This window comes from Microtus oregoni, unplaced genomic scaffold, assembly GCF_018167655.1.
Source record: "Microtus oregoni isolate MIOR12 unplaced genomic scaffold, Mior012 000026F_ref0000081, whole genome shotgun sequence".
NCBI lineage: Eukaryota > Metazoa > Chordata > Mammalia > Rodentia > Cricetidae > Microtus > Microtus oregoni.
In genome coordinates this window covers 12,118,969-12,263,147 of record NW_024543085.1, presented here as the reverse complement: position 1 = coordinate 12,263,147, position 144,179 = coordinate 12,118,969, and the positions used below count along the sequence as shown (strand labels likewise).

The following is a 144,179-nucleotide window of genomic DNA, read 5'->3' as shown; positions in this document are numbered from 1 at the left end:
GCTCCCACTGTTAGAAGGCCCACAAAAACACCATGCTAACGGTCATAACATATACACAGAGGACTTATAGATACACACAGGCCCTGTGCTTACCATTTTGGGCTCCATGAGCCCATGAGAGCCCCACTTCTCCATTTTGATATTTAGAAAAACAGCCATATACTATTTGAGAGAATAAAAGAAGTTGTATACTTCATACCAATGTGAGGCATGCAATACAAATAGTAGTACTTTCTTTTTGGGATTTTTTTCCAGATAACTTTTCGGTAGTGGCTGTGTAGGCATGGGAGCAAAATGAATGAATGATTCAGTAGGACTGGCTCGATGAAGTGCAACAATAAAGCCAGCAAGTATGAGAGCGATTCAATCATTTACCATAAATTCCGCTGATGCTATAATTATGTCACAGAAATAGTCACAGTATCAACAAGTCCACAGCCAGTGTCTCCCACCACTGGAAAAAATCTGCCAGGTTCCTAAGGGAATTGTTTTGTAAACCCGACAAAATAAGCCAACTATCAAACATCAACAAGACAGGTCTGAGTGGCCAGTGAGCACCATTTCACAAACACCTGTCATTTAGACAAGCAAGTTGGGAGATTCTGTAAGATGTAAGTGCAAATGATAAAACCTCTGTATCATGAACCATTGGGGAGCTTGAAAGCCCTCTTTAGGCTTCAAATAGATGAAAACATAAATTCTTAAAGATCTGGTTTAAGAAATGGCAAAATTTTTGTCAGAAAGAGAAAGAATAACTACAGTCATTGCATTTGTAAGAAATAATTTGAGCTCCAATTTGCCTTTCTAAAACTTACATCCTAAAAAGAAAAAAAAAGAAAAACACAATGAACAAAATTAATGGGTTAGTGTGCTGAAAGGGAGTATGTGATGGGAAAAGGAGAAATAGAGCAGGAGTCTAGTGGTTAAGGTTTATTGAGAGGATGAAATAGAATAGTTAGGAAAAGCCTCATCTAAAAACTGATGTGTGAGCCAAGACTGGGAAAATCAGAGGTCAGCAGCCCAGGGAAACTGGAGAGGCAGAGAGGACAAGAGAGCCAAAGCTGTGCAAAGTCAGAATGAGTGTTCCTCCGGGAATGGCAAGGAATGTGGTGTGGACAAAGTACTGGGAAGCACTGAGCAGAAGAATGTAAGTCAACCATGAAGGTCAGAATATGGAGTAGGTGTAAACAAGTCATGTAATCAAATCAGGCCTAGAAGCCATCTTGAAGACTTCTGCTTTGCCTCTCCTGGTGAAGAAATTACATCATCACCAAAAAGCAGGCCATATGTCTGTGTTGAAAACAGTCTAGAGCGACCAGAAAAATGCTCAGGGGTTAAGAGCTTTCGCTGCTCTTGCAGCAGGTGGAGTTGAGTCCCAGTACCCAGGTCAGGTAGCTCACAGCGGCTTTATCTCTGTAGTTCCAGAAACCTGATACCCTTTTCTGAGCTCCTCAGGTATCTCTGCACTGCCACCTGCCCATATCTCCCTCCTGTATATACACATAATTGAAAAAAGTAGACTGAAAATTTAAAAGGCTACCCATTTAGGAGGCTACATAAACTGCAGCAACAGAAAGTAACACAACTGTGATGTAATCCCAGCCATCACGGAGCGTGCTCTGAGCTCGGGTTCTGTGAAGTGAGGAGGGGGTTCTGTGGCATGTTTCCTATACTCCTGCCACCTCCACACAGATTGACTTGTGGTCAAGAGCATATAAAATAGCATACATCGTTTGGAGGGGAAAAAAAGAATTATCCAAACTTAGAGATTCCCTTCCACTCTCTTAAAATACCTCTCTCTAAGTATTACAGTACTTTTATTTTTTCTTTATATTTGGGCTCTTGTCTTCTCCTCTCAATTTAAAGCCATATCAACATTACTTTACTCTAACCTGGACTATAATTCCTAACCTCCAAATACCTGCCAGTTTCCACTTGGTCATATGTTATTTCCTCGAATCACTGTTTCCTATATTTAACCTGTCAACACCCAATTTAATTGTCTCAGGCGCAGAGTCCACAGGACTGTCAGCTCCTCTGGCCCGAAATCAGAAGCCTCTTTGATTCACAGCTCTTTATCTCATCTGCCTTGGCAATCTCTGAAAGGTTTTAATGATTACTCCAAAGCATTTCTTGTATGAATTATATCTACTGTTTCCTGCATCCTTCACCTAAGCCAAACCCCTCCCAGTCCTGTGCTGCTGAGGTGGTTTCCTTCCAGTTACCTCACCCGTATTGCTCCATCCTACCTAAAGCTAATAAACAACATTTTTACCTACATATAAAATATTTCAAAGTATACACTATAAACTATCATTTAAAGTGAAGAAATCAAAAGTTTGTAAATATCATTTTAAAAAGTCAAAGAAAAATATAAATACTTTTGATTTGATCAAACTGAAATTATAATTTTAGAAAATATAGTTGTACAAAAATATTGACAAGCCTGGAAAGCAAAAATTTCCCATTATTTTATGGGTCAAAAGTTTGAAGTGATTTTCTTTGGGCTAAAATTGAAATGATGATAAGACCACATCCTGTTTTGAACCCACTGAAGGAAGGTTATGGTCCTTTTCCAACTCCCTGGGACACCTACACATTTTGCTCATGTATTCCTTTCAGTTTCAAAGGCAACAATGGCCTGTGTAGTCTTAGTAATAGTTTCTATCCATCTACTCACTCTTTGACCCCTTTTTCGCATTTAATTCGTCTTTTGATTCCACTGAGAATATAAAGTATTTCAGGGTTCCTTATTTCCAGGTTAGCTAATTAGCAATGGTGCCTATATCCCATTTCCTCTTGACAATTAATATGCAACTTAGTACTATATTTCACAAAATATTCACAGGTTTTAAGATTACAGTATGGATGTATTTGGGGGCCTATTATTTTATCTACCATTATATATTTCAAATTCCTTGAACACACACACATACACATATACTTTTATATATACTAAATTATTCAAAGAATAGATATCAGTGTCTAATCCATAGGTTTGAATAAAACATACTATTTTCATGTACTATTTCACTTCTTCTGAATTTAAGCACTAGCCATAAAGATCAAGACAATAAGCAGAGCTATTTTAATGACAAATTTTGCTATTATATCGGTCTGAACATCTTTCTATGACTTTTAATGTTAATGTCTTCCAAGTCGATAAATCAGATTTTCACTTGTGTGTTTTTACTTCTGGACTGCTCTTGCTGTTTTCCTTTTACATGACTGTCCTTTCACAGATGCCAGCCATCCTTCAAAATGAAAAGTTTTAACTTCAAAGTTTCCTTAGATCGTCACAGCATCCCCTCATCTGAAGTTCTATAACACAGCTTATACCATGAAATTCAACCAAGTGCTAACCATTGAGGTTTGGAATTTAGTATCTAACCCTACCAATACGATGGGAAATGTAGAGGCTTGGTAATAACAAAATACCCCAAAATGTTCCCTTAGGTATCACTTGAGATCTGCTAGTGATGTTGCGCACACCTAAAAATATTTGTCAAATTTGCTTCTGAGATTTTTTTTTTTTTGCGGAATTTTTTTAGACTAAAGTCATCTTGATTCATTCTTAGTTTTTGTTTCGTTTTGCACATGGAAACAAATCTTATTGTCTTTATGTCTTTGCCACTAAATCCTGAAAGTCATCAGACTGTCTACCTTTCAAATCTCTCTTCCCTATTTCCAGATCCCCTTTCCTGGTTTATAATGTGCTTGTCACCTAAAATTAAATAACACTTTCTGTAGCTCTATATTCCCTTTCATTTAAATTTTTCTCTTGACCCATTAGCAGCCAAGTCCTTTAAAACCCATGTTCCTTGTTTTAATTCTCCAAGTTGATTCTCAAATTTTCTTTGGCTCTCTATCATAACAAAAGCACTCATCCGACAAATGATGTTTGATAGACAACCAAGTGGACTATTTATTTCCTTTTTCCTTTGTTCACTGTTTTGTTGTTGTTGTTGTTATTTTGCTTTGCTTTGTTTTGCTGTCGATTTGATTTTTTCAGGAACTCATAGCCCAAGCCCGAGTGGAACTCTCTATGTAACCCATAGGCTTCAACTTGTAACCTTCCTGCCTCACTCTCCTGAGATCTAGAGTTAATGATGTGTGATATCATATTTTGCAAGCGAACTATTTTTACTTATTTATTAAAATCTTAATCTAAAATTAGAATGATTTATCTTATTACCATACTACTTTATGTATTTTGACTGTATGTATGTCGATATGTATGTCTTTGTACCATGTGTGTGCCTGGTGCCCGTGAAGTTCAGAAGCTCACCTAAGACTGGAGTTACAGAGAGTTGTGAGACACCTTGTAGGCACTGGAAAGCCAGGACCCCTTACCCACTGAGCTCTTAACCACTGAGTCCACTTTCAAGACCTGTGAACCAGTTTTAGTTTCTGACTCACTTCACTACTTAACAGAGTTTGCCACTGGTGGCTGTTGTCTGCCTCTTTACACTCTTCCTTGACTTGTAAAGTTTCCAAAGTGGTCTCTGGCCTTGTCCTATGCGGCCATCTGATGCAATCTCCATGTTTGAGACTTCAGTGATCTAAAAAAATCATTCTCAATGGTACTCTTTTTAATGATGGGAAGGTATCATATTCTGGAAACTAGATTTGTAACATTTAGGAATGTATACTGGGTACGACTAGAGTGGAGAAATTGAACTGTGACTACACTTAATTTTAATAAATTTCAACTTAAGCAGCATTATGCGGCAACAGCTCAGTGCTAGCATATATAGTTTTAAAGTGCCTGATTCTTATTGGCAAGAATTTCTCAAACAAATCAGAGTCCTTGAGCGATAAAATAATCAACTCCAGGGTTTTATTTTGTTCATTTTTGCAAGAACCTACTCAATTGATGGACTATTTATTTATTTATTTATTTATTTATTATAGGCACTGAAAGAATTTGTAGAGATGATCATTTTTCTTCTTTATTTTTCCAGAGAGACTGAAAAAAGAGAACAGCAGGAATCTTGAAGCAGGTAAAGAGGACTCCTCAATACTTTACATGTCTAACATCCATCACTCAGGAATTTATTGTCTTTCTATTTTAAACAAAGTATTGGAAGTACTCTTTTATCCTTGAGGCTTCAGATATTAATATTCAGATCTAGGAATGAAAGCTTTCTGAGTAGTCATTTCAAAGATATAACTCAACATAATATAATAGAGTCATTAACTCTACTGTTTCAAAATAATACACTTAAGCTACTAAGGTAGGTCAAATGTTTGGGGGCATGGCCAAAGAAGAAGAAATTGAATTTCATGTGATTCTCATGGTACCTGTGCCTTGGGAATTACTTGATCTTGTTCTAAAAGTTTTTCATGTCATGGTCCTTCTATTTCTTCAGTATCATCTTAGATATCACTACTCCACTCTTTTCATTATACTTTGTCCTATACTTTGAGAAGTTATAATAAGCCACTTATATAGAGGAATTCCTAATCATTAATAATTTATGTGCCAGATATCTGTCATGTTCTTTTCATTTTATGTAATTTTATAAGATGAAAACCTCACTCACTTTTTACTGATTAAGAATGTGAGCCTTAGTTTAAATAATTTCATTATTTTTGTTTTACCGATAATTAGTATTTCAGTAGGGAATGCCAACCATACAGGTGCTACACAAATCAATCTTCAAATTTTCATCAGATTAGAAAAACACATAGGTAATATAGTAGGCAATGCCATCTATGCAGAACTTCATTAGGACTCATTTAGCAGAATTCGTGTGAAGATGATAGACTGGAAAAGGAGAATGGAAGGTATGAATAAAAAATGGATGAACAAAATTTAAAACAGTTGTAATAGTGACAGGAAGAAAGAGAAAGAGAAACTGAAGCTAAGAGAGGAGAGCGAGAATTCCAATAGCACTAGACTATGTTAATAAGAGCAAGTGTGACCCTCCCTCTGTTGTTTTCATACAAAGCTAAGGCCCTTTCTGTGAAGTGCATTATTCAACAGGAACACTAGCTGTCAGAAGTGGGCACTTCAGCGCCACCCTTAGTGTTGTCCACAATGTGTGCAGGTTAAGGGAGGGAGCAGGGGCAGCGAGGGACCTCTGTCAATTGTGTTTGGCTCAGTATTGATGCCTGTCTCCTCCCAGTTTATTTTTAAACATAGTTTCCTCATAAAACCAAAATTTATAAAAACATAAAATAGTTTGCAGTCAGTTTTCTTGGTATAATTCTTAATTTAAGCATGTGGCAAAATCATATCTGTCACGCGTATAATCGTGCGTATATCTTTTAAATAGGCATTTCAGAAACTGTTTTCAGTTTTTTAATAGGCATCAACTCTGATGGATATGAAATATATGACCTTCTTAATGTCTGGTTGTTTATCATCAAAGCTTATCGTTGGTACTACTGAATTTAGTCCTGATGTCAAGAACAATCAAATATACGTTAGCACATACAGATCATTTCAGTGATGCTAAGTTAAACCAAGAAAGTTTAAACCGTAGCTCTGGAAGTGAGAGAGCACAAGAAGTATAATGCTCTATGTAAGATAATTGATCCACATCAGATTATTTTTCAATATCTTATTAATATTTTCCTTTTCTTGATGTTTATCTTAATTTACATTTCTCACCAAGCTGAGTAGCCTAAGGACAAAAGTGCTATCATGTACAAAAAATTCAGCACCACATTTCTTTGTTGTTGTTGACTAAATCTGGTTTTAATTCTGAGAAGAATTTCCAAATATGACCCTGGAGCAAGGCAGAAAGCAAAAGTCAACATGATTCCCAAGGTATTAACGCTATCAGAAGAAGGTCTAGCGTTTCCTCATATACACACAATGTGAAATGAATCAAGATATGATGTCATGCGTTATTGCCGTATTTATTTTCATTACAATTTACACAGTTCGTCAAGGTCAAAAGACACTAGTCTTACAAAAAAAAACCGTGAGATTTGAGTTACATCAATCCTTTCTCACTCTTGGAAAACAAACCATGAATTTTCGCGAATTTAGGGCATAATTCTAGGGAACAGACGGTCTCAAAATTCAAACGTAAGTGGCAATATTTCTCTTTTTGAAAGCTTCATTGGAGAAAGTTAACTTTTGTAGTTATGTTGAAAAAAAGAAATGCAAAGACCTGGGCAGACAGCCCTTTCTTCTTTAGAAGTTGCAGAGGCCTTTCTTTCAGCGGCGTGATTCCCTGCCATCCCCCCACTCCGCCGGTCTACTAAATTCCCTCTCACATCTTCTCCACAGCCCCCTCCCACATACACAGGACAGAAGCCGAGCAAGTGCAGAAGAAAATGATGAGAGTAACACGAGGGAAGACAGCCGCGTGGTTAACATCACAAGATCAGAGGGAGCCCAGGAGCAGAACCTAGAAAAATCCTTTCACAGCATGCAATATAGAACAAAAATCCCCGGAAAACTCAAATACTACTATTATCATGTTTCAAAACAAGAAAGCTAGGAAAGGTGACAAAAGGACCCAAGAAAGGATTGGACACACTTTCAGCCACCTGTGCGCCAGGTGGAAGGTTCTCATCAGTCCCTTTAATTCTTCCCTTTGATGTACATGCCCAATCAAGACAATAACAAGTCCTTGAACCAAAATGAATCTCCTGTGATAGACTATCACTCTGGGTGATAAACAAAGCCGCTTAAAGACACAAACTAGCTCAGTAGGTGGCCTTCACTCACTCCAAGAAAGCTTTTGATTAAAATAAAGATGTAAGTAGAAGTAAAGTTGAAGGAAGTCACTCACAAAGTCTTGTTTCATTTGGAGGACATAAACACGAGAATGAGACCTCTTTAACATCTCCACAAAGGTAGGCACATTGATCAAACCAGTCGGGGAGTTAAAAGGAAACAACTTCCCTTCAACTACCTCTGTGTTTGTGCAGTTTAGGGAGAATAACCATCAAGTGTGGAAGAGCCTCTGAATAACTCCTTTCTGCAGTCTTCTCAAACTTGCTCGACGGCGGATGGGAGCATCTGTTCAATGGGCTCGATAAGAAAGCAGAAAGGCAAACTTGACTTAGAGGAAGACTGTGACTTCTGACCTAAATGCAGTGTATTTTGAGGCAGCCTTCTCAGATCAAGGGTTGTCTTGGCTTCCACTACACGAAGATAAAGAAGAAGCTGTCCAGACCTTCAGTTACCTGTGTGACCTGATTGAAAGTAATCACCCAGTTGTTCTTGGCCCAAACAATACCAATCTACCCAAAATATTCAGTATAATTGCGGAAGGAGAAATGCATGAGGCCATTAAACATGAAGACCCCTGTGCCAAGCGCCTGGCCAATGTAGTTCGCCAAGTACAGACTTCTGGAGGATTGTGGACCGAGTGCATAGCACAGCTCAGTCCGGAGCAGCAGGCCGCCATACAGGAGCTCCTGAACTCTGCCTGACCGGCCTTAGTACCACCTGCCAGAAAACTAACTCCAAATAAACGTTTACCCTTTTGTTTAAAAAAAAAAAAAAAAAAAAAAAAAAAGAGATGAATACTTGGGGGAAGCCAAGTGAAAGCAACCAAAGTGCAAGCGAGAGATAGAAGGACAATGGGAAGAAAAGCAAAGAAACTCGGGCCAGATTTCAACATGAGGAAGAGAAGAGCTGATGGGAAGGAATTTCTGCCCACACATACCTACAGACTGCTTGCTGGCCAGGACGAATGGTAATATGGAGACATGACTTACTGTCCAGTGTTGGAACAAAGCAAACATAACTGTAGCAGACTAACCATCTTAGAATTCTGTTAGGCCTCAGATCTCTTAAAGCCCTGGATCTCTTAAAGATCTCTGAGACTCTGATCTCTAAAAGATCTCTTGAAGCACTGCGTCCTAAACAGCTACAAGTGAGAAGGAGCACAGAGTCACTGAAATTTGGGTGGGTGTGGTTATTATATATCAAGAAAAGCTTATTTAAAAATGTAAATCATGAATGAACCAGCATTTTCCTTTTTTCCCCCTTTTTAAAACTGTTTTTATTGAGCTTTATGTTTTTCAAGCTGCCACTTTGCTTTGCAAGTGGGTTTGATAGTTTCTAGGGACAAGATGCTGCTCTAGAGCACTCTCAATACAAATGTTTATAAAATGCTTTTATTTTTCCCTGGAAACTTAGATTAAAATTTTCAACATCAGAAATTAAAGACATATTGAAATGCCTGGGTCTGAATTCTTTCCTTTGATAGAATCTAAAAATTAAATATTACCTTCTCACTTAGTGTCTTATACTTAAATAAAAATGAACATAATTAGAAAATCAAACTCAAATTCTTCTGTGATTCTAATTATCAGGCCAATTCTGCAAATTGTGTGCAATCAGAAATTAATAATTCTTGATTTGTCTTAATAATAGAGGACTAGGGTGACAAGAATAACTTAAATCAATATGAATTACACAAATCTATCTAAACCAATGCTTTTCATTTTTCACTTATCAAATAATTCTTATTTAAAAAATTAAGTGTTGCTATGCACAGATGCTTATAAATATGCTAACAATTATTACTGTGTATTTCTAAATGTTATATAAAATATGCTTGAAGTATGAAAAAAAGTGTTAGGTGCTTGGAGGAAGCATCAAAAACATCTATACATATTTGGACTGTATCAGTTTAAAACTTTAAAAATATTTGGCTTATAAATGTTTTGACAAGTTTTTCCTTACACAAAATATAGAAAGAAGAAATACAGAACAAAGCACTGACAGTGTCCTAAACTTACCAATTAGGTAAAAACACACTTTAGTATTAATATGCTTTGGGGATAAAGAGACAAGAAAGAGAGAAAGTGAGAGGAGAGAGAGAGAGAGAGAGAGAGAGAGAGAGAGAGGATGACTTTGGCTCTTAATAGTTATTGTAACATTTTTCCACTTAGCCATTTTTTCAGTAATTTAGTGGGTTTTGTATGTTTTGTATTCGGTCATTAAAACTCTTGTAAATATAAATTACTTTTTCTTAATGATTCCTTCCACTGTGTTTAAACCTAAAATATCAGTAATGATTCATATAGAAGACACGGTTCTGTGTAGATGTTATCTTTGGAATAATAATTCTTAAGTATCTAATTTCACATTTTCTTTTTCTCGGTAAAATTATTAAAAAACTCCAAAATGGTAGATTTTTGACACAGCATAGTTTTTATTAACCTGAAAGTTTATGAGCATAATGTTTCTGTGTGCTTCTTATGTAAATGCCCTCAGTTAATTCCTTACATGATGAGTTCATCAAAATCAAATAATCAACATCCGTATACTCCCCTTTTTCCCATTCTAAACTGTCTAGATTTTGCCAACTTCTTAACTAAAAGCTTATTACATTCACAATGAAGTTCATGGTGTGAATGCTGGCAACTGAGCTTGAAGAATAACAACTGCTCTTAACCACTGAGCTATCTATCCTGACCTCATCATTTCAAAAGGCATTTTCTATAAATAAACACATGAAACTGCATTTTTTCTTCCACATTCCATCTAAGATACCATATTGCAACAACTTAAAACCATAAGCAGACATTAGACTGGCTCCTTTGTTGATCTGGGCAGTTCCAAGAGAGTGTAAAACAGCAGCATCTTTCTTAAGTGTTTTGTTTAGGGTTTGTTGCTTGTGATCAAATCAGAAGACTTCTTTGCAGTTTGTTCTTGTTGTTTTGACATGAATCAATTGACTAGATTTTCAAACTTTGTTTTTAATGTCTAATAGGCAAACTATGGAAAATTATAGTCATCATAAAAGATTTCTGCCTCTATTTACTTTGCTACAGCCATTTAAGGCTCTCGACTGGATTCGAACTATCTTAACCATTTGTCTGCCTCAAGGTCTTTGTTCTTGCCTTCTCTCTGGAAGGAACATTGTCCTTAGTAGAATACACCTTTCCCTTACTTCTTTCAGGTTCACCCCTTGACCAATTAAAAAAACAAAAAAAAGGAATCACAATCCATTCCATTCCACTACCACAGTCCTTATTTCATCTGCTCTGCTTGATTAAAAGTATTAATTCTGTGCATTTACGTGGGCCTGTATAGGAGTATGTAATGTATATGTTATTGCAGGTGCCCCCAGAAGCCAGAACAGGGTGTTGGATCCTGTGGAGCTTGGGTTCTAGGTGGCTGTGAGCTGTCTTGGATGCTGGGAAGCAGACCCCAGTTTTCTACAAGAGCTGTACATGGTCTTAAGCGCTGAGCCATCCCTCCAGCCTAGTCCTCCTTTTTGTTGATGAAGCCTTTTCAATTTCCATGATGGGCTAACTTTTGTGATTGTTGTTTTTTTTTTTTTTAAATTACCATCACATTCTAATATGTCTACATGTGTATTATATTTTTCTCCTAGAATGCAAGCCTATAACAATAGAATTTGCTTGAAAATATTTTCCTAACACTATATCTTCAGTAAAACTTCTATGCACATTAAAGATTGTAATGAAGACATTAGTTGTTGTAGAGTATAGCTATTGTACCACCAGGGGTACATAAAGAACACAAGCAATTCTTCAATCAATATTTTTTTGATATTTGATATTTATTAAAATCAGCAGGATTTTGAAAGCTGTGTTTTTTTAAAGAAGAATAATAACCTTAAAATGTATAATATTCGTTGTGATCATACAATCTTAGAAAGAAAAATATTGCATGTTCTCTCTTATAGGATGAATCTAGCCAATAATATATTAATATATGTAAACAAAGGCACATGTGGATACAATATAATACATAGAAAGCGCAATAAAATGGGTAGATTTCAGGGGATGTGGAAGGACTGCTTGCAGGTAATGAACGTAAGCTGTGAGAGAGGACAGAAAACCAACTGCTTTCCTAGTTGGAACTCTCAAGGAGATTTCATTTTTGGTAGTGGATAAACACATACAGAAATATGTAATAGTGTAAGTAGAACAACCAATGTGGAGTCCCACAGCTTCACAATGACTATTCTACTATACATAAGGTCAATGGGATATATAGATTATGGATCCAGTTAATTTTTGTATGTGGTGTCCATTTTATTTGCAAGGTTTTTGAATAATAAAGTTTTATAATATAGTTTCAAAATGGCATTTATCCTCAAAATTGTTTTGTGGAGGAGGGCAAAAATAGTGAAAGTATACAATATATTTGTTGGAAGTGACCATTTTACACAAAATCCAATTAATTCATACCAATAAAAAGTAAATAATTTGAAAATCAATTTGGAAAATGTTTCTAGGACTGCTGGCTTAACATCTGTACAATACAGGGTTCTAAAAAAGTGGTTGTCAGCATGGCAATGTATTTCAAAGTTTACAACCACTAATGCAAGTTTTGTTGGAATAAAAGAGCAGCTTGAAGGGTAGTCTTATAAAACCTTATATTATGTTAACTTTTGCTAAGAATCTCATGCTAGGAAGAACCTGTCCACTGGCCTCATCTTCATTAGGGTGTTGTTTTTTGTACACATGCCGTACATCACCAGAAAGAAATGGAAAGGGATTCTTGGCTTTTTCCTCAAAGAAAAGTTTGTCAAAGGATGCAGTTTTGATATATTTCTAATTTCTCCCCAACTTGCTATGTAGGTCTAATATACATAGCTTATTTTAATTCACATTGCAAACAAGTGACAATCTGGGAGAAAAGCACACAGTATTAGAAAAGAAAGTCCTTCAAGGTCTGATTGCATTGTCCTTCATTAATTGTGCTTAACGATTCATTCAAACTTTGAGATCTTTTTTTTAAAAATACGCTTTACATCATTTATAAATAACAATAGAAAATTAAAGGCTATATATTATATTTTGAGCTACTGCACTCACTTCTTAAGAGAAATTTTCTTATATGCTTACAATATTATCCATGATAAAAAATAATGTTTATTGGACTCTAACTGTATTATTTCTTACTTTTTAAAATACTGGATTTTAAATGGCTATGGTTGTTTCAAATAGAAACAATATTTTACTTTTAGTATTGAAAGAGCTGATGCACTTTAACATTAAGCTTGCCAACTGCCTATCACTCTTCTCTCTAATATATCCATATTATATGAGACAAGAGGAGAAGAGAGGAGGAGAGAGGAGAGGACAGAAGGGGAGAGGAGGGGAGGGGAAGGAGGGGAGGGGAGGAGAGGAGAGGAGAGGAGAGGAGAGGAGAGGAGAAAAGTCATTTACAAAGCTGAATTAGAATGCAGTTTGAATTTGAGGTCAGCCTGGGTTACGTAGTGAGTTCCAAGCTAGTAAGACTTTGTCTCAAAACATCCCAAACCAAATAACAAATTAAGACAGAGCAAAAGCAAGCAAAGTGACTCTGCTGAATAAAATGGAATGAATACACCACACTGAAAATGAGTGTGAGGCTGTAGGTTCATATTCTGATGTAGACAAGCTGAGCAGACGCTTCATTTACATTTATTTATACAAAGATTCCGCACAATGGAAAGAGTTTACCAGAACCTCATTGGTTCCTAACCCAAATTTCTGGATTGTTTTAATATGCTCTGTTCCCATTGTACAATGAATTTTTTGTACCTTGTTTTGGGTCACTTGGGACCAAGATACATCCTCTGAGAGGCAGAAGGAACCCACAAACAAACCCTGTCCAGTCATTGACTTTCCAACACTTCATGGTCTACAAGAATGTTTGCATACTGAGCATCATTGGACAGAGATGCCTTCTCCTTCTGGAGCACAGACAATGCTTGTTTATTCTCCAATAAGACGTTTATCTCCTGTCAGCACAGAAGGAAATTGCAACTGTAGGTAACTCAACATTTAGCATATACAGGAATTTCTTGTTTGCTTTGTAGGAATCTGGGGCCAGAGAACTACTGGTACAAATTCTCATACTCTACTCCAGTGGTTCTTAACCTTCCTAATGCTGCAACCCTTTAATGCTGCAACAGTTCCTCATGTTGTGGTGACCCCAACCATAACATTATTTTGGTTGTTATTTTATAACTGTAATTTTGCTACTGTTATGAATCATAAATATCTGTGTTTTCTGATGGTCTTAGATGACACCTATGGCAAGGTTGTTTGACTCCTAGAGATGTCAAGATCCACAAGTTGGGAATCACTGCTATAGACAGTCCTCACTGTTGTTAGTAGTAACTTCTTCTGTCCTGAACTCTGAGGTTTTTGAGTTCTGTTAGTATCCATGACTAACATTTAAATTGTAAATATGCTCTTCCATCCTTCACAGTTGACACTGTACAATCAATGAAGGTTAAAATGTAAGAATTATGTGAATAAACCTCTTATAAATATAATTTTGAGAAGAAAGCCTCAAATTACATTAGTGTGCATGAAAAATACATGATTCTACATGCTTATATACATTCATATCTATATTTATGAATGTACACAAACTATAGACTCATTTGAGATCAATATATATAAATAGTCACATATGTGTTTAAGGAAAGTTATGGAAGGTTTGACACCAAAACGTTGTAGAGAATTACTAATCTCTTGAAAAGGGAAGGTCAGCAGACAGCCGGGCTAGTGGCTGGGGAGCAGTAAATAGGAAGGAAAAGAATTCCTGCAGTTGGACTGAGATTCATTCAGATTCTGGATAAAACCAAGTATAAGTAAATGGTAAGTAAATACAAGTAAGTTTGTCAAATCTTTTTGCCAAATGAATTTCCACATAAATAGACTAGTAGTATTTCCTGGGAGAAAGGAACCTTATCCACAGAATTCCTGTAGTGGAATTATCCTCTTGTGAAAAACTTCATCGATTTGAGATTCATGAGTTTATGAGGAATAGTTCTTTGAAGAGTACAGTACAAATCATTGAACATTCCTTGGTATAAATGAAGATATTTCACAGTCAAAGTGCTTCTTTTGTAAAATCAGTATCTAAGTCCATATTTAGGACCACCCAGCCAACCACTGTATCTTGATTTTTTTCTGACTTTTTAAAAATTTTTTTCTGATTTTTCTTAAGGAGCAGAAGGAGGGAGAACATGAGCAAGGAAGTCAGGACTGCGAGGGGTGCACCCACCCACTGAGACAGTGGGGCTGATCTAATGGGAGCTCACCAAGGCCAGCTGGGTTGGAACTGAACAAGTATGGGATAAAACCGGACTTTCTGAACATGGAGGACAATGAGGGCTGACTGAGAAGCCAAGGACAATGGCACTGGGTTTTGATTCTCCTGCATGCACTGGCTTTGTGGGAGCCTAGTTTGTTTGGATGCTCACCTTCCTAGACATGGATGGAGTGGGGAGGACCTTGGACTTCCCACAGGGCAGGGAACCCTGACTGCTCCTTGGACTGGAGAAGGAGGGCGAGGGGGAGGGAAATGGGAGGAGGTGGAAATTTTTAATAAAAAAAGTAACACAATTTTCATTAATCCTTCAGTATATCCTATGTATTTTTTTATTGGCCATGGTGTTTATCACAGCAATAGAAAGCAATCTAGGATAATAGCTAAACATAAATAATTTCAAGGCAATTATTAAAAAGAAAAACAAAACAAAAACGACGAAATATTTTTTGGAGACAGGGTCTCACACAGCTAAGGCTGACCTTGAACTTTCTACTTAGATAGTACTGACCCTTGAACTTGTGACTTGGCCTCCAACTTCCAGATGTTGGCCTTGCAGGCATGAACTACCATGCAGGGTGTTGAACCCAGGCCTCAGTCCAGGCTAGCCAAACACTCTACTCTAGTTACAGGCTCAACCCCCAAAACACTAAATATTTTCTTAAGCATGGGCCCCTTAGTTTGAGTTTTTTTGTTTTTTGTTTTTTTTCCTGGATTAGAGGTGGGCGGTCCTTGGGCTTCCCACAGGTCAGGGAACCCTGATTGCTCTTGGAGCAGATGAGGGAGGGGGACTTGATCGGGGGAGGGGGAGGGAAATGGGAGGCGGTGGCGGGGAGGAGGCAGAAATCCTTAATATCCTATGTATTTGTTAATTAGAACTGTCCTTTGATTCTGTCTTCAATTCTTTTACCTTGGATTCACTGCTGTTTCTTGGGTTTATTCTGTTTCTCCCACAAATCTTCATTTATTAGGCAATTGTTGGCTGATTTGCACACTTCCTATTTTATACACAAGCCACACCACTGTGTCACACTGTCTCCTCTTCCCTGCTTCCTGGGTTCATCACAGTATCCCTGTCATATAAATTAAACACAAGCTCTTAGTTAACACTTCTCTTTGGTAGCAGTGTTATCCAATGCTCAAATAATCTTCAAATGTTTCAAACTTGATTTTCTAGTATTGGCCTTTCCCTTACCCCCACCCCAGAACAAGCCCATACCACATAACACAGTAGTACCAAATTGGCCATCCTTGCATTGTTTAGGAAATAGGCAGAGGTCAACTTTCGACGCCTTCTTCTTTTACTCTATCTTTCTTTCCAGTTAAGATCTTTCATAAGGGTCACCAGTTGCCTAGGCTGCCTTTTCATTGAGCTCTGGGGATCCACATAGCAGACTATATAGAAATATACCATCACAGCTAGCTTTTTTAATGAATGGGATATTCAACTTACAGCTCTCATGCTTGTGAGGTTACCACTGAACCATCGCTCCCAGCCCTATGGCTGGTTATTCTTAGCACTGTTTATTTTATTGATGTTCCTTATCTTAGCTGATGCCATTATCATTATGGAGAGCTCCAAGTTAAAAAGAACACAAACCAAAAAGCAACTTGGGTTTACTTTTGACTTTTGACTCTTGCCGTTTTTCTTATCAAGTCCCTTTCCTTTGACTTTACCTTATCTAGAGATTGTCTCCTCCCCACCACCACAGTCACTTTCCCCTAACCCCTTTCGTTGCCACAGCCTTGTTAACCTCTGGAGCTAGACAGTCAGTTCCCTTGCTATAGTTATAACCCTAACTTTCTTCCTAATCTCTTCCTTCTTTCTAGTATCTTCCAACCTCTAGTTGCATTTCGTTTGTATTTTAATGAACAAATCTTTCCTGAGCATCAGAATAGTAAAACAGCCACACTGGCCAGCCTTGCAGACTAGGCAGTAATAACACACACCTTTCATCCCAGTAGCCACACTAGTTGCCATAGAAACCAGGTGGTAGTGGGGCAGGCCTTTAATCCCAGCACTAGAGAGAATGTGAAAATGGGAGCTCTCAGACTCAGGCTCATTCTGAGATTCTTGGAGACAGGATCATCATTTTCACACTGAGGTCAAGGTAAGAGCCAGTGGCTGGCTGTTTTGTTTTTCTGACCATCAGGTTGAACCCCAATTTCTCTCTCTCTGAATTCTTATTAATCGTGCTTCACAACCATAGCTACATAAATGACCCATCTACTCTCATTTTCTGCTCCAAATGATCACACTTAGAATAAAATCCGAATTAGGTGGCATTAAGAACAACAGCAGCCAAATACAAAGCAAACACAATCACTGGGCTTGTCTAAACCCAACTTGTCTTTTCATTCTCTCTTTTCACCCTACCAGTCTTGAGCAGTCGTTTCTCAGCCAGGGCACGTTCAGCATTCACTAGGCTTACCACATTGTGTGATCTGTTCCATGTCATGGATTTGTAAATGCCATCACTTCTATTTGTATGACAGTCTTTCCTCTCTTGTTTCATCTCAAATCATTTGAAGACACTCACTTCAATGACATTTCCATTCCAAGTCTTGTTTATCCAACCCTCAGATTCCTGCAATCCTAAACAGTTTTCGAGTTCCTCCAAGTAATCTCACCAAATGGTTTAAGGATTTATTCATGAGTTCTGGAGAGATAGCTCAGAGGTTAAGAACACTTATTGTTCTTGCAGAGGGCCCAATGAATTTCAGGTATTTACGTGGTGATTGATAGCTACCTAGAACTCTGATTAGAAGATCTAATGTCTTTTTCTGACTTGTGTGGACACCAAGTACGTGTGGTCAAAATATACATATGGAATAAAATGAATAAAACTATACTTTAGAAAGATTTATTCATCTTTTATTTCCTTCAGTTTACAGTGCCCTAAGTGCTAGAGCCAACTGTAGTTTTCCTTGTCTTCCCAATGCCTTGAAGGAAACCACCTCTTAAAAGGTGTGTATCCAACTGAATGAGGGGTCCTGAGGATGTCCAGTTGGTAGATGTTGGATATAGTGTAGAAAAGGCAGTGATGGAGTGAGGAGATTATGTTTATCTAATTTTGGAGAAGTGAAAAGACATTCATGAAAATGAAGCATCAAAGCAGAAGCAAAGTCAGAAGTTATAGCACTAAACATGTCCATGGACAGAATGCTGAGAAAGAGCTAGCCCAGAAGACACAGGACTCCAAGTTCAGACATGTCACTAGAGTGAAAACAGAAAATGTCTCCTGAGTGACTAGTGCTGAATTTCCCCAAAACTGCCTTGCTTAGACTGTTGTATTTTCAAAATTAATTTAGTTCACCATTTCAAACTATTCTCTCAGAATTATTGAACATATAGAGGTAACAAGTACCTATGAATGTCAGGTGATTTACATGTCACTCTCTCTTAGAGATGTTTTATGAACTGTCATTCCTCTTGGAGAACCTTGGTGCTCTGGGTTTGTTACTCAAGCTGGCTGTCGAGCAATGGATTTTTTAGCATCTCATATTTTACGTGACTGGAAAGCCAGAATTCCATGTGTAGTGGTATTAAGCTTCCAAAAGTCTCTGAACCTTTCACAAATAAGAAAATCGACATGCTCTATCATTCAGGCATCTTCAGAGGGAACAGTTTTGATTTAGACTGCTAATTCCTTTTGCCAGACAAAGCAAGGAACATGGAAATGATTTGAAATCCTTCCTCAGCTTAATAAAGAAGATATGTTGGAGAGATAGCAGACTGTTATGCTGTCCCGGATTTCTGAATTCCTCAGAAAAGGGATCTGTCTTAACTCTAATAAAAGCTCGCTTTCTTCCTGAGTGCTGTGGACTTTCCCCGCTGCCTCACAGTGTTTGCTAGTCCTACCATGGTACATTTGATGTTCTGTGGCTTTCTCCACCCCCAGGACACTGCCAGTGGCCTCTGACAATATTTGCTGAGCACAGTATGATTGTTTATAGTCTGGTCTCTATCTGTCCATGTTCTATGCAGAACGGAGCTGTTTTAACACAGATTTCATCTCTTGGGAAGAAAAAATGAAATTTCTCACAACAATATTATACTCACATTTCTTCAGAAATATTAGCAAACTTTCTGTATATCTGCCATCCAGGGAGGGTCCTGGGTGTTACAGGTGGTTGTAATGAAACGAAGATATACACATAGAAGTATGCACATACACACTTTGCTCACCTGAGAGTGATGGAATTTTGTCTAATTAAGTGGAAAAAAGATTCATGATGCAGGTTCGAAAATGTTATAAGCATAACTTTTAAAGTAAGTGAATTGACATATTGCAACCTTGGATTGCATGCTTTTTGAAATTTCTCTTGGTGAAGTTTAATGTAAGATATTAATATTTCATATTTCTATGTATATTCTCACATACATACAAGTTTCTCCCATTACCTTGTAGGAGTTCCTGGACCATAAACTATTCCTGAGAATTGATTCCACACTCCCTCAAATATGACTTCTCATAAGCCAATTCCTTTAAAAATATAACATTTCATATATTTCCCAGACTACCCGTCAAATCTGTTGCATGCAAACATAATATTTTTACGATTTTCTTAGTGCATGGTGTTGAGAGGGAAAAATTTAATATATCTATGTGATATCTACATTAATGCAATGGTGGAATATTGAAGCCACTTTTATCTGCCATGTTTCTCAAATGAAAGTGGCAGCTAATTTTTATGGTAGTTAAACTGTGAACCTGGCTCACAATCTTGCCTCTGTAGCTGTGCCCTATGGTATTATTAAGGCAGTAGTCTTTATTCTTCATCTTAGACTTTCAAAGTTGCTATGGATATAAGAAGCCTAGCATGCGGCCATGTATATACCGGAAAATGTGTGCAGCAAATTCTTAATAGAATTCACAGGCCTTTCAAGAGACTGCAGTAAAAATTGCCTGGCATTTCTACGGCAAGCTTTAGTAAGTTTGCCGCTCTACTTGTTGCTTGTCTTGCGTGCTGTCTACCTTAGAGCTTCATGTTTCGCACACCATGTGCTAATTTTCTTGGTGAACGAAGGCCATCATTCAAAGTTTGAGGTAAATATGGCAACAGTAAATCATAGCGGCAGTGACTTTCTATAAAAAAAAAAAGCCTCCGCCGATAAGCCAACTTCTCTTGTGAATGCTAGAATCGTTTGGAAAGAGAGTATTCTCAAATATCCTTCACTTGTATGTGAATCAAGCATGCCAGGCTCCTTGCTGCAAGGCTGATAAACTTGTAGCATCCTCAGTCAACAATATCTTTGCTTTATCCATCCTGATTCAATGAGTGACATTCAGCGTTGGTAAATCCCCCAACAGAGTAACCCGAGCTTGCATGTGCCACACCACAATGCCAGTAATGACAAGCTCCTGAGGGGATTTGAAACCCTACCTCAACAAATTTATTTCTGTTTTTCAACATACACTCAAAGCAACACTTTGGCATTGTAATGTGATTCTTGACAGGGTAAGGTAAATTCATCATGCTAAACTGAAATGTTTCTGGCAGATGTCTACTCTGTAGCAATCAAATTGAGTGTACTGTAATATATGACAACCACCGTGCTACCTTTAGTGGTAAAACTTACAAGTAGAATACTTTATTCATGCAAACCTGGAATGCAATTACACAATGCATTATCCCACCATGTTTTTTCATTTAGAAAATTTTTTGCAGACAGCGTGCTAACTTACAAACAATGGAAATTTTTTAATGAGTACAGGATGAAAAAGAAACTGTAACCTTTACATTTCAAAGATATTCAGACATTTTGATATGTTTCAAAATCATATGCCTGCTGAAATTTAAGAAAGCTAAAAGGGAAATGTTTTCTCTTATTAAATATTAACCTTTGTTCTCCATGGAAAAAGTCATTTGTCCCAGATGAATGCTCTTCTTCAGAAAAGAAATTATTAAAATGCCAACAGTAAGCAGTGAACTCTTTAAAGTGGGTAGTTTTCGCACAACCTAAATATGGACACCATCTATATACTTCAGTATAATTTATTGTATTTTAGCTCCAAGTACCTAAAACATATTTTCTTTAAAATAAGGTGTCATCCAAATGAATGGCACCCTTTTGACTTCCTAATAAATTCAAAAGCTCAGTATGTGACTTCTAGTCTATGGCAAGCTCACTCCAAACAGAGGCACTCTTGGGATGGAAACACAAAACCTTTTAAGTGTCCGTTACATGCAGTTCTTCGAGTTGTAGTGCTGAGACAGCAGCAATACCTGTTTCCTTGCTTCTGATACTTTATTTTAAAGTATGTATTTGCATGAAGAAGAAGCTGCCAGTTCCTATTTGATGACCCAGTTGCCAGGGATAAATTGAGTTTCTGCCAGGGGAGCTGCATTCTGACTCCCTTTAGGTATCTACATCTCCTGACACCTCATCTCCCTGAGAAAAACTCACCAAGTGCTATTCTTTTGCTTAGGTAGCTTTCCTTCTTTTGCTCTTATTATTTGTTTTCTCCAAAGACTTCCTTGAAAGTCCTTATGCATTAGCAACTCAAAATTTTGATATTTACATTTGAAGTTAATTATTAAAAAACAGTAATTCATTCAATGTCTCTTTTATAATTTAGCATGAAAATTGAATTTTTAAAACAGGTTTGGTGCTTACTATTAGGATTATAGAAAAATAAGATATGACACCTAGAACTCAAGGCAGGTTAGGTAACCTCTCCAGGGTAGTCAACAGTCTCTCAGAATACAAAATTGGAACATTTCCAATTGGGAATTTGAATTAGGAGGTGCAAAATACAAAGACTGGCAAGACTATGGCTTTGGAAACTTTCCTCACTAATTGTCTTGCTGCTGGAGTCCAAGCAGAGATTTGAGTCATCAAGTCCCTAAGTCAGACTGGTGCCTGGACCTGGACTTACTGGAATTATTTAATTGGTCAATTGATTAGTTACCAATATGTGAATGGTTAGGGATTGACTGATTTTGTTTTCAGAGGGCCAGTTAGAGGTGTGAATAACCCAGCAGAGACCTCTCCTGTTAATTTGCACCTGTTTTGTAAGCTGCTCAGCCAGTGTCTGACTCAGAACATTTATATTTCCACTGTGTATGCCTAAACACCAAGAGCAGATGCTTGAGCATCTCTCCTCCGCCAGGGCCTCTGGACACCTTCGTCCATGTCCCCTGCTCATTTTCTTCCTTTCACATTCATTCCATCTCTACTCATTTCGCCCAGCATTCACCCCACCCCTGCAGTTTGGCTTACAGGGAGCATTAGTAGACTAGAGAATTGGAACATTTCATTCCAGTTTGTCTCTTAAGATCAACCACCGTGTACAGACCTCACATGTACAGCCATGGATACCATACAAACTTCTAGGAATTTTGGCAAATGTGAGACTGCTTTACGCACCTTCAAATCCAAGACCATGGTGAGGGAAACATAGCTTTTATGTTTTGAAATACAAAGGTTCTTTCAAACTTTGATGTACTTGATTTTATTTCACATTCATATAGTTCATATGAGAATACAGGACATACTTCACAAATCCATCCATCTAGGACATGCTTTCAATTATCACGATTTTTAAATGGGTTAATTAAAGTCTTGGCACAGGTTTGCACTATCATTTGGATAAGTAAATCAATGCATAATCTTTCCAAGTTGTGCTTCATTACCTCCAGTCCACCATCCATATTGTTTCCTGATGTATCTCCTCTTGTCCTCATTTAGCATCCTCAGAAGCTTCATATGCCATGCAGGAAGGAGTCCAAACATTTCCAAAAAGTATTCTCAATTTTGCCTAGTGTGGCTCAGCTCTGCTTCTCGTGGCTGCTCCTTCTCCATCTTGACCATTAGCACAATTTCAGAATATACTGATAACTGTGAACTTTCTCCAAATCGCAGGAGAATTCTTTCCACTTTTGGAAAAAAAGATCCAGGTTATCGGAAGGAGCCTACAGCTCTCATCCTTGTCCTGTTGCGTACAGTCTGCTCTTCTCTATATTAATGCTCACTCACTTTCTCTAAACTCTGTCGACAACACCATAATCTGTGCACCTGTACATCCATGTGTTTGGAGACAGAGGACAACCTCTGCCACCATTTCTCAGGCACAATCCACTGTCGTTTTTAGACAGGGTCTCTGATCGGCATAGAACTTGCTAAGTAGGCTAGACTTGAACGCCATTGACTTAAGGATCACTTGTCTCTGCTTCCCTAGCACAAATGTCTGGGCCATCATGTCACTTTTCTTCAAAGGGACTCACAAAGATAATCGATAGATATTTGTTAACTTTGTGAATAACTGGAGTGGCAGTAAAACTGTAAAAGTTTACCTTTCTCCGAGTGAACTAATATCTAAGCCTGGTACTGGACCTATTTTAGTTCAAATGTGATATAATCTCTAAATGAAAATACATACAAATTATTTTATTTCCATTGTTAAGTGTATGTAAATACCCTCAAAAGGACAGGTATGATTCATTTGTAAACTAGGATTTCTGTTATAAATCTGCTTATGTGTGTTGATACAGAATCATTTCAGTTTGGGGGGGGGGAAGTAAAACTCCATTACAGTTAGGAATCCTACAACTTTCTTCATAAACCCAGATGAAAACGGGAACCTTCTGAGGAATGATACTCTTCCCCCCCTTCCTCTAACTAATTTTTAATAGTATCAAATGACAGTGTGAAAGATGAGCAATGATCAAAACATGTTGAGGAGCTTTCTGGAGTGTCCAGTCCCACACTTGTTTTAGAATATTCGACTAGCTGTCCATGGTGAAGAACCACAAACACCCACAGGATTCTCAGTATTTATGTTTTGCAAGAATTTTAGAAATACACAATAAAGTGACTGATTTAGACATGTGGTTTAGCACACATGCAAACTTGCAGCCTTAATAGCCAGGATACTGGCAATAAATAAATGGCTCACTCAGAGGGTTTAAGCAAAGGGATTTTTATTTATTTATTTATTTTTTTAAAAAAAACCTGTTTGCAGAAGAACAACCAGTTGAAAGAACATGAGCAAGGGGACTCGAGTGTTAGAAACCAGTTAATCAGAAATGATTAGTTCCAAAGCCTGGAGAGGGAGGATGAGGTATCCGGCATCCACAGAAGGAGAAGCCCTGGGCAGAAGGGTTCTGTATGGAGGAGGTCAATTCACTGCAAATTAGAAAGGAGCCAACATGCAGGATGGAAGTTATTAACAATGACTTTCCCGCCTTTGGGGGTTTCTATCCAGTGTCAACCATCCACAGATGCCTAACAGAAAGCAAAGCTCATAAAAAGGCAGAGGTGTTAGGGACGTAGAAGGGTAAACAGAGGATGAATGACGTAAATGACACTTGACTAGGATAAAGAGCATCGAACATAATCACGTCCGTAATCTACGTTAGGCTGACTGACTCAGTTAAAGGTTCGTACATGCAATAACAGTGAACTACTATAAGCAGCTGATTTTTTTTGTTGTTTTTTTTTGTTTTGTTTTGTTTTGTTTTGTTTTTGTTTTTCGAGACAGGATTTCTCTGTGGTTTTGGAGCCTGTCCTGGAAATAGCTCTTGTAGACCAGGCTGGTCTCGAACTCACAGAGATCCTCCTGCCTCTGCCTCCCAAGTGCTAGGATTAAAGGCGTGCGCCACCACCGCCCGGCTTAAGCAGCTGATTTTATATGTTGTTGAAAATCTAATCCAGATAAACCATTCAAGTTAGGAAAGATGGGAGATAAGAAACATGACAGGTAAGATTTCATATCCCCATCCCAGGTTGAAGCAGAACAGTGGCGATCAAATCTGTTAATCCTACTAGACAATGTGTGAGATTTCATAAGACACGGGCTGATATAAAGACACGACCCAAGAATACGAATTAAGTTTCCTTGATTTATCTGCACAGTGAGCATGACTTTGGGAAGGAAACTCCAGTTTTACGTTTCAGGTTTTTCACATGTAAAATGGAGGTAGAATTGTAGTGTTGAGAAGATCAAATAGGAAAATGGATTTGGTTTCCTTTTGAAAAGCTTAACAAGCTCTACAAATGTCAGGCCCTATCCCTTCCGGATGCTATCTCACAAAGTTGGTCCCTGGGTATGTGCTTGCCAATCATCACGGACTATCTTCGCTTAACACATGGAACACTTCACTCAACTCCAACTGAAACATCACACACAAAGGGAAGATAAGCAGGGAGGAAATCCAAATGTGTTGGCAATACTACTGCATGTTAAAAAGAAAGAATGAGGTTCACGTTGAACTTCGTTTCTGCCATGCCTAACTCCTCTTTCCATAGGTTCCATTAACTTCAAAGGGAGCTCCGTGCATGTAAATGATTATATTTATTAGATGCACCAACTCCTTCTTATCCTCCGGGCACAATTAGAAATATCATAGAAAGTGAGTGCTAGAGACTTGGATCCATATTTGATATTCTATAGGAAATTTCCCATCGTTACAGATGTTAAAAATCCTGCCCAACAGTTCAGCTATGAATTTGTAGTATTCACCTTTATAGCCTTGGAGTTATTTTTTTCCTCCTGTGGTTTTAGAATGTTCTTCTTACAACGAAGGAAGCTTATTCTCTTTATATGTGTCTCGTGCGGTGATAGGATTTTGGCTGATGTACAACTTGGTCTAATAATACAAATTTAGATTGCATTGTCCCTGTCTCAAGAAACTGTTAGTGCCTCCCTAAGACTATCCCACAAACACAGCAGCTATGTTCATACTTCCATACCACTCTGAGAATTGCTATCAGAGCCCCTGCCTAGTATCTAAATGAGCATCCAGGATGATCAGTTTACGATTCCACCCCCTAGACTACACTGTGACTCCAGGATTCTTTGTAAATTCAGGCATTATTAATATTCTTGTTAGACAGTGAGCTTTCTCTGGGAGGAATCTCTTGAATCAGTGGAAACCCCTTGGTGTACAGAGCCCCGTGCCTGCCTTTTAGAGCAATTTGCTCTTTATTCGCTCTATATTCAGGAGTCTCTCAGCTTGTAAGGGAAGTGTCTTCAAGACTGACTGTGACAAATAACTTAATGTTCTCATTATGTTCTATCAGTAAATATAAAGATCCTATAAATGCTACGGTCGTTGGCCTCAGCAGCACTGTGGGTGTGTGTTTGTGTTTATGAGTTTATCAAAGAGGACAAGTTAATATCCAACTGTACATTCTTTTAAAGTGTCACACGGAGAAAAATGAGCCCTTCAAATTAAACATGCTAAATTACTATGAGAGGATGTTATAATTCCATGATGAAAATATGTCTACGGAAATATATTCACATGGAATTGGCGGATTGATAGATACAAATGCTTCTATGTGTGATATTTGTATCTATGATAGATAACAAAACTCTGATAAGCAACTAGTTATAAAAATTCTCCACCCACCTTATAGACCAACAAATAAAAATACATCAAAGTAAATATCGTCCATCTTGAATTATCCGTAACAAATAAATAAGAAGAGGCTAACTTTAGTAAATATTTATAAAGCAAAATAATCTAAAGTCTCCATAGCAATCAAATTTCTAGTGAGAATATGTGTAAGTGGGTTTATTTTGAAAGGAAAAGTCCTACTCCCAGTGTCATAACCAATTAAATTCTCCAGGTAATGACCCCATTTGCATAGTGAGCGGAGCCCACAAGTGGGAATTTTAATGGGCACACCACCTGATACCGTGATTGAGAGTGACATGACCTGAGCTAGTTTTGTGCTTACCTCACTGAAAATTCTCCTCAGATTATTTTGAATGTCAAGCTACAAGTCAGATTCCAAGATGATGGATTTGTTCTTTTTTAAGCACCAAGTTTGAATAAAAGAAATGCATTGCACAGCTTTGCTTTAACTAATCTGTGTTTCTGTTTCTCCCCATTGGTTCATTTTCTTCAGTGATTGGAATTTAATTTTATTCATTAATTTGTGAATAATTAGATAAAAAGAAATAATGTCCTCAGCAGCTAAATTGCTTTTGGATTGCAATTTAATGTACTTTTCCCAGAATATGTATTATATAGTTAAACTCACATAACAGTTTACTAGAAGGTAATTGTGTAAATATGCCCAATTATTCTTTCTGATGATCTAACAGAATCTAATGTCGTGAGCATTCTGGGATATTTCACTTGTCTCTTACCCTGATGCTGATAAAACACACTTTTCTGCAGAGCTGATCAGAGCTGACTTGTCACCTGAAAGTGTTACTTCTAAGATATTCTCTGTATCTCTCGGGCACTATTCATGTCCTTGAAAGAACTGTGCACTCTGATTGAGGGATCATATGACGGCCACATTAAATTATATAATAAAGGAGATTTTAAAACTCCAAGAGTCAGGCACATGATGAACTGTGCTTTCTGGGTTTTGAGGTGACATTTCAAAACCTCTTTTGTTTCACTCTAAGATTGCTTTCAGTACTGTTTGTAGGTGTTTGACACTACTCAGCCACATCTGTAATTGGCATAGCATCCAGCAGACAGGCTCTGTACATCTTTACACTGCAACCTACCAAGTTAAGAAATGTATTGGTTCAATATAAAACAGCAGGCTGTTTTTAGACATAGTTACTAGTGCACAAGCTTTAATATGGCTTGGCTTCATCCTATAATGAGATCTTTTGGTTCCCTGCTCAACAGACTTTTATTCCTTTGGAAAAGGCTATGAACTATGTCAAGTGGCTCGGATGCTTTTGTCCACCCTCTTTCTTGGCTTTGGAATGTAATTCCTTTGCTTCTACCCCTTTATGCATCAGACAGAACTTAAGAACCGTTTCGATTTTTCAAGTTAAACTCAGAATGTCTGTGTTTGAATTTGGTTTCTGCTATTTTTTTTTAAAAGAATAATTACTTTTTCAACTAAATTTCACCAAAGGGGCTGCCTAGAAGTCAATACCTAATTGTCGATCTCTGCTTTGTCTTTGTCCTCAGCAGATGTATTTTTGGCTCCAGGTGGCTAATGTGTTTAATGTGTTAGGAAACCAGGATATGTTTCCTAAAATGATTTTTATCACAGCCAGACTAATGATTCCTTAGTTTGTATTTATCAAATAGGATAAGGGAAATGTCCCAGATAGAAATAATGCCCAAGCAAACAAACAACAGGACTAAATATGTGAGCTATTGTCCAACCAGGACGCATGGGACTACTTATTTGACAATTGACTGTGTCTGAGCTTTTGTTGTGCTCTGCCCCTGTATGGTAAGAGCAGTGTGGAACAGGTCTCTGCCCTGAAGGACTCTGGTTTTTAGCTGGAGTCTGATCATGACTCTGACCTTCACCTCCAGATTAGCTGCATTAATTATCAATTAATTGTAACTAAAATTTAATCTTATGGGTAGTACTTTGAGACATCTTCCTTTTTATAAAAAAAGATTTATTAATTTATTTACTTTTTATATGTGTGTATGATGGAGAGAGGCTACATGAGTTTCTATGCACCATGTGCATGTGGGTCCCAAGAGAAGCCAGAAGAGGGTGTCAGATCCCCTGAAACTGGAGTTATAAAGGTGTTTGTCAGTACCCTGATGTGGGAGCTAATCACCAAATCTAGATCTTTTAAAATATGGATTCTTGAAAAGAGCAAGAAGTGTTCTCAACATTAAGCCATTTCTCCAGCCCCAGAGGCACAAATTTTTAAAGTAAATGGTGCAGAAAGTGTTCACTTGGAATTTTGCAATGGGAAGATACACAGTACATTTAGTAACCAGTGACCATTTCTCTAAACCAACTTCCATATTATTTCACATTGCCTATATATTCCATACTATATTGCCATTGATTTCATAACTATTTTCTATTTTAAACCAAACCTGCTGTGGGAAGTCCTTCTGTATATGTGTTGCTTTTATTGGTTAGTAAATAAAGAAGCTGCTTTTGGCCAATGACTTAGCAGAATTCAGCCAGGCTAAAAGATGTGTGTGTGTGTGTGTGTGTGTGTGTGTGTGTGTGTGTACACATGCTGGCTCTTTCAGGAGGCCAAACACGTAAATGGGGTTTATGGGCAGTGTGCTGTGAATTACTTGGTGACAGAATGGCCCAACTGGTTACCAGAGTTGAGGTGGTGAGCGTGGCTCCCACCCGACAGTCTCAGAGACAGTAAATGGACCTCCACCATGTTGGACTGAGAGGAGCCAACAGACAAAACAGCCTTAGTCCTAGTCACACCATGGCTTAAAATTTTAAAAAGTGCTCCTGGACAAAAAAAATTTACAAATACAAAATAAAAGAGATTCAGACACAAAGACTTCTAAACAAAACACAGTGTGTTTAAAAAATATAAAAAAGTAAAAAAAAAAACAGTATGTAATATAAAAAATACAGATAGACAAAGACTAAAGATAATAAAATAAATATTAAACTTATAAAAAAGTAATAATAAAGATAAATATACACAGAAAGTCTAGATTACATATGTTATTGTGTTTTCTTTAAATATTTTGACTATAAAGGGGCTAAATATAGAGAAACATTTCATTGTATGGACTGCTTAGCTAAATCAACATATATGTTTTAAAGGTATCTTGATTTCAAAATTTGGGTTTACGGATTTGTTGCTTTAAAAAAGAGGTTCTTCTTTTGTTTCCACAGAGGGAAAAAAAACTATAAAATCCTTCCAAACTAATGTGATTGAATGGACAAAGACCCCCCCAAAAGGCTCTGTAAACACCCCCAAAAATTACTTCACCCAACAAAAAACAGTTAAAGAAAAACTATGCCCAAATTCCCAAATATTGTTTATAAATGTTTATTTACATTTAAAGGGGGTATGCTATAGAGATGGATAATTTGCATTGATATGGATCTTGGTTTATTGATACAAATTTAAGATTAATTTTGTTATATATATATTTCTGCTCTTGACTAAGGTATTTCATTTGTGTGGCTCATTTAAAAATGCAATGTGTAATTAAAAATAAATCTTAATAGATAGCCATCTATAATAATCAAGTTTCTAGTCATGTTAGTTAGGTTTTTTATATATAATAAATATTTCAGTTAGATACCTATTCAAATCTTTCAGAGACCTACAAAATATGACATTTGAATGTTTGAAGAACTTACAATTTTTCATGACAATGAGACACCTCTGCTCCTGGCAGCAGTAATCTACTTCAAGAAGACCATGGGCATTGAATTGGCTTCTCATGGAGTTTTTTAACCATTTGATGAAGAAACTACTCTTGCCTTAATTGCTTGATGGTATGTTGTGTAAACTGGACATGCAGGAACCACAGAGAAATGACTGCTAAACTTGCCTACAGGCGAGAGGTTCCTTTCAGGTTCCTGCTTCATAAAAGAGTCTGCCAGTAATTTTGCAGGACACACAAAAAAAGTGACTGACAAACTGCCAATATAAGCAATACTGTCTTTGAAATTTCCTGCTTCATGGGAAAGTCTGCAGTATACTATGGGCCAGTAGGCTGAAGATGGGTGCCCACAATATTACAAAAGAACTTTGGATGACTGTCCAGGCAGTGAAATTTCTCTGTCAATTCTAGAGTTTTGGAAGTTGCTTACAATGCTTTTCTTAGGTAATATTATATACGTCTGGAGTTTTTGATGGAGTTAAAAATAGAGAGTTATCATTTTTCTTAGTTATGTTAAAACATAAAGTAGATATAAATATTTTCACTGTAATTCCTGCTTGTAACCTGTTTTGTTATATGTAATTTTATTATGTTAAAGTTAAAACCTTCCTTTTAATTAAACAGAAAAGGGAAAATTGTATGGGAAGTCCTTCTTTATATGTGTTGCTTTTTATTGGTTAATAAATAAAGAAGTTGCTTTCAGCCAGTGACCTAACAGAATATAGCCAAGTCAAATAGTTCCTTAAAATTAAAACAAATTCCTTAGGTAAACAATGATATCAAATAGTGAATACTAGTGGATGTCATAATGACGTCCAGTGCTTGTGAGGTTGAGGAGGGGGACTGGTGTGAAGCTGAAGTCATTGAGGGTTATATGGTGAAGGACAAGTCAACCTTGGTTACTGTATGAAATCTTATCTCAAAAAAGAAAGAAAACAGAGACAGAAGGATGGAGAAAGGAGATAGGAGGAAAGAAAAAAGGAAAAATATAAGGAAGGGAGAGAAAGAAGGGAGGGAATGAAGGAAGGAAGAGCAAGAAAAAATAAGCTTATTTTACATTTATCTCAAAAGAACACTGTATTTTGATAACATAGGGTAGCAATGACTTACGGATAAAATATCCCATACATTTCTCACTTTGTAAGTGGACACGAACCTTGTGATCTACATAGAAATAACGAGAAATGGAGACTAGGAAAATTTTCAAGATGAGATATAAAAGGATAAATAAATTATTCAGGGTTTGTATTATCATTAAAATCATTTAAATATAAAGCAACTAACATATTAATCAGATATACAAAGAATCTTAAAGCACAATAAAGAGTTCATTTTTTTTTAATTTGAAAATGTCCAGGATAATACAGCTCCAGTTTGAAAATACGTCACGTTTAAGAGAACACTGAATGTCTAACTGTCAACTATTGCAATTAGTCTTGATGGCCATAGGATTCAACAAAACTCTACATACCAAAATTCTAAAATATATTGAAACAGTTTTCACATTTGCCTATTTTTCTTGTGAATTATACAAGATGCCTTAAGGAATGGCTTGCCTGGAGTAGAGAGCTGGAGAAAAGTCCTACATGTACAAGTATGGAAATTAAATTCTGGTATTCACAAGTGCTTTCTACTATGGAAAAAATATTTCAAATGCACTAATATTTTCATTGCAAATCATAGCAGGGTATATTGAGCATCAGACAAACCTACTGGTTAAACAGTCTTACAGGATAATGAGTCAGATATTCTAACAATCATTAGGAGGCTTATCTATCAACAGATGCTCGTCTTCATCCTATGACACAAGCACAAGCCAACGCTGGGTACATGGAAATATTAAGGTTCCCATTATAATTAGCATAACAAATGAAGAAGGCAGTTGTACATTAGCATTGTATTTAAACCAACATCTTAAAGTGAGTAAATCGCACTAGACAGGAGATTCACTTGCTTTTCTTTTTTCAAAGAGTATTTAAAATAATAATTTAATTTTAAGATAGGCTTACTTTCAAAGGAAAAACATTGGAGATGTTCTCATTCTTCATGTGAAAAAAAAAAGTCAAGAATAACAACAACAACAAGAACCTCAGATGTCCTGAAAATCTAGGTTGGCTAAAGGCTTCCTAAAATTGCATTGATTTTAACAACTAAACCAAACACACTTTCAAAAGCACACAATGAATTAGTCAATGAATTCAAATTTTAAATCTGAAGAGAAAAAAAATCTCTGTGGGAGGATGTGTGTAAAACCAAACACTCTCCTTCATGAGAGCAGACTCCCTCATTCTATAGTTAGTCTCATCCCAGACATATTTCTTTATACTTTTAGTATCTCTGTAACCTGACACATTGGCATAATTTAACACACAATTGGAACACTGATCTCTAGTGATGGTGTTGGACATCTGACCTCCTCCTGTAGTGGATCCAAGATACACATGCTCGTGAAACACAAGACTATGGCTATGAGCCAACCAAAATAAATAGATTCCCCAGCAGCCCCTCCAAAAAGAACCAAATCTTTCAAATATAAGTAAGCTTTGGAAAAACCCCAAATCAAAAAACTGGGATTTTTTTTTAATCTTAAAAAAATAGAAAGAGAAAGAAGAAAAAAAAACTTCATTTAAATGATAGTTGTTAAAAAGTGTTCTACATTTTTGGTAAAATATAGTTATGTTAAGAAGGTATTATGTTTTCATTAAAATTTATAACACTTAAATTATGTGTAGCAAAGTGCATATTTGCATTAGTTCCGATTTTATAGCTTTCAGAAAGCTGTGTTGCTGAAATGTGCAATGAAGGCACATTCTTTTCACTTGTTCAGAACCATAGACAGTTCAGGTCACCCACCTTCAACTTTCCCTAAATTTAAGTAGCTCATCCTAAGTCATCTGCAATGCCACATCCTCCTTCAAAGTCTGCCTCCATAACCTGTACTTGGCTTCTGTTTGTTCCTATGACTTCTTTCCTTTCCTGTCCAGAAGTGAGCATGCATGGGACCTGGTTCATTGTTTACTGCTCGTCTCCTGCCCTCCTCCACTACCCTGCATGCTGCTCTGACGAGAGCAGAATGATCTCCTCAGTGCCTTCTGGGTAGAATACTGGTGGTGGAAACCACACAGAGGAGGCCAACATGGAGCGTCCCACATCTGTTTACGGCTCTGCCCAATATGTGTGCTTCTTTAGAAAAATGAATGTTCACTTTTAACCTCTAATAGATAAACATCAAAGATAAGTGATCTGGTTTAAATACCTATTGAGCAAAGAGTTGTGAGAATGATCAGGAGAAACAGCTATGTCAGCAGAAAAAGACATACAACATTGCTGGCTGGGTGTGTCAAGATGTCTTCCAATTATTATCATCTATGAAGAAGCTTCAAAACCAGTTAGTCAAGACTTCACATATTAAACCACATAGATCTAGTGAACAAGAAAGAATTTCAGCGATTACTTAATCTTCACGAGTTAGCAGTGCAAACACTGATTGCTTTATGAGACTCTTACCATGTGCCTTTTATCTCCCCTAAAAGGAATATTGGAAAATTGTCTCCAGTTTTAACACAAATGAAAGATACATCTTTATGAAGGAAAACAGATGCCACAGCATTCCATACAGATTTCTAGACAGTCTGAGGATTCACAGCAGGCATCCATGATGCCACAGTCCATGTCGCAAGGACAGTTGCAGTCATCGCCCATCTCGTCGCCACAGCAACAGCAGCAGGCTTCGGAGGTGCAGACGCCACAGGAAGCTTGTCCCAGGACAATATTGCAGAGGGTCAGGAATTCACAGAACAAGCAGGCCAGGATACAGTGGACACAACAGTCTTCAGTCACAGGCCAGAGGAGAGCGTACAGAGGAGAAAGAAGAGACACAAAATACATATGTCAGCCAGAGCCTGGGAAAAAACTGGTCCAAGTCACGGCTCAAACAATCTGCAGCCCTAGATTTCTGTTATGCATTGTGAGCTAGATGTACAAGGACTCAAACTAAATTCCAGACGAGTGACCTCTAGATGTAGACAACTGGGCTAGGAAAACAATCTACGGTTGTGTGCATGTGTGTTGGATTAGCACTCTGAACCGCTGTGACATGGATCTTGGTCCCAGGTACCACTTTTCTATGTATCTTATCAATTGTTCCTACAACCTATTGCTCTCAGTAACACTCAGCTGAAACAAATGTCTTAAGTAGAAAGTTTATTCTTTTGTACTACACATAGGCTTCAAAATTAGAAAGAAAAAATAGGAAATATTGTAAATATTAATCATTAATTTAATACTTCAAGCGAGGGTCATTAAACCATGATTCACAAGCTTTTTTTTCCCCAATCAATTCACTTTCATTTTTCTCTGTTTTTGTTACAAAAACATTTGAAAAAAAAAACACAATGAAACTCTCTAGTTGGGTCCAAGTATAATTACCAGTTTTAAGTACTTCTCACAAGAGGGAGAGAAAACACCAAACATGACAAAGAGACTTTACCACTTCCTCTGGTGGTAAAGTAGTTCAATCTCTACCATTTCTCGATGCTTTCCCACATAACATTGTATTTCAGAAACTGGCAGAAAAAACAAAACAAAATGAACAAATAAAAGAAATCCAGCCATATATATATATATATATATATATATATATATATATATATTACATACTGCAAAATGTTTTGTTTAAAAATTTGGGGCAAATGGGAAGATTAACTGGTGGAAATGCTTAGTTTTCAATTCTTTAACCCATGGAATAGAATCGTATGACTAATATTTGAATTTTCTGTCTCAAATCAAGGATACTTATACTTTTTTACAGTATACATTTTGGGTTAGTTTAGGTATTTTTTTGTTGATTAGTTTGTATATGTATTTTTTTACAAGTTAAGTTGTACCATACCGGGGATTAAACCCGAACTTCATGATTGCTGTGCAAGGGCTCTACCACTGTGCTATACCAGAAACCATCAACAGAAATTCAGCAAATTGTATGAGAACGAAAGGATACAGGGACTCCCCCCAAGACACAGAAAGGTTTCTGAGCGGTTGACTTTGTGCTGTCGTAGGGAAAACCACTCCTTACTCTGCAAGGCGTTATTCTGCAAGTAGCTGTGGCCTGACAGAACTATTCCATCGCTAGTGCTACAAGTGTTTCTGCTAAGGAGAAGCCAACGGGTACACATCACTTCCACGGACCTGTCACTAACATCCCATCAGTACTTCCCTAGACCTTGCAACATGTCAGTGTCTCTGCAGTGGAGACTTTGGACGGCACCTGAAGAAAGGGTTGAAACACAAAGTTCATTTCCATGCACCACAAGGAGGGGTCAGGACACTCAGAAGGTGAACTCCGGAGCTGGATGTAGTACTGGAAACACTGCACACCCCTTCCTCTTTCCAAGCTTTGAAATGCCAAACCCACTCCCACACACAAAGCTCAGAGAGAAACTGAAAATAGACTAGAATTGTGAGAATTTAGATCTCCCCCATATTCCCCTAACATGATTTTTTTTGTAGCATCCAAACATTTCAAAGAAAAAAATCTTTTTGTTGTAACAAAACATTTACAGAAAAACCCTCAGTGTGAAAGTTTTGAGTCTGAAGTCCATGTAGCTCCTGCCCTGTAGAGCATCTTTGGGTCCTCCTGGACATCTCCATCCCAGTTTCCATTTGATAGCTCTTTGTTCATTTCAGCTTTTCCAGGATGATATTATCATTTTGATTTAATATCAGAGACGTTATAGAGAACTACTTTATCACTAAGAAAATAGTGCTGAGAGTTCAGGTGACTGCCTATAACCCCACATCTGTCAGGGGAGGATCATGAGTTAAAAGAAAGTTCCTGCTGCACCATGAAAACTGTTTCAAGAACTGACATAGTGTTTAATTGGCAGTATTTCAGCCCTACTCAGTGACCCAAACAATTACCTACACTGACCAATTTCAACAACATTTCATTGAGAATGTAATATTTTTGTTCTACAGAATGCTTAAGTTTCAAGAATGAGAAAGGAAATTTATAAACAGTATACATTTTACTGAGTAGCCCTAAATACTAGAACACTGCGTGGACATATAGATTCCTTATTTATGAATCATAGAAGAGATCATACATAACACTATTTCTGTGTGCTAAATCTATCAAATATAAAGAGGAAAAGCGTGTTTGTTCCATTGAAAATTATGCCAAACACGATAGGACTATGCCTGTAACCCTAGTAGTTAGGAGACTGCTGTAGGCTGGTGGCAATGGGTTCTGGGCCAGCATGGGCTATAGAATAAAGCCCATTCTCAATCAGAAAGCAAAATAAAACAAAAGAGAAACACTGACCTCTGGAAAAAAAACCAATGGCTATACTATCGACCTGTGCATATTCTGTCAGAATCGACAACATCCTGCATAGACGCCAAGGAGCAGCATGTTTTTCTCAGAGCACTTGAGATGCATCCGCCATGACTCACACGGCACATTTTCCTCCTGTGTGTCAACCTATTCAGTTAACACCCAACGGATTTACTGATGCAAGTCTGTAAATATTTTGTTTGCTCCTGTAGCTCTGCTTTTGCAGAAAACTGCATGCAAGTTCCTCTAAAGAGACATACTAAAGAAGTAGCTGTAGGATATTGGGGTTGTGGAATTGCATATATTAAACAGTTTGGGGAAGCGTATTAAAAATAATTTTTCCCTAAGCAATTGCTCCTTTGTTTATTCCCACTAAAAAAGCAAGGGATCATTGACATTTTCATTAACTGTTGAAACTGTCTCACTTTACCATATGACAAGTGGTTGAATTCGACATAGTTCCCCCTATTTTCATTTTTGTTGGCTATTCAAGCTGCTTCCTCATGGAAACACATTTTCAATGGGTTCATGCTGTTCCTCACTTTGGCATTTATTTCTTATTGGCCAGCATACATGTTTTATATGTTCAAACTACAAGTCCTTTGTGAAATGAGATTGACTTCTCAGTGTATGACAATCTTTGGCTAAAATAATGCAACAAAATGGACAGCTGACCTAATCTTTAGACTTTGAGATTTTTGGGTGATGGGAACAAATGCCAATCAAATCTCAGAGTAGTTAGCCATACAAAATGACATGGTGAAGGAGGTAAAGTAATCAGACAAAAGGAGAAAATAAAGAACGGACAGGCAAATAGGAATCATTACCAAGACTTGGCAGAGGAATGAAAATGATCAGTTTCAGTGTTTCTGCTTTACTAAAGCCCAGTGAGAATATCGACAACACCAACACAAATTGGACTCCTCCTCCTCCTCCTCCTCCTCCTCCTCCTCCTCCTCCTGCTCTTCTTCTTCTGCTTCTTCTTCTTCTTCTCCTTCCTCCTCTTCCTCCTCCCTCTCCCTCTTCTCCTTTTCCTTCTTCTTCTTTCTTCTTCTCATCTTCCTTTTCCTCCTCCTCCTCTTTCTTCTTTTAAGGGGGGTGGGGAGTGGTCACAAGGGTCAGGGCAGACCTGGGAGGACTGTGAAGTAAATATGACCGGGGTGTATAATGTGAAATTCCCAAATAATCAAAAATATTACATTGGGAAAAAAAAGAGTTGACAGTCAAGATGAACCTTCAAGCCACACTGAGTTGGCGGGCCGATAAACTGCCAGCCACATTGCTGAAACAGATGGAAGAGAGTGGGTGTCTTAGAGATGATGCGTTGCTTAAAGAAATGAATCTGCAAATCCAAAACTATAGAAATTCATGTCCACCTATATGAACAAGAGCAGAGACATTTTGAAAGAACTGCAGGGGAAGACAAGACAGACACCTCAGATGATGAAGTTATTTTCAGGAAAATTTCAGTTCACAGAAACACATCATCACCTGAAAGACTTGGATCCTACATAGTTTACTCAAGAGCCATCAGAACTAAGAAAACAAACTAAAACAAAATACTGCAAGCCCTTTGGATACCTCTACACCACAAACGAAGAAAGCCAGGCACTAAGGAGGACCTAGAGAAGCCACAAACCAAAACTTGTAATGATTACAGAAATATCAGATAAGACATCTACACAAGTGCCTTCATCTTCTGCTTTCCGTGGAGAAGTAGAAAATGGATCCCTAAACTTTATCACATCAACTACACAGTCATATTTATTACTTGCTGAGAGAGTTTTGGTTTTCTGGAATTATACACAGTATAATGAAAAAGCACACAGACATTGAAACAAACTGTTGTTAACAGTTTTTATGACTGTCTATAGGAGTCAGGCCACACAAGATATTAACATGGTGAGGATTTATGAAGCAAAAATCGATTGTAAGAATTAGCATTCCAGTGTGGTAGAGCATGCCAGAAAGCACCATACTAGGGAGGTGGAGGCAGAAAGATCAAGGGTTCCAGAGCAACCTTGGCTTTAGGAGAAAAATACCTCCAAACAACAAACAAAATCAACAAGAAAAGAAGAGGAAAATGTCAGACGAGGCAATGTACATTATAATGCCAAGGTAGTATCCTCATGAATTTGAGGCCAGCCTGGGTTACATAGAGTGGATCTATCTGGAAGAATAAAATAAATAAATAGAATTCGGGAAGATGAGTAGAGAAATAAAGTTTAAAAAAGATGAGGTCTCTGTCTACATGTGGTTCACTGTGAAAAAAAAATTCCTTTTTCCTGAATCCTTGAGGTTTTCAGTTTTTATGGTTTTATTCAGTCATGATTTGCAGGCTTTGCCAAACTGTTTAACCTTTAAGAAGCCAACTGGGTTCTGGGAAGTTTGCCTATCCTAAACGGGCCAAGCAAGAATTGCGCAATTCAGTGTCCTGAGAGAGCTCAGCAGAAGACTGGCAGTTACTGTAAATTTAGCAAAAACAAAGGAACACAGCAGCAGCCAAGGCACTAAGAAGAAAGCACAAAAGGAGATCTTTAGCAGGACTTCTGAGTTAAAAAGCATCAGCAAATAAAACAAAAACATACTGTTAGGAATTACTGCTGCTACATTCCCAAGCCAAGTTCGCTACTGGCCAACCTGTACTTACCTTACACATCTTCAGGGCTTACAGCCCCACATCACCCCTAAGGTAACAACCAAGACCATCAACAGTCCCTTAGCTACTGGAGGGAATTGTCTGTGACTGATCTCAGGAGTTCGGTTCTGTTGAAAATGAAACTGAATGTTCTGTTTGCGAGAGCAGCCACTTTATAACGAAAGTATCTCAGATTGATTTATCTGAGCAGTATGTGACCAAATACACTAGGAAAAATTGGTATCAAAGAGGCAGTTTGTAAAAGCAAACACTTGATCAAGAGCCATCAAAAAACGATTTGGTTGATAAACTAAGGTCTACTTTAGACAAGTCTTTTTTTTTTCTTCTTTTTTTTCATTTTTGTCCTCAGAAGATGTATGGTAGGTACTCTTAATTTCTTGGAACAAAGCCACCCAGATGCAGAAGTGGAATACAGGAACTGGCAGAAAGCAGAGAATTCTCAGAATCACCCACAACCCATTTTTGAGTGAAGGAAGGTTTGTATATGCGCCTTATCTTGATTAATAAAGTTTCCTCTGACTTTAAGGGTTTGAAAATACTTCCCTTTCTGGGTAACTGACATGTATGTAAGCGAGATGCTGAGAAACGAGGTGCTTCAGCAGTTTGCAAGCCAAGGAGGAAATGTCACCTGAAGTGACATCACATGATTAGTGATGGAGAAAACTGCTTTGAGATGGGGCCTGACTCTAGTTTTACCGTGCAGAGTTCCCCATCCACCTGCTGAGTGGTGGTGCAACCCACATAGGGGCTGGCCTCTGACTGATGGAAGGCATTCCTGGTCCCAGGTATTGCATCACCGTTCCCAGATATTGCATCCCAGTTCCCAGATATTACACCCCTGTATGCGTTGTTTCTTAATAGAGAAAGCAGGCTGGAAGGAGGTTTGAGTGATCCCAAGTGACAGCCACAATGGTTGAGTGTCTAGCCTTGGCAAAAATACAGCTGGTAGAGCCCAGACACAAACATCTCCAGGGAGTTCTGGTTTTCGAGTGTGGGGAGGGTATGTGGGTGGGGCATATTTACAAACTCTGCACAGTAGCTCGGGCTGTAAGCAAATGCCTGACTCAAGACCAGGGCTGTGCAGGATACTTGGCTGCCAGCCCGAGAGTGACCACCTGCCTGGGCGAGCAGGCCTGGGCTGCACCGCCTACACTGAGCCCTCTGGCACATGGCAGTCCCTAGGGCTCTGGGCCATGGCTAAAAAACAGAGGCAACATTTTCCTAATGGAGAGGAAAGTGAGCTAGGTCAGGAGGTTTCTAAAAAGAAAGTCAGAGGAGAGTTATATTTTCCATGCAGAGAGACTCTGGGGAAATGAACAATGGTCTTTATTATCGTCCTTCTCCTAAACAAATTCAGAAGAATATTAAAGCCCCAGTGTGTCCTCTTGCACCCCACCAAAGGACTCCTCAAAAACTTCCCTACCCCATATCCAAATACTGGGACTCACTGGATCTAATGCAGGGGTTACTGCAGGTGACAGGCAGATATCCTGGCCCTGTACTGTTGCTCTCTGGTCTTTATTCTCTGGGCAGCATTGTATGCAGCTAAGGCAGCAGGCATTTCAAATTCTCTGGGATTTGATCCAGAACTTGGTCTCAACTATAGCAATATCTGTCTAAAGAGAGGGTTCACAGTCTACGAAGATAGCATTAGGATCAGAGGAATTACTGTTCAATAGAAGTTTAACACAGAAAGCTGAAGAGAAGTGATGGAGCTTCGGGTATTAGCTACGTGTCTTTAAGAATTATTACATTTTCTCCAGGCTATGGCGATGGTGATGCAGCCTTTAATCCCAGCACTCGGGAGGCAGAGGCTTAGCCTGAGCTACAAAGTGAGTTCCAGGCCAGCTAGAGCTGTTACACAGAGAAACTCTGTCTCAAAAAACCCTACCCAAAAATTATTACATTTTTTAATTATTTATTGTGTGTATGTGATGTGTATGGAATGCAGGCTCTTGCTTGCCACAGTATGCATGGAGGTCAGAGAACAACTTACTGTAATCATTCTCTAATTTTACTATGTGGGTCCTGGGGATTGAACTCAGGTCACCGGTCATGGAGCAACCACATTTACCTCCTGAGCCATCTTGCTGGATCAGAGGAACTTGCCTAGCACATTTTACACATAAAATTAAATCAGTACCTGAGCAGAGAGTGGCTAAAAGCATATGTTTACTGAATTAACAGGTTGGCAGTTGCCAGCAGTGACAGCTGTGCTGCTGCTGGTGGTGGTGGTGGCAGTGGATATTGTAATTTAAAAAACGGCGTGCCAGACAAAGACGCCAGGCAACAGAGTTCACAGAGTTCACATGGAGGGGGTCTTATTAGGGGAAAGGAAACGTTAAAAGGAGGAGGGAAAGGGGAGACCGGCCTCTGAGGACAGGAGCATCAGAAGAGAAGAGAGAGGCAGGAAGAGAGAGATAGGGAGAGACAGAGACAAAGTCAGAGAAGGAAAAAGAGAGAGAGAGAGAAAGAGAGAGGGAGAGAGAGAGAGAGAGAGAGAGAGAGGAGAGAGGAGAGAAAGGAACAGACAGAGAGAGGGAAACAAAAAGAGATGGGAGTTGGGCAAGGCCCACCTTTTGAAAAGGACCATAGTCAATGTGCATTGGAAGTGCTCCAGGTTGCCCTGTCAGGACCCCAAGGACAGCCCAGCACAGATGCCTGAATTCTAACAGTGGAAACGGTGGTGGAGGCAATGGCAGTGGGTGGTGATGGCGTCAGAGTATTGAATCTAGGAAGACTGCAACCCTCCTCTTATGTCCAGCCAGCCTCAGTACTGCTATACCAACATGGGGCCATTTTCCTCAAAGCCAAGAAGGCTTGGGGAAAAGTCTGCTCATAGTTCAGACACAAAAGCAGAAAAAGTACCAAAAAGTAATTCCAAGAGACAGACACTGAAGTTGAGGGAAGCAAAAAGCTAGCCAAAAAAATTAGTAATCTGTGTCTGGCTGCAGCAGAAGATTTAAAAATAATAGTCTAGTTTTCCATATTTCAATCATTATCTATTTCCCTCAGAAGCTGGAAAGCAGGGAGGAAGGGGAATATTATGCTTTGCTTGAATGCACTCGGTGCTATTCCTAAGTTGGCCAGTTGAAATATATCTAATATAAGACTGAGCGTAAAATAAATAAATAAATAAAATTAAAAAAAATAAAAAAGACTGAGTGTAAATTTTGGATAAGAAAATCTATAATATTTTATTTAATTGCAAAAAAAATATAAGCATTTGAAAGGCTGGTAAAAGAGTTCAGACGTGAAAGGTACTTGCCACTAAGTTCAAGTGCCAGGACTCTGTGGTAGGAGAACTGGCTCTTAAAAGTTGACCTCTACTTTACATGTCATAACAAAGAGGAACCAAACAAATACACCAAACAAATATAAATACAAATTAATGAATCATTGCTTTCCTTGAAAGGGCCGTGTTGAACCATCTTCTCAAGCCTCTTGTGGATAGTGGATAGGACAAACCAAATGAGAATAAGTTCTCCAGTTTTAATGAAAATAAGTATTTGAAAAAAAGAAAATGACGGAAACGTTCTTTCCAGATGCTAAGTTTAATATTTTCCCCAATTTGATTTTCCAAACTGCATTTATTTCATAGCTAAAATTTTGGCTTGCCTGTTGTTATACTTATATCTTTGGTTTAAGAATTGTGCAAGGCACACTTTGAAAAAAAGGAGATTTTTTTCAGTGGCAGAAGACACACGATAATGTACTCATTACAGCATAACTGTGAAGTGAGGGCTATGGGGAACAAAAGTAAATTAACACACAAGCCAGTCAGTGGAAGTCGTCTATTACGAAGACCCATGACTTGGCCAGCTTGCTTATGTCCCAAGTCCCCACGGCAGATGGAAGGGCACAAGCAGGACAAGAGAAGGCTTAGGTCACTTAGACTAAGGATTTCACAGGGCACGGATCAGGCACACTTCTCTAGGCACTTGCCTGGTCAGGGCTCAACAGGAATACAAAGGGCATTTGCCGTCTAAATTACTACAGCTATTGCTGCAGCATGGTCCTCTCCTGCAGAGGCACTACAGCTTGTCCAGCAGGAGTACTGTGTCCTACAGGCAGGAGATGACTGGTCTAGGGAGGGCCCAGAATGTGTTCCCTGAACTTGACAGAAGGGACGGACCCCAACCAAAGAGTCACAGTAGTCTAATGCACACACTAGCAAGATGAAGAGACGAGAGCAGAATGAGAAGCTGTCATGGGATAAGACACCAAAGCCCGATTTGAAGCGGTGCACGGGAGGTAAATCGTATTATTTATGGAACTAATTTGTGAATCAAGCACAGTTGTTAGTCTTTCCACATCACCCTGTCTCACCGCGGCTCATCTCTTAATGTGATGTGATGTTTTTTCAAAGGCACAATCACCAGTCTCTGATGAACAAGACGGCATGACACAAAGATTATAAGGTGTACATATCTCTATCTGAATTCAGTATCCCACCAATTCTGAAGCCAAAATAACTTACAGGCATGTTTGCAAGTGTTCTAATCGTGGCAGAAAGCCTTGGGACCTGGCCTCTTAAACAAGACCTATCGTAGCTGCGCCAATTGCTCTAAACTGTGGAAGACAAGATACCAACCCTCTCAGTGAGCTGCCTCTCCGTCCCCTCCACACTCCATTCCTGCCAGCCGCCAACTGAGCCTTCCCTCGGTCACAGATCATTTCTTGTGACTCCCCTTCATACAACAAAAGGAAATGCTGTAAGTTTCCAGGTGCTGAAGGCTGTTTGTGTTTGTTTGGACGAGACTTTCAGCAAACAGGAAGAAACATACTTGGGGGCACACAGACAAAAGGCCCTCAGTGAGTGATCCTCCTGTCCTCCCCAAGTGGCACAGCTGGGAACTGTCATGCTGTTTAGAAGACTGTGAAGCTAGGAAGCTAAGGCGGGCTCTCCAGTGTGGCTGCCCCACTAATGCATTAAGAACCCTTGAGCAACTCAGAGGACTCTGTATTGTTGGTCAGGCATACAGTGGAGGGCTACCAACTGCCAAGCTCTTCTGAGGAGCTAAGGTCCCAGCACCATGACATCTACAAGAACAGGTTTGTCAGTCTAGCTTAGGTTCTTTCTCCTGGCCTTCTAGAGCCATTATTATGCTTATTGTAATAGTCAATTCTCTTTTTTTAAAAGGATTTATTTTTCATTGACTTTCAGAGAGAGAGGAGGAGGAGAGAGAATATGCCGCAAGTGGGCAGGTACTCAGGAAGTCCCTAAGAGTGCCTGACCCTTAGGGCTAGACTTACAGATGGATGATAGACTTACTTACACCTGATGTAGGTGCTGAGAACTAAACTCAGATTCTCTGCAAGAGCAGCACATTCGTAACCTTTGAGCTATATTTTTATCCAGTCTCCAATATTCTTTGTCGTTGTGTGTGTGTCTGTGTATGTCCACAGATTTGCAGCTGCTGGGTGACCTGGGTATATGCACACAAACGTGCAGCTGTGGGTGCCTATGAGTACAAACAGAAGCCCGAGTGGGGCATCAGTGTGACATCACTCTCCACTTTCTCCCTTCAAGCCAGAGGCTCTCACTGAGCTTGGAGCTCAGAGTTTCTGAGCTGCTCAGGTTGGTCAGGAAGCAAGAGGGAGCCTCTTACCCCACCCGTTGAACTGCTGGGCGACAGGTTTCTGCATTCGCCACTCAGGGCTTGCATGGGTGTTTGTGACTCAAACGCAAGTCTCGTGTTTGTTCAGCAAGCACTGATCCTTGTCCCCAGAACACTTTTACCCACTAATCTCTGCCCCTGCTCTTAAAATAGTTTAAGCACAATGGAAAGCTAACTAATGCTGAATAATAGCAGACTAAATTTCAGATGAGCCCGAGGACGGGATGGCCACAATGTGCACGGACTGTGATGTACCAGAGTCTTCAGGCAGAGAACATAGGCTTCGCAAAAAGATTGGACAAAGACCAACATATAAACTATGTTCTTTTGTTCACAGAAGACATACACATCAGGTAGTATTAACCAGAGAAGACTTTTGAAACTGGCAATATAGTAAAAAAAAAAAAATAGGAAAACAAACAAACAAACAGAAAAACTGAATGACAAAATATTGTCACCACCATTCCTTCTCAGCAGAGGAAACCAGAAACAAGGCCTTGACGGTTAAATTCAACAAAACTTACTAAGAACTGGGTTATGAGGCAGACACTGCTCTAGGTCCACAGACAAATCTCAGGAACGCAATGTTAAAGGGAACATAGTGCCGATAGAGTAGGACAGCTGCTATGATTCAGATGTGGCCGGAGCACTAGGGAGCACCGGCAAAGCAGGCTGCCATGCTGTTGATATGCTGGCCTTCCTAGAAGAACGGCTGGACATAGTTTACAAATACCATCTTCTTTAAATGCCAGATTGTATAAAATAGTTGTCTTGATTATCCTTAAAGGAGAAACGAATAGAAAATTTACGGTCAATTCAGATTTGCAAGAGCGGCACAGGATGAGAGCCCTGAGCACAGGGTTGATGGAGAAAGTCAGTCTCGTGAGTTAAGCCCTGAATCTCTGGGACATGCTAACTGACTCAAAAATAAGGAAAGGGAAAGGTAAGCAAAAAAATACAGAAAGTATGCTGTTCTGCAAATGGTATCATGGATCAGTTTTGTTTGAGGGGGGTTAATCAGGAAGAAATCCTTCAGTTTTCTACGCCAGAACCAAGGAATCACACAGAACACACAGTCACAATCACAGGATCAGTGGGTCAGACAGGTGACTTTAAAGAGATAGGAGACATTAGAACGACAGAAGTTGACATAACACTGGTTGAGGAAACAAAGAAAAGAGAACAGTTCTATATCACTTCCTGGCCTCTGGAGACATTTAGCAAGGAGGAACTCTAGATTTGGTATAAAACTGATTTGCAGTATGGCGTGGCATGGATATGAGACACCTTATATCTGAATATACGCAAATGAGGATATTCAAGAGGAGCTGATCCTGACCTGAAACATGGGGGTGGGGGTAAAGACGTGAAGGGAGTGGGATGGGCTACAGCCTGGGGGTGGGGGTGAAGAGCTGTAGGGAGTGGGAGGGGCTGCAGCCTGGGGTGGGAAAGTGAAGAGCTGTAGGGAGTGGGAGGGGCTGCAGCCTGGGGGTGGGGGTGAAGAGCTGTAGGGAGTGGGAGGGGCTGCAGCCTGGGGTTGGGGGGGTGAAGAGCTGTAGGGAGTGGGAGGGGCTGCAGCCTGGGGGTGGGGGAGTGAAGAGCTGTAGGGAGTGGGAGGGGCTGCAGCCTGGGGGTGGGGGTGGGGTAAAGAGCTGTAGGGAGTGGGAGGGGCTGCAGCCTGGGGGTGGGAAAGTGAAGAGCTGTAGGGAGTGGGAGGGGCTGCCACTTCATAGTGAGACTTTCTGCAATTCCCAGGAAAAAAAAGTATAGGACGACAAGAGAGAAGATTGAAGAGAGAAAAAGTGTTTGAGAGGAAGCGCTGAGCTAGCAGAGACGGGAAGTGGCTGTGGAACGCTGTCTACTTCATATGGCATGGCTGTTAAGGTCTTGAAACTAGAACAGCTGTGATTATACATATAAACACTCACGAGAACAAGCCCACTAACATCCCCTTGAGGAGAGAGGAGTATGAGGCAGTTTTGGTGGGCCGTGAACAGTTAATATCTGGGAGGGGGCTCTTCCTACGTGTAGCCACCTAGAAGTTGCCCATAATCCTCCCTGGAGGTCCTGTAAGCAACCCCAAAGAAACTCACTGCTCACCAAGGTAACTTGAATGGAATCATTTCTTTGATCTGTCATGATACCCTATCTGGAATGAACAGACATTTGTTTAAGTCTCCCCAGGGAAGCTCACACAATAGGAGTTAACAAAGAATGAAAACCTGGGGAAGGGAGGTACCATGAAAGGATGAGGAAGAAAAAAAATGTTTGAAGAGGTAGGTCAGGTACCTCTTCAGGCCAGAGAAATTCCAAGGATAGGATAGGAATGCAGGTGAATAGCTGAGAGGTAGGGAGTGACTGAAAGGGACAAAGAAGAGGTCACAAATGCAAGAAATCTGTCTACCAGGGAGAACCTGAATGAGAAATGCAAAAGAATGGGCAACTTAGAAAAGATCACAACTCACGCTCACATGCATGTGCACACACACAACATATACACATGCATGCATGCACGCACACATGCATAGCACACACATGCTCACATGCATGCACATACACATCATACACAACGCACATGCTAGAATGCGCACACACACATTTCTAACACACACACACACAAACACACACATTTCTAGGCAGAGACATATGTGGAAAACCCTCTGTTATGGTTTTCTGTCTCTTTAAGAGACAAGCCACATCCACTCCCCTCCCCATCCACTGAGGCAGGCTGATCTTCAGCTTCCGCCCTGAGCTAGCTCTCTTTTCCATCTTCCTCTCGGAAAGGCAGCTTTGCTTCTGCCTCTCTCCCCACTTCTCTGCTCCCCCCTTCTCTGCCTCTCCTCTCTCTCTCTCTTTCTTTCTCTCTCTCTCTGCTTTCTGTGTCCCCCCTTCACTCTTTCCCCTCCACAACCCCCTGACTAAACATTCAACCTCACTCTGCAAGTAGTGTCTATCCATGTCTCTGTCTCCTGCCCGCCTGCCATGTGTCTCCCTGCCTGGGACCAGCCATTGCTCAGGGACCAGCAGCCATCTCTGCCTGGGACTGGCTGCTCCCAGGGCCCACTGTCTGCCGCCACATGGCCCACTACCACCACTTGGGACCTACAGCATTTCTGCTGCCTACTGCCGCGGGGATATTGCAGCATTTTTTAAAAAAGAATATTACCCTCCACTGACAGGAAATGCCCTGCCACAGGGAGACAGTCAACTCCTCCTTTCCTCCTTTGAAGTAAAGGAAACAAGGTGAGGATGAGGTTTAGGTGAACCTGAAGGGGATACGGCGTAGAGAGACTTTGAGGAAAAGCTGGTGGCCTTTTCAGTCCTTGTAAAAAGATAGGATGAGATAGTCCCTGTGCAAAATGAGAGCAGACAGGTGTGCTTGTCTCCCTAGCTCACTGAGAGGAACACTGTACTCCAAGGAACAAGTACTGAAAAATGATGTGTTAGATGAGTTTGGGGCACATGCCCTCTGCAGAGAGACTCTAAAATCCTCTTCAGACTGAGGATCATGTGAGTATAGGGAGAGTGATTTTAAGGTCATTAAGATTTCTTCAATAGTGTTACTCCCCGGAATAGTCAGAGGTGAAAGTATAATATGGATTACTGGTTCAGGAAGTAGCTATGTCAGGAAATGCCAGACTCACAAGGAAAACTGGAGTTTCACTATTGTGAATAGGGAACAGGAAGCATATAGGAGGGCAGTGATAAGCAGGTAGGTAGGTAGATACGGGTATGGTGGATAGGTAGGTAATAGATGGCACAATGATGATGACAGATGACAGGCATATGGATGATGAACGACATTAGATACATAGATAATGATGATCAAGAAATGCTACATAAATAGTTGATAGATTTTCATATTCATAGATAATTGGGTTTCAAGAGCCAAGCTTCAGATTTATATGTTTAGGATTTAGTTCTTAACTTTATTTAAGTGCATATGTGTGTCTTTGTACTAGTGTATTTGCAGGTATGCAAGAATGTCCTTGGAGACCAGAAGAAGGTATCAGATACCCTTGAGCTGGAGCTACAAATGGTTGAAGCTACCCAACATGGGTACAGGGATTTGAACAAAGAGCAAAGAACATTCTTCTTCTTCTTCTTCTTCTTCTTCTTCTTCTTCTTCTTCTTCTTCTTCTTCCTCCTCCTCCTCCCCCCCTCCTCCTCCTCCTCCCCCCTCCTCCTCCTCCTCCTCCTCCTTTTCTTCTTCTTCTTCTTCGACAGATTTCTCAGTGTAACAGCCCTCGCTGTCCTAAAGCTCGCTTTGTAGAGCAGGCTGGCCTCAAACTCCCAGAGATCCACCTGCTCTGCTTCCTAAGCGTTAGGATTAAAGGTGTGCACCAGTGCTCCCAGTTAGGAAGTATTCTTAATGACTGAACCACTCCTCCTGCCTTCAAATGTATTTCTAAAAGCTTCTCTCTTTGTTTTTCTTTTTTAGGCAACATAGAAGAAGATGCACTTGATTAAAAAATAGATTGGGACTCCCCCTTTAGAGTGTAGCATGCAGGCAGGCTGACCTTTGATAAGTACCCGTGACTTAATGTCAGTCACCTGCATGGCCTGCAGTAACATTGCCTTGCACTTTCCCTGAACATCTCTTGCCAACTCGCAGACACCTGCCCCCAGGAGAAGGTGATCAGCTGTACCCTACCTTGCTACTGAAATGCTCTTGCTAAAACCGCCACTATTTTTGTCGCTCCAAATACAATTTCCACATCACTCACTGAGCATAATTATTAGAAAAAAAATAAACTTCAACTTCTTGTGTCAAGTTTAAATGATGCCGTGCTATGGGGATATTATTCCCCAGGAGGTCCACTTGCTCTAGACTGATGTCCCCAGAGAAGCCACAGGAGAAACATAGGCAGGCTTAATAAGACTCTGGAAAACTGCATTAATCCAGCGTACCCTTTTCTTTCAATTATCTTCACATTTCGCCGAACTCTTGATGCCTCAGTTTTCTAAGCAACAACTACAATTTGCTTGTCTGTTTTCCTTCTCCTTCCAACTCGGGAGCAGGGTTAACTTCCTCAAGCAAGCTGTTTTCTGATTATTCTGCCCCACTCCTCTGATGGCCTCCCACATCCGCCTGATTGGCTGCAGCTGATCACCTTCTCAGTGTCCCTTCAATGAACTCTACAAGAGGAAGGGACACCAATACCAATGTTCCCATGCTCTGCAGGGGCCTGAGGCCACACTCACTACTCATGAGTTGAAAATCACACGTGAAGATTGGCCTAACAGCCCTGAAATAAATGCGTCATCAGATTGTGGTAGACTCAAAGTTTTTCTTCCGTTTTCTCTTGCACTTATCTATAGAGATTTAAATAATGATAGCTCTAAACATATCATATAAAAGTCACATACTCGATTTCTCCCTTCTGCTATAACCTGTCATTGCTGAGTATATGTTATTAAAAATAGGGCTTGGAAATAAAAGCATTAAAATAAGACTTAGAAATTTACTATGTACTATAGGGTTTTTTGTTTGTTTTTGATTTTTAGACGGGGTTTCTTTCTGGTAGAGCCCTGGCTGTCCTGGAACTTGCTTTGTTGACCAGGCTGGTTTTGGAGATTCATCTGCCTCTACTTCTTGAGCGCTGGGACTAAAGGCGTGTGCCACCACTGCCTGACTACTGTAGATTTTTCTAAGGTGACCATCTGCATATGCCACTTAGTATCATTTCAATTTACTGGGAATCTCTGCAAAAGCTATTTGAAAAGTCTTTTCCTGCAGTGTAAAACAATAAGTTTATATAAATTTGAAATAAAACGTTATAAAACAAATTATTTTTATTGCATGGAATGATTAGGACATTAAGGGGTTAAGAGTAAGGGGTTAAGTGTCTCTATACTGTTTCTTCTTCTTCTTCTTCTTCTTTTTTGATGTGCCATGGCTAAAAACTTAAATATGTGAAATAAGCACACAATTTAAGAGATAATCAATGATGTCAAATCACATATACTATTAAAAGTTAAGGTTTAGTAAATGTGTTTCTTTGCAAGTATATTAGGAAGATCTAATAGCGGTCAGAAAGCTTCTGTAATCCCAGAGTAATTATTATAAGAAGCATTCATGATATCTACAACTGGAGTACAAAAGGAAAACCAGAGTGGAGTGCATTTACAATCATTGAGAAAACACACTACTGATTGTGCCTAAAAGGATGTTTCAAGAGAGGTTTGAAGGAAGAGACTCACAGCAATGGAGATAGTGGGCTGAATACCAGTAGAAACCTAGCTGAACACCAACCAGACTTCGCAGACTGAAGATGTATCGTGCCACTACCACAGATTCCTGTCATCATAACTTCTGTTCTCAAAAAATGGTCATTTTATTGTAACCATCTGAAATCTGATATATATGCACACACACACACTGACAACACAGAACCCTGCTATGAATTACGTCCCCTCTCACTCACCCAGCCTCACCATTATGCATCATTATTGACCCTACCCTTGAGCTGTGAACCAAAATCCACTCTTCCTTAGCTGCTTTTGTCATGTATTTTGCCATAGCTATAAGAAGAGGAACAGAAATACCCACCCACCAAAGACCTCCATGAGTAAATCTCATTCATCTTATTGAACTTTTAGAAACATGTGACATATAAACACTCATTCCAATTTAAAACACTTCCTTCATTTGATTTCCCAGATGGCTCTCTTTTTCATTTTTATGAATGTCTACTCACCTGTACTTTCCCCCAGTTTTTTTTATTTTTTGTTTGTTTGTTTGCTATCCTCTAATCAATGAAATAATGGCTCAGGGTTCTGTTCTCTCTTTCTCTCTCTCTCTCTCTCTTTAGATTTTTGAGAAAGGGTTTCACTACCAACTGGTTTTAGGGTTCTGTTCTTAAGATATTTCTGCACTTTCTTTCTTGGCCCCAGTTCTTAACTCTGAATCCATATTAGAATTATATGGAAAATGTCCAAAGGAAAGCCAACACTTATACTTTATTTCCTGTTCCCCTCATCAACTACAGTGACTCAGCCATTATATACACTACACCCTCACATCCCATAGAAAATATCTCAAACTGCAGGCTCCAGCTCCCCATCATACCAAACATTGAAAAGTAACAGTCAGAAATTACAGCAGTCCACATCCAACAAAATCAAAGTTGCCCTTACCCTAAGAACCAAGTTTTTTCTATCTCCAGTATCACAACGCCACTCTTCCTCTGACCAAATTGCTGGGAGTCATCCTTCATCCTCCCATTTCTTCTGCTGAAAGTGTGTTCTTCACCGAAGTGTATTCTACAATCAATTGTATATCCATAGCAACAACATCTCATGGCCTCCAGCAATGCCACACCGATGCTCACCCATCACTCATCCTCTGAATCATGGCAAGGGCTCTTACAAAGAGCATTATTTGGCTGTTTTGTAACCTATTTTCAGCCAATAAGATAAGGTAATTTTTAAGAGCACTAAATCAGATCATGTCAGCACAATTTCCTCAATACTACAGCAGGGATTCTGTTTCAAAATTAAAACCTGCCACCATGGTTCATTAAGTCCCATGATCAGTTCAGTTCTTAGAAATATTTGATTTTTAAATAAGATATCTTCTTAGATCTAATCTCTTTAGTTACCGCAAGAATACCAAAAGCGCTAACAAGGATTTTATTACCTGTCTCTAAATCTTAGAAGAAAAAGAATAAATTTTATCAGATTCTCAAATTAATTCATTAAACCAAATATGATCAGTTACTCTGTAAGACACAATCACAATTAATCACAATTCATAATTATAGTTTAAATATCAATCTTTTCAAGTCTATGCTATGATACTAATTGAATGAAGAGTAGATCATACTAAAACACACCTTTGCTTTCATTGTATAACAGTTTCTCAAAAATTAAAACACCCACACTTCAAGAAAGATACTAAAACTCATGAAATATACAATAGCTTACGGAAGTCTCTGAAACTGACCAGATTCACTAGGGCCCTCCTTCTCAAACAAAAATAAGTTGTAGGGATAGCTGAGAAACACTCTCAGACAAGCTGAACTGCCTGGAAGTAGCTGGAAAAGCAAAGACCAAACTAAGTTGCCTGGAAAAGACACTTTAGCCTTTTGAGCTGTTTATGTGTTGTGGAATATGCTCTAGCCTTCCATCTTTTCTGAGCTGTCACCCATGCTAGGATGGGCTCTGTTGCTGCAGCTGCTTTTGGAGTATGTGTGCTCCTATAAGTAACCCTTCACACATATACCTATAAGTTACTTCAATGAAACTTACCGGTTCACTCACTAAGTGGAACTTTGGTGGGACGCACACTTCAGGTTGTCATTATTTCTTACCTGGGGTGAGTAATATTTGTTCACATCTCCCCAGGAATAGCACTTTACATCATTCTTAAACACATATTACAATCACCATATTGTGTACTATTTGTCTGAATTACAGAGTGGTTTCCTGACTCATCTTTCCTATGCATGCGCTCTAAAGCTGCAACCATTTGTTCAGCACTTCAAGTCTTTCTTTATTGTTAACTATTCTTTGTGTAAAACTTGTGATTCAATTCAACTCAGGGCCTTGTGAACATCAGTTACAAGCAGCTATCAAGTCCCATGGAGCTGTGGACCAAGACACAAAAGTCAGAAATGGGAGACTCATGATGATGACTCTTTCAATGCCTTCCATTCAAATGGGATTGGTACCCTTACAATAGAACAGGAATGGGGCCTTGAGAAGAGGGGCGTTTTAGTCAGCAAACCTTCCCACCATGTCATTCCAAAGAAGTTACTCAGAAGTCTTCTAAGATCAACCAAGTATGTTTACATCACATACAGAGGTCAGTGACTCATTAAATGCTTCTCTGGTTGCTCAATTCTCTTGCTTTGATAATGTTTGTGTATTCATTTGGTCTAGTGTGATGAACTCAAGACCTAAACGCCAAGGAAACTATGTGTTGGTTTGTGAAAAATATATGCTAACTACCTTCTTGAATCTTCAGCCTTTTTCTCTCTCATGGATCGTTTCCATCCAAATGTAAACATACTCAAATCTTTCCCATTTGGAAATAAAACAATATAAACCTGAGAAAAGTAGTTCTGTACTTCAGCCTAGTCTATGTTTCTTTTTATTTTTTTTTATTTCTTTCTATTTCTGTTTTTTTTTTTTTTTTTTTTAACAAGGGATCTACTGACGTGTTTCCTCATACCATTGATCCAAATCATTCTGGCTACTACATGAAAATTGTTCTTAGAACAGCATTAAATAATATCCAAGTTACTATATCCAATAGGATTACTTCAGAGCTAATCTTCTTTATTTGTACAAAACTTGGTACAACTGTGTATGGTCCTCTTCATGATCTTAGATCCTTTTTTCCTTGTATTCCTGACAATAGGCTATCTAGTTTTTTCATTTTCTTGGTTTCTTATTTCCTCTACCCAAGTGGTCGTTCAATTCTCTCTGACTCTGAATCCTTCCACTGTACCCTGTCAGTATGTCATTACTCAGTCTTACTTTCCATCTGATTTTGTTTCTGGAGAAAAGTACGACATTGCTGTGTGTTTGTCTCCAATGGCTCCAACACTTAGACTTCTATGGCAGAAAACTGGCCAGTCTCCAGGGACCTGAGACATTCTTAGAAATCTCTACGTAGAGAACGAACTGAGCACAGGTTCAAATACCTGCCCCGTGAGAACCAATATCGATAAGCATGCTTAGTTCTAAACTTTCTCCCAAGCCTCATGAATGTGTTTCCAAATGCGCTTTGGAACTTTCCACTTGAATTATTTCAGACTGACCAGATATAAGACTAGTCACAATCAGCTGCCAACTACATTCAGCTATTCCTCTTGATTTTGTAATTTCTAGTCATTTCCTCAATGACTGGAACTGGGAAAGTAATGGCAGCGCAGCTTAGAATGAGCAAGTGACCTCCGATCATTTTCAACTTAGAATTATTCATGCACCAAGCCTTCTCCATATATCCGGAACCTGTGTGATGACCTGCAGGGCTTCTTTTGTTTAGACACGGCATGACTTGGGTTTGAGAGCAAATCTTCCTCTACACTTGCCTACTGTGCCTATAGCAAACATATTGGTCTCAAAGCAAAAATTAAAACACACACACACACACACACACACACACACACACACACCCTACAGTTCCTAACACTGTATTAAAGATTATACTAAAAGGCATAGTGTGCAAATAGGGCCATAGGTTTTCTCGGCTTTTTCCATTTCGCTTGGCTCTGAATGCTCTCTGCTCCCAAGCACCCCACCCCTAAAGCTTCCTGGCTGATCTATCTGTATCTTCATTGTTTGATTTCCTCCCCACCCATGTCCTGAGTGGATGCTGCGCTCATTTAAATCTTAGATCAGTTGCCTTAGACAAACTGAGTACAAAACCAAAAGCCAGAAATTCCGATGATGGCGTTCACACACAGCCGGCAGCTTTTAACATCATTCCAGAGAGCCTGCAAAGATGTGGATTCTTATAACAAAGGGTGGGTGGAGGGACTCTGAGAATTGAGGCTTGTTTTCAATATCTTTATGTTGGCGTGTGTGTGTGTGTGGTATACTTTAGAGTTTCAGAACTTTGTAAAATCATTTCTATTTTTCCTATTTTGGCCTTTACAGAAATACTTCTTGTAAAGTTCTCAATAATTGTTATAATTTCTTTAAATATTTAAATATTTCAAGTAAATTAAAAAAAAACAACGATGACTTGCCCTGTACCACCCATGCATACGCATGTGCGCGCGTGCACACACACAGATACACACATAGAGTATTTGTTATTCTACTTAGTGTACTGAATGAGTAGTGAAACTGGTTAAACTTCTAGTCTCCAAAGCACTGGTCAATACTACCCCAGAACTCACAATCTAAACCATGTATCCCGAGTGTTATTCTGACATGCACTGGAAAACACCATGCCTCAGAAAACAGAACACAACCAAGCAAAACGTCATCCAGGCAAATTGAGGAATGCCATGACATATCTTTTCCAAGCCATAGAAAATCTGTCTCTGGACGCTCTGACTGTAGCACTGTGTAGACATCATAAAACCCCATTATTATCCATCCCCACTGAGACACTGGTCTGCTACACCTACAGTCATAGGCGATGCCTTTTGTATGGGAGGAAAATAGTGGTGCTTTTAAAAGTATTATAAAACTTAGACTGAGGAACTTATTCTCAATTTTGACATTTTATTCCAGGTTTTAAATCTTGGAATGTGCAAGTTGTGCAAAATTATATGGACTAAACTAAAATAATAGTAATAATAATAATAATAATAACTGATGAGGTTGGCAGGAATTTTCTGGAAACTTGCTGTTGGCAAGAGGATGCTCAATCCTCTAGTATATTATGAAAAGCTGTCACAATATAAATGCCCAGAGAAATGCACGAAAAAAAAAAAGGATGAGGGGGAGTCTAAGAAGGAGCAAAAATAAGATCATAGAGTCAGCATCTCCAAGAAGAGTGTAAAAATGGGCAGAAGCCAAAACCACAGAGACTGGACTTCAATCCACCCACACGTGCAGATACCTCCACTGGAGCCTGTTAGCTTCTGAAGGTGACAAGTCTCAAACCACTCATTATTTGACTTACGGTGGCAGGTCATCACTAGAGCACAGGAGGCTGTGAGAGAATCACAGTGAAGACCACTGCACATACTGCAGGTACGAAGGTGTCCAGACCTACGCAAGAGCAACCAAGGGAGTTCCAAATGATAGAATAAAACACAGCTCGAAAGAACAGAGCCTACGCAATGATGTCCTTCAGCAAATCACACAGAGTGGGGATACATCTTCAAATCAGACATCTTGGCAGCCTGGGCAGTGACCCTTTCCTGTTCACTTCACCATCATCTTTGCTACATCAGCTTATTCTCAAGGTTAAATTATTTATGCAACATGAACATAGTACTAATTGATAAAATTTTCTGTACCATTGGATGCTTCTATTTGATGGCTGGCTTTAATTCTTAGCTTCATACAGTATAAAATAACTGAGAAGAGAGTCTTAATGAGGAAATGTTCAGATCAGATTGTCGGGGTATTTGTTGGAGACACTCTTTTTAGGTTAGTTGATGTGGGAAAACCAACCCAAATGGGCAATGACGTTCCCTGGGTCTGAGTTCTCATACAGTTGCAGATCATATAGTTGTAGAGAAGTGGTCGTTCAAGTAAGCATGCGTGCATGCATGTGCACATTCATTTCTCTTTGTCACTGACTGTTGATGTCATGTGACTATTTTTTAAGGTTCCACTTGCCTTGACTTTCTTACTATGATGAACTCTAATAGAAACTGTGAGCTAAAATAAATTCCTCCCCATAAGTTGCTTTTTTGTCGGGGTATTTTATCACATCAACAGAAAGAGAAACTAGGACAGTCTATCTTCAACTCTCTAAATCGACTCTACATTTTCTTTCAAGGGCCCATCCAGTACCTTAGCCAGGAAGCATATCTTCCTGCCGCCCACCCCCATGCATCTTAGAAATGATTATTGCCAAGCAGGCAAAGTTCACTAGGAACTGAGAGCAATCCTATGACGTAGGGATGTATAACATCCCCGTTTTCTAGGTAAGATACCACAACATGAACAGGCTGAAAACTCACCCCCAGACGCATCATGGTCAGGGGTGAACTGATAATCTGTATTCTAAACCTCAAGGCCACGCGACCTCTATATGATTAACAGGGAGATCCCCCAGTTACTGCTTTACACTGTCTTTCCAAGCAGAGATACTCAATGAGATGCTGAAATTCAAGGTGCACCTCTTACAAACACTGACTCTAAAGGATCAAATGTGGAGTACAAATCCATTATTAAACATCAGTGGAAAGAAAAGAAAAAAAAAACCTCTTTAACAATATTGTTGTTGAAACCATTTTTTTTTTACAAAAAATATAGCTATAAAGAGTACACCTAAAACATATTAGCATTTACCATCCCTATGATAAGAAGAGTGTCTTCAAGACTAATGAAAACCCTTGGCAATTTGAATATTAGATGGTACTAAATTACACTATAATTATTTCAAAGGTCAAGAATCTTACACATTTTGTCTTAAAACTCTCCACCTGGGTGATGCAATCAGAAAATTTAAGTATGTATGAAAATATTTAATTATACAAAACAGGAAGAAATCTACTAATTTAATAACCTTCAAGTAAAATGTGCTATCTTCCCACATAAGTATTTTCCCCTGTGCTGCAAAACGAACATTTTTGAAGAATATGTGAACTATGTTAGTGTCAAGGAAGAGTGAGACACCGTGGTTTGAAATAAATCAATACATCATGTATGAATACTTGGAAAACTGTAAGACTACAGGGTACCATTGAAAATACGACAGAGAAATACCCAAAATTTTTAGGAATCCAGTCTCTTTGGGGGAAGAAACCAATAAAGAGCACAAGTGTAAAAGCTGCTCCTGAAATCTCCAGAGGAAGGGAGTTAAGCAGGGAAATGCACACTGAGATGAAAGTCCATGCCTCCGCCACAGCTGGATTGCCATCCACACTGAAGGGATGTTGTAAATTATCCTTAGCTCAGATTAATGAATTATTTCATTAGTTAGCGTGATTCTTATTTTTTTCCACCTAGTTTTTTGAGATAGGGTTTCTCTGTGTAGCTTTGGAGCCTGTCTTGGAACTAGCTCTTGTAGACCAGGCTGACCTCAAACTCACAGAGATCTGCCTGCATCTGCCTCCCATGGGCTGGGATTAAAGACGTGTGCCACCACTGCCCGGAGTCAGCTTGATTCTTTGAGGTAGTATCTTACTCTGAAAAGAAAAAATGGCCTTGAATTATGTCAGGAGTCCAGAGAGGTCAGAAGAGGGCATTGGATTCTCTGGAATTGGAGATCTAGACAGCTGTAAGCCAATATATGGATGCTGTGAACTGAACTCAGGTCCTCTGGAACAGCAGCCAAGGCTCTTAACTGTTGAACCTCATCTCTGGCCCCCTGATTAGATCATTTTCAAAGCAGATTTGTCTTCAAGATTTTAATTTCCTTTTTACAGCCCAGCTTCCTCACACTCAGGACAGTCCTCTCCTCCCCTCATGAAATGTGGAGAAAGCTGTGGCATTCCGAGAGGCCAGGGCCACAGTGAAATGGTTTTCCTCTGCTGGAATGGCCCCTGGCTGCAGAGATCTATGTTACATGCTGGAACAGGGGCTCTTGCAGTGGCTTTTTGTTTTGTGCAAATAAACATGGATGGAATTTGTTTTTGTAAAGCAATTTTAATGGGACATTTTAATGGATAGACTTAGAAAACTGCTTCTGTTTCTTTCTTTGTGGATTTTGCTTTTTTGATTCTGGCAGACAGGGTTTTACTACCATGTAGCCCTGGCTTGTCTAAAATTGACTCTGTGGATCCAGTTAACGTCAGACTTGTAATGTTTGCCTTCATTATTTTGTTTCTGTTTCATATTTTCTTAAGCCTTCATCATGTATTCTACATGCAACAAACTAACAAAGAAGTACAATATAATATTACATGAAAACTTCAAAAACAGCTACCCTCTTGGACATTGTACTCCCTTTTTGGTTGTGGTTTTTATACTGAATGTTGAATACAAATAACACTGACAACTTGAGAGACATATTTCTGGCTCAAATGACAAAAGTAATACACAGTTAATTCACAGTGTTTCATTATGACGATGAAAGGCCTCTGCTGACCAAATATGGGAAACAAGTTTTAAGAGTTGGGAGGCATTGTGTGTCCTAAGGTGAGGACTGGACTTCAGCATGGCTGAGCCTGTAGAGCGCTGAAACAGGGCTGACTGCCAACAGAAGAGACTCCAGCAGCCTCTTTTAACCGGTGTTGTCTCATCTGGGCAATGAGTGCTCCCTCTGTACCAGCAACTGCCTACCTGCTTTGTTCATGGGGGCTGCTATTCTGCTCAGCCACACTAGTGTCCTGTGAATTGCATGCAATTATCAAAACATAAATGAGGCAACCGGTATTGAGGGTCTCAGAGAAGCCACCACAGTCAATGGGGTCAAGGTAAAATTCAACGTCCAAAGCAGATGCTCTGTGTTCTTGGCTTGACCACTGTGTGCTATTTGCCTGTTTAAAGTTCGTAGAGGTCAAATGAGGAGGTGCTTGTCTGTAATCCTGAGGCAAATGTTAAAGACACAACCTTAAACAAGAGTCAAATTCATGGAGATAGTTAACTTTGAGAATATATGAAGTAGAACAGTGAAATTTTGGACTAGATTCAAAATAAAAATCACAAAGTATGCAAAAAAAAAATTCTAGAAGCTAAAAGTGAAGACTAGGCCAGAACTCGGCAATCTGTTTGGATGCTTTTCTTTGTGTTTCATACTCTTCCTGCCTCCAGAAATTGATCTTAAATGCTATTGTGTGATGATTATAGCCTATAAGGGACTCCTGCATCCAAATATTTGTGGTCAATCCTAAAAGGAGATTGGAGGGCAGAGAAGAAGATGAGGACAAAACAAAGAAATAGAGGAGAAAAAGACAGAGAGGAGGAATGTGTTTCATTCACACCCTGCTTCCTTTTCTCCTCCATGCCACTACCAAAGCTGGATTCTTGCATTCCAAATAAATCCAAACACAATTAAAAGCAAGAACTATTGAAAAGTCATATAAGCTATTTCAAGTTAGAATTATTTGCCAGTGGTATCACTTTTTAATATTAAAATAAGTAAAATGGAAAACAAGAGCAGAAGAACATAACAAGTAAATTCATATGTATAAAACAAGTAGATTTCAATTGCATTCAATTATTCAAGCCAATCACCTCAAAGGGAAGATCCTCTAAAGAAAATTGCATTGCCTTCCCAACTCCTTGGAGAGCCAGTTTAGTTAACAGCCTACCTACACTTCAGAGATGACCATGCAGCTTACATGTCAAACTCATTTTCAAATGTCAGTCATGTCCCTTTCAATCTAATTAGTTTGGAAAGTAGTGTCACTGACCTGGAACTATGCAGACCATTTATTATCATATCATTTGATCAACCTAACACTTTGCCTCAGTTGAATTTAAGACACCTGTAGCCAAAATGTAATATCCTTTTTCCTACTCATTACTGGGAACTCTCAATACAATTCCCTATTTACAGCTCAATTTATCACTGTGAGTACGCATGGCTAGCTTTATGGAGACCTTCCACAGAATCCTCTTTAAGATTTCAGGTCAATTAAAACAGAAAGGTAAGGAAAAGGATATACAAACATATCTTATTAGTACCAAATACAGACAGTAGATTCTGGATTTCAGATAGATGACTACAGATGGGAAAAGGAGGAAGAGCAGAAAGCCATGCACATGGGAGTAATTCGAAAGTTTGACTACACAGATTGGGTGTTTGCTTCCTCTAATATGACACAACGGACCATATGGGGAGACTATGCAGGTTGTCATCAAGGGAGTTTGTAATAGAGAAAAACCACCCTGGTCCATAGTTTACCTGACTTTAACTCAGCTAAGGCCCAGTGAGATAGCACTATAAAAAAAAAAAATCATAACCAGTTGCCCAGAGGTCGGAGAGCATTGGCAAGTGTATGAGAGAAGAGCAAAAAAGCTGGGCGGGGCTAGAGTGGGTGTGTGCTATGTGCTGGCAGCAAGGGAGTTGGAAGACAGCACACAGACACTCCTCGCCTGGTCCGTTTTCCAGTAGGACCGGGGAAATTACACGATCTTTTTCCTATTTCAGCTTTGCATATTAAGAATGAATTTGCAAGACAAAAATGCAAGCAGGTAATCTTATCTCCACTGCACAGCATCACACACTGTACCACGGAGGGAAAGAATACCGGCACTCTGATATGCCCCAAAATGGTATATTCATATTTTTAACTGTGGCATTTTTTAAAAAAAAAGGTGCACCTGCTATATTTAAAGTAATGACTAGTCACTCTAGGATGGTAATCTAAAAGCAGAAGGCTTGCTGCCGGGTCTTCCTTTTTTATCCTGGACTTTTATTGGAAAAAGTTAAGTGGATTTTACCAAAATTTATGTTTGTCTGATGGAAGGGCAAAAATGTTACTCATGTTTTCCAGATCAATTTACTGCTTCTGAATAATTTTACATGAGATTTAAAAAAAAAGAAAGAAAGAAAGAAAAAATGCACATCTAATGTATCCCCACTTACCTTCCGGGGAGGAGGCAGACTTTTGGGAAAAGAGAGCGTTGACTTTGCTCTTCTTACTGCTATCATTGTTTACAGACAAGCTGGACTGGATTTTCCTATGCATTTTCTGAGAAACAGGAGCTGAATTTTTGTGATTATCTGTGGGTGCATGTTTGGCTCCGTGATGAATTCCATTTCCATTGCTCAGACTCGTGGGGCCCCCATTCTTTATCTTGCCTGTTTCCTCCTTGCTGGACTCCTGTGTTGTTGTCTGCAATTGAGGCAGGCGCTGAGGTTGGGCTGAGTTAAAAAAAAAAAAAGTTCATCTGGTTAAGCAAGAAGTTAAGAAGCTATTATTTTATAATAATGAAAAGATATCTTCAAAAATACAAATTCAAAAATAGACTGGAGGTCTAACCAAAGATAATAAAACAGAAGAGATAGGAGGGTTATAGAAAGGAGGAAGAAAGAAAAGGCGAATCAGGAAGAAGAGGAATGTTCTACAAAGAAGGAAGAAAAGAATGAAAGGAAGAGGAAGGGAGGAAGGAAGAAGAAAAGAACAAGGAAGGAAGGAAGGTCTAGAAAGTAAAGTAAAAGTATGTTCAACAAATATCACTATATAAAGATGTAATATTAGAGGATTTAAAAAAAAAACTCGGTTTTAAAAAACAGGTAATTGAACACTGGCTCAGGGAAGGCTGCTCTTGCCTGTTGGTCTCCTAACTACACATATATCAGCATGGTCTCAATACTAAACTCACAATTCCATTGAAATGAAAGGAACGACGAATTCAGACATTCAAATTTGGACAATAGTCAAACTTAGTTCTTTTCCAGGCAATTCTAAATTCTGGGTGAAAATCTTTTCTGTGTTTATTCCTTTTGCTCCATTTTAAAGAAAAAAAAAAAACTAATCAATCCGATATGGTGCAGCTGCCAAAAGCACATGTAAGCCCTTCAGAAGAACTCCTGTTTGAGACTGGACCAAGCAAAGGAGATCACCTTCATTCCTCTCCTTCAACACTCCACCAGACGTCCCAACAAAAGAAATGAGTTAGAAAAAGAACGAACATCAGAGCTCTAGAAAGGAGAACACAAGCTTGTGGCGTCGTGCACTCTTAGGAATGAATGGAAAGTTAAAAGTTAAGAAAAATGTATTTAAGGTAAACTGTACAAAATAAATAGTATTCCAGTATGCAATGCTAATAGTAGGCAATTCACAAGTGAACAAGAGGAGAATTAGCTGCTCATCATAGGGAGAAAAACGAAATTCCAAACCCACCCCTTAAAAACACGAGTAACAATCCACCGTGTGAGAGCAGTAAGAATGGATAGATGTAGTTCCAGGGATCAAGAAAATGACAAAACACTATTGAAGAGCATGGAGATGTCCGAGGAGAGGGCATAAGGATGTTCATTCTACTAGTTTGGTAATTCTGTCCTATTTTAGTTAGTGTAGTTCCCACTCACATTTCTTTTGGGATTTGTTTTTTATTGGTACTTAAGAAGCTGATCCCAAAATAAGGAAGAGAAATAAATATTACCAACGACATTTTAGGGAAGAAAAGTAAGGGTTGATGGAACTTTAATTAGATGTGAAATTGTGTTACCAAATTCCAGCAGCTCTTGCACTGTGGCATTCGGCCATACACAAACGCACAACCAGTGGAACAGAAGACTTCTAGGAATGTAGACGTATGCACATATATAACATGTCTATGACATACAAAAAAATTCCGGACCATCCACATGCCTATGTATGAAAGGAAACTCTTTAGTGTACTAAAGTGGAAAGAGGGACTATTTTAATGGCTTGGTGCTCAAGAAGCTAATGAATTTAATTCCCTGGACACTGCATCATTGAATAACTGGGTGAGCAATGACAATTTGTGTTGATCGGCACTACGGAGAAGCTCCATGTGACCTCAGGACCACTATAACAGCCCAGCATCTTCAACAGGAGATCTGTTTCATAGGAATGTGGAATCACTTGATTTAGAAAATCCTATGCTCCTGCTTCCTGGAGCATCCAGAATGACATCCTAATGACTGCCACTGAGCCCTCAGCTGGGTAGGAATATACATTTCGAAAGATGCCAAAGAAGACAGCTCAACCTAATTTACTGCTCTTCCCAGAGCACTTTCTAGAAATCTCTCCAAAGAAATGGAACGTTTGAGTTACTTCTTCTCTAAAACGAAAAATTCAAGCAATCTCAGAGCTTGGTGAAGTTGAAATGTCACTGACCAATGCTGGGCCAATCTTCACCAATCAGTCAAAAATATCTTCTCATACTCTAGTCTGAGATAACCTGAGAATTACTATGCAATAGTTAAACAGTCTCAATAAATAAAAAAAAAATGCAAGTGGTAAAAGATGGTTGTGTCCTGCCTCCAAATTCAAACAATGATAAATTTGACCTTTTTTTTTCTTTCTACTAACAGAACAGACTGCAAATTATGGGTTAGAGCTGGAGCGTTAGTTTAATGCATACTTAACAATTTATCTACGCTTCAATCTTCAAACCATATCTATTTCTGGGGGCAGATAAATGATGGCAGTTTTATTTTTTGTTTCACTGTCACCTAATTATTTTTCTGAGTTTTGGAATTATAGTTAAGTAACCAAATATTACCTTTTCACTTCAGGTTTTATTTTTTGCAAATAGTAAAACATTTTTTTTTTTAGTTGAATGATTCTGCCGCATGTGTGCAGCCCATCAAATCAAAACTGAATACGCTTTGTCTTAGTCATCTCAACGGATAGGAAAAGTATAGCTTCATTGATCTTTTTTCGAGGGTGTGATTTTAATCTTATGGTCAAGTTGCAATTAAAACTAAACAGGAAACATGATTTTATTTTCCAGTGAAGAATGAAACTGCCAACCTGATTAAACCACAACTATTTAGCTTAAAATAGATTTCTTCTTATTGTGTAGAAACTCATGGAGAGCTCTCAACCAGCATGCTAATACGGGGGTGACACAAGGCTTCTTAAAACACAGGCGACGCCTGGGGACCCTCGCTCCCGCTTTAATGATGCACTGTTCTCATTCAGCTGTCTTGCTTTTTTTCAAATCTTTACATATGTGACAGCTCTCAAAAGTAGACCATAGACCATCTGGCATTTTCCGAGGTGTAACTGGTGCAAGTTCAGCTCTATTGGGAGAGCGCTGCTATCTTCTGCCTGTGTTATAAAGGGACAATAGAATGTAGAACTTAGGGCTTGTTTTGAATTATTCATTTTTTTTGCCTGTATATTCAAGAAATTTTTACAAACTCTGCATTTTGTACGACATAATCACATGCGTTAAAGGTACAAAGAAACTTTTTGACACCTCTTTTCTACAGAAGGCTGGCGTTTTGTTTGATATGTGAACATTCAGCATCTGTTATATCACTCCAAACAGGACGGGTGCCGCTACAAAAGACCCCATTTTAAATTTACTCTCCATGAGCAAAAAATGTATTCTCGATATTCAGGAGTGAATGCAATACTTGTCAAAATTTCAAACACCAAGGACTAGAGCATTCAGCATCTCCAGACCTGGATAGCGTCGGTCACCTGATCACCATATGTGTAGAGATTTTTTTTTTCTAAACCACAGCTCACACAATGCCGCATGATTGTAATTTTAATATCCATAATGAATAGTTACAAAAGTCTTAAGAAATACTGCTCTTTCTAGGTTCAAATGTTTTCAATCAGGGAGGATTAGGTCTAACAGTTTTCATTGGGAATAATAAATATGGGAATAAATGAGTCAATAGCATGAACTTCTTCTGATAATTAAAAAAATAGGTGATATTGTAACTTGTAATAAGCATACATGAAGCTGCAGTTGCTGGAGCAGCAACAGAAAGGCATATTTTACTCCAGCATATAATCTATTAGTGAGAGCAGATAATCTATCTTCATTGCTGATGTCCACACAACTCATACTCAATAAAACTGTGAGGATTCTCAGGCACTTAGTTAATTTAAATGATTGCTATACACATTTAAAATCACACTAAATCCCATTGCTTTCCTCAGAGATAATTATAAGGTTCTTACTGGGCATGCAGTACTACATGGTCACTATAGGACACACACACACACACAGAGAAAGAAAGAGTAATGATAGTGATATTGTATATGCGATACTATATATGAATATATAAACAGTTTAGCATATTAAATGTTATTAAAAGACACCATTCATCCTACCAATCTATATGCAATAGTGTTGTTAAATGGGAGATGAGATGTTTTATAACATGACTCATAATTATTAATGCATACTGCCTTTTATTGCTATGTAATGTGAATTTAGTTAAAAATCACTTAGAATCAACATGAAAGTCCTCTCTTTTTCATGAGACAGTGCCAAGACTTTCTCCATGTGCAAAGTCTGGGAGCACAAGCCTTTAAATCCTGCCCAGCTGGAGGCTCCTGGTATACTCTATACTGCTTTTTGTTTTTCTCCTCCCAGGGCTTTTGGAAATGCCTTATTTATCTCTGGAGTTTCTGGAGTCTTGGTCACATATCCTATTTTCTCTCTTCACTGTCTCTAAGATATACATTTAGCATATTAAATTATATTTTAGAATTCTTATGCTTTTTTGGAACGTTCATGATTTTTGATCCCATTCAGACACTGTGGCTCCCTAGCTGTAAGTTCACATTCTTACACATTGTATTTTCTTAAAAAAAAAATTAATTCAATTGTAATTATTGTGAAATAAATCATCAGATTTCAATAAGAAGTATTACTATTCAAAATAAAAAAGGCAAAATGTTAAAAAATTGTTCGGAAAGGCAACTGGTTTATTGATATTGCCAAATTTCATAAAGAAGATTTAGAATATAATTAAACATATTTAATGTCCAGAGAGGGAGACTGGTAGCTTCCTGAAAATCCATTTCTGGCTTGTCCCAGGTAGCTATTTACTCCTGTGTTCCAACCTTCTCTTGCAGGTAGATTCAGCCATTCATCCATGTTCTCAGAGATACACTTGTTTCTACACACTCTTTCCAGGCTTGGCCATGAGGGTGTGTCCGCTCTGTAAAGTGGCTGGCGGCCACTGAGCTTCAACCACAGTAAAGAGCATACTTCAGAAATCTGAAGGAACCAAACACTAGGGATCCTCCTGGAAGCAGAGAAGACTGGCTCCCAGTCTCATCATGCCCGTGTTGGTTCCATCCCTTAACCTCACTTACATAGATTGATTCCCTATACTTTAAAAATTCTCTGTTTGCCTTCATCTTTAAATTCTGTGATAGTGTTAATAATTACTTTTCCCCCTAACAGCCATTGAAAAACATGTATCAAGTAAATATGAAAAAAATGATCTTGTATTTTCTAGAAAAAAATGCAATAAAAATAAATTCAAAACAAGAATTTTAAGGAACAGAGCCGGGCGGTGGTGGCTCATGCCTTTAATCCCAGCACTCAGGAGGCAGAGGCAGGCAGATCTCTGGGAGTTCGAGGCCAGCCTGGACTACAAGAGCTGGTTCCAGGGCAGGAACCAAAAGCTACGGAGAAACCCTGTCTTGAAAAATCAAAAAACAAAAAAAAAAAAAGAATTTTAAGGAACATAAAGCCTATTTTCACTTAAGATGTATATGTGTATGTGTGTCTGCATTATATATATGGCCCTTAAACTATAAGTCATTAAAAAACAAACAAACTTTTATATCTACTGTTTTATTTTATACTCAAATGAATGACATCTTACCGTGCCTCACAGACTCTAGCTAACTTGTATGAGTAAAGAGTCTCCCATTTTTGACTTTAAAACGTTTAAATTGTCAGGTTTGGTTATAGAATGCCAACTATAGGATTTATGTTTGTGTTTAAGTTATTATTGTTCCTGGAAAACCTCATAGCAGTATGGTATTTGCTGTGGTATCCCTTTTGCTCCCTGACCCAATCAATAGATACCCCTACCACTGAGTCAACTGATAAAATTGACTGCCACCTATAGTTATTATAATATATTACTAATAAATATGTTGTAAATACACCTAAGAAAATAAATGCATATGCACCTATACACAATTTGTAGAAAAGAAATTACATAAACACTGATTTACATTATCAAAACAATACCTCAATAAAACAATTATCATAAAGGTATGAGTTTATGAAAGAACTATTTTTAAATATGTTGTATAAAATGGCAGACAGATTTATGAGGGGCAGTGTATTCATTTCTTAAAGGAAACACCTCTGTGTTTTCTAAGAGGCAATAATGGGCACATTTGGAATCAATATATATGTAATGTTCCTAAGACATAAGACACATTTCTTTCATGTTTTATAAAGAATCAACTAACAGACAAGTAGACATGCAAAAAGCCCTACTGTTGCCTTCGTTCTGTATCACCAGACAGAAGCTTTGCTAGCAAATCTTCAAACACTAAGGCGGTAACTATGGGAAGGCTGCTGCTTAGTACATTGACCACGATTAAAAGTGAAGCTTTTCTCCACTTTTGTTCATCTTCCTCTACAAAGGATTCAGAGAAATGGCTTTCAAATTATTATTTGAAGATTAAAAAAACAAAAACAAACAAGCGAACAAACGAAGAAACATGATTGTTTGAAAGGTACCCTATGGTCTATACAACAGGACAGGATGTATTTAAATATATTCTTCTTATATTAATGCTTTGAAACCACATCACTGAACCAAACTTTTCGTCTCCTACAAACATTTGATGCATGCTATAGTGAGATTCGAGTGGACAATGAATGACATTTAGTAGGCAATCATGGAGCATAACACCAAACGACCAAAACCTCAGAATTCACCTAGAGGCTCTCCACACTAACGAAAATATCCAGGGACCACAAAGCAACCTTCAAGAAGCCTGGAGAAATCTAGGCTTCACCCTAATAAACCCACAAAGACTCAGACAGATGCAGAACTGATCTGGCTTACAGACCCTAGACCCATGCTCTGTCTCTGGGTCATTTAGCCTTCTTGGTGTCTTACAGACTTGTAGCTAAGGAGTGAACAAAAATCAAAATGCTTTAAAGCAAGAATCTGATCCAGAGTAAAAACCTGCATGAGGAAGAAGACTGACTTGTTGACACATAAATCTGGCTAAGCAGAGGTAAACCTGGGAGAAGGAATATCAGTCATCCTTGTTAAAACTAAGTAGTCAGTAATAAATATTAATGAAGGGTAAGTTACCCAAGTTTCCATCAGTTCTTGGGAGGCAAAGCTTGCGTTGTTTAAGGCTGGAGTGTTATGGCATTCTGTAGGAAATGTAGTAGGTTTTTCAGTAGTAAGGAACATAATGGATACGAACATCCTGGACACTGGGCCTTCTATAGTTAAAACACTAAAAGGATCTTGTTTTGCAGACACCTACTAGAAAAAGCAGGCAACTTTACCAAAAGATGATTTTCTTGTTGGGAAAACAACCATTGCTAGCAATATACAAATAAATTAGTCACTATATAAATCTAAAACTGTGTACCCCTCTATATAGACAAATTTCAAACAGCCACTGACCTAGGGGTCAAGCCTTGGTGGAGTAGATGAAAGGTTAGTGTTCAGCCTCCAGGTACCTTTTGGCCATCCCTAAATATAGGATTACAAGAAACTAATGGTCTGGATAGCCAGTGATCTAGACCCGCTGGAGTTCAGAGAAGCATGCACACTAGCTAAGTCACAGTAGGCAAATCCATTGTTACTTTCTCAATTAGTGTCCTAATTAAAGTGCTATGAAGAGCAACAGTGGAATCCGAAAACATCTGAGCCCCGCCTAGGAGTTCTATAGAGATGGATAATTCTCCAGTGGAGATACATTGAGGTATAGGGGCAGGAACTACCTGCAGCGAGCCTCACTACCACCAGAGGTATGGCTGGTGACAAGAAGCTTTTAAATGGTGAATAAATGAGATCAGAGGAAGGAAGATCTCAAAACATGCCACCAAAGGAAAGGAGAAGAAAGAGGAGAGACAGAGACAGAGAGATGAAACTGGACTGCTACAAAAAATAAAAAAATAAAATAAATCCCTTGGGACTTTCCCACTGAATCTAAATATTTGTTAGATACTGAAGAATCACTGCTAAGTCTCCTCCACAGGAATCTTCTCTGAAATGGCTTTGACAGATACCAAACAAGGAAATCTTAACAGAGTCTTCCAGTAAACACACTCACTACACACAGAGCACAGGCCAAAGTCGGGGAAGAAACTATAGGCGGATGCTGTACATGGAATACTCATACCGTCCTCACTACCCTGCATCCCTTGACCCACCCTGCATCCCCTTCACTGTGTCTTCATCCACAGACAGGATGAAAACAAGTTATATCAAGTTTAATCTAGGGCGGTCTTCCAATTTCAGAGGAGGGTTACACATCACCCAGAGGGGCTGAAAAAGAGAATGTGCTAGATCTGGATGTACCGTCTCCATGACTGACTCCTCATGAGGAAAGATGAAGTGCATAGGTGTAAGCGAGAAATTGGATCTCATCAAGGAAACACAATGTGGAATTGCATGAACAGGACAAAAACAATCTGCTGTATAACTGTACACTGCGAGCTAAGGTCACCGTAGCAGACATTTATGCTTGTCGATTCAACATCATCACTGTTGTCCTGGTGACAATATAGATATTAATGAGAATGGAACTAGATTCACTGACAGCAACTTCTGCAGTCACAAAGTGTTTTTAGTTTCAGGCATTTGTACACAGAACTTGACAATCCTGGGTCTTCGCTGACTTGCATTGACAGCAGTGTTCCTCAAGGACAGGATCCCATATTCCTCGGATTCCATCAACCTTATCAGCACACGCATACTGACAAAGAGCCTTGTGTGATGATCAGCACCCAGTGGACACCCAGTGGAAATTAACTGATGATGATGAATTATCCTAGCTTTTAAGCTGTCACTTGATCCCAGAATATAATAACCTTCCCGAATAAATCAAGCAACAGTTTGGTATTCAGTACCATTATAAACTTCATCCTTCACCTTCCCGAGCCTAGGGAATTGCTGTAAGAGCATAATATAAGGATGGTAGAACTGTTTCCAAGAAACTCTCTCTGTTATAACAAGGGAATTAAAGATTCAGTTACAGATATCGAAGAATGTGTGGAGAAATGCATCAAGAAATGTTCACGAAATAACCTTTCCAAAGAGGAGCATAAAAAAAAGTCACTGCCAAATTATCTCTCTAAAAGATCATTCCCATAAGAAAAGCACACTCAACTTAGTGTGTAAGTAAAGCCGGTATTTCCTTAAGCACAGGGCAACGGACGTACAAATGAAGTCATAGCTAAGGATGTGAGGTCAGGTCGAAGAACCTGAGATGCTAACTAAGCAATTCAATATTTAAGAAGGAAAACCCATTTCTTTTTTTTTTTTTTTTGTTTTTATTTTTCGAGACAGGGTTTCTCTGTGGTTTTTGAACCTGTCCTGGAACTAGCTCTGATTATATGTGACACAAACCAAAAAGATAACAAATCCAAAAAGAATCACCAGCTTTAACCAAGTTCATAATCCCCAAGTTCATTGGTGAGTGGCGGCAATGGCAAGAACTTCTACCAATCCCCTTAAAATGTGGCCTGAGACTAGGGATCCTCTGTGCTTTAGCTCTTGTTATAAAAGATGCATCTGCCCAGATAATTTGAAAATTCAAGACTGAGAGCAAAGTTACAGATGGACTCAAAGTTTAATCAGGTCTTAATGATCCTGTTGGACTCCTATAGGGACCCTGGCAACATCCCTTCATAAAGGAACTACTGCATAACTTGCTATGCTATGGAACTGCTGGCGATATTCAAGGTAACGATGCAGAGAAGTTTGTCCAGGTTGCACAAGTCCATTCTCATACGCACAATTGAGCAAATATATGTATATGTGGTATTCTAGCAGATACACAATGGGGGAAATAATTGTGAAAATGCATAAGGAAACACAAGAGTGCTTTCTCATTCTTATCCCCCAGGTTGCAGTCTTAATTCCTCTATTATAGGGCTGCTTTAACTTTTTGGATCCTGATTTAGATTACGGTATCCATCAAATTACAATACGGCTTGACAGAATAAAATACTACTTAAAACACAGGCATCAACAAGTGGCTACATAGAGAGGGACAAGACCATTAATCATGCTTGAAGAGTCACAGTCTGGGACCATTTACATAAATGGTTCCTCTCCTAATCTCTCCATTAAAATATACTAAATCTGTCAAGGTCACTTTGGCTGCAAAATGGCTGAAATAAGTCATTGTAAAATATTTGTTATGTACTATTCTCGGGACAAGGGACCTTACAGGGAACAGATTTACAAAGAACTCATTCACTGTAGAGCTTATGGATATTTATGATGTCGAGTAACAATAAATTCAGAGGGCATCCCTAATAGTGTTAATTTCACATCTTAATGTCATTAGAGGAGAGGATTCAACTGTAGGAAAAAGAGCTATCAAAATGACGTCACAGTTTTCCCATCTGCCAGACATGGGGTGGACAACGCGCGGTGCCCTCTGGCTATCTGCAAGGTTTCAGTGGGCACACTAGCTTCACTTTCACAGAAAGCTGAGTTTACTTTCATTATGGGAAGAAAAACAAAACAAAACAAAAAACAAACAGAAACACTTTCAGATGTACAATTTGGCACACTCCCCTGAGAGACAGCATCCTCTGCAAGCGTGTGTATAAACACACTTCAGAAGCACGCTGTGGAGACACGTGTTATTTTATTTGCATGTAATATGTTTAAGTCACAGTGTTCTTGAAAAGGAAAAACAAAGACAAAACTGAGAGACAATGTCAGAAAACAAGGATAAAATGCTAGAAAAAATGGAACGGTGAAGGAAAACGCCACCGAATGAGAGATGAAAGAGGATGAGAGAGGGAAACAGCAATGGGAGCGGGGTGACGGGTGGGACAGCTGTCTGAAAGGCAGCCCAATGGCACTAGCAGCCTTCCCCGAGGCTCTGAACCACTTGCCCCTGGAGCTGAGTCTTGCACACAATACCTGTGCCTAACCCTCCTCCTTCTGCCTTGGCAGCAACAGTGTAAATGGTTGTCGGTTCTTACCTAAGTTATCACGGCCTCCTAACCAGAGCTCTCTAACTCTGGCCCCCTTTCACATCACTAACGAACCAGGACAAACCCAGAAGCTGTTTGCTTTACTGTCTCGGTGAAAAATTCTAGGTTTATTGATCGTCAGGGTAAAATCAGTACTTTTCAAAACCTTTTCCTTCCCCTCCCTACCGTTTTCCTGGGCCCCAGCCATGTGACACTGGCCTTGCTTCTCACATGGTCCAGGCCACCATGTGATTCTTTTTCTATTTGCTCTCTTAGAATGCTCCACTACGTCATACTTCAAACCTACATCCCATTTCATCTGCCCTCTGTCCTTGCAAATGCTCCCTCTGAGGTAAAAGTGACTCCCTCCTCTTGAAATTAGGAGAAAACCTTATTGGAAAGTCTGCCACTTCCACCAACATACTACGTTCCACCACAGCAAGCACCATGTCATTCGTGAATTCGCAAGGTCACTCAGCAAGCCTCTGCTTAGCATGATATACATGTGTCCTGTGCCTACCAAGTGGGGCAGAATATCCAGCACCTAGAACAATGGACGCTAGGCAAAAATGACACAAATGTCAAGGTAGAAAAAAATTGCATTCTTCCACCGCTCCCCAATTTGAATTCTTTAAACAAAGCCCTAACATAAAAGTATAGAGAGCTCTCATGAAAAGTCTGGGCAAAACTGCCTTTCCCTGTGCTCCCTAAAAGAATCTGCCTTCTTCTTCCGTTCCTGGGTGAAGATTAGAATGTAGCTGAATCCTCTGAATCCCCAACCACCCAGCATAGCCTGTAATTCATTAGGCCTATCATTATTTCTTATTCAAATGAATTAGGGGAAAAAACTGTCAAAATTATGTATTACCATGAGCTTCATATTAATTTCACATTAGAATAATATTACCATGTAGTCCAACAGTGGACAAGAAATCAAAAATAATTAAACAAAATAAAAAGAAAAACTGAAACAAAAGACTTTAGCACTTCAGATAAACAGCTGATACAAATGGCTGTTTACAGAGAACTGGGATTTGAGGAATTGTTGAGTCTTTGTTTTGTTTTCGATGCTATGTATTCTTTCACCAAGTGCTGACTGAGTATATTTTAAGTATAGGACACAATGCAAAGGCTATTGAAACAGTGGTGAGCAACAAAGAAAAGTCATGCACAATTGAAAATTGTGGTAGCTGTTACAAAGTAACAAATACCATTGGAAGCAGTTTTCTCCCAGTCACAAGAAGAAAAGCTTCCCTTCCTAAAGGTACAAAGGGCACCTCAACAAACAGCTGAGCCGAGAAGGTCTCACAAGGAGGAGAAAGAGAAATTGGGCTAGAATGGAGCTGCCAAAGCCTTGAGGTACAACTCAAGGCTTTCACAGACGTGAGAGGAAGCCAACATGGCTGGGGAATTCACACGCTGACCTTTGGACAGTCTATTTATCACCTAATTAAAACTATAAACATTAATAAATATACTGGAACAAGAAACACAGAATATGCCTCCAAAATTGTTCCTGGCAATATTTTTCTGGATATTGTGCTTCTTTACCATAAGTCCATTACTACAATAAATTATTCATTTACAAGACCACTCTCAATTTCCACTGACCAGAAGTTGGCATAAATACTTTGATTTGATTCAAGACACTCCCAACAAAAGGGCTCTTAGGAAGTTACCGAACACAGTCGGCCACTATATACAAATGTAACACGAAGCCACAACTCGGATTATTAAGAAACATTTACAGAAATCTTAGACTTTAATTACCTTCCAAGAACAAAAGACATATAACCATGCCTCTGAAATGAACTAACCAATTTATGCCTCAATTCGGTGAAACGTGAGCTCACGTTCCACAGAAGAGCATGGATGGTATGATGGGTTTTCAACAGTGAAAAGAAGACTTAAGAGAATTAAGCTGTTTTCTCAGATTTAGGAGTGAGATTATTACTCTGGTTTGTATTTATCTTGTATTTTTCTAAACTAGGCTCCTTTATCAGTTAATGGGCATAAACCTCTGGTAATTGTTCTCAAACTTCATCCAACTCCAGAGAGTTGAACAACATATTTACCTCATGTTATCCCTTCTCCGGGAACTGTCTCCTCTCTTCCAGCATGCACTGTGCTCCAGAAGGACAAACAGAAGGCATGCCCATAGATGGTTAGAGTGCTCACCATGAGCACTTTCTCAAAACGTCAAACTCCCAGAAAACACACAGCAATTTGACAGTGAACTGAATAAGTTTGTCTGCATGGGGCTTTATGAACTTCCTATTAGTCTCTAGTAATTGTTTCCTACTAATACAGCTTTTTTAAATCTCACATGTCGATTTCAAATTGCAAGCATGTTCTTATCCATAAACAAAACTCATTATCAAGAATTACATACAGCCCCATTCCAGGCATCCTTGGGCAATTATTTACCTCATTCAAGCTCAGTCTGTCAACTGGGAAGCACAGGTTAAACGTATCAATTCCTTATGGCATCAACCTGATCTATAACATTCCAAAAGCAGAGTTCTAAAGAGCATTGTTAAGAAGTAGGTACATAGTAGGCATATGCCTTAATATCCAGAAATCTAGTAAAAATAAATAAATAAATAAATAAAGAGTGTACTTATTTCTCTTGGGACTTGGGAAATTTGAAAACTATTTCAAATACTATCCATCTTGTTGGAAAGTTGTCTCAGCACTTAAAACACCTGTGCTTTGCCAAGAACCAGGGTTTGGTTCTCATCACGCACATGGCAGCTTCTAACAGCCTGGGACTCCAATCCTAGGGGATCAATGCCCTCTTCTGACCTCCTTGGACACCAGGCAGGATGTGGCACACACATAAATACAAGCAATACACTCATGCACATAAAACAATAAAATAAATAAACCTAAAAGCAAAGAATATCTATCAATGATATTCTATGGCTTTTCCTACAAAAATGAATGCAAAAGGATGTAAAGAGTAACATCTTCTCTAGAAAAAGTGTTTGGGAACCAAATCAACCTGCAGGAGTAATGGAAGCTATTGGGTGCTTTCCTAAACACTTACAACAACAGATACTAACTGAAACAGTGCCAGGGCCCTTGTTTGTTCTCAAGGCCGCTACAGTGACAATAGCCATCAGCAGTCGGGAAGATTACATCTCTGCGTTTGTATTGTTGTTGCTCTGCCAAATGGAAAAGCACTGAACAAATGGGAATATGAAAATAAACATTTTCTGTATCTGCTTTTCACACGATCTGGTCCATGAGAGTAAGTGGTTAAAGGGGGTTGGGGTTAGAAGTCTATATGTACTTATATGTCAGAGATGAGAAGGAAGAGGTTTCTTCTCTCTCTCTCTCTCTCTCTCTCTCTCTCTCTCTCTCTCTCTCTCCCTTTCCCTCCTCCCCCCAGGGTCTCACTGTCTTGTTCTGCCTGCCTGGATAGTCTGATCTGTTACAGACAGAGCCCAGGCTGCCTTGAAACTCACAGAGCTCCACCTGGCTTTGTCTCCCAAGGGCTAGAATTAAAAGCTAGCACCAACCATACCCAGATACATAGTTTGGTTTTCATTTGTTTGTTTGGTTTGGGTTGGTTTTTTAAGACAGAATTTTTAATATGTCATCCTGGCTGTCCTGGAACTTGCTCTGTAGACCAGGCTGCCCTGAAACTCACAGAGATCCACCCGCCTCTGCTTCCTGGGTGCTGGGATTAGAGGAATGAGCCACCACCGTCTGGCTAAGCTTTTTATTTATTTTTTTAAGTTCATGCGATAATATGAAATAATAACCCACATTAAATGGCAATAAATAACAGAATGGTGCTTGTGTTGCCCCCCCCCCCTTTTTACCATCTGATAAAATAAGGTCATTATTTCAAACTCAACGTTAACCTTCAGTAGACTCTGCTTACTGCTATGGCTCCTCGCCTCACACTTGGCAGATAATCTGGTCAGAAACATTTTTGAGTATTTTAAGATCATATAAGGCAAACCTCACTAGACCCTCTGGTTGCTTCTCCCAGAGTGCTGAGTAACCAATGAGATGTCCAGTCAGACTCCCTTGACTCGACTCCAAATCTCCACACAGGCCTGAAAAGGTAGTATTTCTACAACAGCATCACATACAGTAGGTCCACACTTCTTCTTCCAGCCCTGTTAGGGAACACCACATCACTGAGGATTTGGCTGGTGACAAGTCTATTTAGATCTTCTTTCCCAACTGTATGATGAGAGAATATATACCTCTAAGCGTATCTCAAAGTTGGCAGAACTTACAGCTGAGAGACATAGTGACTTGTCCACTGTCCCATACTAAGTGAATCTCATTTAGAAGTAGAATCTCAGCCCCATGACGCTAAGTCTCACCTTCTCCATGTACATAAAAATCGCTGCATCTTGCTGTTGTACGCCACCCGCACCCTTGCTGTGTCTAAATTCTGTCAAAAATAGAGCTTGCTACCAAGAAATTAAATTTCAGGCCATTACTTCATTTTCAAGCTAATCGGCTAATGGCATCGGTACTTCCTCTTTTGATGTAAATTCTATGCTGCACTTATTTATGGTGGCTCCTGCAGTTTTTTTTCAAAGTCTTCCTTCATTAACCTTGGGGGCCCTTTGAGCACTCATCGGGTGGACTACCGCAGCCGGAAGCAATGGAAACTACCCGAGGTGAAGAGCAGAGCCTATGACTAGGGAAGCATCACTGCGACACGTTACAACGTGCTGCACCAAAGGCTATCACAGAGACGGATGTACGGTAAGGATTCATGCGGCAGCAAGCTGATCATCCAAAGAGACTATCCACACACATTGTCACTCTTCTTACTCCCATGCCAAGAAGCAAAGATGACAGTATCAGTTAAGAGGGAGGAGGATAAAGTCATCCCTAAAGGATGACCCCCAACCCCAAGGCATGCTATTTTAAAACCACAAACTGCCCACTTTTCGGTCCACTGTAATTTAGTGTTTCGCACACTAAAATGGACACCGAAATCTGTCATTATTACTGCCCAGCCTGTAATCGCTCCCACTCAGTCCTGCCAAAGCTCTAGATTCTGACTCCGAGAGCTCAGATATGCAGGCTCAAAATGTGGCGTGGTGAGCCTTTGTTTTTAGTTATTTTTTTTTTTAAGTAACTGCAGAAAATGAGCAAACCCAAATGGGCTTTCACAGTAAATATGTACCGTCCAGACCTTCACATGGTAGATCAGTGTAGGTCAGGAAGAAAACAAATTATTAAAGACTTCTTCCCAGGCACTTTTATACTAAGCCCCTGTTTTCTTTAAGCTTAAGGAGAAGAAGAAAATGATCGTGAACTAAAGACTTACAGAAACAGATAAACCTGGGAAAGAGGAAAACCACGACATGAATGGTAGAGCAATGCTATGGGCTCCGTTTCTCAGGAAGGAAGGTTGGGTTTTATTTATTTATTTACTTATTTTTGGTTTTTCGAGACAGGGTTTCTCTGTGGTTTTGGAGCCTGTCCTGGAACTAGCTCTTGTAGACCAGGTTGGTCTCGAACTCACAGAGATCCGCCGGCCTCTGCCTCCCAAGTGCTGGGATTAAAGGCGTGCGCCACCACTGCCCGGCTGGAAGGTTGGGCTTTAATAAATGATCTTTAACTAAAGACCCTGATGACTATACTCATTGGCTGCAAAGTATAAATTTCAAAATGTCATAGGATAAAAGCTCAACATGCTGGCACACCTTTAATCCCAGCTCTTAGGAGGTAGAGGCAGGCAGATCTCCATGAACGCAAAGCTTTGTCTGCATAGCAAGTTCCAGGACAGTCAGGGCTATATATTGTCAGAAAAGAAAACAATAGAGAGAGAGAGCTTATTTCTGTGGGTTTTTATTATTTCTGTGGAAAATTCCAAATTATATGACTCTTCATGAAAATGTTATATCTTGCTTATTCCTTTACTATTTGATATTTATCGTTATATATCAGCCATGACTATTTCATAATTTATTTATCTATTCTACCCTAATGTGCCTTTGAGTCATTTTAAGGTTTGGTCAGTCATAAAGGTGATACTTTGAATGCATATAATAAAAGCTACAGCAAGGTGAGTAGAAATGATATTTTACTTGGGGGACTTAAGAGGGGGGCAAATGAAAACTATGCATGCATGTAGTCCTCTGTGTTCTGTATGACGTAGTCTCACTTCCATGGTGAACAGGCAATGTTCAGACTCTTCCTCCACACAAGGATGACTGAAAGTCCTACCAGACAAGCAGATTCTAGTTTAGAATATGTATTCCCTGCGACAAATGAGTTCCTTCCAGAGAGGCACTTCCTTCTCTTTCACTTAAGACACTTGACGTATTACAACCTCTATTCTTCCCCTTCTACACCATGGTTCATTTCATGATTTGCAGTTTCTTAATCTCTAGATGCTGGTATTTCTGCAGTAGTCCATTGTTCATTATCATAAAAAAATCATCATTTAAACAGCCAATCCTTATTCAATGCTAAACATTGTCATACCATAACTCCCATACAAACAAATGATTATTAGCTCGCTGACTCGAAACAATGACACTAGGCGCTGTATTTTCGAGTGTTTTTCCAATGGCTCTACAAACACTGCCTACAATTCTTGTTTTAGTCACTATCCTAAATAAGCAAACTATGAACCTATATATCATAAGAATGGTTTAAAATTGTGCCTAATAAATCTTCTCAGTCTCCTACTGTATTTCCATACCACTGAAAGAAATAGCTGATATTGCACAAAGTTTTGAAATACACTGTTCTCCAAAGTATATGCCTCATCAGCAATTTATTTTAACATCCACATCTCCCTCACAAAGGGAATTGAAACTAATTATGTATTGTCCCAAATGCCTAGATTCCACTGATACCATATGGATTCATATATTATTCAAAAAGCTGATTTTTCTGTTATTAATATGACTCTTAGGTAAACTGTATCTGTGTTATGAAAGACCTCACTTTCCTCGAAGAACAAGCCCTAGATGTAATAGTTAAGATGATATTCTTTCCAATTTATCTACAAACAGTTGATTAGAGGCTGCGTATTCCAGGCACTTTTAACTGAAAGAGAACACTTGGTCCAATTCAAGACACAGAATCAAAGGAGGATGAAAGAGGCAGGTGTGCGTAATTCTTCAGAAAATTAGACAAAATGATTTTCATCTTGAAAATCTCGCTCACATGTAAGGTAAACTTTGATTTTTATTTAATGTATCAAGGATACCAAGACAATCAAATACGTCTAACAGACTCCAGAGTCCTTTCTTTGCACCATTTAACAAGACTACCTGTGCAAACTAAATAGCTCTTCCTCAATACGACAAGACTAATGAGCCATGCACGGTGAAACTAAAAGTAAGAAACATCTGAACAATGTTCAAGAAAACAACTCCCCCAAAGGACTATGGGGGAAAAAAAAAGCCGGTACCAACTCTACCCAACCCCGATGGGGTTTTAGTGGTTTTAGCAATCACAAGAAAACTGCTTTTTCTTTTCTCTCTTTTATTTTTTTTTTTAAGGCGAACGATGAAGCTGATAACTAATGCTCAGATGCGGCAGTATGTTCCAGCGCAAACCTTGCTGGTTTCTCTGCAAGGTGGAATTATCCTGGGGACTCCTGGATGCCTAAGTTCCACTCCCACATGATTCCAAGTTAATTGGTTTGGGCGGGACCTAGAAAGCTGTCTGTTCAGCTAATGCGAAGAGTGGGAGCCACTGCTCCCCACAGAAAGATGTGACCACAGAACCTTGTCCCTGCCCACCTATGTATTCAGCTTCAGTCCTCAAGATTTCTTCTCACTGACAATGGAAAGCCATTTAAGAAAAAGAATGGCACACACCAAGTTCCTTATCTCTCGCCTAAAATGAGTCCAAGCTCTAAGTTCCGAAAACCAAAGCAGTTTCTTTCCTAAGTTTATATTAAAACCCAGAAATTTTCTTGAATCTATTAGAATAAGAGATGAAATATGGACAGTGTATAGTATATCGTAGGTGTTCCAACTTTTTCCTCCAGCTCAACACAAAGACAGGCTACAAGAATCATGGGTAATGATGGTAAAGCAGCAGGGACTTTCAACTAAGGAAGAAGACTAAAATCTGGGCTTCAAATACACACACTTTAGTCAGGCTGCCTTCCTATGCTGGTGATTTAAATGTGAGCTCAAGAGGACCCTAGACATTCCACGATCCCTCCCCCACCCTTCTCTCTGACAGCAAAGAAAAGCTTTCCTTTATTCAGCAACAAACACAGAAGTGAGGAAACAAACTCGGCATGGCCATATCCTATCCAGCACAATCCACTGAGATGACAGCTATGCTCTAGGGATCGTTGGTTCAGCACTGGATAAGAGGGGCACACACAAGTGAACTGCAGCTTCAAAACCAGTGAGCTTTTCCTGAGAGTAGCGGAAAAGCCCTATCCTGATGCCCTTGCTGCCTGCCTGAATAGGGAAGAAACACAAAGGAAGCCCAGTCCCGAAGGAGGAAGAGGCCATCACACATTCACCAAACAAAGCGGCGAGATCGAAAGCAGGACTGATTTTAGTCCCAGATTCAATCACCCCGAATCATTCTTCCAAAGTTTCCTGTTGTTCTGGAATTGGGAGATTTCCCATGACTTAGAGCGAGGGGACAGGGGCATGGGTTTGACCAAAGTCACAAATTGTGGCAATGGCTAAAAGAGGAAAGAGCACTGAATGAAGCAGGATGGGCTATCTGAGAAGGCTTCAGAATCTGCTCTGTGAAAATGATTGGTAAGTAAGGCCTCACACCAGCTAAGGCACTCACAGGCACCCAAAAGAAGGGAAAGGCAGGCTCACTGTCTAGGGAGGTAGCAGAACTAGGGGCAGAGAGGGAGGAAATGTCCTTCAGGATTTGGGTCCCATCAGCTACTACAGAACAGACAAGGGAGGAAATTAGTCTACTGGAAAATGACCATCAAGCACAGAAGAACCTTGATTAGTCACTACTTAACCCTTGTAGGACAAAGACCAAAGTGGGTTAAGCCGTCAGCTATACAGTCCAGAAATGGGTTCGAATCCCAGAAGCTGGTGCTTAGCTAAACCTGAAGTATCCCAGGGATGAACATTATAATCTGAGTCCTTTAAAAACGGTATATGTCTACTTTGACTTTCCAGGTGGATCTATACATGCTTCTCTTAGGGTTCACTTTGTTACATAGTTTCTCTAGGATCATGAACTATAGGCTCTAAATCCTTTGTTTATAGCTAGTATACATTTATGAGTGAATACATACCATATTCATCTTTCTGGATCTGGGTTACAGCACTCAGGATGGTGTTTTTTAATTCCATTCATTTGCAAGCAACATTCAAGATGTCATTGTTTTTTCCCACAGAGTAGTACTTTAATGTGTAAATGTGCCACATTTTCTTTATCCATTCTTCAGTTGAGGAGCATCTAGGTTGCTCCCAGGATCTGGCTTTTACAAATAATGCTGCTATGAACTTGGTTGAACAAATGTCTTTGTAGTATGACTGAGCAAGTTTTGGGTATAAGCCCAAGAGTGGTATTACTGGATCCTGAGGTAGGTTGATTCCCAATTTTCTGAGAAATCACCATACTGATTTCCAAAGTAGTTGAACAAGTTTGCATTTTCACCAATGGATGAATGTTCCCCTTATTCCATATCCTTTCCAGCATAAGCTATCATTGGTGTTTTTGATCTTTGCCATTCTGACTGGTGTAAGATAGTATTTCAGAGTTGTTTTGATTTGCATTTTCCTTGATGGCTAAGGATGTTGAACATTTGCTTTAGTGTCTTTCAGCCATTTGAGATTCTTCTGTTGAGAAGAATTCTGTTTAGCCGGGCGATGGTGGCGCACGCCTTTAATCCCAGCACTCGGGAGGCAGAGGCAGGCGAATCTCTGTGAGTTCTAGACCAGCCTGGTCTACAGAGCTAGTTCCAGGACAGGCTCCAAAGCCACAGAGAAACCTCTCGAAAAACCAAAAAAAAAAAAAAAAAAAAAAAAAAAAAGAATTCTGTTTAGTTCTGTACCCCATTTTTTAATTGGGTTATTTGGAATTATGATGTCTAATTTCCTGAGTTCTTTATAAATTTTGAAGGTCATTCCTTTGTTTGATATGGGGTTGGTGAAGATCTATTGCCATTCAGTAGCCTGCATTTTGTCTTACTGACTGTGTCCTTTGCTTTACAGAAGCTTCTCAAGTTTCAGGAGGTCCCATTTACTTATTGTTGCTCTCAGTGTCTGTGCTACTGGGTTTATATTTAGGAAGTGGTCGCCTCTGCCTATGCATGAAGACTACTTCCCACTTTCTCTTCTAGACAAGATCGCCTAAAAAAATGGGAACATAGGGATGAGGGGAGAAGAAAAGGTAGAAGGGAAAAATGAGAGGAGAAGGAGAGGGGCAAAGAGAACTTGAAGGAACAGAATAGTCAAGATGGAGGAAGGACAGAGATGAGAGGAAGGAAAGAGATATATTGATTGAGGGAGTAATCTTGGGACCAGCAAGAAACCTGGCTTTAGAGAAATTCCCAGGAATCCACAAGGGTGACCCCAACTAAGACCCTAAGCAATAGAGAGGAGGGTGCCCAAACTGGCCCTGACCTATAGTCTGACTGATGAGTATTTTATATGTCACCATAGACTGATGGAAACAGAGGCAGAGACGCACAGCGGAGCACTGGGCTGAGCTCCCAAAGTCCGGGTGAAGAGAGAGAGGAGTGAGAATATGAGCAAAGAGGTCAAGACCATGATGGGTACACATTGAAACAGTCTACCTGAGCTAATAAGAAATCACTAACCCCAGCCGGACTGGGAAGGAACAAGCATAGGACCAAACTAGTCCCTCTGAATGTGGTTGACGGTTACACGGGTGGGGCAAACTGTGGGACCACTGGCAGTGGCACCTGGATTTATCCCTACTGCTTCTACTGGCTTATGGGAACCGATTCTCTTTGAATGGATACTTTGCTCAGCCTAAATATAGTAGGGAGGGCCTTGGACCTTCCCCAAAGCAATGTGCCTTACCCTCTCTGAGGAGTGGATGGGGAGGGTGAGGATAAGTGGAGGAAATAGGAGGAGGGGAAGGAGTGGGAACTTGGTTGGTATATAATGAAAAAGATAGTTTTTTTTTTTAAAAAAGAAAGTTATATAAAAAAAGGACAGTAAATGTCACAAAGGAAAGGGACTGGACTAGAGCAAAGGTGGCAGTGGGAACTGAGAAGCAGGTGTGTATCAATTGAAATCGAGAACATATTTTTACAAGAACCAATTATTCCATGATAGAGTATTTCCCACTGTCATCACAGACCTGGAAGTCTACTGAGAAGATGGAAGGATGGTGGCTACTGCGGTGTCTGTGGGAGTCTAGCAGTTGTGGCACAGGGCTGTGGAATTTATGGGCATCATGAGATATGAGATATCCCAAGTTCCATGTGGGCGTGGGAACAAATCAGGGAAAATCGCAGAAGAGGAACAACGAGGGACAGGAACACACAACAGATGAGGCATATTTACTTTTACAGCCATGTTCTGGAAGAAACAAGAGAGTGGATTTCTGATTTCCCAATGTTGGTTGGCACAGATTTTGGTGCTAGGAAATACCAAGCTATGTCCACATTTGTAAGATTACAGAAGGGAAGTAAAAGCCTCACAGAAATAACTGTGTCATTTCAGTGACAGTGAAAGAAGCCCCGGGATGGCCAAATCCTGGGGAGTCACGGCGCCGAAGTTGAGATGCTAGTCAAGAGTTCATATGTAACCTACAGGTTCAGCCAGCAGTTGGCCTGCTGGGTAAAGAAAGAGTCATGGTCAAGCACACGCTGACTTGCTAAGTTCCAGTCTTCTGGCTTCTACTGTTACCTGGAAATCTCTCACATTAACTGTCCAGGACAGTCAATATCACATTTAAAAGTCATTCAAGCAATAAAATTTTATCCAACCAGTTTTTAATAATTTTAAACAAATTCAGAATTTAGAGAAAAGTCAATATTATACAATTCACCTTTAAAAATGATACTTTTAACAATTACATATATTTTATTTCATTGGGTCATAAGTCTTGAAATTTAAAGCATTTAAAATTAACCAAGTTACTTAAAATGTCAGTCGTATGAATGTAAGTAAAAATTATAAATCTTTAGAAGAGATAGTCAGAACAAACAATAGCCGCTTTCACTTAGCTCAGGTACTGAAAACTTGAATATCTAGGACAATTGACTTAACTTTGGTGCCAATAATGAATTTTTGTATACAGAATCTTTTAAGAAGCTGTATGTGTTATTGCTCTTGTCAATCTCCATGACCATAGCAGCAGCTTTGTAGGGTCAGAGGATTGATCAAAGGGGCAACCTGCAACGGTGGGCCGACACTAAGTGGAACCAGGGACGAGAAATGGCAGGCAGCATCCAGAGACGAGCTGGATGGCTACTAGCTGGTTACCCTGGCATGAATCAATTATTCATGACAATTTGAGATGGTGAGAATCTCCATTTCTTAAATTTTCCAGGCCAAGTTCTCACAAGTTCTCAAGAGCCATGGCAAATGTATTTAATTAAATAATGCTCCAAAGCGGAACACATTTCTGTATCCGCTCCAGTCTCTGTTTCACTTAATGTAATTTTCGCCCTCTAATAGCGCCTCTCCAGTGCTTTAAAGGCGGTTCCCCCTGGGTTTTGTGCATCATGCTGCCGAACCCAAGAAACTCGGGAAGACTTCGGCTTTTAGTGGAGAACTGTGAAGCAATGATTTGCTCCTGACTCCTGAGGACTAGTTGAAAGAAACGGGACAAGAACAGCATTGATTCTTTCCTCTGCTGTGTCGAGAGGAGAGCAGAGCTTCTGAAAGGGATGAAAAGAGGCTTCCACAACCTCTCTCATTCCGTACAACCTCACCATCTGTTCTGGGCCATGGACTGAGCTGCAAGTCTCACCCTCCTCTAGGCTGCAGCTGCTGCTGGTGGATAGTCCTAGTTCCTGCTCCCTCAGCCAGAGCCGCTACTCGGTGTTACGACTAAGAGAACGACAGATTTGCCTAAGCCCAGAAAAACTCCTTCTCCCTGAATTGCAAGAACTCAATGAGTTATAAAGTTGGGATGCGGCTGTGTTTTATGCTTAGCAACACTAGAGCTGCGCTCCTTCATGGCAACCGCTCCATCTGCACCCAGCTTTACTGACCTGTGACCTCTGTGGATAGAGGCAGAAAGCCCAATTCGTAAAGTGGCCCAGCACTGGGTTTAGTGCTCTGCCTCTATTTTCTTGAATTAGCAGTTGTCTTTTAATAAGAGTTAGCCCAACACTACACCCCGTCATCCCCCAAATTGTGTGAGGGTTCCTGCCTTTTTCAGACCCTGAAAGAATTTAAATTTCCTAGTCTAGTTACGGACTTTACACTGCCCTATGCAGGCTTCAGTGGGTTCTCTGATGTCTCGGGAAGCTGGTCCTTACGCTAATATCTTTGCTATGTGGGAAAACGTTCTTTTAAAAATATTATTGGGTTGTGTTTAATGTACTACGATAAACTTAAGGAGCTGATCAGAAATGCAGACGAGAGCACACAGAATATTCAGAGGATACCCTCTTCAACCATGTTTCCACCCAATTTCACAGTACTCTCCGGGGAAACGACTCTAAATGGGTGACCATATATCATGTACTAAGGACTCTAAAGGGGTGACCTTATATCATGTAGCAACAAAATATATATGTAATGTTATAGATACAGATACAGGTAAATATTATATTTATTAATATCTCTATCATGAAGGTAATACTCATCATGATATATATATATACTCATATATTTCCATTCCAATTGTGATTTACTATAGTATATATATAAAAAAAAACCTCCTTAAAGTCTTATGATAATGAAGACCAGTAGCTTGAAATCATCTGTATCATTTCCAACAGTTTCTGAGGCTGTAATTTGGGGATTTCAAGCTACTATCTACACACAGACAGATGCAAGCACAAAGCAACAAACACCAGATCAATCTGCACAATACAATGCACTACTTCAGGAAGCTTCATCACGGAACCCAGATGGAACTTACAGGCAGCTAAAGCCCCAGCTTTGCCATTTTTTGGGTGTGTTGACAGGAACACCTGTATCTCTGCTTCCCTGCTAGGTAGCATGGCAATCTTGCAAAAAGCCTCCAAAGCTTTTATTGAAGTTATTCCTCTATGTTTGACATGAACCATTTCTGTTGTTTATCCTCATGGCCACATCCAGGCTCTGATCTCACCTAAGATGGTTTCAACTAATCACCTTAAATCCATATTTTCCATGATATCCATCCTTATCCTCCCACACTTCCTATCCATCTACAACAGCTGGTTCTCTCCTGATTCTTAAGGAGGAGAAACATTTCTGGAATATTACCCTTTACTCTTTTAGTTGTAAGCCTCTTCATGTCCTCTTTCCCCTACACCCACAGTTCCTCGTTTTGTAAACCCTCTGTTGATAGAAGACTTTGGCTTTTAGTGGAGAACTGTGAAGCAATGATTTGCTCCTGACTCCTGAGGACTAGTTGAAAGAAATGGGACATTTCCCTGGGGCACTGCTAATGCAAGAAATCATCTCAGGAGGAATGTCTGCCTCTTAAATGTTTTGTCTCATTGTCGTTGTATAACAGCTGACTTTTGATCAAATCTAAACCCTTGGCGTCATTCCTGGCCCTTGTTTCATCCCATCCATCTGGCAGATTGCACCTCACACAATAATGAATCCAGTGGATGTCAAGCGGTTTGCATCTGTAATCTCAGAACTCGAGAAACTGAGGCAGGAGGGTTGCTTGTGAGCTTGAAGCTAGCCTGGGTTACATAGTGAGTTCCAAGTCAATCTTGCCTAAAGTGAAACCCTATTGGGAGATGGGAGGGGAGATTCAGAGAAATCTACTTCCTCCTTCTTCCTTCCTGCAATCTTAGCACACATAATCTAGACCAAACACCTTTCTTTCTTGTCTTGATTAGCACAACAGTCTTATCATAAGTCTGCTATTGACTTTAGTCCTTCTCATTTCCACTTATTTTCCAAAGTATTAAAAAACAATCATTCAAAAATAAATCCATATTTAAAAAAAGCATAAACCTGATCAGGTCACAACTCCATCATCAGCCTTCACTTAAATTCTTTTCCTCTCATCTCTCTTTAAATCAACACTTTATATCCTACTTTGTGCAAAACCTCAACTCCATTCAACCATTCCCTCTCTTATTTCTAGGTCCAAAGATGTGCTATGCTTTGGGCTTGTAACACACATGCACACACACACACACACACACACACACACACACACACACGGCAAGGGGGTGGGAGGGAGAATGAGAAAAAGAGAAATCCTTGAAGCTTTTTGGTAGAATCACACAGACGACTTCCTCCGGAAATCTCTCTCTGATGCCCGATGCCCTCTCCCACGTGAGGACTTGGATTTGTCCTGTGTGAACATACAGTAGCCCTGCACTTTTCTCTGGGGCACTGCTAATGCAAGCAATCATCTCAGGAGAAATGTCTGACCTCTCCCATAAGATCACAAATTTCACATGCAGAAACCATACCTACATTGATCATGACTTAATCCCCAATAAAATCCAGTAGGAAACTAAATACTCAGTCATAATTCATCATTTGCCCAGTTTTCTAAGCTTTATTTTAATTCCTAATCATGGAAGTCTAATAATATAAAACACAGTCTACCCCCCACATAAAAAAAGTAAATAATTTTTTTACAAATTCTCAGAATGTTCAGATCCAGGAAGTTTGAGGTTAGAGAACTAAAATTATCTAGACCACAGCATCTGCAGTCTTGATAATTAAATGTTATTTATTTCTTCAGAGGTTAACATTTTTGAAATGATCTCTATGATAATTCCCAGGCCTCAGTTCTTCTTAGAGGCTAGGAAAGTTTACAAATGAGAAGGAACTAAATCTAGTGCCCTTGGTGAGTCCTTATCCCTCACCTACACTCCAGTTCAACCTCATGTCAGGTCAAGGAGGATCAAAAGACTTTTGAAATATCAGTAAGGACTTGAAAACATCTGGCTGACAAAAGTGTGTTGAATCTGCCAAACTAGAGCAGTTAGTAGAATTTTAATTTTTAAGGAAAATCAAGAATTTTATATTTCTTAATAAAATGTATGTTGGGTTATTGGCAGAAAAAAAAAAAAACATGACCACACAACTGGATTTAACCAAAAGGTTTCTAGTTTGTTGCCATACTTCCATACTTCACCCTCTCACATGATTGGTGGCAAATTTGACCCACAGTAAGTAACATCCAAGGAGAACACTAGATACTAGTTATAGGAATCTTCGAACATTCTTTTCATCCTGATAACAAGAACCTCTGTGATGGTCAGTTTTGATTGATACCTTGACACAGTCTAGAATCACCTAAGAAGGTCGTGTCAATGAAAGATTGTCTATGAAAAGTTGGCCTGTGAACAAGTCTGGATTGGGGGTGTCATGGTTGCTTTAAATGAGACGGTAGGACCTATCCACTATGGGCGGCATCATTCTCTAGGCCAGGTATTGTGCAAGAGTTCAGAAAGTGATTGAAGAACTGGACACAGACATTAATTCACCTCTGCTCCTGACTATAGATGTGACTTTCCCACAACATTTTACTGTAACCTCAAACTGCAAGTCAAATAAACTCTCCGCACCCCCACCCCCTAAAATATATAATAGCCAAATGCCCTAATACATGATAAGGAACATATATAAATAAATTAGACCAAATGTATCAGTATAAGAGCAATGACAATATTTGTTGTATTTTTCATAACACAAAAAACTTTAAAGTATAGCCAGACAGTCTTCATAGAAACAACCTTGAGTTCTTAGACTATAATTTTCTAAAACAGTGATTCTCCAACCTCCCTAATTCTGTGACCCTTTAATACAGTTCTTCATGTTGTGGTGACCCCCAACCATAAAATTATTTTGTTGCGACTTCATAATTGCAAGTTTGACACTGTTATGAACCATAATGTAAATATCTGATATGCAGGATATCTAATATGCAATTCCTATAAAAGGCTTGAGTCCCCAAAGGGTTGTGACTCAAGGGTTAAGAACCACTGATCTAGAAAAAAGAAAAAAAAAACATGGTTTAGGGAAAGATAAAGAGGCATATATACAAACATGTATTTCTATAAGTGTACCTAGAGACTTTTTTCTGTCCTTCCTGGTCCCAGTACAGGGATTTCTCTCCCACCCACCAATTTCCACAGCCGTTTCTAAAGAATCACTCAGAGGCTTAATATTAATTACAAACTGTTTGACCTGTTAGCTTAGACTTATTATTAACTAGCTCTTACAACTAAATTAAACCATTTTCAATAGTCTGTATTTTACTACTAGTCTCATGACTTGCTACCTCACATCTTGCTTCCACAGTGACTCCTGGCCTCTCCCTGATCCTGCCTTTTTTCTCCTTGTCTCTCTGCCTGGATTTCTTGCCTAGATATATTCTGCCCTGCCATAGGCCAAAGTAGCTTTACTCATCAACCAATAAAGGCAACACATATTCGCAGCATACAGAGGACATTCCACATCACGTAAGCGCAGCACAATCTTTTCTATGCTTTGTGTAATGGCTTATAAACATCTTGCTGTTATATAACACATTAAAATTCATAAGCAACTGAATGCAACCAACTGTAGCCATGGATACCACGGGTCTCAGAAAACTTTGTCTCTGTACCTTGGTGCTTCCAAGCATTTAGTTCAATAGAATCATGATGAACAGGAAAAATATCTAAAAATTCACAGCTCAGCTTAAGGCTAATACTAACGCACACTGATAAACTCACACCATCAGTTCCTCACTTACCTAGGTATTAACCCTGCAATGGAACACATCTCCTCTGAAGTCATCCTCAAAATAACACAATGAGGTTCCCGGTACCAGCAGTTCCATTGGGAAAAGGAGACACTCGAGTTGACAGATGTGACATAACCAACTCAGCACCACTGTTGGCCACACAATCGGGACCCTGTCCCTCCAGTTCATTTCTACTGGCCTCCCCATACGTAGTATTAAGCAGTTCAACAAAAAAAAAAAAAAAAAAGATCGGAAATATTTCCCTCCAGCTCAGGGGAAGAACCCAGGTTGAGAATGGAACAGCCTACAGGGAAAGTGAATTGTGTCAGGAAACTTCAGCTTTGCTCTAAAGTAGCAAACTAGACAGACGACCACTGTCAACAGAAGGGGTAACCACAGTAGAGCATCAACAAATGAACGGCAATCACACACCCCACCCGGAAACCTAACCTTTCCCTTGATTTTGCAGAAGATGATGATTAAATGTTTTGCTCCAGGACAATAAGAAAAGCAGCTGTGCTGATGGGTGTAAACAGTCAGCAGAGTGGATAACAAAGAATTTGCCTGCTGAGAGCTGAATTGAGAGGGAAGGCATGGGGAGCAACTCAAAAGTCAGAAGGACTTAACACTAGCACTTCTCAAAGACATGAAGGAGTGTAAAGTGTCAGGCAATGTCTGAAGACACTAAGAAGCATGATTTATTTATTTGTTTACTTGTTTAATAAATTCAATTCATTTACATCCCAGCCACAGTGTCCCCTCCCTCCTCTTCTAGTTCATCCCCCATCCCCTCTCTGTTCCCACACCCCCAATCCACTCCTCCTCTGTTTCCTTTAAGGAAAGGGCGGGTTTCCCATGAGTATCAACAGACCTTTTTAAAAAGCTACATCCACCAGTCCTTGCTAGGTGCTATGTTAATGGGGGATAATTTTTAGTTTCGTGTAAACTTAACTCTAAAGAAAGCCAAATAATAGTTGCTGAAATGTGCATTCAAGCAAGAGAGCTGTGGAAAACACTTAAATCAAAACCTCTTCATGCTCCCTCTTTACCATGGAAATAAGGAGTACTCTGAGTATTTGACAGTGCGCCCGAGTACCTGCCTTTCAGTCGGTGTTTTACACACGGGCAGAATCCCCTCGAGTGATGGAACGGTGTTCATTAAGGGTGATCAGCTCAAAGCTGGCAGAGGCTCAAAAAAGAAATAATAGAGTTCCTCACAGCACAGCCTGTTGATATAGAGAGGAGATTCGGATGATGCCAAGAGGAAGGCTTCAAGTAGGAGGTGAGTGGAAAGACGAGGAGCTATTGCTGGAGCTCCACAGGGCGGGGGAGTGTGAATTAAGAGAGCGGCTCGCATTCTCCTGCCAATTAAGTGCTTACTATTATGAGAGCTAAAAACTCTTCAAAATGAATAAATGGGTTAAAGAGAACGGGGATTACCATTTAAGTAGAGCATTCTAACTTTGCTTCAGATCCTGGGAATTCTGCAAAATCACAAAGGAGAGAATTAGCCGAACCAAACAGTTTAATGGGAAATTTATTTCAGAAGAGAAGCTGAGGAAAATTTCTGGAGTTAAGTAAGTAGTGACATTTAGAATTAGAGGCCTGTGTGTACAGAGCAGTGTCCACGGATAAAGTTAAGCAATAGGGATGCGCAGAAAGACCTAGAAAAATCTGCAATAGAGACCTCAGGCACTTTGTACAGAGGAACAAAGAAAAATGTAAGCTCTTTACAGGAAATTACTAGGATAGTAGAATTTGACCCAAATTGAATCAAAACATTACTTACACACACTGACTGCCTGTCAGTAAAGGAACACATGTATATCCATGTATTCACATATAAGTTCATACACACATATATGCACAAATATATACATGCACACACGGGCATCTACATGTATACACACATCCACACGCCTTCCTACCTTAGAAATCATCCCAAGAGCATTCCTTTTTTAGTATCATTAAAACATACAATGTTGCTCAATACCTGTTATGGATTTGTGCGTGTTATGGATTGGAAGAGAAAAATTAATATTAACTGGCATGTCACTTCACTGCAATGTATATTTCATGAAGTCAGAAAAAAATGGTGATTATTAGAAAAGAAAAGTGCTATGAAAAGGTATAGTTTCTAATTACATTCCACACCCAACACGCTCTTCTGGGGGGGGGGGGGGGAACTTGGATTCTCAGCTCATGCTCAGAAAAAAAAAAGTTTTCATAAAGTCTGAAATTTAAAATAAGTCCCAGAAATTGAATTAAAAACCAAAATATTTTCTCAGAATATAAATGCTTTTTTAAGCACTGTAAAGGATCTCCTTTAAAAAAAAAATAAAATAGAAACTTTCCAATTATAAAATATCCTCAGAAAACCACAATTATGTTTTTAATTCTTCGCTAATTTAAGGATTTTTTAACAAGCTTAAGTGGCTACAACTGTCTTTTTTTTTTTTTTTTTTTGAATTTCATAAGAAAGAGATTCACAAGGCACATTCCCTCACTAGACTAGACTCCGGGTGGCCTATTTATTCGCAATGCTTCATTCCGTATGGATTTCTTCTCTTTTATTTATTACTTCCAGAAAGGATTTTCTCTTATTAGTTAGCAACTCAGGGGCAACAGATTTGACTTGCAAGCCTTCAAATCACAAGACCAACACTTGCCACCTACCCTGTATCTTCTAGAAGCACCAAAGAAAACAGAAAAGCTCAAACTCCACATGACACAGGAACCAACTCTGTGTGAGCCACAAGCAGGCGGCGGTCCACAGAGGTCAAGGTTAAAGTTCATGGAATAATCTAGAAACAGTTCTCAGCTGGGATCTCATTTGTGAAGCCCGAGAATACACCCTCTAATTAGGATGCAACTTCCCAAGCAGCCACTCCCTCGACTTTCCTGGGCTAAGTTTCATTCTCAGCAAAGAAAAGTAAAAACAGCCCTCTTCACATTTCCAGATAACAGTCCATTATAAATTAGGCCTCAGATAGCCAATAAGGAAGGCGGCCAGCAACCCGGGCAATGGAGACAACGCGTGAGCCATCAGCCCTCAGGAACCACCCTCAAGAACAGATACAGAGAACTCAGATGCAACAGCCACTCTCTGCACTTTTGACTTCTGCAGCTGAGGTAGCCCATGGAAGATTGGAAAAACGAGTGGGTTGTGGTTTGAAACCGTTCCCACACCCCAGCAGCCCACTTTTTTTTTTTTTTCTGATGACCTCTCCAACCAGCCACCCTAACACCGTGGGACGTCTCACACCAGTTCTGTGGGAGCCAGCTGTCCTGTTCTGTGGTGCTCAGGGAGCCACACAGGACTCCTGGAAGGGGACCAAGCCAGAGCTGACTCACCGCAGCTGCTCCCTTCCAGCCCCTAGGAGTTCTGAGCCACAGTCTCCCTTTCCAAGGCCTATTGTTATTACAAAAGACTTGCTGAGCCGCCAAAATGTGCTGAACAGAAAAGCAAGAAGAAAACACCCTCCTCACCTAATGTGGGAAGCAGACTTTGAAGCAGGCAGAAATGGCTGAGGACTCTACCGTGGAAGGCCAAGAAGGGAAGGCAGACAGACAGCTACATGGAGTTCGAAATCAGCATGGACCAGCAGACACTGCCACCAAAGCGAACTTCTCGATGCTGTCGTGTTTAAATGGAGTCGTGTTTAAAATGCTATACGTTATTCCACTATAAATGCTTATTATACATCCAACCAGACAGCCTCCGTCTAGAAAAGTGTGACTGGGAGAATAGCAGAAATAAGAGGTTTGGGAAATGTTACTCCTCATCCAGGGTCAGGTGTTTACCCCCAAGTATTTGGAAATGCTTGCCAGCTTGGGTTTCCAGTGGCATCGCAGGCTACAGCCGTTATTTTCGCATATATCTATTTATCTGCCAAAGGCCCCAGCAGCACTCTCATAGGAGATGACAGATCTCCGCATCTCTACATTCTCTGTGTGAACATTATTAGCAACCTAAACATTTGTTCCCAGAAGCTCCGGTGTCCCGTGGCACACACCGCATCATTATCTCCGTAAGGAAACTATTTCCTGCAGTATGTCGACTTCACCAGTAAAGACAATGGAAAGAGTACTTCACTTTAAATCCTGTCTTTTTTAACAGCATGAATTCTGTGTCTAAAATGAGCTCTACCAAGTTGCAAACAACTTTGACACCTTAATCCAATTCTCCAAATTCTTATGCAACACTGTATTTCGGGTTTTATCTTTAGTGATCTTATTTACCTTTTCCTGTGTGGGCTCTGGAAAAGAAGATTAGAGAAATCAAGCAATTAAATGGAACACTTACAAGTCTGTTTCTACACAAAGAGGAAAAAAAGTGGGGGGCTGCACACGTCCTTAATAAGTCGAGTTTGAATTCTCTCCTATGTACCTTAGTACAAAGTCTAGTTGCTTGGAAATCTCAGGCAAAATACGCCAGCATCTCACCAGACTTTCTGTTTCACGTTTAAAAAGTTGGTATTTCAAGAAAAAATGGTCAATAGATGTTGAAGGGTAACTGTTTACTTGAAATAGTGACTGTTTGAATTTTTGGCTATATAAATCCTGTTTGCCATTAGTTTCTGACTGTCATTTCCTTCCTTCCTATTCCCTTCCCCAGGATAAAAGTATCTCAACTATAAAGAGAAATGAACAAAAACTCATTTTAAGAACTTTTTAAAAAATCAAAAGAAAAAGAGACCTATAAATGTCCTTCAACAAGATTTTTACTATTATTGTTAATTTTCTGCCAAGTTGATCTTTTTTTAGTATTCTGTCAGGGCTGGGCACTGAGCATTCTGGGGAAGAAATGAAAGTCAAAAATTTTGAAGAAAAAAATTTAAAAGAAAAAATCTATATATGAATTGTCTAGGTGTATTGAATTTAAATTAGATAGTACAGCACCTGAATCTGAGAAATGTGTTCTCTGTCCACTCTATCATACTAATAACGAGATGTAATGAACCATGAACAAGAATTCCAAAGATTTCCTGCTATGCTTTTTCAGCTGTGTCCCCTTACGCTCACTCGTTTGCTAAATCCTTTTCAGGGCAAGTTCAGTCTGAACAGTCTAGGGGGACTCAGGGACTGAGCATAAGTTCCAGAAGATCTAAGGCAGAACCTCACATAAAGGTCACATTCTCAGCACCACCCAGAAGTACCCAGCATTTCAAGACAGTCTCAGAGTAAATAAATACACCGATGCTTTATAAATGCTCCATGAAAGAACCTGGGGAGGGCATCAAAAAGATACAAATAGCCATACAAAACAGGTTTGGCAACACTTGTCAAATGAATAGAGACCACAAGTCCTTGTCCTTTAGATAGATCTCAATTTGTTTTCTTAGTGTCACAGTCCAACATGTTACTTAAAGATACCTGATTTTGACTGAGTCCACATTGACGAAAGAGCTAACTGTGACTAAATCTAACAGTAGAGTTTAACATTTACAGGTCAGTTCTTCTATTCTAAAGAAAGTATGGGAGTTTATGGAGTATTTACATCCTAGTTCTAGCTCTGATATTTTAGCACCAACAAAAACACTTTCAGATTTATAGTCGTGTAGCAAAATTACTTGGGAAGGTAACCGAAAGTATATCACCGTCATACCCCTCAATCACTCAAATTTTCTCTTAAAAAATACTTACTTCTGATGAGTTCCCCATCTGCAGGATTTCCCCAGATGGACTGGTCCTGCATCAGTCCATACTTGGAATGATTACTGCTAGCTTGACTCATGTCTTTCTCACTATTGTCTTCATTGCATTTCTCTGAAAAAAAATTAAACATGTATTGTCATTTGATGAATGCTATATATATATGTGTGTGTGTGTGTGTGTGTGTGTGTGTGTGTGTGTGTTCATATATTTTTTGCTTTTAGTTTTTAGGTTTTGTTTGTACGTTTGAAACGGTATCTCATAGAACAAAGGCCTGGAACTCATGATGTAGTTGATGAGGACCTTGAACTTCTGATGGTCCTATCACTACCTCCCAACTGCTGGAATCACAGGTATGCACCACCAAATATGTCTTACATGTTTCCTACTGCTTCCAAGTAGGTCATAGCTTAAGGAAATAGAATTATATCATTATTGACTGTTGCATATGTTATTGGCTCAATAACATTTGTTGAATACTTACTATCTTTTCATCATTAGAGAAAGAGGGTCACAATAAAATGAAATCAATCACGGTTGTGGTAAATAAATTTTAGCATGGCAAGTGGTCTGTCATCATAGAGAAATGTAGAAAGGTTACATCAAGGATGAGGGTGAATGAGACCATCCAGATAGGGGATGAGACAGAAAAAGCATCAAAGGAGAAGAGACTTGACGGAGATGATTGATGGAGATGAAAGCCAGACCACAGCTGAATGAGAAGGGACTGGGCAGTCAGGTTACAGGAAACCAGTTCAGAGTTCTCTGTAGAAACTGGAGGAAAAGTCAAAGAGTGCACGATGCGTTCTCAGAGATGGAAGTATTAAGGATGAGAGGTTGGTGTGTAGGATTATGAGTTCTTAGGTGGAAAGATAACATGTAAGGAAATGGAATGTCTTGTTGGGAGCATAAGTCAAACAGCACACAACCTATAACACAAGGTAGGGTGCATGCTATGAAAGGTCCAGAGCACCAAAGGGGCTCAAAAGAAAGGGGGAAAAAAACCTCATCAGGATTCAAAGATCAAGAAAGACACTTTAGAGAAAGGAGCACATTGGATGGTTGCTAAAAGATTAGAAGAACTTCAAAAGTCACATAGGAGAAAGGAGGAAAGAACAGCATGGGAAAACTCCAAACGCAGACACTTGGACAAAGGTCCCAGATCCAGGCTGTGAAGTGCTTTCAAGGGACAGGAGGCAACACTCTAAAGCTCTCATGAAGTCATAATGTGGATATTTGAATGCCAACATGGGAAATCTAGACTTAAATAAAAAAGAAGAGCAAATCAAAGTAAATATTGAAGATTTGTGAAATGCCTAAGCAAAGCTACATATTAAAGAAAGTAGTAAGTAGGTACATTTGTGTTTCTCAATCCTCATTGGCTGGAGAACAATTCTGAAAAAACAGATTCCTAGTCCTCAATGAATCATTCTATTTGAGAGATAAGGAACCATCCTTGGGGTGATCCACTCTTCCTATGCCCTTTAAGTATTCACTTAATATCTGAGGAGGGGGATAAGAAGAGAATGAAGAAGAAGAGAAGGAGAACAAAAAGGGAAGACAGAGACCGAGACTGTTGCATTTGAATGTTTACTGCCCTCATTGGGTCACGTGTGTGAAGATGGGAGCAGATGGAACTACTTGAAAAGGTTCTGAGGTTGAGCCTCAATGGAGGAAATGGGTAACTTGAGGCTTCACAGCATGCCCCACCTACCATTCCCCTCGAGGGCAGACAAAATGTAACTAGGCAGCTTCCTGTTTCTGCCAAGTCATATGTATTCTCCAAAATACACCTTTTCTCTCTAAGATATCTTTGTTGGGGTGTTTTATCATAACAACAGAAAAGGAACTAATACAGGCTCTGAAATGGAGACTTAGCAAAGTTCAAATAGACACTGATGAGAGTTTAACTGGATGAGCCAGGCAATGGTAGTGCATACCTCTAATCCAAGCAATCAGGAGGCAGAGGCAGGCGGATCTCTGTGAGTTCGAGGCTAGCCTGGTCTACAAGAGCTAGTTCCAGGACAGCAAGAACTGTTACACAGAGAAACCCTGTCTCAAAAAAACAAAAACAAATAAAAAAACAAAAAAGAAAAAGAGAGTTGAACTGGATGCTTTAATAAAAAAGGTAACAGATGTGAGAAACTAAATAAGGCTTGCATAGTTGGTAATGACCAAATTTGTAATCTGGACCTGATGGTAAAAATTTGGAAGAATGAGAAAACAACTTAGTCATTACGAACATAGAATATATGTGGTGTACCCAAATGTTTCTTCATTTCACTTGGAGATGCTTGTACCTTGACAGATAACACATTGCCCAGCCTTCACAGAGTTCATAGTCTAGGTGATGAGTTCAATACTGAGTTTGTGAATGTGCAAACCAGAAAGAAAAGTATAGCTAGTCTGCAGGAAACAAATGAAGTCCTGAGTAAATGTATTGCGGGGACCTGAGCCAGCCATGTCAAGAACCAAAGCCTCAACCTCACAAGGAATTGGCACATTCCACACGGGATGAGGCTCAAGAGAGATTGCCAAGCCTTCCTCTGTCCCAAGAGTGAATGTTCATAGTGTCTGCAGAAATATGTGTCATATCCTCCCCCTTTACAACCTGAAAAACAGCCCTCCTATAAAGCTGCTTCTAATTAGATTGGCTAAGTCTGCCACCTTGATTCGCCTGTATACATGAAACCTCCATGATTCAACTATACACCATAAACCCTGCGTCCACGCACAACTATCTATAGGAAACACGTGCTTCCAGGGTACTGTGGCTTCTCCATTAGAGAGCCCAGTGCCGCGGATTCCCGGCTGTTCTGTGTGCCCGTGTCTTCTCTCCATTCCCTTGCCCCTGTTAGGTCAATCCCTGGAGCCTGTGTGCTGGACACACATTAGGCATCCTCTTCAACGTCCACTGTTGAAGCATGCCCAATCACCGAGCTTGTCACAAGAGAGAATGTATTTCAAAGAGTATGTGCCATTCGGAAGTACGACGCCAAGCCATGGAGGCAGGCACACAAAAGAGACTCATACAGGAGTTGTTAGCCCGTCTTTTTAACATTTCCGGTACAAGGAAAAATTTATGCACATGCAAAAAAAAATTCTCATGTATCATAGAGATTTCACAACAAATTAACAATTCGGCTGCAAAACATATTTCAATACATGAAAAAATTGATGAATATAAACTCAGGACTACAACCAGAGGTTAAGATTGCTCCAAAAAAAAAAAATGGGCCTTCATTGCCAAACATTTTTAGACTGCAAAACCATATTCAAACATCAGTAAAATATAAATTAGAAGCATGTTAAACCAGTATGTTCTAGATTTTTGTAACATTTACTCAGCATTATCACAGGGAAAACGTAATCTTCACGAGATGTGTTACTTTCAATTAAAATCTGAACTTTCTTAAACAACTCCAGAATTCTTGACTGCTGTCGTCAACCCTGAGATTATCAGTAGGAAAGATTGCCTGCATTATCGCTGGTGTACGTGAACTGTCTCATCAGCAATCCCACATACCCATACTGTTACGTAGCTGACTGCCGCCAGGTGTCATGCTAGTAGGCTTGATTCAATTAGTAACTTTAATTGAAGCTGAATGAAATTAATTATATAATTTTGAGCTGTTCAAGTTTAATTCCATTAAAATTAATTCATGAAACCAAGGCATTAGGAAGCATTGCTGACTAAAAGAAAATAGGTATGAATAAAGCCTCCAGACACACTTGACGCATATTTGAATCATGTCCAATATTCGAGTGCTAAGCGCAGACCCTCTCGACTCCTCACTGCATAAATGACAATGCCACGTGGTCCATAGACACGGCGATTTACAATGATGCAACCTTCTCCCGAGTGGGGAGGTCAGAGTTCTTCCTACCCAAATTCTTATTAAGAGACTGTTTATCATGCTTTTTTAAAAAGGAGCTTTCATATCTGGAAATTCTAGAATGAGCTGATCCCAAATGTACTGAAGTCAAAAAAGGAAAACTACCACTCTGTGTAGCGAATGAATGATACAGATAATAAATTCTGCGCAGTTCCTACGACATCACAATCACCAGCGTATTCCACTTTGCCTCCTTTGAAAACTAAATGTCTTGGCTTGAAAGCTGGTCCCTCATGTGTCCTGTGATGATCCATTGCACCCACACCAAGGCAAGGCCCAGGAAAGGTTCCCTGTAAAAACGTAAATTGTCTTCCGCTAATTCTTTACTTGGATAAACTAAACTCCGGGCCCAGCCAAGGCATGCACACCGTTTATCTCTATTGTTTTACATTGCCTCAGCCTAATGGAATGCTAGATAGCAGCCTCACCAATAGTGGAAACTTGCAGGCGTCACCGAAGAAACGGAAGGATGAGAGAGAGATTCACTGACATCAGTCATGTGTTGGGGGCGAGAAACAGTTAACCAAATCAACCTCGCAACCCTCTTTACCTGGCTGTCGCGGCACTAAGACGATGAAAGGTCTGAGAGCAGATGACCGCTACCCGTTTAGGTTGCTGTGGCACTTCCACATTGGAAAGTCAAGGGTTCAACCACTGCTTCTGGACATACGAAGATTTGTGGTTGCCATTCAGCTACTATTGTGGGCCTAGTGTGTAGCTCCCCAGCACCAAGGGATTTCCCTAGCATAGGACATCAGTTTGTACCTGGCCGTAAAGTGTGACAAAGACAATCGATGGCTCTTCACCTCTGTGTAGAGGATTATTCTCCTAAGCCATGGCTTACATTTGGGTGCTGAGTTAGAAGCATGCAGAGAACTCTGGCAGCAGACACATGCACACACGCCCAACCTTCGAGCATCTAGTCCAGGTGACTTCGGTGGGTGGAATGTTGACGTCAAAATGAAAGAATGTCCATCCTTATCTTATTACTCATCTCCTCATCACAGGATTCCAAGGCATCAGAACATCAAAGTTGATCTCATCATCTCATTAACACATCTGCATACAGTCATAATTCCATGAAAAGATTTGTAAGGAAATACAAATGTGAATGACTTAAAATATTAATCAGTTCTACGGATGGGTGAGATAAAATAAATATATTTTAGGTACCATAAATTGAAAGCCTTTTAAAACTACCGTGAGCCAATGGATTGAAATATACTTGTGGATGTGCCCAGCTTTTTAGTGTCCCTCCTCTGCACAGGGACATAAAAAGCAGTCTTTGGATAAGCAAGAAGACCATCTCCTGACAACAAATTTCTCGGCCAGTGAGAAACGAAGTAATCAAGGCCCAATAAAACAGAAGGCGATGGAAACTGCCCAGGGTCAGACTTCTAGCGGCAAGGCTAACAGCTGTGGGAGCAGGGCAGGGCCTAGTCTCCTCCTCCTCTATGTGGGGAAATGTAGGTGCTGTGTTGCTAAAACCTTCTCATACTCAGGTTGTTTGACTCTGAATGGCGCCCTAATATCCCATCCATGCTGAAGGGTGTTCAGATTGGAACGCATGACGGAGAAAAATTAGTAGACTCTGGATTTGATTTAATTCTTAGGAAAAGCAACAAGTATGAATTAAGTTAAAGAAAAGGTCAAAGTGGTAAAATAAGTTCTAAATGATCGATTTAAACACACTATCTCTTCTTCCAAAATGACTATTTATATAGCATGATCGATTCCCTTTGGTGGTTTTGTTGTTTTTTTTTTTCTAAAGTTCAACATGAATAGTGATAGACAAGCCCTTCCAATCTTAATTGTTTTTGCTGAGGGAGCATGGGAAAAATTCAAGTAAATAGAATTTATATTTAACTTAAAATTCTATAATATCTTACCTAACTGGCATTACCCAAATTTCAAATCTTGATAGTGCTACTTGTTTCAGACAGTTGGGGAAATCAAATAATTGGTTAGTTACAAGAAAGAAAAGTTAATAACAGAAAAGAAAAATCTAAGAATATTAAATAAATTAGATAATAATTTAGGTAAAATTCATCACAGTCACTTACTTGCTATGTGGTTCGGTATTTTTTTTAAGAGAAAGATAAAAATGCTTTGCTTTGTTGAAAGAAGAATGTTAATGAATTTTTGCAATTACAGTACTGTCCTGGGAATTTCCAGGGGACTTTAACATATAATATTTGATGGAGGAAGGTCATTGGCTAATAAAGGCACTGCCCTGGCCCATTTTATTGGTTAGAGGATAGGTGGGAGGAGTAGGCAGAACAGGACGCTGGGAGGAAGAGGAAGTGAGCTCAGTCTCGACAGCTTTCCTCTCAGGAGCAGACGCCTGAGAGAGACACCATGCCCCGCTCCCGGCATGAAGCTCCGACCCAGGATGGACTAGGCTAGAATCTTCCCGGTAAGACCGGTTCTCATAGATTATTAGAGATGGGTTGATCGGGATGTGAGAATTAGCCTGTAAGTGCTAGAGCTAAAGGGCCAAGCAGTGCTTAAAAGAATACAGTGTCTGTGTAATTATTTTGGGGCATAAGCTAGCCATGTGGGCGGCCGGGTGTGGGGGACGCAGCCCTGCTGCCCCATTACTACTTCTTATGGCGCCCAACGTGGACAACTGCTTCCACATAAAGCCTGAGACAGCTTGGGAAGTAATTCTAGAACAAAATGAAAGCATTGTGCCTGGTTTCTTGGTAGCAGCAATTTCTTCGTTCTACTCTGCTTGCTAGAGGCAAGCAAGCGCCTCATCTAAGAGAGGCTTCCTGACTCAGCTTTAGCTGCAAAGCCTGCAGCTCATTAAGAGGTCCTGCCACGAAACACTTGAATGGTGTTGATGAAAAGCTGAACACATGCTTTTCGGTTTTCAGCCATAGCAGGAAAAAAGCTGCGCCGTTTAAAAATGCCGGCTTTCTGGGCCATCCTGCCAGGGCAAACTCTGACTGTTTGAGGCAGGAGGGCCGGCTACCGAGAGAGGACTTGAGTGTTGTCTGTTGTAGCTCACTTGCTGGCAGGGACCTTGAAATGCCATACAGTTGTTGCAGTAAACATGGCTACAGCCTGTATATCCGCCATGAGGCTGGAAAGCTAAGGATTGGACTGGATCTAGCTGGCAAAGCCACGCCTTTAATCCTACTGATATTGCTTGGTAAATTAAAGATTCATGTGGTCAGAAAAAGAGAAATATACACTAAAGAGAGATTCAAAGATAGAGAAAATTTCTAAATGGTTTAAAGTGTGTTAAAAATATATACAGACTAAAAGTTGAAGTTCTTAAAGTAAAAAACATAAAAAAAGGAAGAGAGTTGTTGTGTGTGGTAGCACACGCCTTTAATCCCAGTGCCTAGAAGGCAGAGACAAACAGATCTCTGTGAGTTCAAGGTGTAGTAGTGTACACCTTTAATCCCGAATGCCTGGGAGGCAGAGACAGGCGGATCTCTGAGAGTTCAAAGACAGCCTGGTCTACAGAGTTACTTCAGGTCAAAGATACAGAGAACCTGTCTCAAAAAGCAAAGAGTTAAAAGTAAAAAAAACAAAATAGAGGTTAAAATAAAACGAACAAAGATGGAAAATACACAGAGAATTTTGATACTGTATGCTATTATGCTCTCTTTGAATTGTTTGAATGCTGAGGAAAGAGCAAAAGCTACTAAAAGATATTTGTTTATAAATGCTGCTGAACTAATCCAACATAGATATTTTGAATTTGGATCTAAGGATATGATACTTTGGAAAAGAGTTTCTTATTTTGTTTTCACAGAGGATGAGACGCTGTTCATTTCTTCTACTCCGATTTGGTATGATGGACCACGCCCTCCTGAAGGGTTGGTGTGAACACCTTCAGAAAATTTCTTCGCTCAACTGCCAACTGAGATGAAACTAGCACACAGGTTATACCATGAAAGACCTAATTAACGACGCCCCCATTCAGCAGGAAGCAGTTTGGAGAGAAAAAACTGCGCCCATGTTCCCAAATATGGTTTATAAACGTTCTTTTACATTTAAAGGGGGATATGATATAGATAATTTGCATTAGTATAGATTTTGCTTTATTGATAGAGATTTAAGGTCAATTTTGTTATATGTATAAGTGTTTCTGATTTTGATTAAGATATTGTGATTGTGTAGTTCATTTAAATATGTACTGTATAATTAAGAAATATAGGTTGTTAATGGATAATCATCGATAATAGTAAAGCTTGTAGTCATGTTAGTTAGATTTTCTAGATATATAGAGATATATTTGAGATAGACATTCTTCATGTCTTTCAAAGGTTACAGAATAGGACATTTAATGTTTTAATAACTGAGGACTTTTCATGACAATGAGACACTCTGCTCCTGGCAGCACCAATCTACTTCAAGAGGAAGATGGGCATCGAAGAGGCACCATATGGAGTTTGATAGCCATTTGGGCAAGAAACTGCTCTTGCCTGGACTATTGCATAAACTGGACACAGAGAACCCGCAGAGAGAGGACTACTAAACTTGCCTAAGGTGAGATGATCTTTCGGGGTTCCTGGTTCATGAAAGAGTCTGCGAGACATTTTGCAGGACACAACAGATAGTGACTGAACTGACTTTGAATTTTCCTGCTTTATGGAAATGTCTGCTGGATACCATGGGCCTGAAGGCTGAAGATGGATGCCCCAACGGTACAAAGGAACCTTGGGTGACTGTCCAGGCAGCAAGATGTCTCTGTCATGTCTAGAGTTTTAAAAGTTGCTTTTTTCTTGTTTGCTTAGGTAGTATTGTATCTTTCTGGAGTCTTTGATGCAGTTAAGAATAGTTAGTAATAGTTATAGTTTTCCTTAGTTATGATAAAGATTATTGTAACTTTTACTTGATAACTGTTTTGTTATATGTAATTTTGCTATGTTAAAGCCTTTTTTTTGTTTAAACCGAAAAAGGGGAAATGATGGAGGAAGGTCATTGGCTAATAAAGGCACTGCCCTGGCCCATTTTATTGGTTAGAGGATAGGTGGGAGGAGTAGGCAGAACAGGACGCTGGGAGGAAGAGGAAGTGAGCTCAGTCTCGACAGCTTTCCTCTCAGGAGCAGACGCCTGAGAGAGACACCATGCCCCGCTCCCGGCATGAAGCTCCGACCCAGCATGGACTAGGCTAGAATCTTCCCGGTAAGACCGGTTCTCACAGATTATTAGAGATGGGTTGATCGGGATGTGAGAATTAGCCTGTAAGTGCTAGAGCTAAAGGGCCAAGCAGTGCTTAAAAGAATACAGTGTCTGTGTAATTATTTTGGGGCATAAGCTAGCCATGTGGGCGGCCGGGTGTGGGGGACGCAGCCCTGCTGCCCCATTACTACTTCAAATATTTGGTTGATCTTCACAACCCTCAGTGATATAATTAGGAAGAAAACATCAGTTCTACTGATGAGAAAACAGCATGTCTCAAAGTCAGATACTGAAGTCAAACAGGATGATATTGGCAGAGGCGGAGATGATCTTGTACTCAGCTGATTCCATCAGAGAAAGCTCATTGCTCACCCAGCCCTTCTCCCAGAATGTATGGAGTGACTCCACATGGAAACGTTCTGCTCTTAGTCTGGCAGATCAGATACTTGCTCTTTATTTTGAGCACAAATACGTCATCAGGTAATCTATATCCAGTTTTCCTTCTGTCCTTTGTAGTCAGAACTAGCGAGCTCAACTGCTTCTATTAGACGATTACCCAAACTATTAAACAGGAATGTTTCCATCAGTGTGGAAACAAGCAAATATATTATTCCAATAGTTTATCTTTCCTGTGTGTGTGTGTGTGTGTGTGTGTGTGTGTGTGTGTGTGTGTGTGTGCTCGCCCATGTATGTGGATGTAGACACAGGAAGATGACATTTTTCCTACATCATTCTTTCACTATTGGTTTATTATTGGAGACGGGGTCTCTCATGGAACCCAAAGTTCACTATTTTGGCATTAATGGCTGGCCAGTGATATTAGGAACCCTCCTGTGTCTACCACCCAGCAGTGCTGTGTCCCCATGTCTAGCTTTAATGTAAGTTCTAAACATCAAAACTCAAAACCTCCCACTTCTACAGCAAGCACTTTATCCACCAAGCCATCTCTCCGGCCCTAATAACTGAATGTTTTCAATAAACAATAACAAAAGAATTACAAAGAAAAGAATACAGAATGCTGCTTCACAAGGAATTAGGCTTAGTAAAGTTATTGTACAATGGTGCATGAGTAAACTTTAAGACACAATAAAGTTTTTGGCATACACAACTTTCCAAGACTTATGAGCAATGCCATCTTTTTCAGTCTTAGATATCTGCATACTTGGCTGTCAAGAAAAAAGATTATCAGGGTCTCTAGGACAAACATAATTTCCCTAATGTGACTCTGCACTAGAGAGACACTCGGGAGCACAGGTTTGAGATCAGTGTGCTACATACGAGGACCATCGCTAATGATGTCAATTCCATGAGAGCTATTCTTTGTTAACATCCTTCATCTTTAAACTGAGAACAATCACGGTACCTAGAACATAAGGTGATGTCAACCTATACAGACTCCTGTCTTGTTTATAGTAAAGGCTCATTCACAGTAATAATCATGGCTTTGTTTTGCTGGTTTTTGTTGTTGTTTTTACATAACCATCTTTCAAATTCCTGCTATGAAAATATCCTGGGGAAGCAGTTGAAGACAATACCCACTCCGCAGTCCCTTCCTGAAGCACCATACAAACCGCGTGACTGTAAGTTGAATAAGGAAAAGCACTGCTCTGTGACAAGTTGTGCCAGCTTTAAAGCTGTGCTATTTGTGGACAAGGCAGTTCTAAGAGGAGAAAAAATGCCAAGTCCATTTTACGGACAAATCCAAATCAATGTATCAGACTTAGCAGTTGTAGCCACACAGTCTGGGTCTTCCTCAGCCATTTCTATTATTCTGTTTTCATTTTTTCTTTAATTGTTCTATCATGTCATCTCAAGTATTCTGCCGAGCTAGGCAAAGGTATGGGCAAACTCACAAAGCCAACATCAAGTATGCTTTCCTCTTGATATCTGTATGCGATTACTTACTTAGTGAAAGTCTAAATAATGACAGAGCTTGGCAACTATCTTTCCAAACCCCTCTAGACCTTAATAAGTGTTCAAAGTACTTATAGTTTTACAGAAAAGAGAATAAAAACCTCTGTGATTAAATTCAGGGACTTTTGCATGTTAGGCCTCAATACTTCAATTAAATAAGTTATAATCTATAACAGAGACAGTTACCAAAATATCTATGTTGTCTGCATTTACAAACCTATATTCCCATGTACTTTATCAATAAAACTTGTTTTATACAATTAGCCTTATTTGATTTTCCACCCAGATAACATATGTGTATTCTAGCTGACAAAAATCATAAGAAATATGATACAAAAATCCCTAAGAAAGTGAAAAATTCTGTGACTATATTTTTCCCAGAAGCATGTGACCTTTAAAAACAAAAAACAATGATAAGGTGGTTCTCAGGAAGACCTCAGGCCTGGAATTTCACTTCCTCACTGATCCAAACAAATAAACACACACACAACACACACACACACACACACACACACACACACACACACACGCATGCGTGCACGCACGCAAATAAATAAATAAATAAATAAATAAAAATTAAAAAAAAAAACCTGTCCAACCTATGGACCTTAGAGAACAATGCAAATCCAACTTTCTTTGTCTAATCATCTTCTCAATGGATTACAATCTCCTGATCCAAAAATCACATCAAGGTCACATACACATTTCAACAAGTAAACAAGTATATACATAAACTTCCATTATTTTATAAACACAAAAGAAAAACATGTCATCACAGATAAATTATGAGTGCTTATGGACTGAATCGAATGTTTCAGTCAATTCAATGAATTTGTCATTTCCAGGGTTTTGCAAACTGGCAAGACTTTTCGGCATGATCTAAAATGCATTGCTTCAAAAAGCTTCTTAGGGATTCACAAGCTTAATGTGTGATTATCTTCAAAACGGAAAAAGGAAAACAAAGCAAAAATAAATGACATCAATGTACATCAATGTACGCAGTTTACCTATTGCTGTGGCCAAAGGAGGATATGCACAAACAAAATAAAAAATATTTACAGAAAAAGTAGGAAGTGATTATATATGAACATTAAAGAAAGGTATAAAATTCACCAGGAGTTTAAAATGCATCTCAGTAAATGAGGGATGGAGGGAAGGATACCACACTGTCCACTCTTAAAAGGAGGTGGGTTAGAAAGAAATTTGATAAGGAGAAGAAAATATATTACCTCTGTCATTTTATTCTCCAGTACCTTCACACTCTTAATCCAGTGAAGGAACTTTTAAAACATCTCACGCTACCTGAACCATAGAAGTTCCTGCTTTCCCAAATTCTCAAGTTTAATGATGTTTACTGAACCAAGAACAGTCACAATATAGCCAAACATTCAAAGGTTCATGGAATGTAGCATTACTGTCTTAAAGGTCTCCAGAACAACTCACAACACAACTTCAGATGAAAAGCATCCAATACCCAGCATCCTCAACAACTGGCAAATGATGCCGGCCTTGGTCTTTCAGAAGAAAGGAACTAGCCAAAGCAGAAGCAGCGCCCTACAGCTGGGAATCTTGTTCCTCAAAGACCTTCTACATGTCCAGCTAAAGTCATCTCCCATACAACTTTCACTCATTTGCTTTACTGTGTGGTTTACAAAATTGACTAATAAATAAATCTAGGTAAATTTTTATCCTTCACTTTTGTGACTGCTGTAGTTTTAAGATTCTTTCTTGGTCTCTCTCCCCTATGATAAACACCTCCAGTTCATTCACTGGCTTTGCATTCAAGTTGCCTTTTTGGACACAGCACTGTTAACCTTACCTAGAAGCCCTCCTATCAGGAAACACTCCATGTAGCTGGCTGCTGAAATCCACAGACGTGGTGTCCACAGTAGCTCCCTTCCTTAGGAGTCCATGAACACTATGAAATAAAACCTGGCCATCTTCCCCTGTGTCACCATGATGATACACACTCATCTTTCATCTTGGCAAGATAGCCTTTCTTTTCTTTGTTTCTCCTTTTTAAATTATTATTACTGAGTACTCCTTGTACAAAATAATGAGTATCATCGTGACATTTTTATTCACGCACGTAACATACTTTGGAGTCACCCTTTCAGTGGTCTCAGTTTTCAAAAACTTTTCTGTTAGCTCCAGATTATTTGATCAGGACCACATTCCTTTTCTGGCTCTCTGGCGAAGCAATGAACCCTTATTTGGCACTTTTACAAGAATGAAGGCCACTGGAACTCAGCAATGAGCCAAAGAGGTTGTTTAATCTGTAACAGCATTTCAAAGCTGAAGAGTCTGACTTTGAAGTAAATAAGTCAGAGAAGACAGGGCAACAGGGTTGGCCATTTCAAGTTTGGTAAAGACACAAATAAAATTAGGATGCATGAGTTAAAAGGCTATTGAAATGGATTTCTTACACTTCAGATGAACTGATAGGGACTTGACTTAAAGTCAGAAGGTATAGCCTCTGCTAATTCTCATTAACGCCTAAACCAGAAGCCTCTCCAATAATTCACTCAGCCACCTTTGGGTCCCTCTTAGCCCTAACCGTGGGATGCTACATTGTTCTTTCCTTTAAGGCAACCCACCCATTTTCATCCAGCTCTGCAACCTTCATCATCTCTTTACCTTTCACACCATCAGCTGCTACCGGATGATGACAATGTCTGGCTGTCTTATCCTAGACACCTGTGGACCTATCATCTTAAGTTATCCTAAATCCCTCGGCATCTCATGTCTTCCTGTCTGTTTGCCTCCTGAAGCAATCTTGGGCAATTGTAGGAACAGAAACATCAGCAACATTTTACTTCCCAGTTTTCCTCTTGCCTTAAACAAGAATCAGTTGCCGTTCCTGCTAGTGACAAGTCCCCAGCTTCTCACAGATACAGACGCACAAACCATCCATCTCAACCATTCATTCCCAACCAGAAGAACTTTACTCTCAGACAAACTCAATACACTGTTCCTCAATCAAGAAGTTGTATTTTCTGTTCTTAGATTATGCTGCTTGTTGTAAAATGCCTACACAAAAAAAGTTAAACATTTGTTTGCTAAACAAACAAATAACAACAACCCCAACAAAAAGGATTGCTTTACACACTTCGTATCGATCCCACAACCAGAGGGTTATTTTAACATCTTGCCTACTTTAATGTTGTCAAATTCTATGCTGTTTTCTCATACTTGCTAACTTACCTTTCTTCTTACTGAGAAATGGTGTGAAACTATTCAGAAGAAAACTTAGAACTTGGGTAATAAAACAAGATGCAGGTCTATGTTCATAAATGGTCTAAAGGTCAGATGTCGCTCCATCTTGAGGAAGGATCAGGAAAGCTATGCTTTGGGTAGGGCAAGCAGAGGCAAGCTGGCTCCTGGGCACGTCACCTTCCGGCCTCAGAGTGCCTGACAACGGCTCCACCACAAGTTGCCTTATTTTGAGTGGCAGCTCTTCATAATTCAAACCAAAATAAGTGAGTAAATAAATAAATCCCAATGCCTGTGTTATTCCTTCTTCAACTGAGGTCACTAGCAACACAACCCAAACCAAACCAAACCCTTCCTGCCATTTTGAAAGTCCCTTCCAACTGCAAAAAAATAAAAATAAAATAAACTCCAAAATGAGACCACCCAGGTGGCAGATAATCTGTCACATGTTCTTGCTGTAAGATTTAAATGATATGTAAATGAGGAGTGCAGTTCCTTTTGGCATACGTCTCATGTTCCTTCACCAGTGTGCATATGCCTTCTGCGTGCAACTCTGCGCACAAGCATCCTTCGTTTCATGGGATCTTCTACATGGCAGGCACACAAAACAACTGGGGTCAGGGTTTTCCCATTCAAATGTCAATACTAAAATGTATGTGCTAGCGTAAAGCAATCATTTCCACCTTCATGCCTGCGACTACAGAAGGGCACATGTACGTGAATCATCTTTCTCCAGATCATGTGGGCGTGAATCTGAAAACCAGAAGTAGACTGCAAGTAGAAACCACAAGCAAAATGGAAATCGGGTTAAAATTAACTCTTTTCATAGCACTTCCGGCTTACTGGATATTGAGTGATCAGAAATAGAATCTACAAACTAGAACTCATAACGACTTCAGGCTTAAGGTTGACGAGTTATCCCCCTTCAGGATGTTCACCTAAGGAGAAAGGGCAGCTGGACCTTTAAATCCCTTCCTGTGGAGCTACTGTTGGCAAGAGGGACAGAGTGGAAAGGGAGAGGGAAGGAGAGGGAAAAAAAGGAGAGGGACAGATCTAAAATACTGGTTCATATATACAATATCTGACTGAAATAGAAAGCTTACAATTTCTTCAGTCTGTCCCCAGTGAATCAAAAACTTTAGAAAATGTCCCAATGTCTAGAAACAGGCAGTCCACAACAGTGGTCTTTTTTACAAAAGCTGAACACAAATACTTAGTGATAGAAACAGAAATCACCTGATTTAGCTTCAGCCTTCATATAAGAGAATGGTGATAGTATCTCGTGCATTTCGATGGAATTTTTCCCTGTTGTTTGTTATTGTTCTAAACAAGTTTCCATTTTCAAATGGTATAACTTTAGACAATGTCAGCTGATGTTTCCTCGGTTTTTTTTTTCCCCAGCCTTTTATTACTATAAAAATAAAACACTGGTAAAGTGCACTGTTATTTTTCTTTCTTTCCATGAAATCATCTCTACCAGATCCAGGAAATAAGGTTGAAAGAAACAGGAAAAGTCCTAACACGCCCCAAAATTCCACAGCTTCCCTCACATCTCTGTAAAGGTCACTGGATCATATATATCAAATCCTTGAATGCGGACTGACCAAACAAAGCAGCTGTCACTTAGCTGCAATCTTCACCTGCCTGTGGTAATTTTTGCCAGCTCTGGAGCTCTCTCTAGCTATTTTCCTCTCCCTCCCATTCTCTGCCTTTCTCGTCTACCAGCCTGGAGTGGAGATCAGTGAGGACAAACACACTCCCCCACATTTATTTTAGAGATATTTGTCCTTTTCCCATCTCCTTCCCTTTGCGTATGAAATCCCAACAACTCCGAGTCCTATGCCAATTCCAAAATCCATTTTCTCTGCTTCTATTCCCAAGCCCCCACCAGTCCCCTTCTGAGAAGGGCAATCAGCCATGCTGATCCATATCCAGTAGAATTCATGCCAGCCATTCTTAGTTAAGCCCTCGGTCTTATTGGGCAGCCTGGGGGTTACATCAGATTGAGTCCCTTTTGAATACTTTCTGCTTTCAAAATTTCCCACAAATCTCAAATGTCTTGACTCATCCTAGCCTCCATAAAAATATTACCATCTACTTTAATGAGAAGATCTAGGCTTTCAATAGTCTCTCTATCAAATTTTCTCCAGATTATAGCTTAATCCTTTTCTCCCACACTATTTTAAAGGAAAACATTCCCTACTCTCTAAAGCGTCTCTAGAATTTGGCTCTTTCAGCAGCAAGTACTGACCACGACACACACCCAAACCAACCCGAGTTATCTTTGCATCCCTCTGTCCTGAGCTTTCTTCCCAGAAAGGTGTCCTGAGAATTCTCAACCCTCGGGAAACATTCTATGTATGTCCTTTGTCCTTTATAAATGACAATGTTTATCTCCTGTAACCACTAAATACCACGAAATGTTCAATACTTCTGGAGGATCATCATGAGCTCTTTTTCTTCTTTTTCAACTTCCATCCAAGGTGCAGCTCTTCCTCAAGATTCTGAGTACAGAGCCCATGAACTACCTCCCTGAGAGAGAACTCTTCATCTGTAAATCTGACCATCACCTCCACCTAGTTACAAAACCAGCTCCTAGCTACTTATTGGTGACTATGACCAATGCTATGTTCCCTAGATGCAACATAAACAAAACAAGACTTCAACGTTCCTGCATGCTGCCATGCTAGTGACAGAGCAAACCTATAGACTGCCTTAAATTCCTACCTCTTCAATAGCTTCCACACTACATATAGCATAAATATAACAATAAGATGAATTTAATTTATTAACATGTCTGAAAAATGCACCTAAACTCAAAAGAATCAAGGTAAATAAAGTCAAGAGGCTCTCAAAGGTCAGCACGCGTCATCCTGTTTCTACTGCTATTCTTAAATCAGCTTCCTCAGTGTCCGAGGTCTTTCTTCTGCTCTTTTCCCGGCTCTTGTAGTGACCTCCTAGATAATTGTCACTTCGACTCTTGCCCCTATCTTCAAAACCACCCTTTGAACTGCCATCAGGTGTGTTCCCCTAAAAATCCAAATTATGTCTTCTACTTTCCTCTTCTAAAGAACATTCAATGACTCACTAATGCCAACAAGAAAAATGTACATGATCCTCCACACAGACAGTACCCAGTCTTCCTTGTCGTTTTCTCTATCATTTTCCACTCCTGTAGAGAGCCCGTGCAATTATCTGTCTGGAGTAACCAACACTCTGTGATCAGCCCTCCCGAGTGAGTCACACAGCCTACCATCCCAACACTGAGTCCTATTACCACGCCTTCGAGCCCAAGTTACAGTAAACTTTCTTGACTATTTTGCCAAATCCCCAACTAGAGAGAGGTGCTTTCTGAATTCCAATTTCCATGCTGGACTTTCTTTGTGCCTCTGTTATAGTACCTATCTTTTTTTTTTTTTTTACATGCTAGCCACTTGTCTAGTTCATACCAGGCTAAACCATAAAATATGTTTTTCCTACTGTTCAATTCAGGCAATTCAAACCCTCCAAATGCTTTAACTGATAAATAGGTCTATCACTTTGAACTCACTCCTTCCTTCCCTTCCTTTCTGACCCTTTGTTCTTGGATTTTTTTCCCCAATTTTCATTCTTTGATGCATTTACTTCTTTTTGGCAAAGGGAAAAACAACACAATGCTGACAAGCCTTGCCCTCCTAGAACTAAATTTATAAATTGAACATTACTCCCTTAGTACATATGAAAGAATTAGGACTTTGGATTTCAAGGTGCCGAAAAACATCCCCACATCCCCTTTAAATTCAGACAAGTCTCCACCCATTTCCCTCCTTTTCTCTGTCCTTCTTCAAGCATACATATGTGAGACGTGTTTTAAGACAGATTCTACTGGGTTTACTTTTATTCTTCATTGTTTGTCTGTGGCTGCCAGCGTTGTAATACTAAGTTGTCTGGGGTTCATCATAAAAAGTGTGGAAGTTTTAATAAAATTTATTTCCAACAATTTTTGGAGATTTATTAGGGAGCTAAATATAATTTACCACTATTTCTAGGGAAAAAAATAGAGCACAGATTCCAAGAGTCCAGCATCCAAATGAACAGGACTCATGTGAATGCTGAGGGCTATCTTCTGTGTCTTGGCGTAGTTTCTCCAAGAAGTTCTGAAGGGATGCAAGTCAGGATATCTACTGAGGTGGCAAATGGAATCCTATTGATTGTGGCAGTCTTTTAATTTTCCTCTTCTATCTCTTTTTATAATACTTATGACCTGTTTATTTTAGAATAAATGATTCTGAAACTCAAAAGTACTCTGAGAATGAAGTGAGAAATTGAACCAAAATTTGGAACATCAGTAGAAAGTTTGCATGGAGTAACAAACTTTAGATTTTGGGTTTGTTTTTATAGCTTTCTGAAGTCTATATTCCATTCCCCATAGCCCATCCCCACACCCCGGGTATAAAAGAAAAGACTGTTTTCATCCTAAAAGTAAATATAATGTGTCTTTTGGCTGATGGGGATGGGGGAGTAAATTAATAGGCCTTTGCCTTGGGTACAATCTAACAGCACCAAGAAATCATGTAGGGGCAGATTTGGTGGGTTTCTGCCTGGAGAATCTGATTATGCACCAGAGTGAAGACAAAATCCTTGCTGGCGCCCAAGAAATAAGGACAGAGATTTTTCTGTCTAAGCCATTACTGACGTTGGTCCAGGTCACTCATTATTGTGGGAATGTGCTATCCAGGGCCCTCCCTGTAGGATGCAGATCAGGATCCAGATCCCTGGCTTCGGCTCACCAGATGTTGGTAACATACACTGCCACATTGGAACCAACTAACAAGTCTCCAGATATTGTCAAATGTCTTCCTGGGGGCAAAACCATTGTTCTGTGGAGGCCAATGACAGAAGCTGTCCAAAGATAACACATTTTGAGAAACAGCATCTTTAAAAGGGATAAAGCAACATGTACAGATATGTACAAATTCACATTATATAAATTGAAATAAACAGGCTTCCTCCGGAGGAAATCTGATTAGCTTCACGAACTCCCGACAACTCAGCTAAACGTCTAAGTCAGAGCTCTTCTTACGCAGTTTCTACTTGAAGAGCCTCTCCCTCGCTTCTATTTTAGATTATTTTTAATTAACTTCACTGGCATTTTGCATCCTGCTATGAAAAGTCCGCCTCATAGTCTCAGAGGACTCTCCCTAGAGAGAAAAGTACATTAAATCACACATTATCACATTAAAGTATATACCAGCACTGAGTCCAATGGTCTACATCTTGGCAAGTGAAGCAGGGTGGGGGTTGGGATGGAAACAGACTCAAGTGATTCGCAATATCCAGAGTCTATTAACTTCTGTGCATCTGCCCCCTGTGAAAAGGTTGTATTGATTCTCTACTTCAACCACATTTATCACATTCTACAATTGGTGCTCCACCCGATTTCTTGTTAATCTCTGTATGTGGAGCAATCGCTGTATGGGGCAAGCCCCTTAAATTCTTTGAAAGTCCTTTCCCTCACCTAAAAGTAAGCAGAATGAAATGAATTATTTCTAAAGATGCTTCTATGCATAGACCACAAATTTATGAAGGAAATACTCGAAATTAAAAGGCCCTTTCATTTACAATCCTGCAAGAGCATTAAATGCTTAATTGAAAAGAAAACGAAATGCCAATGAGAAGAATCATATCTACAAACCCATTTTCTCTTAAAACAAGAGCAAGTGTGGCCAAATTGCCTTTCACTACGGAGGCATTGCTACAGGAATTTTGCATGAGGACATACCTCAATGTGGTCAGTCGTAAACAGGAAAATCATTTTAAAACACATTAACTTTCTGTTTTCAAAAGCAGGACAACAAACCAGGGGCAACATCCAGTCTCCAGGCAGTTACTTTATCACAAACAAACAAAAGTGCTCAATTAGTTCCTATAAAGTAATGAAACAATACACATAGCCATCTAGGATTCAGTAGTCCTTGGGACATCAGAAGACAGGAACCCATGTGGCAGTACTTAGCTAGACCTAAGCAGGGCTATCTCCTGCCCCACAAACTCTCCTGGTCCCTGAATCCCACTGATTTATCGGCCACCTGTCCTGGTCCACAGTTAAGGCCATCAACAGGCAAGCTCCTTACTCTGGACCGCCTTGCAGAATATACCAGAAAGAGTTCTGATACCAATAATGCTGTCAAAACAATAGAAAAGCGCGGAGGCACTACAGAAAGGTAAGTGTTCATGGCTATTCTCTCAGTAACGAAAATCTTTCCAGCTTGATGTTAAAAAGCAGGGTTACTCTGCTAAATTTCCAAACAACACCCATCTTGAAGAACATAAAACTGATTCCAAAATTTAATTAAGGGGTTCAAGCCAGATTTTAAAAAAAATCCCAATTTTTAAGAGTTATTCCTTGGGTTAACTTAATGGATAGGTCATTGCCACACACTCAGTATATATTTTATAAATATATATGTATTTATTTATAAAATACCACAGTGTCTATATAATACATATGTTTAATTCTGCAGAAAACATGTTGGTTTTTTTACAAAGTTATCTTCTGTGTATGTCCTTAAAGTATTATATTTTCCTCACTAAATTTAATGTGCAGAATTTTAAAACTAAGTAAGGTAGGAAAACTTAGGGAAGGTTAATTTTCAGCTACAACAGGACACTGATTTTCCAGAGACAATATGCATGTTGCATCTGGCCCCACTTAATCTCAGGCCCTTTTAAATGCCCTGCTTCTTGTACCCGGGTCACGTGATGCCAAGCGGCTTTGTACTGCACAGGTGCACTAGATATCATGGCAACTTCTTTTAGCTGATTTAAAAACTCCATAGCATTAACACTGCAAACTGTGCATGTTAACTGTTTCCAAGTCAAATTGTTTTCCGTGGGGGCTTCATGTTGATGGTTTGCCTCAGCATTGTTTAACAATAGTGATGAATGGCCCCGAGGGGGAGTATAAGCAGCCTATCAGCGAGTCGATATGACTACCCAGGGCATGCCTCGTGACAGCAAATTGAATGCGTTGACAATACCATGTGTTTAAAATGGACTGCTTCTGAGAAAACATATGTTTACCATTTTCTAGTTCTTTGCTTTTCTGCAGCTAATCATTTGAATTCTGTCTGTTTAGGAAAAGAGATGAGTCACTCTTCTAAAACACAATGATAAACGTAACTCAGTTTAACAGCCCAGATGCCAGATCATCTCCATTCAAGCTTGGATGTTTTCTGTTTTCATCTACTGTGGCTAGAACAGCAACTTCTAGAACAACAATAAACAACAACAACAACAAAAAAAAAAAAAAAACCCCTTAAGACACTCAATATATATTGGAGTCCTGGGGGGAGAGAGACAGATTTTAGTTATGCTTAAAATCAAGAGCATGCAGTTTTGGAGACATGGAAAAGTTAACTGGTGCATGCCAGTCAGAAATCTCATCTGAATTATCCTTACATGAGTCTGGTTCTGCCACCAGTGAGTAACTGAAGTTTATAACCTTCAAATAAGATACAGTCAAAGTTTTAAAATGTTGTGCAAGTTCCCCAGAAGCAAAATTACCCTTTTCCCTTTGGAAGAACACAAAAGAGCTAATTCCTTCCTGGAACACAATTCATTTAAAACATGTTTATTTCAAAACAAAAGTTATTAAAAACATATGCAGGAGCCATTCCAAAAGCAAGTGGTCCTAGAAACCCAAATGGTTAACCTGGTGGCAGAGCACTCCACAAGAACCAGAAAGATGAGAAGAGCCCATGCGCGTTTAGAGAGCAGAGACAGTCCTGAATGAGAAAAGGACATAAGAACTTCAAAGAACTAAGGGTTCGAGACCCCCGCTCCCTCCACACGCACCCCAGCCCCGGGTGCAGGCCCAGAAACGCACAGGCAGAAGGTAGAAGCCATCTAGTCTTCTTGTTTCTCACAAGGAAGGGGGAGTGGAGGGACTAGGGACCCCGCCCTCCTATCCGGTTGTTGATCTGGGGCAGGGATCCTTGGGCAAACTCGTTTAAGTAACTGGAAGTGTGCAAAAGTTCACAACTGCGAGGCTGGACCCCGTCCCCCGAGCCCCACCACTACCACCACCACCCCTTCGGTAGGTGTGCGTGCAACCCCAACCCAGCAGCTCTCCATTCGTCAGCGCTCACTCACCGAGGGCCGGGGAGCCCAGCCGGCCGCCGCCCGCCTCGGCCGAGCACTGCTGCCCCGCGGGCCCGGGAGCGAGGGCTTCGCCCGCACCGGACATGAGCGGTGCTCCGAGCCCGCGCCGCGCCGCCGCCGCCGCCGCCTCCAGCCGCCCGCGGGGCCACACCGACCCCGGCTGCTTAGGTGTTGGGGGCAGGCAACTGACTGCTTCTGGCGGGAAAAGCAAAAGGGACAGAAGGACGAACTGTTTTTAGAGAGAGCAGCACGCTGCCGCGGCGGGCCATTCCCTCCCCCTCGGTGTCCCTCCTCCAACTCCACCCCGGGGAAGTTAGGATTTGAAAGCAGCTTGGGGGGGGGGGGGGGGGGACGGTGCGAGCGGGACGCGCGGGGCGGGAGGGGACGCGCCGGGACCTTGGAGGCAGAGCGACCCGAGGGAGGGGACCCGACCCCCCTCCCCCACGCGCAACTTCCACCTACCTCGGCATCCCCTCCGAGGCCGATCTGAACCCCTTCCTCCCGCCGCCGGTAGTCAGCAAAGCTCGGGAAGCGGTCCCATCGTGTCCGGGCTGCCTGACCACGTCCCGCCGCCCCGGGCTAAGGCAGCAGTGGTGGCCGCGACAGTGGCAGCCGCCGGCGCTGACTCCGCGCACTCCGCCCCCTCCCTCCAGCCAGCTCAGTTCGGCCAGCCCCCGCTCTGGGAGGACTTTAGGATCCACTCGTGCCTCTCTTTCACCCTCAAGCTGCCACTCCTACACTCTTCAAACACTTCTCTCTCTGTGGTTCCCTTTCATCACATCCGGATGGGAATGGCCTCGAACTCTTGGCAGGAGGCCTCGCGACTCGGGGCGGCTCGACCTGGGCTTGGCCCTGCACTCCCTTGTGAAGGGATCTGTCTGGGTCAGGAGGCCAGAGCTGGACAGGCCTGGTGTGGAAGCTCTGCACTCCAGGTCCATGGTGCTTTGGGAAAACAGGGAGGCAGCTGGCCTTGGCAGTTGTGAAATCCCCAGACAATGCCGAGAAAGTTCCCCCAATTTCATTTTCAATCCTGCCCACCAAAGGACTATTGAATCTACAGGAATACCCCAAGGAAACAACCTTTGAAACCTAGAAAGGGTGTGTGTGTGTGTGTGTGTGTGTGTGTGTTATACTTACACTCACTCAGACTTTTCTAGTAATATGAAAACCCATTTGTTTTTAAATGTATTTAAATCCTTGTTCCAGGTACTTGCTTAATCTCCTCATCTTCGCTCTACTTCTGACTTCTTTGCTGCCATCAAACAGGATTCCTGGTCCGGTAAAACCAGTTAGTTGCCTTACACACAGCTACTGGCGGCACCCAGCTGTGGAAGGGTGACATATTTGAGAACATCGGTCCTACTTCAGGCCGAAAGCCTCCCTGGATCCATGTCGTCTGTGAAAAGTTAAACTCTGGTCACAAGTGAAGAGCTTGTGAGCTGTGGGTTTATAAAGGAAATGTCCTGATTGTAGCGGCCTCCAAGGGGCCATGCACAAGGGTAATTAAGTCTAAAGTACTCTATCTGGCTAATACTGGCTTTTCCATTGAGTTAAATGCAGAATTCAGTTGAGGAATTCTCAAAAGAGCACACCTACAGGATGATGGACTGTCTGGGACAAGACGAGTCCCCCATGTTGGCAAAACAGAGGAAACTTCGTGGATTCACCTTCTCTCTAGTCCTGTCTTTACACATACACCAGCAATGCTGTCTTAAAAAAAAAAAAAATGTTGCTTCAAGGTCTTTTCAACGGACTGAAAAGATTCATTTCTCCCCTATAAAGAACCAGTGTGTTCAAACTTGAATTCAATTACCCTGAGAAATCAGCTTCCAAAGGTTCTGAAGACAGATATTTGGATTATGTTCCCAGAAAAATAAATGACATTTTACTCAATGACCTACAGCTAACAAGCATGCCCCCCCCCCCCTCCTTTGTAATTCAACTTGGAGATTCACATTGTAAAAGATGCCCTAACTCTCTTGAGAGTGTGTCAAGGGTCTAGACTCTGTGGAATCTATTCGTCCAGAGCAGGTCAGCAATTGAAAAAAAAAAAAAAAAACACCGGAAACTTGAGCTTTCTACAGCATAATCTTTACCTATAAGAGTTAGTGAGAAAGTTCAAGGAAGTTCTTATTTATTCCCTTACTGTGTATTTCCTTGTTCAGTTCTGGAGAAGGGATAGTTTGCTTATACAAAGTTATAATGATTTCTTTCTTTCTTTTCTTTTTTTTCCCTTTGTTTTTGGTTGAGCAAGCATGTGCACCATCGTGCCTGTGTGGACGCCAGAAGATGACCTCGGGTGTCTGACCTCTTCTGTCTTGTTTGAAACAGGATGTCTTGTTCCTGGCTGCATACAGCAGGGCAGCTGACTTTTACACTCGTGGCTATTTGCATGTTTCCTGCAGGAACACCAGAATTGCAGGCTTTACAGCTAACTCTCCACACTCAGCCCTTCACACTGGCATACAGGTCATTCTCTCCTACAGAACCATCTCAGCAATAAATATTTGTTTGTTGAATTGCACACCTTATTTCATTTGCACACATGGCACGCAATACCTAACTTTCCTGGGAAGTTGAGCATTTAAAATCTTGATCCCTTTTCACCGTGACTCCTTGAATTAAATATAAGCGGCTTACTCAGGCAGAGAGGAAATAAAATTCAGATAAAAATATTAGGAACAAATGGTAGACTGTTGTAGTATCACCAAGTTGGTCAAAGGCTGCATCTTGGTCTTGTGTGTCTTTGAGAATGCCAGTCATACACCCTGCACTCTGGCTGCCTCAGAAAGGGAAAAAAATAAGAGAAAGTCTTTCAATGTTCTCCATAAAGACACAATAAGGTTATATTACAGCCCTATCACTGCTGGGAAAGTGCCAGGCATGTGCTAAATGTTTACAGTTATTAACTATTGGTATCGCAGAAGAGAGGAGAATGAGTAGCAGAGGGTGAGGTGAGAGAGGAGATGGAAAAGGGTGGCCAATGAGTCTAGGAGTGCGTCTAGACAGGAGGAATAACTTTAAAGGCTGTGTGTCACACTAATGCAAATAGCGTTGGCCACAGTTACGTGCATACTTAAAATAGCACATACAGGGCATTTTCACAGATAAAGGAATGAGAAACGCCAACTACTAGGCATTAATACAGAATAAACAGTTTCAATATTAGTGCACCTCTGCGATGTACCAGAAGTACTTATTTTCCTGATAAAGTGGAGTGTAAGGTATTGACTACCACCAGGGCCACATCAAATTAGGCTGGGGCTCAGTTGGTGAGTTCAATTACCAGAGCCCATGTTCAAATGCCAGGCGTGGTGGCACACACTTGTCATCTCAATGCTACGGGAAGGAGAGGCCAGACAACACGGCCTAATTACAGGAGATCCAGGCCAGTGAGAGACCCTGACTCAAAGAGGGGTAAAAAATAGCCAGTGGGGCCTCTGGACAATGTTTTCAAGGCACCTAAACTCTCAAAACAATTAAGTCACGTACTTCACACCGGTTATGTCAATGAATTCTTACACTAGCCTTGCTGGGGTTCAAGCGCAGGTTTGTGAACGCTGGGCTTCCCTCTGGAGCTCATGTCATGAGTCCCCTTTCTGCCATGTCAGGAGTTAAGTGTGTTCTCCCAAGAGTTCCCCAAGCTTCGCTCTCCTCCCTTCTTGCTGCAGGAGCTAATTCAGACCACTTTGCTTGGCTCCTGGAGGGCAGCCCACTGCCCACATCGCCTTCTCTCGTTCCATGTCATAGGGTGTTTATGTTTCCCGTCCAGTTCCTGTGTTGAAAGCCTAATTCCCAGTGTGACAGTATTAGCAGAGGTAATTAGGTCATGTCATAAGTGGCCCTATAAAATGACATTGCAGTTTGCTTTCTCAGAGCAACACATAAGCACACACCTGCGCCTCCCTTTCTAATGTCTTGTAGAGCAGCATTCTGCAAAAGAAACTGGGGGGCACACAAGCCATCAGACAAAAGCATGGGCTTACACCTTGCAAATTAGGGTTTTAATATATTTGGGGGTGAGTGGGGAGGTGTGCATTCATATGTCAGAAAAGCAGGGTGGAGGGCAGAGACCCCCTTCCACCACACAGGGTCATGGAAGGAAATTTAGGTGTCAGGCTTGATGACATGTATTTTAGCTTCAGAGCCATCTCATGGGCCTTAAATTGTTTTTTTTAAAAAAAACATAATAATGCTCTATATTGAAATACTTTGGAAGCACTGGCATGCTCAATTATGAGATCATAAATAATACCGGTGGTAAGAATGGAGCCAAAGAATCAGAGATAAAGAGGAAGACTAGAGGAATAAAGATTTCCGTGTCTAAACGGTAGTTAGAAGCACAACGCCCACAGGATGAAACCCTCCAGAGAAGTAGGCTTAGCTAACCACATGAATGCCATAGGACCTACAAGGCACTCAGGGAGAACCTTGCAGCAGGATGCTGGGTATGCATTTGGAGTACCAGCACATTGGTGGTGTTTTACGGTTGGGCGGTTACAAGAGTGCCCACGGCCAGTATGCCAACTCATACCAGAGGGCCTACATAGGTATGCTTTCCATTCAAATGTGTCCCTACTGGCTTGTCTGTTTCTCCACCCCCTTCATATTTCCTGGCTTAGGAAATCACAAGAAGCTGGGCACCATGGCTGCCAATGCCCCACTTGTTGTTGTAAATCCTTATGCCTGAGTTTCCCATGTTGTAGCACACAGTAATTTAAATGGATGGGAACATCCTATGACGGCCGTCCTTCCAGTAGACCAGAATGCCTTAATCCTCTGTCAAAGTCCCCACCATAGATACCCCAGTGTGCCCTGTAACCTTTCTTCATGAGTGATATAAAGATCTAATGAAATGTATACTTCTGTGAAAACATGTTCTTGAGTTAGGACAATGACATCGTGAAGCTTCCTATGGACTACCTAATCCTCATGGCTCATTCATTATGCGTTCATGAGGCATGTCTCAAGCACCTATGTTATATGTTAGACTCTGAAACTAAGTTTGATGTTTGAAAATCATCTTTTGTCTGCACAGAGTTTTATTTTTCCAACTAACATCAAAGTTAACATCCTCACATAGATATCTAAACCAGAGTTCTATAAACAGGGTGTTTTGCTTGCGTATGTATGTGCAAAACATACAGAAAGTATTAAAATGAGCATGTATGCTTGTTTTCACATAATAATGAGTTCAGTATTACAGGGTACAAGGCATACTATAAGCATTTGTGTATGATTTATAAGTGAAGATACATGGAGGGTTCATACTAAAATAATTCGCCAGTTACTTTTAAAAACCAAATGAATTTGAACTAGGGAGAGGTTCAGCTGATAAAAACACCTGCCAGGCAGCCCTAATGACCTGAGCCTAGAACCCAACTTGGAGGGAAGAATTAACCCCCTAAAGCTAGCTTTGCATGCACGCTATGGCATGTGTGTGGAGTCTCCTCTGTTTTATAATAACAATCACCATTATTTTTAGAGATACACTTTCAGAAAAAGTGACTTAACTGTTTTAGCATTCAGATTGAATCAAGATGGTTTTTCTAGAGAACATACATATCAGGTTTATGTTGAGCCATGCCTTTAGAAACCTCAAACCCAAAGGCATAGAAACTAGAAATGAATTCCAACACTTTTCACAGCCTCCACAAAACATCAGCCTGAGCCACAAACATTCTCAAGTTGTATTTGTTCTTTGGCGAGGACAGCCCTACTGAGCAAACTATTTTTCTCTTTCACAGTAGCTAGGAAGAGGAAAACCAGTTATGGGGAAAAGGGGAGGTGGCGTTTTGAGGAGGAGGGAGAAGCTAAGGGAGCTATTAGGTCAGTGAAATGACAGCAGAAGTGGCAGCTGACTGACAGGAAAGACACAGGAAAATAAACATGTCATAACAGCGCCTTAGTGAATTCAGTACAGTGGAGGCAGTGTCCCTAATGAGGGCCAGAGTCATTGAGAAGGGACTCACTGATGGGGAAGTGTGCTATTCTGTTTTCCAGAGAACCAGGGTGGTGTTTTTACATTTGAGGAAAAAATCCATTAAAAATTAAAAAAAAATAAAAAACTAAAATGAAAAAAAAAAAAGCATTTTTACTGACAGTGGGGAATTCCACAGCATGGCAGTTTTACAGCTGCAAGGGCAATGAACCACTTTGAACCAACTTGAACAGACTTGAACCACCTTGACTTGCTGCCACATTGCTTTAACTATGCTGTTCTGACCACCAGGGTCCTGATGGAAGAAGGAAAGCTCAGGGAACAAGTGTATGGAATCCCATTCTACAACTAAAGTGCTGTATACTCATTCTCTGTAATGTGTTGGTCTTCTAAATCTTTAAGCAATGAGATGAGAAAGATGGCTTAGTGGATAGAGTGTTTGTTGCACAATCTTGAGGACCTATTCTCAGAACCCATAATAAGCCAGGCCCAGCCATTTCTGTAAGAAATAGGCCGCAACAAGTTAATCCGGGGGAATAAGTGGTCAACAGCTGTAGTGTAAACCCTACGTTCATTGAGGGACTCTCAACAATCAGGATGAAGAACAAGAGGTGAACCCTGGTCTCCATATGGCCAAACACAGGTGAGTGGTGCTCACACGCATGTGCACACACACACACACACACACACACACACACACACGTGGTGACTTAAAAAAAAAAAAAAAACAGAGGGGAAAACAGCTTTCCCGGATTTAAAAGATTGAAATCACTGATGTTGACAACTCTTTGTTTTCCTCTGTAAAGAAATCAAAGAAGTAAATTTTTTCATTCAGTTCCACAAGCAAAACACATGACAGATACAAATGTGCAGAGGAAATGTTTTTTATATCTATTTCTGGCAACTTCTAGGCAGAGGAGGGGCAGAGGAAGGCAATAGAGTAAGAGAGTACATTCAGGTCATTAGGGTAACACAGAAAGACCCAGAAGGGGCATCTAAGTGCTCATGTGTGGGTGTGGGAGGCCCAGGGGATGTTTCTGAGAGGAAAAGACACCAATTCTGGTGCTTCTAATGAGTCAAACATGCCTGCAAAGAGGTCAGGGAATTCCAGAGAGAAGAGATGTCAGCTGCAGAAGCATGGACATGTGGAAGCCTCAGAGAAATTAAATGACTTAGCAAAGGCATTTAGACACCAGAGCTGGTACTAGGGGCCCAGCTTCTCTCCTCAAAGGCTTCTCCAGTTCTCCTTGAATACATACAAATGAACCCATCGTTTCCAAATGAAGGGAAAGCATGGACTCTCTGGATGTTTTTGCGAGGAGTTCCAAAGGTTCTGTTGTTGTTGAGAATGTGTGGACAGAGACTGTGGACAAAAATCTCGTGTGCTTGAGTTAACGTGACTTGTCCTTCCCATCTAAGCTCTCGGAGTCTCTTTTGGCTGCCTGACTTCTCCGGCCCCGGGGCACTGGCCTTCATGGTCTCTACTTGTGTTTTACAGGAAGAAATAGAAAGCATATGGCGCTACTTGTGACATAAGGCCAGTATGACTGAAGATCAAAAGAAAATGGCTTAAGAGATGCACTGAACAGCAAACAGCTCTTTGATTCATACAGAGGAAGTGAGCCAGAGGAACTGGAGTGAGACTGGTGGGTACCTGGGTAATCCCCGAAAATGACAGCTGGCCACCTGGCCTGCTGAGTCTGCTATTATAACATGACAACATATTGTAACAGACATAGGAGATGGAGGTCCCTGCACTTCCTAAGGTTCTCAGGGAAAGAGAAAACATTTCATACTTGACATTTAAGCTTGTGTTAACATTTCTCAAATTTCTAAATTAAGAAATAGACAGTAAATACAATGCATAGGATTGCAGCTAACCTATATGGTTTACCTTCACCTGAGACTGGTTTTACTTATGTCTGTCCCAGATGCTTGGAGCCTGTTTATAGGCATGGACTCTCCCCCCAAAGGCCATATGTTGAAGGTTGGGCCTCAGTACAATGTTTAGAAGATGTTTAGAAGCAGGACTTTGGGAAAATGAGTGGATCAAGAGGAATCTAAGATAGCAGTGGGTGACCAGGTTGGCAGCTGTGTTGTTTGTTGGCACTCTTAGGAAGAAGTCGAAACTAGGAAATGAAGCATAGCTAGAAGAAGTAAGTCTTTGGAGATCTACCATTGGCTTTGCCCGCTGTGGTGATTTGAAAGAGAATAGTCCCACAGTTCAATACTTGGTCCCGAGCTGAGGAAGTAGTTTGGAAAGGATTAAAACATTTGGCCTTGTTGGAGGAGGTGTATCATTGTGGGCAGGGCTGCTGAGGTTTCCAAAGATTCATGTGATTCTCTGTGCTGTCTTTCTGACTAATGTTTGCACATCAGGAAGTGTGCTCTCAGTTGTTCTTTTCTGCTTACCGCTCTAGCGGAAGTAGGACTTGGGGAAACGGAACAGATAAATGAGGTCAACTAGTCTCATGCAATAGCCAGTTTTATTCAGAGCTTGGGACAGTTTATACAACATGGGTTAAGAGGAGTCACCAGAGTAAAGTGGACATTGCCAAGGGCAGGCAGCACTTATCAGGCAATCTACACCATCCTAATGAATTATCCATCTATAAAAAGAGCATATTTCCCCTTATCCAAGCCATACAGAACACTGTAGTCAGCCTCCTAATGACTAGCGGTGGATATCATCTTATTTAGTAAGAGTCCTTGCAAGTTGTAGCTAAGCCAAATAGATGCTGAGATATAGAGACGATCCTGTATTATCCACATTGTGCTGGCTTTTATGTCAACTTGACACAAGGTAGAGTCACATGACAGGAGGAAACCTCAACTCAGAGAATCAAACTTCATAAGATTGGCCTATAAAACATTTTCTTAATTAGTGTTGGAGGTGGGCAGGCCCAGCCCATTGAAAGCGTCGCAGACCTTGGTGGTCCTGGGTGATATAAGTAATTGAAATGTTTCATTAGGAGCAATCCTCCATGGTCTCTGCATCAACTCCTGCCTACACCTTCCCACCCATTTTAGTTCTTGCCTTGGTTGTATTCAATGATGAACAGTGAGGTGAAGTGTAAGCCAAATAAACCCTTTCCTCCACAGTTGCTTCTGGTCATGGTGTTTCATCACAGCCATAGTAACCCTGAGACAAACGTAGACTGTTATTTCATTGGCAAGTAAGTATACCTGTAAAAGACAGAGACAAGACAGTGACAAAGGAGGAATTTGTGAAGATGGATATGCAGACTAAAACTAAACGGATGCAGGTCAAGGGATCTGGCAATCATCGGAAGCTAGAAGAAGCAAAGGCAGATTTCCCTAGAGTTCCTAAATGCATGTGGCCCTGGTGACACCTTCATTTTAGACTTTTGATCATGAAAATTGGGAAGTAAAACATTGTTTTAATCTACTGATTAGGGGATTATTTGTCACAGCAGCCAAAGAAATGAATGCAATGTTTTAGAAATACAAAGCTGAGGTGTTTGGAAAAGGTATATTTGAATTATTTGAATTTAATTGAATTATTTAAAATTTGGTGTTCTCTTACCATTAAAAAAGAAAGCAATACATTAAATGCATGATGGGACTCAAACTTTTTCACTACAACTCTTTTCCCAGCCTGCGGGTACCTACTCTAACATGTTGGTAGCTCTTAACACTAGTTACAATGCTAATACACAAAATATGTTAGAATACACATGTTTTGTTCTACTCATATTTCAATTTTACCTCTGAGATCAATATATAAAGATATTAATGTATTTCTATCCATTTTCTATACGTTGAAAAGCTTAGATATTAATAAAATTAATAATTATTCTCCAGATATTTATTGAGAGTACACTCTACATCAAATGTCATATTATTTCCTGGAAATATATAATTTATGTTTCAAATACAAGATGTCAGATGATTTGGTGAACACTGAAATAAAATGAAAAGAAAAAAATGAGTATTTTCCTTATAAACTTTAGTCTTTACACAGATAAACAATACTGGTAAACATGCATAAGCATACGTAAGTATAAATATTAAGTCATGATGAAAAATTATATAATGATGCAAGTGGATATAGTGTGAGCATACAATCATAGGCAAAGTCACCACTCTAAAAGTTCTTTAAAATAAAGTACAGGAAAGGCCTATGAACAGACAACTGAAATGGAATAGAATTTATCTAAGGACATAGAAGTTAATTCCTGTGGCAGAACGGAAGATGAAGCCTGGAAACCAGTTTGAGGAGATGTCCTGGATAAGAGGTAGTTAACCATGGGGACAAGGAGAGGAAGGACCAGGTGATCAGCTAGTGTAGGGTTCAGAGGAAGATGGGAGAAGGCTCACTGGGAAACTCCAAACTCCAGGCCCATTCCATGGTATTTTTCACAATATGTGTGCCTCGCTTATAAGTTTTAAGGGCTTCAGTTAACCACAACTCTATTGAAGGACTTTCTGTGCTAAGTTTTCTTCACTGCCACAATAAGATCTTTTCGTCGGTTTCAACAGGACAACAACCCATTTGAAATGTGTCCAAATCTTCTGGTAGCCATTTTATATCAGTAAACATCTATCTTATACTCAACTTGAAGAAGGGAGAGAAGAAGGACATGAAGTAGGAAGGGAGGTTGCTTAGAGTACTTTTATAAATACCACAGGTAGTTGGACAGTGGTGGTTCATGCCTTTAATCCCAGCACTTGGAGGGCAGAGACAGGCAGATCTCTGTGAGTTCAAGGACAGCCTGGTCTACAAGAGTTAGCTCCAGGACAGACTTAAAAATGACAGAGAAACCCTGTCTTGAAAATAAGTAAATAAACAGATATACAAATAAATACCACATGAGCTGCACCATAAATATTACAGAAATATTGCCACATTCCTTTGGTCCCACAGTTTGGGCAGAGTATAACGAAGATTGGTGTCGCATCTCTTTACATTCTATAGTCTTCATTTTGTTGGTTCTGAGGAGCAGAAAACAACTTCTAGGTTGCTTTGTGTTCAACAGAATGGTATCTGAAAACCCTGTTGATGATTGGAAAATATAATCTGTAAGCAAATGAAAATGTCTGAAACGTCTAAAGATTAAATTATTAAACAATGAAAAAATAAAATACTGAATCCAGGTAAAATGTAACCATTGGTGCCAAAGATTAAGTAAGAAAAAGATAAGGTTCACTTGAACCATTGGAAAGTAATATAAATAAGTAAGTAAGTAAATAAATAAATAATTAAAATGCTGCCTATTTTCTTTCTTTTTTTTTTTTTTTTTTTGGCTTTCTGAGACATTGCCCTTGACTCTCTATATAGCCCAGACTAGCCTCCTATTAATGGTCCTCCTATCCCAGGCTTCCAAGTGATAGCCTATCAGCACACCCAACCACAAAGCCTCTTTTGAAGAGTTTGTTTGGTTTGACTTGACGGCTTGAGACGCAGAGTGATCTTTGCTTGCACGGCGAATGAGGACTTCATACGCGACCTCTCAGTGCTACAGACACTGAACATTCATACAAATGTGACTACTTTCAAAACTATACACAAACAACCTTTTAGGGCTCAGCAAATATTTTACCTTCTGACTGATGCATGTTAGAGGGTACCCGAGATTTTGAGTTCCTTTTGCTGTTTTTATTCATGTGTGTGTGTGTGGATGAGTAAAGGCTGCATGTGTTCAGGTTCTCACATGGTCAGCAATGGATATTGATTATCTTGGAGCTGAAGTTACAGGTGATTTTAAGATACCAGACGTGGGCGCAGGAAAACAAACTCAGGCTCTTTGGGAGAACAGCAGGAGACTCACTGAGCTTCTCTTTCCAGACCCCTTTACGTTAATAGTTTTAAAGAAATGACTTTATAATTCAGAAGTTACTTTTAGTATTTTTATGTGATTTTTGTTCATTGAAGTAGCCAGCCAGTAAGTAATGGATTGTTCCTGCAATCAAGTAACATGTATGTATTATAAAGTATTGATATACAACAGGCACAGATTTCTATTTCTAAAAATAATTCAGTCAACTAATCTTTTAAATTAACCTTGTATATTCTATGTTGTATTCTCTTTATAACTCAATTTTATAAAATACAATGCAAATTTGATCATTTAAGTAAAGATGTTTGAGGGATTATCTTAATCGAGTTCTGTGTTGTGTGATGTGTATGAGAGAGAGTGTGTGTGTGTATGTGTGTGTGTGTGTGTGTGTGTGTGTGTGAGAGAGAGAGAGAGAGAGAGAGAGAGAGAGAGAGAGAGAGAAAGACACAGGAAGAAAGAAAGACAGAAAGACAGAAAGAGAGATTAGTTACTCTAAGGTGATTCTGAAGAAAACCCATAGCAAAGTTAGGTCATTTTGTCCCACTTTCAATCTGTATTTATATTATATACCTTATGTTGTGAAGGTTTATTTAAACTTTGTTATATTTCTCTGTAGCATCATGAAATGTTTTCAACAGTATTAAGATGAAAATATTCTTATGCACCCCCGTACCCTTGGGGCTTGGCACAAACCCAGGATTCCTCTGGGTCCTCCTCTTCAGCCCTCAATCTTGGGCATTGTGCCCCACCCATTTCCTTCCTTACTGACTCCAGGCCTGCTCTCTTCTAGGGACTCACAGCCACCAGGCTCAGAAGGAACCAAGTAGGCTAACCAGAGCCCTTCTTCACCTCCTCCACTCTGGTCTTTAGGGTCCCCTGAGTCCTCCCTCTGCTGCCCCCTTCAGCACCTGCTCTAGTAGAGCAACCATCAATCCTTATTGGGAAATGTATCAACTTAATACAATATATGAGGAAACAATTTTGAGGGAAGTGCTTGTTACTGTCTAAAATAGTGCCAAGAAAATGTTTCAAGATTTCATAGGCATTATCTGAGAAAAGAATTGATGTAGGAGTCTTTTAAATAAAATTCAAAAGCAAATGTTTCTCGAGATAGCAACACTAAACCTAGTTGAACGAATGTATTAGTAATTCTTTATGATTGTCTGCAAAGCCTAGCAAATATAAGACAATAATTCAGACATTACGTCAGTGGCAACAAGTAGAACTCCACCCCGTTTTTTTTTGTTGTAATCAGATGTTGTGTGAAGCGGTACAACACTGATAACAAAGTAGCTTCCATCAAAGTCATGTGGAAGGGTAGACAAAATGGTTTTAAATATGTATCTTATCTCTTAATTGGCAATAAAACATGAGAAGGGAAAATTAGAATATATCAATTCCCTTTCTCCTTTTTGTGCCAACCCCTGACAGTGCCTTAGAGAAGAATATGTTTTTGGCTTGAGGCTTAAGAAGGGATAGAGTCCATGACAATGGGAGAATGTGGCCATGAGAGCAGAAGGTTTTTCTTCTCATGGCATCCTTGTCAGGAAGCAGAGAGAAGCAGGTGCTGATGCCCTAATGATTTCTTCCTTTTCTTCTTTTCCCTCAAAGATTCCAGCCAAGGGAACTGTGCCACTAGCATCCAAGGTGAGTTTTCCCTTTCTCACTTAAACTTCTCTGGAAAGACCCTCAGAAACACATCGCTCCTTCCTCTACAGTGGCCAGGGCTGTTCAGTTGCTGCAAATAAACTCAGCAAGACAAGTGACCTATGAAGAAGCTTTGTTTAAAAGTCCTAAGACAATATGAACAATGGGTTTATGAGAGAAGTTGTACTAGGAGAATATATTCTCTCTCAAAAGCAACTAATACATCCAATGTTAAAACAGTTACAATTTTGGTTTCTTTTTTGCATTTTCTCTTTATTTTGGAGCAAGATCATCTTAAATTAATGTGTGAGAAGACATACCAAAGAAGAGCTGCACCTGGCTACGCCTGCCTCACCCCTCCCTATAACAATATAAGATAAAAAGAGCAATAGAGTTGATTGATATTGACTTGCCTTACCAGTTAGCAAAATATTTCTCTACAGTCACAATAATCAGACAAACAAAACATTGACAGGGAAATGAACCAAAAGATTAAGAAAGTGTATATGTATAAAATCACATACATATTTTCAAGTATGTTATGTCTTCATGCTTCAATATGAAACATACAATTATTGGCATAATGAATCATTCTGCTGCAGTAAACTATCATGATAATTAATCTCAGTTGTCAAGTTGATAAGATTTGGAATCAACTAAAGACAAGGCTTTGGTGAGGCATTATCTGATTTAGTTAATTGAGGTGGGAAAATCCACTGTAGTGTGTGGTGAGCCAGTGAACACGAGATGGCTCCATTAATTAAAGGTGCCTGCCACCAAACGTGAGGACTTGAGTTCAATTCACAGGACCCATGTAGTGGGAACAGAGAACTTACTCCCAAAAATTGTCCTCCGAATAAATGCAGGCTGTGTCATGTGTGTACACCCCTCCTACACACAGGAATAGAAAATAAAGATGTAGACTGTGTTTAGAAAAAAATATAAATCTAATTATATACATGCGTGCATGTGCACATGACTGTATTGTGTATTTAAGTATCAGCAATTAAAGAAAAAGAAACCATAAATTTAAGAGCTAGAAAGAGTACATGGGAGGGTACAAGTGGGGAAAATGATATAATTATATTATAATTTCAAAGCCATATATATGGATCCTAGATACTTTTATATGTCTAGGGTCTTTAAAATGTAATAAAATGATTAAATGTGAGTAGCATCATTCTCTGAGCTCAGGTTCTGGACTGCATAAAAAAGGGGAAGGTGAACTGAGAATGAGTAGTTCTTCTCTGCTTCTGGACTTTAGATGCACCATGATCGGCTTTCTCAATTCCCAGTTCAGTGGTACCCATCCAACTATCAGATAAAATAAAGCCTGTCTCCCTTGTGTTGCTTTTTTCAAGATACTTCATCACAGCAATGAGAAAAGTAGCCAAGATAATATTCTACTTTGAAAATAGTGATGTTATAATTCTTTAAACAGTAGACTAGGCTGTTAAAATTAAAAATTAGTGCTGACTAATGTTTTGTCAAATTGGCATGAGCTAGAGTCATTTTGAAAAAGCACCCACAACTGAACTGGCCAGTGGGCAAACCCATAGTGAATTCTCTTATTTAGTGACTGATGTGGGAGGGCTCAGAACATTTCACTAGTGCCTCTGCCCCAGGCTGGCAGACCTGAATGGTGTAAGAACGCAGGCTGAGCACGTCTTGACGAGCAATCTAATAAGCGACACTTTTTGCATGGTCTCTGCATCAGCTCCTGCCTCTACGTTCCTGCCTTGAGTTTCTACCCTGACTTGCTTAGCGATGACCTTAAATTTGATTGTAAAAATAAACATTTAAAATGCAAAAGGACAACATAAATGACTTCAATCATAAGAAAAATAGACACATCTTACTATATCAGAAAGCTAGAATATTTTCATTTATACCTTTCTACCTGCTATAACTTTTTATAGGAATACAATCCCTATGAATAAGTGAGTTTACATGTATCATGTTGTTTTTGGCAATATTGTACTAAGGGAAAAGAAATGGAAATAATTTGGTTAATAATTCTATTCAATTTATTGTGCCATGGTCTGCATTACATATTAGTATGCAGTCACTATAGAAAAAGAATTAAAGTTCAGCTGAAACTATTCCCATTGATGCTGTTAAGTTACAGAAACAAAATGCAAAAACATGTATCTAGCATAGCATTTTGCAGAACATAGACCAAAACAAGCAAGAGAACATTAGGTACAGATGTGAATGAACACCATGTTTGTGATTATATAACTCCAGGGACTCCATGTACACATGGGAAGGAGTTACAATATGCTAGTATTATATGCATGTGCAATAGTTTGCAATATGACTGTAATATAATTTCAGGTGTTGAATCAGATGTAAACATACACAAGGATAATGATTAATTTAAATATGACTATTTTAATGTAAAAACACAGATGTGTCAAGTCCAGGCTGGGTTACTGAGGACAGAAAGGAACACATGCAAAAAGGCATTTGAGTGAAAGCATAATGGAGGAGGGAAAAAAAGAAAAAAAGAAAAAAAAGACTCTAAATATCTTAACACATAGATAAGATATATGCTAGACCTACCTATGTATATATTAACTCATATTTGTATAATATATAAATATTAAGAAATTATACTCTGGCCATTTCTAAAATAAAACACTGTAAACCTTTATTGAGCTTTTGATTTAGTGCCTAATAGTTCCATAACACTTTACCAGGATCAACTTATGAGAGTGATCCTGACTGTCTACACAAATCTAATTCATAAGGTTATTTTTTTTCTCGTTTCTTCAACTTCTCTGTTAAAAATTGAAGTATAGTTTGTTTATCGTCATTTGTTTACTTGTTTCTGTATGGGTGACATTCACTCCTTGTTTACTATTGCAGAGTCTACTTGCTTTTCTATATACCTTCCAAGTTTAACATGGACTGAAGTGTGCTCCCTATTGCTTTATAAAGATTTATTCTAAAATCAATGACTTAAAAACATTAACATTTACAAGGATTGTGTCAGTAGGCCAGGAAATTGGACATGACCTACATGTGTCTTCCAGCTCTGGGTCTCTTAAATGACAACAATCAGCAATTATCCCTGAGACCATGGGAACGAACCCACTTGCTAACTCACAAGATTGATGAGAGAACTCAGTCCTTTGTTGTGGTTGGACCGAGGATCTCTCTGTAAGCTGTGTCATAGTATGGTGCCAAAAGACTGCAAGAGGGCCAGAGAGGCTGTCAGGAGGACAGAACACAAGACAGCAGTCTTCTGGAACCTAAGTGTGACAGTACAATCAGTCACAATTGCTGTGCTCTGTGCAGTAGATCCATCACGTTACTGGATCAAACCTGCACTGGGCACCATGAGTTATCCCAGGGAGTGAACATCAGGCGCCCACTGGGATGCTCATCAGAAGCCCCCGCAGACACAGTGTGCTTAAGCAGTGTAACATCCTTGTGATACTCCCTATTGTTTGCCTGTGACAGATGCTGCAGGACTTCACAGCTGTGTTTGTAGAAAATAACAAACTGTTTACCAAATCTGCACCTTAGCAACTTTATTGAAATGAAATTACTTTTGTATGTATTTCTTTGAATAAATCTTTGCTCACACCCAGATCACACAGTTTTTGTTTTGTCTTCTGTTAATTTAGTAAGTTGTATTTTAAATAATTAAACATTTTCCACATATAATTATTTTTTAAAAATTTCTTTATTATTTTTAACTTCTGGAAGATATGCTTTGAGAATCCATCACATTTCTATCATACTTTCCTTAATCTGTATAACTAAGATCATACTATATTTCATATTTTCAAAGAATCAAATTTTCATTAAAAATATCCTTAATGCTTGTTTATTTACATTGTTTCTTGACTATTTTTCTTTTTTCTGTATGTATTAGACTTTGCTCTTTTTTCCCCCTAGGTTTCTAAGTTGCCCCATTGACTCAGAACTTTCTCCTTTTTATTTTATTATATACTCATTCTTTCATTCCACCTCCTGATGGAGGTGGGTCTTGTATCTATCTGTTGCTTTCTTTGGTTAATTAATAAAGAAACTGCTTGGCCTTTGATAGGACAGAAAATTAGGTAGGTGGAATAGACAGAACAGAATGCTGGGAAGAAGGCAGTGAGGCAGATGCCATGCCTCTCCTCTCTGAGCCGGAAGCAGGTTAAGAATCTCCCTGGTAAGCCACGAGCTCGTGGTGCTACACAGATTATTAGAAATGGGTTAATCAAGATGTGAGAATTAGCCAATAAGAGGATAGAACTAATGGGCCAAGCAGTATTTAAAAGAATACAGTTTCTGTGTAATTATTTCAGGTAAAGCTAGCCGTGCAGGAGCTGGAGAGCAGGAAGTGGCCTGCCGTTCCACACTACAACCCCCTCCCTGGCACTCACTATAGTCTGTTTTCTTACTTGCTGTGTAGGCAAAGAAAGCCTTACCTCCCTACTCCTTCCTCTGCATCTCAAGTGCTCTTCTGTTCCATATAAAGATTCAAAACACTTGTTTTTCCTCTAAACACTGCTTTAGTTCGCTATCATGAAGACTGGTATATTATTCAGTTAAATTTTTTTCCATTTTTTATTGCTATTTCTCATAAATTGCTTGCCAGTGAACTGTTATATAACAGTTGTTTATTGTCCCTGGATATGCTATTTTTATAAGCTTATAATAATTTTGCATTGTTCCATTTCTTTTAAAGACATTGCATATTAGTTAAATGCCCTTCATACACTGTGTATTGGTAAAAATACACCCATTTTTAAAAATATAGTGCTCTGAAAATATGAATTGCTTACATTTATGGTAATCTTTTAATATTCTTTGTGATTATTTGAATTGTGTCTAGTTTTCTGTGTCATTAACAAGTTCTTTCATGGTACAAATCTCCTCTTTCCATAAATTTAGCTGGATATACAGCAACTCTGCAGTTTCTTTTACAAACCTTAGTCATCTCTTGTGATAATGGCACTATTAACTGTTTGAGGTAAATACTGATTCATATACTCCAGAAAGTTAGCATATTCATGCTTATACTCGATACTGAAATGAAGGGTTCTTCAATGCCAATATTCTGATATTTTGCCCACCCCTTAGGATCCATCTATGATATTTGGGCAAGGTTAAATAATTTCAGAATGCAAAACCCACAGGTTTCACTATAAAACCTAAAGTCCTTTTGATCTGCTCCAGGGATCCTCTATTTTCAACTATCATGCAGGGTGCAATAGATGACTAATTTAAAGTTTTATAAATGGAAACAATCAAGTTTCAAATACTATATTCTTCTATAGTGATGGAAATCATTGATTCTTATCTTAATTACCAATTGTAGATTAACTAAGAAACTACACTGGTGGTTAAGTGGAAGAACAGGCAGGTGGTCTCTAGCAGAAATTGGAAGGCATTATGAGCTACATGTTCTGACTTTCCAAACAAGAAAGACCACATATGATCTGTTGGAAGTTTCCTTTTCTACCTGTAGTTGATATGTAATCACAGCTCAAAGGATCTGACACCCTCCTTTCACCTTCATGGGTACCCACATACATATTTACATGGACACACATAATGTAAAAATAATACAATAAAACTTTAGAAGTTTTTTATGTGAGCAAGGTAATATTCCTATAACAACATATTAACCTTCAAAAGGTTACTAGATTTGTAGTATACATTTAATGTGTACTCAGACCTACATCATAACGTATCCCATTTTCTTACTTTGATTGGTCTTGTATTAGAGCTTAAATTCTTATACAAGACCAATCAAAGTAAGAAAGTAAGTAAATAAGCCAAGTATTCTAAGTTTTTGATTACATATTTAAATCATAACATATATTTAAATAATTGCATAATACATATTGCTCTAGGAACTACTTCAGCCAATAGCCTTTACATTACCAGCCCACTCAGGCATAGACTCTTGTACTATAAATGCAGAGATAAAGTTTGTGTAGCCTCTCTCTCTCTGCTGCTGGATTCATTTATTGTCTCCACTCATGCAAAAGGCTATTGATTTGTGAATCTATCCCTAAATAAAGAACTTCTGAGCTAGTGTGGGATGACTTTATAGCATCCATCTATATCTGGAGCCCCACATGGATCCCAACTCCATGCTTACTGGAACTGGCCCCAAAGGTTTGTAGTCCAAAAGATCTCCACCTCCCCCACCTAGCTTGATTTGACTCATTAAGCACTTATTTTTTTTTATTTATTTTTTTGCCAAATCGTCACTGCAAAGGAACTACCCGTTTGGTGGGCCCACCTCATGGCAACTCCACTTTCCCAGCCGCATGGCAACTAGCACAACTTCTGATTTGTATTCCCAGCTTTCAAGCTCTGAGTTCTTTGATATTCTGGCCACAAAAAAACTCTCTCTGTGTATAGTAGAATTGATTTAATTGCTCTTAATTTGTCAAACATATTTGTCGGAATTAAAGTAGGTGCCAAAGCAGAACAGAGTGGGACTGTATACTCTGCCAACTGTCACATCTTTCTGCCACATGGCCACAAACATGACACCTGCTGGTCAATAAAGATGATTATATCTATAACAATTTACTGAAAAGTCATAATGGAGGTAACGTTATTTGATTTAATAATCACTAAATTTGAAAGTTATAAAATGGCAAACAATATCACTATCCAGGAATTTAATAACCTTTTTGCTTATAGTATGGATGGTATTCTGCAAGGCTTATTTGGTTTTTCTGATACATCCATTTGTTTAATATTGGAACTTAGCTTTGTTTTTCATATTATCTCATTAAGAAAATGGTTTGATAACAGAGTCAAGAGCCAGGCACTTTAAGAAATTGTACAATGTTTTACCAACTAATAATGAAGAGCTAGCTGACAGGATTAATACCATCAAAAATCAAAAGTTAGCTGAAAAAATTAATACCATTGAAATGGATAACATTAATTTGACAGACAAAATTCAATCCATGTCAAAAGGTGCTGAGAAATTATCTGAAAAGATTCATACTGTTTAATTTGACAATTGAAATCTGTTAAAAGTTATGATAAGTTAGCAGATAGAGGATCTCTCCAGGAAAGCCACCTATATGCCATCCAAATAATATTCAAAGATGAGAAGATATCCTTAATAGAAAAATTCCATACCTTGGAATTATATATGCAGAATGAGGACAAGAGATTATGTGAGTCAATGAAATCTTTAGAAATATCTGCAGGTCAAGAGATTCAGGCCTTACAAAAGAGAGTGGTAAAAGTTTTGAAATGATTGAGGAAATTATCAAAACCTATGATAAGGGAGAAGGTACAAGGAAAGGATTCAACACTGACAGTAATCGTCAGAGTCAGAGATGACTTACCAACAGTTTTAGCTACTTACGCTGTAAATAGCTCTGAGAAACCATCAAGTACTCTATATACAAAAGCATCTAAAGAATGTAGATGGAAGCCTATGGGTATGAACAATCTAAAAGAAGTCAAGAAAGCAGTAGTATCTTATGACTTGCATTCACCTTTTGCTACGGAAATGGTAAAGACATTGGCTTCCAGCAATAAGGCTATCCCATATGGCTTTGATTAGTTTCAGCAGTTCTGGAATACATGCCACAACTACTGTGAAAATTCTACTACTGAGAACAGGCAAAAATTTTAGAACAGGGAAGAACAAAAGAATTTGAGACTTCCCAAAATCATATTCTTATTGAGGGCATTTATGCTGACCCACAGGATCAAGTTCTATATGATGAACACATCTTGTCCCCATGTCACATAGCAGCCTTACCTTAATGCTTGAGACAGGATTCAAGAACTAGGAAAAAGTGGGTATCAATCTTTTGGATTATGTAGAAGATATGGCAAAGGATGACATTGGACCAATGTATGTAGATCAACAGAAGACAAAAAAGGAAACCTGATAGCATTGGGAAACTCTTTGGGGTGGGGGGAGCTTCTCTCAGATCCCCAGGTTAGTCATGGTCCAGTCATTCCCATTCACTGTGGAGGACATGTTTTACTGTGAAAACTAAAATATCTAGTACCTACTCTAAACCCCCATACTATTTTGGATGATGAAATAAACATGGAGGATAAATCAAAAATTCCAATAGTAAATAGAAAATATATATTTTGACATACTTCTATAAATGATCAAAGATGAAAGCTAAAAGTGTGTATAAATAAAATTGTAATTGAGGATTGACTGGATATGGGTGCAGATATGACTGTCAATACTCCAGAATCTTGGCATCTGAATTGACCTCTTCAAGAGGCAGATGCTCAATTCCTAGAAAACAAAACATGAGATGGTTTGAAAGCATATGGCTAGAAAAACAGAGAGGAAAGCTGAGGACCTATGTGGCTAATATTGCACTGGATTTTTGGGATCATGATCTCCTACAGCAAGGGCCTATCCAGATCAACCATCTTGCAGTCCCAGGAACTCATGTTTCTCTGAAGGATATTATAAGGTACTATAAAAAAAGGTAACCAGCCATTCAGGCTGTACAAGAACACAAAACAACTACCAAACCTTCAGAGGTACCATAGCCTACCTTTAAAATGGTTACCCGAGAAAAGAAAGCAATATGGGTTAAACAATGACCTTTAACTGAAATCAAACTGCAGGCATTAGAATAACTTGTACAGAAGCAGTGAGATGCTCACCATATTGAAGAATCAACAGGCCTTGGAATTCTCCTGAATTTGTTGTTAAAAGATCTAGAAAATGGAGAATGGTGGCAGGTCTAAGAGCTGTCAACAAGGTGATTCAACCTATGTGCCCTCTACAATCTGGAATACCTAAAAGATGGTCTCATAGTTATTGATTTAAAAGATTGCTTCTTCACTATACATTTAAAAGAAGAGGACAGAGAAAAAATTGCCTCTGCAGTTTCTACTTGTAATAATTCTCAGCCTACTAGGAGATATCAATGGACTGTCCTCACACAGAGAATGTCTTGTCTACAGTACCTCCTCAGATGTCCCATTCAACCACAATTAAAACATTTGATATTTTGATGTCTCCTCATACCATTGTAAATTGCTTCTCCTACCCAAACATCAGTATTATAGTCAAATGTCTCGACATTCATTGTATTCAGGATCCATTCATCCATTGGTGCTGATCAAACCTTTAAAGGTGTCATCAGGAAGACCCCTGACACCTGGATTCACCCCTAAAAGTAGAGGACACTGCCCTGAGGGTCCTCTCAATAGGTGGGCACTTGGTAAGCTGGTATGGGTGGAAGAGTGGCCATTATATAAACTTAAGATTCTCAAGGAAATCTCTAGAAATCTCTTAAAGAAGGATGGATAAGGCCATCGATGAACCCCTGGAACAGCCCTGTGTTTGTGATACATAAGTCTAATGACCAAGAGAAAGTTACAGGACCTATGTGCAATCAATGCCTGTATGGAGCTAGTAGGGGTCACTTTAAGGGGCTAACTTTGGGTTCCAGCAATCTCCTCCAGTTTTACCTCACTGTAACTGATCTAAAGGAATGCTTCTTCTCAATTTCTCTTCATGAGGAGGATTATGAAAGGTTCTCCTTTTCCATTCTTACAGTTAACTCCTTTCGACATGATATAAATGGTCTATTTTCTCACAGGGGATGGCCAATAGTCCAGTCTTTGTCAACAATATTTGTATAGTATCCTCTCTCTTTATTTTGACAAAGATAATATCCTACATGTTTATATGGATGGTCTAATCATTGGGCATTTGGATGAATCAGGGCTAGCTCCCTGGGTAACCACTATTGTTGATATCCTCCAACAACATGGCTTTAAAATAGCCCCAAACAAAATAAAAAATGTACCCCCATTTTATATATTGGGATCCCAGTTAACACTCACTCAAGCCAAAGTGAATGGCCCCTAATGAATCCTGCCTGAGCCCCTCATTTTATCGGGATTACAAAAGATACTGGGGGAAATGAACTGGTTAAGGCCCTGGTTGCCTGTAGAGGCTGGGAGATTAGATGTGTTATATGATCTCCCAAAAGAGGAGCAACATGATGAAATCATTTCCTTGGTTCCTGAGGGCCATCAGGCACTCACTGAATTCGTCAACAAGCTCCATCAGGCTTCTTTGGTGAGATAAAATCCTAACATTCCAACCCAAGGCTGGATATTATTAGGGAAAAAGACCATGCTGGCTGTCATTGTTCAGCAGACACAACCACTAGATTGGGTACACACCACCTTGGGGTAACTCCCAGAGTGTACTCTCTAGTCGATCAAATAACTGATAATGGTCATAAAAATCGGGGACAAGTCCCTCCGACAATGTGGAAAAGATCCCTCTAAATTTATAATTCCATTCAACATTAAGGATTTAGATTGGGCAGCCAGACGTTGTTCTTGATTGAGCCTTGCCCTTGAGTGATTCCTGGTAATCTTGGACATCCACTGTTAAGTTGGGAGCATAGCCCCCAGCGCCTAGCATCCATTTCAGCCAACCTGGTATTGGTCTGGACTCCAAATCCCAGCATGCCATGTTCTGACCCCTTGGGGGGTGGGCCAGGACTACTCCCACAGGGTATTTAAGTGAGCTCCCAGAGGAGAAACACGTGGTTTTCCTTCATGGGCTCTCTGCTGTCCTGTCTCCCTACTATGTGCTTGACAACCCGAAAGCCTCATTCTTAATAAAATCATGGGCATTTTGATTTGGTTTGATTTGACCTAATTGGATTTCTTCCACTGGCAGAACTGCCCTCTTTCTTATTATCTTTACTTATTATATGAAGTGTCCCACTGAAGGGCCTTAGTTTTTTCCTGCGGGGGTCAGGCCCCAGGGCCTGGGGTTTGAGGCCCCCCTGGAGAATGGGCCTTTATGCACACATGCTCCACCAGGCAAGTTCGGCTTCACCAGCTGAGTTTCTTTTTTAAACTGCATGTGGGGCAGGGTCTTGGGGTGAACCATTCATTTTTTTCAGGCTTTTCTTGGAGTCATGGGCCGTGCACAAACTCTGACTGGTGGCAGGAACAGGGCCTCCTGCGGAGATGGGATTTGGGTGCCAGAAGACGTCCCCTCCCAATTTCTCATGTACCCCATATAGATTAAAAGTATATTTCGACTGACTCAATGCAGCAGAGACATGCATTTAAAGTGGGTTTCTTGCAATTCCTAGCCGATTTCAAACGTCCTTACACGGGCACTTAAAACTTTTTAAAATTGCAATCTAACTTAAAGCAAATTACACTCCAAGCCAGCTTTTTTCAAGTATGGTGCTTTCGTCCCTCCCCTTCTGCTGTTTTCTCTCTCTCACTGGCTACCATGTGCTTTGTCCTGCCCCCCACTTCCTTCTCTTTCTGTGTGTTCATTTGCTGCCTCATCAGTGCTTTGCCCCATACACACACCTCCGCCCCTCCATAGCCTCCGCCCACCACTCCAAGAAGGAGGTATATACGCATGGCCTGTTCCTAAAACGGCACTTACCCAACAACAGAGATCGGCACTCCAGAGTGCCCTGCTGCTATACGCCCAACAACATGGAAGACAGTTTGCAGAGGGGCACTTGCCCCAATGCAGGGGGCAGTTTGTGGAGCGACGCTTGCCCCAGTGTGGCCGCGGTTTGCAGAGTGGTACTTGCCCTCAACACAGGTTCCCATCTGGGCCCCGGCACACCCCAGGATGCTCAGCCTTCCTTTCCCAGCTGTTTCAATGGTCTCTGCACCATCATCACTCTGACCAATGCTGTCCCAACCTTCCCTACTGATAAATCTGCTTTCCCTCCATCCTTCCAGCCTAAACTCTTCATGTGTCTGTTCTCTCTTCCAATGCCTAGTCAGTTGACATAGGTCTCTAAGTCTGTCCTGTTTCTCTGTCAGAATAATGTGGCCATCATTTGTGTTTACATAAATGTGTAACTGGGTTTTCGTAATGTAAGTTTCAGTTTTGTGTTTATATGTTCTTCCAGATTTCAACAGATAAAATACCAAATAATAACACTTGGTTTTTAAGTGCCTTTACAAACCTGAGATCACGGAATTTCTAAAATATAAAGCTTCTAATACAGAGACAAGCCAACTTTGCTGGCATCCTGTGGTACCTTCAAGAAGACAAAAGACTGCACCTCCAAGCTTGCTCTGGGTTTGCAAAGCACCTACACAAAAGCAAAAAAAAAAAAAAAAAAAAAAAAAAAAAGACCTTTTTTTCCCCCAGGGAATTGATCAGTTTATCTGCCAAGCAAGGTAAGACATTCTTCCCCTCACAGGAAAAATTCTGTGGGCCTCTCACACTCAACGGCTAATG

General features: G+C 39.8%; 1 protein-coding gene across 3 annotated transcripts; it reads right to left on the bottom strand.

The window, feature by feature from the left end:
- Nucleotides 1–31,386: 31,386 nt before the first annotated feature.
- On the bottom strand, nt 31,387–119,287 carry Mdfic (MyoD family inhibitor domain containing). Of its 3 annotated transcripts, XM_041675740.1 has the most exons (6): nt 119,030–119,287; nt 118,559–118,762; nt 96,252–96,374; nt 61,798–62,076; nt 33,643–33,894; nt 31,387–32,106 (listed from the first exon to the last, which is right to left on the bottom strand). In XM_041675740.1, exons 2-5 carry the CDS (start codon nt 118,650–118,652, stop codon nt 33,647–33,649), a joined length of 744 nt encoding a protein of 247 aa, XP_041531674.1. In that variant the 5' UTR covers nt 118,653–118,762; nt 119,030–119,287; the 3' UTR covers nt 31,387–32,106; nt 33,643–33,646. The 3 variants fall into 3 exon arrangements, with proteins under 3 accessions (XP_041531674.1, XP_041531673.1, XP_041531675.1); XM_041675739.1 differs by having other exon boundaries at nt 31,387–33,894; XM_041675741.1 differs by lacking the exon at nt 96,252–96,374 and having other exon boundaries at nt 31,387–33,894.
- Nucleotides 119,288–144,179: the final 24,892 nt, after the last annotated feature.

Excerpts from the sequence above, each read along its gene's own strand:
- Mdfic (XM_041675739.1), bottom strand. The coding sequence starts at position 118,652 with ATGTCCGGTGCGGGCGAAGCCCTCGCTCCCGGGCCCGCGGGGCAGCAG. Across the intron at positions 62,077-96,251 it reads AGATGGGGAACTCATCAGAA|CCCAACCTCAGCGCCTGCCT; the intron begins GTAAGTATTTTT and ends TTTTTAACTCAG. Across the intron at positions 33,895-61,797 it reads GTCTGCCTCCTCCCCGGAAG|ACTGTTGTGTCCACTGTATC; the intron begins GTAAGTGGGGAT and ends CTGTGACTGAAG.